General features: G+C 45.5%; 1 protein-coding gene across 4 annotated transcripts; it reads left to right on the top strand.

The window, feature by feature from the left end:
• Positions 1–9,502: 9,502 nt before the first annotated feature.
• Positions 9,503–91,715, top strand: LOC120928856 (FH2 domain-containing protein 1-like). Of its 4 annotated transcripts, none has more exons than XM_040339903.1 (12): positions 9,503–10,403; positions 73,469–74,062; positions 74,792–74,853; positions 74,982–75,084; positions 75,170–75,255; positions 80,159–80,259; positions 80,916–80,986; positions 83,606–83,713; positions 84,000–84,070; positions 85,240–85,357; positions 85,499–85,663; positions 90,387–91,715. In XM_040339903.1, the coding sequence occupies exons 2-12, from the start codon at positions 73,562–73,564 to the stop codon at positions 91,146–91,148; spliced, it is 2,148 nt and encodes a 715-aa protein (XP_040195837.1). In that variant the 5' UTR covers positions 9,503–10,403; positions 73,469–73,561; the 3' UTR covers positions 91,149–91,715. The 4 variants fall into 4 exon arrangements, with proteins under 4 accessions (XP_040195837.1, XP_040195836.1, XP_040195838.1 ...); XM_040339902.1 differs by lacking the exon at positions 9,503–10,403 and adding an exon at positions 63,615–63,990; XM_040339904.1 differs by lacking the exon at positions 9,503–10,403 and adding an exon at positions 64,047–64,148.
• The last annotated feature ends 30,181 nt before the right edge of the window (positions 91,716–121,896 follow it).

Genomic DNA, 121,896 nt, shown 5'->3' with positions numbered 1-121,896 from the left:
CGGCCAGCCTAAATATTGCATCCTAAGATAGGACGGTGCAAGCCGTCGTATCTTAGATAGGTTTAAGTGTATCTCTGTTTGAGAATACACTTAAACTTAGGTCGGCGCAGATTCCGAGTAAGGTCGGCCTAACTCTATGTGAATCTACGGTAGCTATAGGTATCTGAAGTTTAAATAAGACAGCTTCCACCAGTATACTCCCTAAGGAGGTTCTCATCACTGGCACCTAATCTGGAACATTTGATTATACTTTTAGGGGTGTACTTATTTTGGCTATGTGTCAAATCTGCATTTTCATTTTATTTTATTTATGAGAACAAATACACTATGTCAATTGTATGTGTTCTTACTGTACGTGACTGTATGCTATGTGCTGATATTTCGGTATGGTGGGCATATGTTTTTGAAGTGTCCAGCAGTGCACCAACACCTTTGCAGCCACTGTGCTATATGCTGGGTGTTTGGTGTGCTCTTGTACCTTTAAGAAGGGGTGGCTCCCCTTCAGTCCACCTGCCCCTATCTATCCATTAAAATGCATGTGCCTCCACTGCGGGGACACTCATTGTTTAGTGTTAGGACCACAGATATTACAGGGTGCCTTGGCGCGGCTCTGTGGCTCACGCATGCGTTTGCAAATGCGTGCGGACTAGACCCCTGTTTTTAACGCATAGTGTTAGACAGGTTAATTGGTTGTCTGCTAGCTGGTCGGTAAGTAGGCTTGGTTTTTCCCTGGGCATTCCCCAGGTTTTTGTTGTTATCTGTTTTAGCCTTCCAATGCTACTTACTGCGATAGCCAGCTATAGATGGGGGCGGTGGACATGTTTGTGTTTCACCTATGGTGCTTGTAGTGTCCAGCAGTGCACCAACACCTTTGCAGCCACTGTGCTATATGCTGGGTGCTTGGTGTGCTCTTGTACCTTTAAGAAGGGGTGGCTCCCCTTCAGTCCACCTGCCCCTATCTATCCATTAAAATGCATGTGCCTCCACTGCGGGGACACTCATTGTTTAGTGTTAGGACCACAGATATTACAGGGTGCCTTGGCGCGGCTCTGTGGCTCACGCATGCGTTTGCAAATGCGTGCGGACTAGACCCCTGTTTTTAACGCATAGTGTTAGACAGGTTAATTGGTTGTCTGCTAGCTGGTCGGTAAGTAGGCTTGGTTTTTCCCTGGGCATTCCCCAGGTTTTTGTTGTTATATGTTTTTGAATCATTCACACGTCTGGCTCTCCTTTAATTAGAGAATAATATAACCCCCACAAGTTATGGTGAGGTGAGCCAGAAGAAACCTAAAACTCAACTGGACCAGCACCAATCAAGTAGAGCCTCCTTCTATAAAAATACTTTGGCCCAGATTCTCAAAGGCGTTACGACGGCGCAACACCATTTGCGCCGTCGTAAGTCCTAATCTGGCCCCGGGTATCTATGCGACTGATTCTTAGAATCAGTTACGCATAGATACCCATTAGATCTGACAGGCGTAAGGCTCTTACGCTGTCAGATCTTAAATGCAATTTTTTTCCCCGCCGCTAGGTGTCGCCGACGTCGTTTTCCCCGTCGCTTATGTAGATTAGCAAATTACGACTATTCCCGAACTTTAGTAGAAGATGGTTTAAGGTTTATTATGGGAGACCCGGCACTGGTAAGACAATTAAAGTTTATTAACAGAAAATAGAGAAGAGAAAAGTGATGTTTAGTAAGTGTGAGGTCGGGAAATAAAAGTATATTTCCGAGTTGGGAAAGAGGAGTATAGGTAAGAGAGAGTGATGAGAAGATAAAGTAGTCGAAAATAAGAATGTTGAGAAGAAGAGTATAGTTTAGGAATAGAGAGCGGAGGAGAGGGGAGTATAGTTTCGTAATAGAGAAGGGAGGAGTGTTTAGTTATAGAAAGTTTAGAGGAAAGGAGTATCGTTTAGTAATTGTGAGGTCAAGAGAGAAGAGTATAAGTAAGCGAGAGAGATGAAAAGATAGAGTATAGTTTAGAACCAGAAAGTTGAAGAGATAGATATTATAGATTTATAGATTCATATTATAAAAACGCAGGATGAAAGGACATACATTTAAAAAATGCTAATTGTGGTTGGAACTCCGCTTTAAGTCATACATATGTGTGTAGCGCCTGTGTACTTTCAGTCCAGGTGCTATGTTAAATTTAGAAGGGAGATGAGAGAGTTACTTTGCTCTCATCCAGTTAATCTGTGTAAATTGGGTCTCTGCCAAGCTGGGCTGTACTGCCAGTTCATTCTGTGTTCCAGAGATACCTTTCCATCTCTGGGCGACAGGTGGCAGCAGTGGAGTTCAGTCTGAGGCGCCTTTCTGCCAGCAGCCAATGAGAGGGGTTTCTCCCTCGCGGGGCATGCTGGGGGAGGGTACTTCTAGGGCAGACGCCATTTTTTCGGGGGGGGGGTTCTGTTCTGGTTCCGGGTGCGGCACCCACCTTCAGGGGGTGCGCACATCACGGGCCCCGGCGATATGGCCTAACAGGCCGGGGCGCGCGTGCTACGCGGTGTCCTTGGTTCCGGGACCATGATGGCCCGGAGCCACTGAAGCTGTGGCGGGGCCCCAGTCATCTACTGGGTCCCCAAATTTCTGAAGAAGATCCCAAGCGAGTTCTGCTGTTCGGTGGGGAGTCAGTCTGAGGAGAGCCGGAGGCAGGCGATCCAATAGGGCCTGGACAATCCATTGGGGATCGAGGTGACCGGACACTGACAGTTTGTTTGATGGCAACCTGTCAGTCGGTAACCAATTGAGAGACTACCTGAGGGAGATTCGGACACAAATTTATCAAGGAGGATTTACCTCGCTACCTATGTTCTGGAGAAGGGGCCCGTGGCAGAGGTCCCGTTCTGACCCGTCAGTTCTATTAAGTCTGTGGCAGAGACTTATTTTCTCCTCAAGTTCCGAATGATACCCTGGCTGCCAGGTCGGTGTGAGAGGCCTGTCCAGGTACACTATACCCCCTTCGGCTGAGGGGGCGACGAAAGTGAGAGTGTTATTGCTTCTGTTATATCCAAGCCTGAATCTGCCATTTCTCCTCTTCATCCATCTTTCTCTATCTACCTCAAGTTCACTGTTTGCCGTGTTGGGCAAGAATAAAAGCACAGAAAATGACACCTTGCTGTTTGGACATTCGGTCATTGCTCATCATCATCATCATCATACCCCTAGACGCTCACAAAGGTAACACGCCATCCCAAATCTATCCAGCGGCTCCTGCGGGGGTAGCGCTACATGTGATATAGAGATGAGGAGAAAGGAGCACAGTTTAGTATCTGAGAAGTGATGTGAGAAAAGTATAGTTTAGTAATAGAAAGGGGAGGAGAAAGGTGTATAGTTTAGTAATATGGAGGTGAAGAGAAAGGTCTACAGTTTAGTAAAATGGAGAGGAGCTACAATTCCATAAAAGATTAGTGATAAGACAGGAGTATAGTTCAGTAATAGAGAGGTGATAAGAAAGGAGTATAGTTCAGTAATAGAGAGGTGATAAGAAAGGAGTATAGTTCAGTAATAGAGAGGTGATAAGAAAGGAGTATAGTTCAGTAATAGAGAGGTGATAAGAAAGGAGTATAGTTCAGTAATAGAGAGGTGATAAGAAAGGAGTATAGTTCAGTAATAGAGAGGTGATAAGAAAGGAGTATAGTTCAGTAATAGATCAGTGATAAGAGAGGAGTATAGTTCAGTAATAGAGCGGTGATAAGAAAGGAGTATTGTTCAGTAATAGAGAGGTGATAAGAAAGGAGTATTGTTCAGTAATAGAGAGGTGATAAGAAAGGAGTATAGTTCAGTAATAGAGAGGTGATAAGAAAGGAGTATAGTTCAGTAATAGAGAGGTGATAAGAAAGGAGTATAGTTCAGTAATAGAGAGGTGATAAGAAAGGAGTATAGTTCTGTAATAGAGAGGTGATAAGAAAGGAGTATAGTTCAGTAATAGATCAGTGATAAGAAAGGAGTATAGTTCAGTAATAGAGCGGTGATAAGAAAGGAGTATTGTTCAGTAATAGAGAGGTGATAAGAAAGGAGTATTGTTCAGTAATAGAGAGGTGATAAGAAAGGAGTATAGTTCAGTAATAGAGAGGTGATAAGAAAGGAGTATAGTTCAGTAATAGATCAGTGATAAGAAAGGAGTATTGTTCAGTAATAGAGAGGTGATAAGAAAGGAGTATAGTTCTGTAATAGAGAGGTGATGAGAAAGGAGTATAGTTCAGTAATAGAGAGGTGATAAGAAAGGAGTATAGTTCAGTAATAGAGAGGTGATGAGAAAGGAGTATAGTTCAGTAATAGAGAGGTGATAAGAAAGGAGTATAGTTCAGTAATAGAGAGGTGATAAGAAAGGAGTATAGTTGAGTAATAGAGAGGTGATAAGAAAGGAGTATAGTTGAGTAATAGAGAGGTGATAAGAAATGAGTATACTTCAGTAATAGAGAGGTGATAAGAAAGGAGTATAGTTCAGTAATAGAGAGGTGATAAGAAAGGAGTATAGTTCAGTAATAGAGAGGTGATGAGAAAGGAGTATAGTTCAGTAATAGAGAGGTGATGAGAAAGGAGTATAGTTCAGTAATAGAGAGGTGATAAGAAAGGAGTATAGTTCAGTAATAGAGAGGTGATAAGAAAGGAGTATAGTTCAGTAATAGAGAGGTGATGAGAAAGGAGTATAGTTCAGTAATAGAGAGGTGATAAGAAAGGAGTATAGTTCAGTAATAGAGAGGTGATAAGAAAGGAGTATAGTTGAGTAATAGAGAGGTGATAAGAAAGGAGTATAGTTGAGTAATAGAGAGGTGATAAGAAATGAGTATACTTCAGTAATAGAGAGGTGATAAGAAAGGAGTATAGTTGAGTAATAGAGAGGTGATAAGAAAGGAGTATAGGGCCAGATTCTGATACATTTACGTTGCTCCACGGCAGCGTAACGTATCCCATTTACGTTACACCGCCGCAGGTTTACAGCGTAAGTGCCTGATTCTCAAAAATCTTACCTGTAAACTTGCGGCGGTGTAACGTAAATCCGATCGGCGCAAGTCCGCCTAATTCAAATGAGGCGGGCACCATTTAAATTAGGCGCGTTCTCGCGCCGAACGTACTGCGCATGCTCCGTCAGGTAAATTACCCGACGTGCATTGCGCTAAATGACGTCGCAGGGACGTCATTTGTTTAGACGTTACCGTAAATAGCGTCCAGCGCCATTCACGGACGACTTACGCAAACGACGTTGTTTTTTAAATTTCAACGCGGGAACGACGGCCATACTTAACATGGCTTAGAACAACTAGGGCTCAGCCCTAATTTTACACGGCTTAACTCGACGGAAACATAAAGTTAGATCGACGGGCAGCGCGGACGTTCGGGAATCGCCGTAACTAGTCATTAGGTTCTTCGCCACCTAGCGGCCGGCCTAGAATTGCATCCTTAAGATCCGACAGTGTAATTCAATTACACCTGTCGGATCTTATGGCTATCTATGCGTAACTGATTCTATGAATCAGTCGCATAGTTAGGACGGCCGCAACACAGAGATACGCCGTCGTATCTCTTCTGTAAATCTGGCCCATAGTTCAGTAATAGAGAGGTGATAAGAAAGTAGTATAGTTCAGTAATAGATCAGTGATAAGAAAGGAGTATAGTTCAGTAATAGAGAGGTGATAAGAAAGGAGTATAGTTCAGTAATAGATCAGTGATAAGAAATGAGTATAGTTCAGTAATAGATCAGTGATAAGAAAGGAGTATAGTTCAGTAATAGAGAGGTGATAAGAAAGGAGTATAGTTCAGTAATAGAGAGGTGATAAGAAAGGAGTATAGTTCAGTAATAGAGAGGTGATAAGAAAGGAGTATAGTTCAGTAATAGAGAGGTGATAAGAAAGGAGTATAGTTCAGTAATAGAGAGGTGATAAGAAAGGAGTATAGTTCAGTAATAGAGAGGTGATAAGAAAGGAGTATAGTTCAGTAATAGAGAGGTGATAAGAAAGGAGTATAGTTCAGTAATAGAGAGGTGATAAGAAAGGAGTATAGTTCAGTAATAGAGAGGTGATAAAGGAGTATTGTTCTGTAATAGAGAGGTGATAAGAAAGGAGTATAGTTCAGTAATAGAGAGGTGATAAAGGAGTATTGTTCTGTAATAGAGAGGTGATGAGAAAGGAGTATAGTTCAGTAATAGATCAGTGATAAGAAAGGAGTATAGTTCAGTAATAGAGAGGTGATAAGAAAGGAGTATAGTTCAGTAATAGAGAGGTGATAAGAAAGGAGTATTGTTCTGTAATAGATCAGTGATAAGAAAGGAGTATAGTTCAGTAATAGAGAGGTGATAAGAAAGGAGTACAGTTCAGTAATAGAGAGGTGATAAGAAATTAGTATAGTTCAGTAATAGAGAGGTGATAGGAGAGGAGTATAGTTCAGTAATAGATCAGTGATAAGAAAGGAGTATAGTTCAGTAATAGAGAGGTGATAAGAAAGGAGTATAGTTCAGTAATAGATCAGTGATAAGAAAGGAGTATAGTTCAGTAATAGAGAGGCGATAAGAAAGGAGTATAGTTCAGTAATAGAGAGGTGATAAGAAAGGAGTACAGTTCAGTAATAGAGAGGTGATAAGAAATTAGTATAGTTCAGTAATAGAGAGGTGATAGGAGAGGAGTATAGTTCAGTAATAGATCAGTGATAAGAAAGGAGTATAGTTCAGTAATAGAGAGGTGATAAGAAAGGAGTATAGTTCAGTAATAGATCAGTGATAAGAAAGGAGTATAGTTCAGTAATAGAGAGGTGATAAGAAAGGAGTATAGTTCAGTAATAGAGAGGTGATAAGAAAGGAGTATAGTTCAGTAATAGAGAGGTGATAAGAAAGGAGTATTGTTCTGTAATAGAGAGGTGATAAGAAAGGAGTATAGTTCAGTAATAGAGAGGTGATAAGAAAGGAGTATAGTTCAGTAATAGAGAGGTGATAAGAAAGGAGTATAGTTCAGTAATAGAGAGGTGATAAGAAAGGAGTATAGTTCAGTAATAGAGAGGTGATAAGAAAGGAGTATAGTTCAGTAATAGAGAGGTGATAAAGGAGTATTGTTCTGTAATAGAGAGGTGATAAGAAAGGAGTATAGTTCAGTAATAGAGAGGTGATAAAGGAGTATTGTTCTGTAATAGAGAGGTGATGAGAAAGGAGTATAGTTCAGTAATAGATCAGTGATAAGAAAGGAGTATAGTTCAGTAATAGAGAGGTGATAAGAAAGGAGTATAGTTCAGTAATAGAGAGGTGATAAGAAAGGAGTATTGTTCTGTAATAGATCAGTGATAAGAAAGGAGTATAGTTCAGTAATAGAGAGGTGATAAGAAAGGAGTACAGTTCAGTAATAGAGAGGTGATAAGAAATTAGTATAGTTCAGTAATAGAGAGGTGATAGGAGAGGAGTATAGTTCAGTAATAGATCAGTGATAAGAAAGGAGTATAGTTCAGTAATAGAGAGGTGATAAGAAAGGAGTATAGTTCAGTAATAGATCAGTGATAAGAAAGGAGTATAGTTCAGTAATAGAGAGGCGATAAGAAAGGAGTATAGTTCAGTAATAGAGAGGTGATAAGAAAGGAGTACAGTTCAGTAATAGAGAGGTGATAAGAAATTAGTATAGTTCAGTAATAGAGAGGTGATAGGAGAGGAGTATAGTTCAGTAATAGATCAGTGATAAGAAAGGAGTATAGTTCAGTAATAGAGAGGTGATAAGAAAGGAGTATAGTTCAGTAATAGATCAGTGATAAGAAAGGAGTATAGTTCAGTAATAGAGAGGTGATAAGAAAGGAGTATAGTTCAGTAATAGAGAGGTGATGAGAGAGGAGCACAGTTTTGTAATAGAGAGGTGATGAGAAAGGAGTATACTTCAGTAATAGAGAGGTGATATGAGAGGAGTATTGTTCTGTAATAGAGAGGTGATAAGAAAGGAGTATAGTTCAGTAATAGAGAGGTGATAAGAAAGGAGTATAGTTCAGTAATAGATCAGTGATAAGAAAGGAGTATAGTTCAGTAATAGAGAGGTGATAAGAAAGGAGTATAGTTCAGTAATAGAGAGGTGATAAGAAAGGAGTATAGTTCAGTAATAGAGAGGTGATAAGAAAGGAGTATAGTTCAGTAATAGATCAGTGATAAGAAAGGAGTATAGTTCAGTAATAGAGAGGTGATAAGAAAGGAGTATAGTTCAGTAATAGAGAGGTGATGAGAGAGGAGTATAGTTCAGTAATAGAGAGGTGATGAGAAAGGAGTATAGTTCAGTAATAGAGAGGTGATAAAGGAGTATAGTTCAGTAATAGAGAGGTGATAAGAAAGGAGTATAGTTCAGTAATAGAGAGGTGATAAGAAAGGAGTATTGTTCTGTAATAGAGAGGCGATAAGAAAGGAGTATTATAGTTCAGTAATAGAGAGGTGATAAAGGAGTATAGTTCAGTAATAGAGAGGTGATAAAGGAGTATAGTTCAGTAATAGAGAGGTGATAAGAAAGGAGTATAGTTCAGTAATAGAGAGGTGATAAGAAAGGAGTATAGTTCAGTAATAGAGAGGTGATAAGAAAGGAGTATAGTTCAGTAATAGAGAGGTGATAAGAAAGGAGTATAGTTCAGTAATAGAGAGGTGATAAGAAAGGAGTATAGTTCAGTAATAGAGAGGTGATAAGAAAGGAGTATAGTTCAGTAATAGAGAGGTGATGAGAGAGGAGCACAGTTTTGTAATAGAGAGGTGATAAGAAAGGAGTATAGTTCAGTAATAGAGAGGTGATAAGAAAGGAGCATAGTTCAGTAATAGAGAGGTGATAAGAAAGGAGTATAGTTCAGTAATAGAGAGGTGATAAGAAAGGAGTATAGTTCAGTAATAGAGAGGTGATAAGAAAGGAGTATAGTTCAGTAATAGAGAGGTGATAAGAAAGGAGTATAGTTCAGTAATAGAGCGGTGATAAGAAAGGAGTATAGTTCAGTAATAGAGAGGTGATAAGAAAGGAGTATAGTTCAGTAATAGAGAGGTGATAAGAAAGGAGTATACTTCAGTAATAGAGAGGTGATGAGAGAGGAGTATAGTTCAGTAATAGAGAGGTGATAAGAAAGGAGTAGAGTTCAGTAATAGAGAGGTGATAAGAAAGGAGTAGAGTTCAGTAATAGATAAGAAAGGAGTATAGTTCAGTAATAGAGAGGTGATGAGAGAGGAGCACAGTTTTGTAATAGAGAGATTCCATTGTCATAGTTCACTAGTAATGTAGGAATGGAGAGGTTTATAGTTTGGCAATACTTGTAAAACTCGTTATGCAGAGAGATAATTAGTATTAATAAGTTAGCCACCCACAGATATGTATTATGCAGGATAAAAAAGAGTCTTTGGGGGTGGGGAAAAAGATAATGTATGTGAGACAGTTATAAGTGAGGAGACTGCGGTATGACAGGCTTAACAAGCCGTATATAAATATAGATTATTAGTGTAGGAAGAGCCGCCCACTTGTACAGGAGGGACCGGTCTGACTGTGACACATTGCATCCCTCACGCTCTGTACACAGCGACTTCCAGAGAAGGCTTCTTCTGCACCGAGAGAGATCACACCTAGAGACCTAGCATCTATTCATCCCTCCAACTTTACTCTGGAAAGAATTCCTACAAGAAACATTTCCAACTATAGTGACTTCCAGACAGAGCCTCCATGCATCCACATTCTCCAGTGAGTGTTTAAAATACAGAATACATCTCTCCAGCTTCATTCTAGAGAGAGAGAGAGTCTAAGATACATCTGTGCTGTGTTTATTCGATCCATGCTATGGAGCGAGACCTCAAGAAAGAGTCTCCATCCATCAGCTAATGAGAGAGACCCCAGAAGACAATTTCTTTCTGCTTAGCTCAACTTTATAAAGCAGGACTAAAAAAAAGACAACCCCAGTCCATCGGCTTTTTCCTCTAAAGAGATTCCGAGAGACAACCTTCATCCGTCTATCTTCATTCTGTGGAGGGGCTTCCTCCATCCTTCAGCCAAAAGGTCCACCTGTGAGAGAACTTCATGTATGATCTTGGTTGGATGCATAATGGAAATGTGGTACACTTTATAAAAAATACTCTGGTGTTCTAGTTACAGTGGATAGTAGAGCCTCTTGCATGAGACATCACACCCTCTAAGAGTGCTTTCATTGTACAACAACATCCTAGAGACAGACACCAGAAATAAAGCATTAGAGATTAGCCAAGGAGAACACAACTGAATTGGTCACCAAAAAACTTCTTATAAATACATGATGATCTGTTTAGTAAGTCACTCTACTCTATATGCATGGCTTATCTATAGATTTTTGGTGAACACCTTGATCTGCCTATCAGTTTACCATCGATGAAGAATTCAGTCCAGATTAAATTTGTGAAGCACAAAAGGGACGCCCATTCTAAAAGAGAGTTTTCTCAGACAGTCAAGTTTGATGGGTAAGTACATAACATTTTTACATGAAGTTTCAGTGGTAGTTGTGCGGCAATGTTATTAGAGTCAAATCAGAGTTGATAATCGTCGATATATCTGGGGATTTTTGTAGCAGCCTTTGATCTGATTGAATTTTATTTTATTTGTTAAGTGTGTGTGTGTTTTTTTTTTTTGTGAAATCTTATGTCATTTCCAAGTGGTGTATCTCAAGCCACTGAATCTTGACCAATATAGGAGTCGGTGACTTTTGTTCATGCCAAGCGGGTTTTTGCATTGCTGTACACTTGTATAGGAATGCGAAATCCGCTTGACATGAACAAAAGCCGTTGTCGCTGGCTCCTATCTTGGTCAAGATTCAGGTCAAGACCTGCTCTAAGCAGGTCAAGAAGAGATTAGAAGGAGGTCAACTGGAGGTAAAATGCACCTGCCTGTGAATTATGGATGATCTTAGAAACATCACAAACTGATGTCAAACTGATGCCATTGACACATGCCCAAAGCTGTTGACATAGGGCCAGATTCTCGTAGAGCGGCGTATTTTTGCGTGGGCGTAACGTATCCTATTTACGTTACGCCTCCACAACTTAGATGGCAAATGCTGTATTCTCAAAGCACTTGCTCCGTAAGTTGCGGCGGCGTAGCGTAAATAGGCCGGCGTAAGCCCGCCTAATTCAAATTTGGAACAGGGGGCGTGTTTTATGTAAATAACTTGTGACCCGACGTGATTGAAGTTTTTTACGAACGGCGCATGCCAGTGTGCATTGCTCCAAAGTACGCCGCAAGGACGAATTGGTTTCGACGTGAACGTAAAAGACGTCCAGCCCCATTCAGGGACGACTTACGCAAACGACGTAAAATATTCAAAATTCGACGCGGGAACGAGGTCCATACTTAACATTGGTACGCCGCATGTACGCCACCATATAGCAGGGGTAACTTTACGCCGGGAAAAGCCTAACGTAAACGGCGTATCTGTACTGCGTCGGCCGGGCGTACGTTTGTGAATTCGCGTATCTAGCTGATTTACATATTTCTAAATCAGCGTACACGCCCCTAGCGGCCAGCGTGAATATGCAGTTAAGACCTGACGGTGTAACAGACTTACGCCCGTCGGATCTAATAGAAATCTATGCGTAACTGATTCTAAGAATCAGGCGCATAGATACGACGGCTCAGACTCAGAGATACGACGGCGTATCTGGAGATACGCCGTTGTATCTCCTTTGAGAATCTGGGCCATAGGCCCTAACATTGTTGACATATCTCATATATTTGATTTTAAAAGTGCCATTCCCAACCCCAAAAAAAAGTGAATGTTTTGTTAATTTAAAACAAAGATAATTTTATTAATTTACAAAAAATCCTTAGACATATCTATATCCATACAAAAACATTTCAGTGCAGTTTATATATTGCATGTAGGAGGTTCCCTAAGAAAGGCACTCATTCTGCTAAGCCATAGCCCATAGATATACATCTAAAAAATGATGATAAATGTACATATATAGCTGGATTCAGGTAGGGCGGCTCACTTTTGAGGCGGCGTAGCGTATCGCATATACGCTACGCCGCGTATATGTCAGAGAGGCAAGTGCTGTATTCACAAAGCACTTGCCTCCTGAGTTACGGCGGCGTATCGTAAATGGTCCGGCGTAAGCACGCCTAATTTAAATGAGGATGAGGGGGGCGTGTTTTATGTAAATTACTCGTGACCCGACGTGATTGATGTTTTTTACGAACGGCGCATGCGCCGTCCGTGGACACATCCCAGTGTGCATTGCTCCAAATTACGCGGTTCCGACGTGAACGTAAATTACGTCCAGCCCGATTCGCGTACGACTTACGCAAACGACGTAAAAAGATAGGCCTGTTCCGACGTCCATACCTTGCATGGGCTGCGCCACCTAGGGAGCAGCTTTATCTTTACGCCGGCGTATCTCTAACGTAAACGGCGTAACTAATTGCGACGGGCGCACGTACGTTTCTGAATCGGCGTATCTAGCCATTTGCATATTCTACGCCGAACTCAACGGAAGCGCCACCTAGCGGCCAGCGTAAATATGCACCCTAAGATACGACGGCGTAGGAGACTTACGCCGCTCGTATCTTAGCCTAATTTAAGCGTATCTGGTTTCCAGAATACGCTTAAATTTGCGACGGCGTAGATTCCGAGTTACGACGGCGTATCTACTGATACGCCGGCGTAACTGTCTCTGAATCTGGCCAATAGTTTAATAAAACAATTAGGCGCCTGTCTCTGCGTATTTCACCATTAATCGGCTTCCTCAGGAGACCATATAATCAAGATCTGGTCATGCTAATACCACATAAGTAAGATGCACCTAGTAGTCTCAGAGCATGGACTGGGCACGTAGAAAAAACGGCTAGTAGGAACCGCAGAAGGGCAATGCAAAACACTGTTCCAATAGTTAGAGATTGTACAAGGAGTATCTTCATAAGTAAACCATCCTTCTACGAAGGCCAAAAGCCAAGCAGCACAGAGTATGCGTTCAACGTTTCTAAATATCTTAGCTGGTCCAACAGCGTGCCGTCACGATCCCCGCATGCACCTGCTAGCTTTTGCTCTTCACATATGTATATGGATGCGGTGCCACGTCAGTGACTTGTGCTCCATGTTTTTCTATATCTCATATATTTAGTAACATCATCTCATGGTGATGGTAAATGTCTCACCAACATGGAGATGCCCATGGACAACACCAGTGTTGCCAACCTACCAGATTGAAATTTACTGGCACGACACCCGAAATTTACTGGCGCAGCCACGTTTTTACTGGCATTTCACAAAAGTTACTAAATACATTTTTTTGGTGCAAATTTCAGTATTTAGGCTACAAACAAGTACGCTAGGCAAAAAGCAATGTGATTTAAGGTAGATATTAAGGTAAACATTTTTTTTATTATTATTTTCGATATAATAAAGGCAAATTATTTAGTCACATCACCCCCTTCCTTCATCCCCCTCTGCCACCAACACCCCCTGCCTTCACCCCCCTCTGCGGTGCTCCAATCTCCCCCATGCCCCCTGCCTCCAGCCCCCTCTGCGGTGCCACCAACAACCCCTGTCTCCATCCCCCTCTGCGGTGCCACCAACACCCCCTGCCTCCAATCACCCCCTGCCACTAACACCCCCTGCCTCCATCCCCATCTGCGGTGCCACTGCAGCCACCATCACCCCCTGCCTCCAATCTCCATGCACAGTTCCAAGCCGAACCGATCTCGGCTATTTTTACTGGCACATTCCCGCAACTACGGACATTTACGAACGGGGGATAAAAAGTGCCCGTTTTTACGAACTGTCCGTAAAAATACGGACGGTTGGCAACACTGGACAACACACCAGGCAGGATGCCAGCCTTTATCTGCTGTCAGTATTCTGTCATTCTCAGTTCTCTGTCTAGTTTTCTTTTCTATAAAGTGAACACTATGTGCTGACGCACCAGCTATACTGAGTGACTTGTATTAATTCCCTTTGCTAAGGTTCTACTTTGATGTTGTGTTTTATTATTAATCCTCTATATAGCATTATTGTCTTCTGTGGCATTATGTACACATGTAAATCTTAAAGTGATTGTAAAGTCTTGTTTAAAAAAAAAAAAACTTACCTGCTCTATGCAGTTGGTTTTGCACAGAGCAGCCCAGATCCTCCTCTTCTCGGGTCCCTCTTTGCTGCTCCTGGCGCCTCCTTCCTATTGAGTGCCCCCACATTCAGCAGCTTACTATGGGGGCACCCGAGCCGAGTCGCAGCATTTAGACACGAAACCCTGACCCAGCCCCGCCCCGCTCCCTTTCCCCCTGATTGGCTAACTGACTTTGATTGACAGATGTGGAAGCCAATGCCGCTGCTGCTATGTCGCCAATCAGGAGTGTCCTGGACAGCTTAGACATTTGTGGACATGTGGGGCTGCTACACACAGAAAGTTTTTTATCTTAATGCATAGAATGCATTAAAGTAAAAAAAACTTCTGCCTTTACAACTCCTTTAACAATTACTGTATTTATCGTGCTATAACGCGCCCCGGCGTATAGCGGGCACCCCCTAACTTGAAGGAAAATTCCTGGGGAAAAAAAAATACTTACAGTTTGGATGCCCCTCGTTGGTGTCTTGCCCGTCGTCCATCGCGTCCATCGGCGGCCTCGTCCGGTCCGGCGTCCTTCTGCGGCCATCGTCGTGTCCTCCCCGCTCGATCCCCGCTTCCCGCACTGTGTTTGAACCACTGTGCCGACGTATACCGAGCGCAGTACACTCGTGTATAGTCGGGCAGGCTCGGCTCCTCTTGCGTAAAGGACGTACAGGACGCACAGAACGTGACCGCGAGAGGAGCCGAGCCTGCCCGACCATACCCAAGTGTACTGCGCTCGGTATATGTCGGCGCAGTGGTTCAAACACAGCGCGGGAAGCGGGTATCGGCGTATATCGCGCACCCACGATTTTGCCCTGATTTTCAGGGCAAACAAGTGCGCGATATACGCCGATAAATACGGTAACTTTTCTTACTTGATCTCGGTTTGGTTTTAAATATCACATTTTGTTATATCTGTTCTATAAGTGCAAAGAAATAATGCCTATTGCTGCTGCCAGATTTATTGAGAGTTGATAACTTCCTGTGCTCTCTGTTGATTGTTATAAAGGTACTTTGGGCCATATTCTGAGTAAAGTTACGATGGAGTAACTCAGGATACTCCATCGTAACTCCCTTTTTTGACCCGTGTATCTATGCTCCTGATTCTCAGAATCAGTTTTGCATAGATACACTTAAGATCCGCCATCTGTAAGTCACTTACACTGGCGGATCTTAAATGCAATGACGCCGGCCGCCGCTAGATGGCATTTAAGTGAAGGAGTCATTTGCGTATGCAAATGATCCTTCTACGCCGATTCACGTACGAGTTCGCGTCGCGTAACCGTCGCTAACGTCGTTTGCGTAAGCGGAAACTTACCCCTGCTATATGAGGGGTAAGTTTCCGCAAGTCTCGCGTAGGCCATGTTACGGATGGCGTCGGGTCCCCGTCGTGTTTTTTCGTCGGATACGTCGTTTACGTAAGTCGTTCTTGAATACGACTTTACGTCAATGACGCACACGTCGGCGTCATTGACGTTTTCCGCCGAGAACTGGAGCATGCGCACTGGGCTTTTTGCAGCCCGGCGCATGCCCAGTTCTTTTGTATCGGGGGCGCGCTTCATTTGAATAGAAGCCGCCCCCTTGGAGATCCGCCAGGCTACGCCGGGACACTTACACTCCGCTGTCCCAACTTATGGAGCAAGTGGTTGGGGAATACAACACCTGCTCCAGTAAGTTGGGACAGCGGAGTGTAAGTGCCCTAAGCGAAGCTGGCGGAGATTTACTCAGAATATGGCCCTTTGTTCCCAGTTCTCTCTATGGACTACAGAACACCTATGTTATAAAAAGGTGGTGTTCTGTAGTCCTATCCTAGGTTGACGAAGCTCCTCTATAGGGACAGTACAGTGAGAGAGCGTTGTCACCATAGAAAAGGACAATTTTTACTGGCAGGATCACCAGGTGAAAATAGAGGTCCCCCCACTGTAGAGGTTTACTCTCTCTGGGCCATATTCTCGTACTTTCTGCGGCGGCATCACGTAAGCTATTTACACTACGCCGCCGCAACTTACTGGAGCAAGTGCCGTATTCCTCAAGCACTTGCTCCGTAGTTTGCGGAGGCGTAGTGTAAAAGGCCCGGCGTATCCCCGCGTATTTCAAAGGGGGCGGCTTATATTTAAATTAAGCGCGCCCCCGTTCCGATCAAACTGCGCATGCGCCGGGCTAAAAATAGCCCAGTGCGCATGCTCCAGTTCTCGGCGGAAAACGTCAATGACGCCGACGTGTGCGTCATTGGCGTAAAGTCGTATTCAAGAACGACTTAGGAAAACGACATACCCGACGGGAAAAGACGACGCGGACCCGACGCCATACTTAACATGGCATACGTGGGACTGGCGTAAGGTTACCCCTCATATAGCAGGGGTAACCTTACGCTTACGCAAACAACGTAAGCGACGGTTACGCGACGTGATTTCGTTCGTGAATCGGCGTATCAGGCTCATTTGCATAAACAAATGAGACCTGAACGTAAACGCCACCTAGCGGCCGGCGGCGAATTACATTTAAGATCTGACAGTGTAAGTGACTTACACATGTCGGATCTTCAGCGTATCTATGCGAAAATGATTCTAGGAATCACTCGCATAGATACGCGGGCCAAAAAAGAGAGATACGATGGAGTATCCTGAGATACTCCGTCGTAACTCTTCTGAGAATATGGCCCTCTATTTGTACTAGTGACCGTTGTCCCCAAAACAGAGGGAGGTAGGAAATCCCAAAATGTTTGCATTGGCATGACAGCAAAAGGTGAAAAGGAAATCTTTTGATGGGGCGAATGTTCTGCTGTCACCTGCTGAAGAGTGGAATTCCCTTCACTTTGGAGAGATTTTCTCTTATTAACTGCTTGCCGACCATATAACTTACATATACTGCGCAGGATCACGTACCTAGTACATGATCCTGCACTTCCGGGTCTGGGGTACGTGCACGCCCCCAGCGGCTCGCTCCCACGGTGATTATACACAGCAGGAGCCGATCGGTAAATACAGCGGACTTAATGTCCACCGTCACCCGCCATGCTTCGGTACACACAGGCAGAACAGCAGTCTTCCTATGTAAACAAGGCAGATTGCTGCTTTGTCAGAGCAGAAGGCATGGATCCTGTGCTCCTGTAAAGTGGGAACACCGATCCATGCCTTCCACTAGTAAAATAACCTCCCCCACTACACTGAAACATAGGCAAGGCCCACAGTTAACCCTTTGATCACCCCTGCTGTTAACCCCTTCCCAGCCAGTGTCATTAGTACAGTGACTAGGGTTGCCATCTGTCCAGGATTCACCCAGACAGTCCGGGTTTGGAATCTCGTGTCCAGGTTTCAGTCTGCCTGAAACCCGGACACATTATTCAAACAGGAATGTGGCTTGTAACAGGGCTTGACAGGAGGGAGAGGGGGGCCTATGTGTGCTACATTTCTATTCTCTTTGGTGTGCCCAAAGGTGTCCCAAGCCTCTTACAATCCTATAGTGTATACTAAAAAAAAAAAAATTGCAACCCTAACAGTGACATACCTTCCAACGTTCTGAAATGGAAATGAGGGAGACCTTTTAGCAACAATATGTAGGCATATGACACACCCCCTGCCACGCCCCCCTTGAAGGAGAATAAACAAGATTGGTTAAACCCACAAGTGCTTTTTACCACTACTATTCCTTTATATTGGCTTTTGTTTTTATACAAATGCAGCAAGGAAGCTAAAAGAGCAATATGTTTGGCTCTGTTTTGTCCATCCAAATTAGTTTAGATGTGTTAGGCCCCGTACACACGACCAGTTTCCTCGGCAGAATTCAGCTTCCGACCGAGTTTCTGGCTGAATTCTGCCGAGAAACCCGGCCGTGTGTACACTTTTGGCCGAGGAAGCCGACGAGGAGCTCGGCGAGGAAATAGAGAACATGTTCTCTATTTCCTTGTTGCTCTATGGGAGCTCTCGTCCCGCCGAGCTCCTCGGCGGCTTCAGTGCTGAACTGGCCGAGGAACTCGATGTGTTTGGCACGTCGAGTTCCTCGGCCGTGTGTACGAGGCCTTACTGAATGCCCTTTTGCTCCCTATTGGGAGATATTTGTGCTATATTATCATTTTGTTAAAGTGATTGTAAGCCATCCTTTTTTTTTATTTATTTAAAATAACAAACATGTTATACTTACCTCCACTGTGCAGCTCGTTATGCACAGAGTGGTCCGGATCCACGTCTTCTGGGGTCCCTCGGCGGCTGTCTTAGCTCCCCTCTCAAGAACTAACCCCCTTCATCATCAGATGTTTTTTCATCTTAAAGCAGAGTTCCACCATGAAAAAAAAAAAATGTTACTTACCCTAAATAGCTGTTGCTATGCGGAAGTCCCGAATCTGCCTCTTCATCTTCCGCGGTGGATTCTCTTCCTCCTCCTACACTCGGTTTCATCTTGTGAATGGGCCGCACTGCATTCTGGGAACTGTGTGTGTCCCAGAAAGCAGCCGGCCCATTCACAAAGAGCCACGCTGCTCGCACATGCGCAGTAGGAAGCGGGCAGTGAAGCCGCGCGGGTTCGAGGTTACACAGCGCAATTGCTTACTTGCCCCGGCGTAACGAGTGCTCCTGATTCAGGAACCTCGTTACGCCGACTGCAGCCTAAGATCTGCGCGGCATAAGGCTCTTATGCCACGCATATCTTAGGCTGCATTCTTGCGATGGCCGCTAGGTGGCGTTCCCGTTGTGCTCAGCGTATAGTATACAAATTGCATACTAACACCGATTCACAACGTTGCGCGAGCCCAGTGTACGCAATTTACGTAGTTTCCGTACGGCGGTTTTTGAGTAAGGCTGCCCCTGCTATTAGCAGGGGCAGCCAATGTTACGTATACCCCTCGTTCCCACGTCGCGAAATTTGAATTTTACGTACTTTGCGTAAGTGATTCGTGAATGGCGCTGGACGCCATTCACGTTCACTTTGAAGCAAATGACGTCCTTGCGACGTAATTTGCCGCAATGCACGTCGGGAAAGTTTCCCGACGGAGCATGCGCTCTACGATCGGCGCGGGAACGCGCCTAATTTAAATGATTCCCGCCCCCTACGGGATCATTTAAATTGCGCGCACTTGCTTATGCTCCGTGAATCAAGGGCAGCGGAGCAAATTTGCGGGGGCGCAGGGCAAAAACGTTGCCCTGCGCCTCTGTAAATAATGCGCAATTCTACCTGAATCCGGGCCAGTGTCACAGAGGTGCATAAAGCACACTGGGGTCACTAGATGACACCAAATGCAATGGTAGCTTGGGGGTCGCTGGGTAACACAGGATGCTATAGGGTCATTAGGTGTCAGAGAATGCTTGGGGTCACTGGGAACACAGGATGCTGTGAGGTTACAGGGTGACACAGGATGCTCTCTGGGTCACTGTGTACCAAAGGATGCTTAGGGGTCACTAGGATGGCATGAGATACTCTGGGGTCACTGGGAGCACATAAGGCCCTGGAGTGACTAGGAATGAAGGCTGGTGACTGGCATGGAGTATATGAGGAACAAGGAGACATATAAGGATAACACATCAGGAGCCTAACTTAAGAGAAGTGACGCATTGCTGGAACACAAAACTAAGTGCCACTTCTAAATTTGAACTTGCACCAATCAAGAGTGCTGTCTCCTAATTGACAACAGCACTGACGAGGGGTGCTGTCTCCTGATTCACCACAGCACTAACGAGGGGTGCTGCCTCCTGATTCACCACAGCACTGACCAGGAGTGCTGTCTCCTGATTCACCACAGCACTGACGAGGGGTGCTGTCTCCTGATTCACCACAGCACTGACCAGGAGTGCTGTCTCCTGATTGACCACAGCACTGACGAGGGGTGCTGTCTCCTGATTGACCACAGCACTAACGAGGGGTGCTGTCTCCTGATTCACCACAGCACTGACCAGGAGTGCTGTCTCCTGATTCACCACAGCACTGACGAGGGGTGCTGTCTCCTGATTGACCACAGCACTAACGAGGGGTGCTTTCTCCTGATTCACCACAGCACTGACCAGGAGTGCTGTCTCCTGATTCACCACAGCACTGACGAGGGGTGCTGTCTCCTGATTGACCACAGCACTAACGAGGGGTGCTGTCTCCTGATTCACCACAGCACTGACCAGGAGTGCTGTCTCCTGATTCACCACAGCACTGACCAGGAGTGCTGTCTCCTGATTGACCACAGCACTAACGAGGGGTGCTGTCTCCTGATTCACCACAGCACTGACGAGGGGTGCTGTCTCCTGATTCACCACAGCACTGACCAGGAGTGCTGTCTCCTGATTGACCACAGCACTGACGAGGGGTGCTGTCTCCTGATTGACCACAGCACTAACGAGGGGTGCTGTCTCCTGATTCACCACAGCACTGACCAGGAGTGCTGTCTCCTGATTCACCACAGCACTGACCAGGAGTGCTGTCTCCTGATTGACCACAGCACTAACGAGGGGTGCTGTCTCCTGATTCACCACAGCACTGACGAGGGGTGCTGTCTCCTGATTCACCACAGCACTGACCAGGAGTGCTGTCTCCTGATTCACCACAGCACTGACGAGGGGTGCTGTCTCCTGATTGACCACAGCACTAACGAGGGGTGCTTTCTCCTGATTGACCACAGCACTGACGAGGGGTGCTGTCTCCTGAATGACCACAGCACTGACGAGGGGTGCTGTCTCCTGAATGACCACAGCACTGACCAGGAGTGCTGTCTCCAGATTGACCACAGCACTAACGAGGGGTGCTGTCTCCTGATTGACCACAGTGCTCACCGGGAGTGCTGTCTCCTGATTGACCACAGTGCTCACCGGGAGTGCTGTCTCCTGATTGACTACAGTGCTCACCGGGAGTGCTGTCTCCTGATTGACCACAGTGCTCACCGGGAGTGCTGTCTCCTGATTGACTACAGTGCTCACCGGGAGTGCTGTCTCCTGATTGACTACAGTGCTCACCGGGAGTGCTGTCTCCTGATTGACCACAGCACTGACCAGGAGTGCTGTCTCCTCATTGACCACAGCACTGACGAGGAGTGCTGTCTCCTCACTTACCACAGCACGGACGAGGGGTGCTGTCTCCAGATTGACCACAGCACTAACGAGGGGTGCTGTCTCCTGATTGACCACAGCACTGACCAGGAGTGCTGTCTCCTCATTGACCACAGCACTAAGAGGGTTGCTGTCTCCTGACTGACCGCAGTGCTCACCGGGAGTGCTGTCTCCTGATTGACCACAGCACTGACCAGGGGTGCTGTCTCCTGATTGACCACAGCATGGACCAGGAGTGCTGTCTCCTCATTGACCACAGCACTGACGAGGAGTGCTGTCTCCTCACTTACCACAGCACGGACGAGGGGTGCTGTCTCCTGACTGACCGCAGTGCTCACCGGGGGTGCTGTCTCCTGATTGACCACAGCACCGACCAGGGGTGCTGTCTCCTGATTGACCACAGTGCTCACCGGGAGTGCTGTCTCCTGATTGGCCACAGCACCAGTGCTCTGGGTGAACCCCTAATTAGTGCCAATGGCTGCATGTTGAAGTGAGCACAGGGCGCTGAATTGGGGAGGAGTGAGTGTGACACCTAGCAAGACACATACAGCAAAAACTGATCCTATAGGGGTTTAAACCCTTCCATATTCTACACCAACCTTTTTCAATCAGGGTGCCTTCAGGTTTCTTCAGGGATGCCCTGGCAAAAGCCTAAAAATTGCCCCAAAATTGTATGCAAACCAGCGGGTGGACCAAGCATGCCTTTTACTTGCACAAAGCCACAGGTTTTCATTGTCCACCATTACAACCTTCCAGCCACCAGCATCCTAACAACCAATGATGTCATCAGATGATAAGGAGGATGTGCGCAGCATCCTTGTTTTCCCCTCCCTGCCCCTATTTGTCAGAATTGGGGTCACATTATCTGAGAGATGGAGGGAAACTGTGGGAGATGAGAAACATTGGAGTACTAGTCAGTAGCTGTGTGCATAAGTGGATTGGCTTTGGAAGAATACATAACCTGTACTTGGGTCTCCCGTGTGTGGATGTTACTGTGTTAGCCAAAACTGTTGGATTTTTTTTTTTTTACGTTTTAGAATGGGGTGCCACCAGATATTGCACCATAATATTAAAGGGTGCCTTGACCGAAAAAAGGTTGAGAAACACTAGACATGTGCATTCGTTTTAGTCCGAATGCATTTTCGTCCGAATTTCACAAACGATAACGAAAGCACAGAAAATGAAAACCGAAAGATCCGATATAAACAAATGCTTTATTTTCGTTGCGGTCGAATGTGCCTAACCTTAACTCTATTAGTCCAATATTATTCTACATAGAGAGAAAAGATTTGACATAGAGAGAAAAGATTCGACATTATAGAAACATGAAGAAGAGTCGACATAGAGAGAAAAGATTCGACATAGAGAGAAAGGATTTGACAGATAGAAAAGATTTGACAGAGAGAAAAGATTCGACATAGAGAGACATGAAGAGTCAATTATTTTTTTTAAAGATTCTGTTGAATCTTCTTTTTTTTTTTTTCTTCTTCTTCTTCTTCTTCTTCTTCTTCTTCTTAGAACATTCAAGAGACACCATAAGCCTTCAATGACAGATTCAACCTTAATTGTGCCTAACCTTAACTCAGTTGGTCCAATATTATTCTACATAAAGAGAAAAGATTCGACATAGAGAGAAAAGATTCGACATAGAGAGAAAAGATTTGACAGAGAGAAAAGATTCGACATAGAGAGAGACATGAAGAGTCAATTTTTTTTTTTTTAAAGATTCTGTTGAATCTTCTTTTTTTTTTTTTTCTTCTTCTTCTTCTTCTTCTTCTTCTTCGAACATTCGACAGACACCATAAGCCTTCAATGACAGATTCGACCTTAATTGTGCCTAACCTTAACTCAGTTGGTCCAATATTATTCTACATAAAGAGAAAAGATTCGACATAGAGAGAAAAGATTCTACATAAAGAGAAAAGATTCGACATAGAGAGAAAAGATTCGACATAGAGAGACATGAAGATTCGACATAGAGACATAGAGAGACATGAAGAGTTAAATTTTGTATTTATTTTTTAAAGATTCTGTCGAACCTTCTTTTTTTTTCTTCTTCTACTTCTTAGAACATTCGACAGACACCATAAGCCTTCAATGACAGATTCGACCTTAATTTGGATTTTCGGACGAATGCATTTTTTTTTTACGAAAAACGAAAGAAATAAAAACTAATTTCGGGAGTAACTAAATAAATTTATTTTTCGGACGAAAACGAAATATTTCAGTGTGCACATGTCTAAGAAACACTGCTCTATGTCAAAAGAAAAAGAAAAAGGATTTGGCTACACATACACTTCTGGAACTTTCTTGAGTGGTCAAGAAAATGTATGCTTTCAATGCACCATGGTACAATGACCTCTATAACAGATCTAAATATTACATTACAATGAGAATATGATTATAGAAAGATGATCTGGGAATAAAAGGATGAAGGTGGAGTTTCCCTTTAGGTAGCTGGTATATGAGTGACAGCGAGGGGGAGTTGGGTGCAGGTAATCGGGGAACAGCCAGTTGTCATCCACTTATGGGTTTTGTCAGAATAGCGTAGAAAGCACATGAGTCCTTCGTGACACCCATGTTGTCCTGAACTTAGAGTTTACAGCCAAATACATGAATGACAACCAAGCTAAATCACAGCTTCCGGAACGTTCTACAAAGTGCTTATTAAATGTTTCATCAGAAGTTTATTGGTGTTGGTGACTCATTGACATAACTATTCATGAACCGGCAACTGCAGAGGATTACAAGTGTGATAAATATTTCTATTTGTCTTTAGAACTATAAAATATCCTATTTATAAAATTCCTGGGGCAGATCCACGTACATCGGCGCATATTTGCATCGAGCGTAGCGTATCTAAGATACACTACGCCGCCGTAACTTACTTTTTTTTTTTGGAATCCTCAAAGAAAGCGCACTGTATGTTACGGTGGCGTAGTGTATCTTTGGCTGCGTATGGGCGCGCCATTCAAATGGATGTGATGGGGGCGTGTTTTATGTAAATACGTCTTGACCCGACGTAAATGACGTTTTTTTTCAACTGCACATGCGCCGTCCGTGGGGGGTATCCCAGGGCGCATGCTCGAAATTAAACCGGAACAAGCCAATGTTCGCGAACGACTTACGCAAACGACGTAACATTTTTAAAATTCTACGCGGGAACGACGGCCATACTTAACATTGAGTACGCCTCATATAGCAGGGGTAACTATACGCCGGAAAAAGCCGAACGCAAACGACGTAAAAAAATGCGCCGGCCGGACGTACGTTCGTGGATTGCCGCATCTAGCTTATTTGCATACTCGACATGGATTTCTACGGGAACGCCACCTAGCGGCCAGCGGAAAAATGCACCTAAGATCCGACGGCGTACTAAGACGTACGCCTGTCAGATCGAGCCCAGATGCAGTCGTATCTTGTTTTGTGGATACAAAACAAAGATACGATGCGGGAACTTTAAAAATTACGCGGCGTATCAATAGATACGCCGGCGTAATTCGTTTGTGGATCTGGCCCCCTGTATTTAACATCATGTTTATAATATCCTATATACAGTATCATATATATAATATCCTATATACAGTATCATATCCCATATACAGTATCATATATATAATATCCTATATACAGTATCATATCCCATATATAGTATCCTATATACAGTATCATATATATAATATCCTATATACAGTATCATATGCCATATATAATATCCTATATACAGTATCATAGATATAATATCCTATATACAGTATCATATCCCATATATAGTATCCTACTGTATATGAGGTCTGTCCTTGTATATGATATATTATAAAGAATCAGATTTTCCAGATGTGAAAAAAATAAATGAAAGTGTAACTCTACCAAAAACATGTTTCCTCTACATTTGGATATAATATGTAATAGTGGGAGCCCCTATCAGTTTTCTTTTATTTGTTTTTTAGCTCTCTGTGTCCTGATAGGTAGATTTACCCTAACTTCAATGTTGTCACTGTGGAAGGAGGTGAAGAATAATCTCTAATGAGGACAGCAACACAAAAACAAATCTTCCCACCCTCTAACCTGTTTTTAATGCCATTGTGTCCCTGCTCGAGAGATCTCGCCTCACTTCCCACCTTGGTGACATCGAACACTCAGACAACAAGGGATAGCGATGATATAACTGGTGGCCCCAGAGTTCATATACAGCGTATTCTCCGTGTTCAGCATTGTTATAGCTAACAGGGTATGATAGCACTTTTGTCACTGGAGTATAACTGACTGTGTACAATGCTAGTATGGTCAATGGGATATAACTGACTGCGTACGATGGTAGTATTGTCAGTGGGGTATAACTGACTGCGTACGATGGTTGTTTTGTCAGTGGGGTATAACTGACTGAGTATGATGGTAGTATTGTCAGTGGGGTATAACTGACTGTGTACGATGGTAGTATTGTCAGTGGGGTATAACTGACTGCGTACGATGGTAGTATTGTCAGTGGGGTATAACTGACTGCGTACAATGGTAGTATTGTCAGTGGGGTATAACTGACTGCGTACGATGGTAGTATTGTCAGTGGGGTATAACTGACTGTGTACGATGGTTGTTTTGTCAGTGGGGTATAACTGACTGAGTATGATGGTAGTATTGTCAGTGGGGTATAACTGACTGTGTACGATTGTAGTATTGTCAGTGGTGTATAACTGACTGCGTACAATGGTAGTATTGTCAGTGGTGTATAACTGACTGCGTACGATGGTAGTACTGTCAGTGGGGTATAACTGACTGCGTACAATGGTAGTATTGTCAGTGGGGTATAACCGACTGCGTACGATGGTAGTATTGTCAGTGGGGTATAACTGACTGTGTACGATTGTAGTATTGTCAGTGGGGAATAACTGACTGCGTACAATGGTAGTATTGTCAGTGGGGTATAACTGACTGCGTACGATGGTAGTATTGTCAGTGGGGTATAACTGACTGCGTACGATGGTAGTATTGTCAGTGGGGAATAACTGACTGCGTATGATGGTAGTATTGTCAGTGGGGTATAACTGACTGCGTACGATGGTAGTATTGTCAGTGGGGTATAACTGACTGTGTACAATGGTAGTATTGTCAGTGGGGTATAACTGACTGCGTACGATGGAAGTATTGTCAGTGGGGTATAACTGACTGCGTATGATGGTAGTATTGTCAGTGGGGAATAACTGACTGCGTATGATGGTAGTTTTGTCAGTGGGGAATAACTGACTGCGTATGATGGTAGTATTGTCAGTGGTGTATAACTGACTGCGTAAGATTGTAGTATTGTCAGTGGTGTATAACTGACTGCGTACGATGGTAGTATTGTCACTGGGGTATAACTGACTGCGTACGATGGTAGTATTGTCAGTGGGGAATAACTGACTGCGTATGATGGTAGTATTGTCAGTGGTGTATAACTGATTGCGTACAATGGTAATATTATCAGTGGTACAATGGTAGTATTGTCAGTGGGGTATAACTGACAGCGTACGATGGTAGTATTGTCAGTGGGGTATAACTGACTGTGTAAGATGGTAGTATACTCAGTGGTGTATAACTGACTGCGTACGATGGTAGTATTGTCAGTGGTGTATAACTGACTGAGTACGATGGTAGTATTGTCAGTGGGGTATAACTGACTGCGTACGATGGTTGTTTTGTCAGTGGGGTATAACTGACTGCGTACAATGGTAGTATTGTCAGTGGGGTATAACTGACTGCGTACGATGGTAGTACTGTCAGTGGGGTATAACTGACTGTGTAAGATGGTAGTATACTCAGTGGTGTATAACTGACTGCGTACGATGGTAGTATTGTCAGTGGTGTATAACTGACTGAGTACGATGGTAGTATTGTCAGTGGGGTATAACTGACTGCGTACGATGGTAGTATTGTCAGTGGGGTATAACTGACTGCGTACGATGGTAGTATTGTCAGTGGGGTATAACTGACTGTGTACGATTGTAGTATTGTCAGTGGGGTATAACTGACTGCGTACAATGGTAGTATTGTCAGTGGGGTATAACTGACTGTGTACAATGGTAGTATTGTCAGTGGGGTATAACTGACTGTGTACGATGGAAGTATTGTCAGTGGGGTATAACTGACTGCATACGATGGTAGTTTTGTCAGTGGTGTATAACTGACTGCGTAAGATTGTAGTATTGTCAGTGGTGTATAACTGACTGCGTACGATGGTAGTATTGTCACTGGGGTATAACTGACTGCGTACGATGGTAGTATTGTCAGTGGGGAATAACTGACTGCGTATGATGGTAGTATTGTCAGTGGTGTATAACTGATTGCGTACAATGGTAATATTATCAGTGGTACAATGGTAGTATTGTCAGTGGGGTATAACTGACTGCGTATGATGGTAGTATTGTCAGTGGGGTATAACTGACTGTGTACAATGGTAGTATTGTCAGTGGGGTATAACTGACTGTGTAAGATGGTAGTATACTCAGTGGTGTATAACTGACTGCGTACGATGGTAGTATTGTCAGTGGTGTATAACTGACTGAGTACGATGGTAGTATTGTCAGTGGGGTATAACTGACTGCGTACGATGGTTGTTTTGTCAGTGGGGTATAACTGACTGCGTACAATGGTAGTATTGTCAGTGGGGTATAACTGACTGCGTACGATGGTAGTACTGTCAGTGGGGTATAACTGACTGTGTAAGATGGTAGTATACTCAGTGGTGTATAACTGACTGCATACAATGGTAGTATTGTCAGTGGGGTATAACTGACTGAGTACGATGGTAGTATTGTCAGTGGTGTATAACTGACTGCATACGATGGTAGTATTGTCAGTGGGGTATAACTGACTGAGTACGATGGTAGTATTGTCAGTGGGGTATAACTGACTGCGTACAATGGTATTATTGTCAGTGGGGTATAACTGACTGCGTACGATGGAAGTATTGTCAGTGGGGTATAACTGACTGCGTACAATGGTATTATTGTCAGTGGTGTATAACTGACTGAGTACGATGGTAGTATTGTCAGTGGGGTATAACTGACTGCGTACGATGGTTGTATTGTCAGTGGGGTATAACTGACTGCGTACGATGGTAGTATTGTCAGTGGGGTATAACTGACTGCGTACGATGGTTGTATTGTCAGTGGGGTATAACTGACTGCGTACGATGGTAGTATTGTCAGTGGGGTATAACTGACTGTGTAAGATGGTAGTATTGTCAGTGGGGTATAACTGACTGCGTACAATGGTATTATTGTCAGTGGTGTATAACTGACTGAGTACGATGGTAGTATTGTCAGTGGGGTATAACTGACTGCGTACGATGGTAGTATTGTCAGTGGGGTATAACTGACTGAGTACGATGGTAGTATTGTCAGTGGGGTATAACTGACTGCGTACGATGGTAGTATTGTCAGTGGGGTATAACTGACTGTGTAAGATGGTAGTATACTCAGTGGTGTATAACTGACTGCGTACAATGGTAGTATTGTCAGTGGTGTATAACTGACTGCGTACGATGGTAGTAGACATGTGCATTCGTTTTCCTTAGAATGCATTTTCGTCTGAAAATCAAGTTTTTTCGTTATCGTTTTAACAAACGATAACGAAAGTGCAAGAAACGAAAACCGAAAGATCTGACATAAAAATGCTTTATTTTCGTTTTCGTTGCGGTAAAAATTTGATATAGAGAGATTCAACATTATAGGGAAAAGATTCGACATCATAGAGAAAAGATTCGACATTATAGAGAAAAGATTCGACATTATAGAGAAAAGATTCGACATTATAGAGAAAAGATTCGACATTATAGAGAAAAGATTCGACATCAGAGAGAAAAGATTCGACATCATAGAGAAAAGATTCGACATTATAGAGAAAAGATTCGACATTATAGAGAAAAGATTCGACATTATAGAGAAAAGATTCGACATCAGAGAGAAAAGATTCGACATCATAGAGAAAAGATTCGACATCATAGAGAAAAGATTCGACATCATAGAGAAAAGATTCGACATCATAGAGAAAAGATTCGACACTATATTTCTATATTCCTGGTCGTCCTACGGCGGCACACAATGGGTTAAGCTCCCTTCTAACCCCTAAGGAAGAAAGAACTTAAACAAGCAGTGAGACAAGTTAAATTGATTAATTAAGTGCAGTGAATCCACCTGCCTTGAGCCTATAAACCGCCCCCAAGAACACACACAGACGTATTTTTTTCTTTCTTCTTACCTGAAAGTACAGATGAAGAAGGCGTGAGGCAAGTGCTCACACCCGGTGCTTCTGGGTTCCTGAGCTAAGGGGCAGCCGTATACCGGGTGCTATCCTCGGTCCCTCAGCCTGCACCCCAACATCCCCCGGCCCGGCAAGAACGTGATCCGGAAAGGCCGCCATGTAATCCCCCGTCCTACGACGGTTAGATGGATGCCGGGGGTGTTTGCGCTCCATTGGCCGGAAGTCGCCGCAAGGAGCCGCGCAGATGGATGACGCACTTCCGGGACTCCGGAATTCGCATCTACGACCGGAGGGACGGTGAGCGCCGGTAACGGCTCCAATTCATTATGTCTTTACTGCAAAATGTATGATGGGCTGATCGCATTACTTTGCTGTATATACGGCCGGGTCTGAACTCTGGGGGAATCCCAGGGCGGCCGCGTCACTTCCGGTCCAGGGCTACAGGTTATTTCTGACCGGCAGGGGTCTGCTATGGCTGCACTCAGCCTAGGCAGCAGGTCCCTTGGCCGGTCAGAGGTGAGAGCATGTTCCCTATGTTATGTTTATATACATATATTTATAGTGCTGTTACTCAGGTGGGGGTTTTTCTCTTTCTCCCAGATGGCTCCCTCTGGAAAAGCCAGGAGAAAATCCAAGCACAATGTATGCAATAAATGTGAACAGCCCCTACCGGAAACATATTCAAATGACACCTGTGCATCCTGTTTGAATCCACCTGATAATGCCAGTTCATTCCTGTCATGGTTTAAAGGGGAAATGTCTAGCACATTTAAAGAAATTAAAGACTCTCTGGTATCCAAAAAGAGGAAGCGTAGTACCAGAGATATATCCCCAGCCGCATCTAGCTCCTCATCTGGGGAATGTAGTTCCTCATCATCTGAACAGGAAATAGCATTTGAGGACCTGGATGACGACTTATACTTATTGCCTAAGGATAAAATTCCTAAGTTACTGTCTGCAGTAAAGGACACTATAGAATCTTCCAAAGATGTATCCGCCAGACCAAAAAAGGATCAATTGTATTATTTTCCTCAGATCCCAGATATGAGATTTCCTTTCCATCCCATTCTAAGTGACTGGTTTAAAAAGGACTGGACCAACCCTGACAAGAAATCCGATGCGGGGACCCGCTTTAAATCTTCTTATAGGTTGGATTCTAAAGTGTCATCCGAGTGGGAAAATCCACCTAAACTTGATCTGGCGGCTGCTCGGATGGTCAAGAAATCTCTGTTTCCCTCAGACGAATCCTCCAAATTGTCTGACCCCTTGGAACGAAAGGCAGATGGCTTAGCCAAAAAAAGTTATCTAGCTGCAGCCTCCACCGCCAAAATTGCGGCTTCTTCAGTTCCGGTAGCAAGAGCCCTAAGGGTCTGGCTGAGTCAATTGTCTCTGGATATAGAAGACGGGGTCCCTAGGGACTCTTTGTTGAAGGGAGTTGACATGATGAAGTCTGCCGCAGAATTTTTATGTGACGCTCCTGTGGACGTTCTAAAATTTTCGTCCAGATCCCTCGCCTTATCCAATGCGACCAGGAGGGCGCTTTGGATAAAGCAGTGGATGGGTGACTTATCTTCAAAGTTCAGTTTTGTTAACATGCCTTTTCACCCTTCATCCATGTTTGGCCCTCATCTGAAGGATATTCTCAAGTCTTACAATGAAGAAAAAGACGCTACCTTTCCCTTGGAGAAGAAGAGGTCTAGTAAGCCGTTCTATGGAAGATCCAGATACTCCCCAAAAAGGAACTATTCCTTTCGGGGCAGAAGGCCATATTATAGGAAAAGGCAAGATCCAGCGGCAGCCAAGAAGCAGCCCTTCAACAAACCCAAAGAAGCCTGACGCCATCAGCGCCTCTCCTCCAGTGGGAGGCAGGCTGAGGTTTTTTTCTCAGGTCTGGCAAAAGACGTCATCAGACTCCTGGGTGACGGACATCGTCACAAGAGGGTACTCTCTGGAGCTGAATTATTTTCCTCCACAGAAATTCATGCTCAACAAACCCTCCAACCCAGTAGTTCTAGAGTTGGTGGAAGAGTTCATAAAAAAGCACGCTCTAGAAAAAGTTCCAGATCAGGAGAGGTTCCAAGGTCTCTACTCCCCGATATTTCCAGTGCCCAAGACCTCAGGAGGATGGAGGCTAGTAATAGACCTCTCTTACCTAAATCAATTCTTTGCAAAGCGCAAATTCAGAATGGAGTCAATTCGGTCTGCCATTGCAAACATAGAAGAGGGAGACTTCCTGGCGTCAGTCGATCTTCAGGACGCATACTTGCACATCCCTATTCTAAAATCACACAGGAAATATCTACAGATCGCTCTTCTCTTCAATCACCAGATTCTCCATTTTCAATTCACTTGCCTACCATTCGGCATTACCTCGGCACCTCGAGTCTTTACAAAAGTGGTAGTGATCCTGACTGCAGCTCTGCGCCTACAGGGGATATGTGTAACACCCTACCTAGACGACTGGCTAGTCAGAGCCCCCTCAGAAGTTTTGTTAAGGCATCATCTTCACAAAACCCTTCAAATACTGGACTCTCACGGTTTCATTGTGAACGTAAAGAAGTCTTCTTTGATCCCTACTCCAATCATTCCCTACCTTGGGTTCACGATAGACACCCTTCAGATGAAATTGTTCCTTTCTCATCAGAGAGCTTCCAATATTCAACAGGCAGTGCAGGATCTTCTACAAACCAATCACTGCTCAGTAAGGAAGGCGATGAGGGTCCTAGGTATGATGACATCATCCCTGGAAGCCGTTCCATGGGCCGGGGCCCATTTCAGGATACTTCAGGACTGCATTTTGTCCCAGTGGAACAGGAGCCAAGACTCTTTGGAGAAGCCTATCAATATTTCTCCTGTAGTGAAGAAGGATCTCCTTTGGTGGATGCATCCTCAACGCTTCCTGTGGGGCAGATCCCTCAGGACTCCGATTCAGACGGTCCTCACCTCGGATGCCTCAGGCTTAGCCTGGGGTGCTCATGTGGGGGACCTTTGGGTACAAGAAGCCTGGTCTCGGAAGGAGCTTCTAATGTCGTCCAACTTGAAAGAGCTTACGGCAATCAGGAAGGCGCTCATCCATTTCAGGTCCGAAGTTCTCCACAAGGCGGTTCAAGTTCAGTCAGACAACTTAGCCACAGTTTTTTACCTGAACAAACAGGGGGGAACACGAAGCCCCTCAATGCAGAGGGAGTGTGCCCGCATCATGCTCTGGGCAGAGGAGAATCTTTTTTCCCTGACGGCCGTTCACATCAGAGCTGTGGACAATGTGAGAGCGGATTGGCTCAGCAGGAATTCGATCCTGCCGGGAGAGTGGGAACTGAACCCTTTGATCTTCAGGAAGATCACTTCCATGTGGGGGTTGCCCGAATTGGATGCAATGGCGAACTTCCAGAACAAGAAACTTCCACAGTTCTGCTCTCTATCCAGTGTGGGGAACCCACTGGCAATAGACGCCCTGTCGATAAGCTGGAGGAGGCTTTTCATCTATATCTTTCCTCCGATTCCAGTGATCCCGAAAGTACTGCAGAAAATTCGGGACGAGAAGGTGAGAGCAGTAGCAATCCTACCATTTTGGCCCAGGAGGGCATGGTTTCCGCTAGCCTTGAATATGGCAAAGAGTCAGGTCTGGAAACTACCCATCCAGAAAAACCTTCTTCTCCAATCGGGGATGCTCCATCCAAACCTCGAGAAACTCCAGCTTGCGGCATGGAATTTGAACACAGAACCTTGACGGCTCAAGGCCTATCTCAGGAGGTTATAGCTACCCTTTTGGCCTCTAGGAAGCCTGCTACCCTGAAAGTCTACAGTAGAGTGTGGTCCCTATACTCGGCCTGGTGCGCCAGGAATTCATCTTCTCCTGAACAGGTAGCATCTCTGTTGCAATTTTTACAAGAGGGCTTCCAAAAGGGGCTGAAACCGAACACTCTGAGGGTCCAGCTGACCGCCATTAATTCCTACCTAAACGGAACATTTTCGAAAACACCTCTCGTCAGCAGGTTTTTCAGAGCCATTAAGAAGATACGACCATCCTTCCATAAGCCGCTAACCAGCCTGGAGCTTGCCTTTAGTGCTGAAGAGGCTAACGTCGCCTCCCTTCGAGCCTCTGGAGAGTTCATCCTTAAGGTTCCTCACTTTCAAATGTATCTTTCTGGTAGCAATTACATCCGCCAGAAGAATAAGTGAGCTTCAGGCCCTGTCATCCAAAGAACCCTATCTCAGGTTGCTTCCGGATGCGGTTGTCCTAAGAACTATGCCGGGTTTCCTTCCCAAGGTCTCCACCTCCTCGAATATTAATCAAGAAACTGTCTTGCCTGTATTTAAGGATGGTTCTGAAGAGGATCTGCACCTCCTGGATGTAAAAAGAACCATCTCTGCTTACCTACAGAGAACCTCGGAATTCAGACAGTCTGAGGCACTGTTCCTACAGTTCCAAGGGCCAAACAAGGGGAAAAAAGCAAGTAAATCTTCACTGGCAAGATGGATTAGGGACACCATCAAGCACTGTTACCTTTTAGAAGGCAAAGATTCCCCTCTTCTCTTGAGAGCTCACTCCACAAGGTCTACAGCTGCGTCCTGGGCTGAGAAGTATCATGTTCCAATGGACCAAATCTGTAAGGCGGCTACGTGGGCTTCACCCAACACGTTCATAAGACACTACAGAATCGATGTAGTATCGTCCGAGGGATCGGCCTTTGGCTCAAGAGTGCTTCAGGGTGCCTTAAACCATTGATATCCCTCCCTTTCTTTTTGCACTGCTTTGCAAATCCCATTGTGTGCCGCCGTAGGACGACCAGGAATAGGAAAATTTATTCTTACCTGAAATTTTCTTTTCCTGTAGTCCGTAGGCGGCACAGGTTTTCCCTCCCATTAAAATTACTCTATTGCTGCATAAGATACGTCTGTGTGTGTTCTTGGGGGCGGTTTATAGGCTCAAGGCAGGTGGATTCACTGCACTTAATTAATCAATTTAACTTGCCTCACTGCTTGTTTAAGTTCTTTCTTCCTTAGGGGTTAGAAGGGAGCTTAACCCATTGTGTGCCGCCTACGGACTACAGGAAAAGAAAATTTCAGGTAAGAATAAATTTTCCTAGTGTTGAATCTTTTCTCTCTGATGTCGAATCTTTTCTCTATAATAGATTCGACATTACAGAGAATAGATTTCGATTTATGAGAAAATAGATTCGACATTATAGAGAATAGATTCGACATTATTACTAGTCATACAACATTAGAAATTCTTGTAGGCGGAATATTCGAACGGAAATGTACGATTCGACGTAAAGATTCGACGTTCCGTCGAATATTTTTTTGACCATTCGACAGAAACCAAGTATTATTGGATTTTCGGACGAAAGCTATTCCCCAACGAAAAACGAAATAAATCAAAACGATTTTCGGGAGTAACTAAATAGATTTATTTTCCAAACGAAAAAACAAAACGAAATATTCCAGTCTGTACATGTCTAGATGGTAGTATTGTCAGTGGAGTGTAACTGACTGCGTACAATGGTATTATTGTCAGTGGGGTATAACTGACTGCGTACAATGGTATTATTGTCAGTGGGGTATAACTGAATGAATACAATGGCACTGTTGTCAGTGGGGTATAACTGACAGCGTACGATGGTACTATTGTCAGTGGGGTATTACTGACTGAGTACGATGGTAGTATTGTCAGTGGGGTATAACTGACTGAATACAATGGTACTATTGTCAGTGGGGTATAACTGACAGCGTACGATGGTACTATTGTCAGTGGGGTATAACTGACAGCGTACGATGGTACTATTGTCAGTGGGGTATAACTGACTGCGTACGATGGTAGTATTGTCAGTGGGGTATAACTGACTGTGTACGATGGTAGTATTGTCAGTGGGGTATAACTGACTGTGTACGATGGTAGTATTGTCAGTGGGGTATAACTGACAGCGTACGATGGTAGTATTGTCAGTGGGGTATAACTGACTGCGTACGATGGTATTATTGTCAGTGGGGTATTAGTGACTGCGTACGATGGTACTATTGTCAGTGGGGTATAACTGACTGAGTATGATGGTATTATTGTCAGTGGGGGTATAACTGACTGAGTATGATGGTATTATTGTCAGTGGGGTATAACTGACTGCGTACGATGGTAGTATTGTCAGTGGGGTATAACTGACTGAGTATGATGGTATTATTGTCAGTGGGGTATAACTGACTGAGTATGATGGTAGTAGACATGTGCATTCGTTTTCGTTAGAATGCATTTTCGTCCCAAAATCTGTTTTTTTCATTATCGTTTTAACAAACGATAACGAAAGTGCAAGGAACGAAAACCAAAAGATCCGACATAAAAAATGCTTTATTTTCGTTTTCGTTGCGGTAAAAATTCGATATAGAGAGATTCGACATTATAGGGAAAAGATTCGACATTATAGAGAAAAGATTCGACATTATAGAGAAAAGATTCGACACTATAGAAATAACAGATTCGACATTACAGAGAATAGATTTCGATTTATGAGAAAATAGATTCGACATTATAGAGAATAGATTCGACATTATTACTAGTCATACAACATTAGAATTCTTTTAGGCGGAATATTCGAACGGAAATGTACGATTCGACGTAAAGATTCGACGTTCCGTCGAATATTTTTTTGACCATTCGACAGAAACCAAGTATTATTGGATTTTCGGACGAAAGCTATTCCCCAACGAAAAACGAAATAAATCAAAACGATTTTCGGGAGTAACTAAATAGATTTATTTTCCAAACGAAAAAACGAAACGAAATATTCCAGTCTGTACATGTCTAGATGGTAGTATTGTCAGTGGAGTGTAACTGACTGCGTACAATGGTAGTATTGTCAGTGGGGTATAACTGAATGAATACAATGGCACTGTTGTCAGTGGGGTATAACTGACAGCGTAGGATGGTATTATTGTCAGTAGGTATACAACTAATGCGTTACAATGTTTCTGTTGTCATCAGCGGTATAACTGACAGGGTGCCGTGTTACTATTTTAGGAGAGTGTAACTAAAACTGTGTGTCCATATTAGGTCAGTGATGTCATCAGCATCCCTTTGTTATATGCCTGTGGGGCAGGGACTTCCCAGGCCTCAGCCTACTGTCATGTGACAAGTTCCTGCGGCTTTGGGCCAAACCGTAGCTCATTACTACTGAAGACTAGTGTTTTGTCCTCCTTTTATAGGGACTGCTCCCACAGTTTGGGTACTCTCCAAAATCCTTCATATATTTTTGCAACAGGGACAGGGACTTTTCATGTCACCTAAATGGCAACATTGAAAATACACATATCCTTTAACCACTTCAGCCCCGGAAAAATGTACCCCCTTCCTTACCAGAGCACTTTTTGGGATTCGGCACTGCGTCGCTTTAACTGACAATTGCGCGGTCGTGCGACGTGGCTCCCAAACAAAATCAAAGTCCTTTTTTCCCCACAAATAGAGCTTTCTTTTGGTGGTATTTGATCACCTCTGCGATTTTTATTTTTTGCGCTATAAACAAAAATAGAGCGACAATTTTGAAAAAAAAAACAATATTTTTTACATTTTGCTATAATAAATATCCCCACAAAAATCTATAATAAAAAAAAAATTCTCCAGTTTAGGCCGATTCGTATTCTTCTACATGTTTTTGGTAAAAAAATATCACAATAAGCGTATATTGATTGGTTTGCGCAAAAGTTATACCGTGTACAAAATAGGGGATAGTTTTATTGCATTTTTATTTATTCAAATAGGATGGCCATTCTCTATGTGGCATTCATGATATTGTTGCTCTTTATATTTCTTTGTTGATCACATTTTATGCCCCTTGACAAAGCCTCTTGGAGGCGAAATATGTTAGGGTTAGGGTTAGGGTTAGGGTTTTTTTTTCTTCGAATCCTCAAAGAATTCGCGCCGTAAGTTACGGCGGCGTACTGTATCTTTGGTGGCGTAAGGGCGCGGAATTCAAATGGATGTGATGGGGGTTTTATGTAAATACGTCGTGACCCGACGTAAACAACGTTTTTTTTTTAACGGTGCATGTGCCGTCCGTGGGGGTATCCCAGTGCGCATGCTCGAAATTAAATCGGAACAAGCCAATGCTTACGACGCTGACGTCATTCTACGCAAATCCCTATTCGCAAACGACGTAAAAATTTCAAAATTTTACGCGGGAACGACGGCCATACTTAACATTGAGTACACCTCAGAACAGCTGCTTTAACTATACGCCGGAAAAAGCCGAACGAAAACGACATAAAAAAATGCGCCGGACGTACGTTCGTGGATCGCCGTAAATAGCTAATTTGCATACTCGACGCGAAATTCGACGGAAATGCCACCTAGCGGCCGCTGAAAAATTGCATCCAAGATCCGACAGCGTACTAAGACGTACGCCTGTCGGATCGATCCCAGATGCCGTTGTATCTTGTTTTGTGGATACAAAACAAAGATACGACGCGGGAAATTTAAAATTACGCCGGCGTAATCCTTTTGTGGATCTGCCCCATATTCTTTAAATACCATGCTTAGGAGATGGTATTGCAGAATAGCATGATGTAGTCCTTTACATAAATTATATAATGATCACATATGTTATAAATGCCATTTAACAAAAAAAAAGTAAAAAATGGCACGAGGATTCCCTCAATATTCAAACCTGACCCTTATTCAGGCTTGCAACCTGGGTGACCAGAAAATGAAGGGCGATGAGCATGTGTCTTCCTGTGCAAGACCAGGTCCCATGCGTTTAAACATTGTGGGGATATCTTTTCAGAGGGGTCCCAGAGCCAAATCCTCCTTGCAAGCTGCCTTGTCCCAATTTTGAGGGACTCTTTCTCATATATGGTCTCTCAAATGTAGGGGTTTGTAGGGAGGACTTATAGTGGTATCTGAAAGCCTTCTTTAAAATAAAGGGGCTCCAGATATCTGCCTCCTCCCAGGGTAATGAACACAAGGGTTCATTAGTGCACCCTATTGTTCATTCTCAGAAAGAGTAAGATGTAAATGAACACACCCTCGCCATGAAAAAACTATTTTATTTACTTTGGACAGCAGACTGGCTTAGAGGTCAGCACTTTTAGCTTGTGGCTGTGGGGTCCTTAGTTTAAGGTGACCAGATTTTTAAAATGAAATCCGGGGACATATTTTTTTTTTTACCAGTAATGGTGGCAATCAGCGACTCTGGCCGTCGCCGCCTCACAGCCTGCCAAGTCTTACTCTCCGGGCTCCGGCTACTTATCGGTGGGGTGCAGAGGAAGATCACTCCACCAGGGAAGGCAAGGAGATAAGCAGGAAGGCGGTTGGCTGGGGCTTGAGCCAAGGCAGAAGAACAAATGCGAGCGGAGCTGAATGGGCATGCACCCGAAACTGAAAAAATATTCCTTCCGCTCCGACCAGCACATGATCATCAGAAAGGGGCACAGATAAGGGGAAAAAATACACCCCTAAGCTAGTAAGAGCAGCGGAGCGGGGGTGTGTAATTCAGATTTTTTTATTTTTATTCTGCACTGACTTTGAAATTGCCCCAGCCCCTGTTCAAATCCAATCTGAGGACAAAACCGGGGACAGACTTGGTCTGGGGACACTGTCCTCAATCCGGGGACTGTCCCCTGAAACTGGGGATGTCTGGTCACCCTACCTTAGTTTTAATCCCAGCCAAGACACTACCTGTATGGAGTTTGTATGTTGTCCCTTGTTTATATTTCAGCAGACAGGGAATCAGGCGGGCAAACTGAACCAGCTTGTTCAGTGGTTCATTGAACTACGAACAGCATGGGTTCACCTTGACCTCAGGTTGATTTTAAACCTGAATCTAATTTCTACTGTAGACCACAGTGAATTTACATGCAATAAACCAATTCTTTGTTGACTGGTGGTGGTCCATGGTTGCAAATGAACACTTCATGGACTAGTGGTTTTGTGTGGCTGGTTAGCACTCTTTTAAATGGTAGTCCATGGTTGCATGTAAGCACTTAATTGACTGGTAGTGCCGGTTCACACAGGGGCAACCTGACTTACAGCACGACTTTGCAAGGCGACTTCAGCACGACTTGGAGCAATTTACAACGCAACTTAAAGTTGCCTCACAGAATAATCAGCTCTGTGGGAGGGAGGGGTTTGCCTGAGTAAACCATTTTCTTTTCCTGTAAAGTTGTTTCTTTTCCTGTAAAGTTGTTTCAGTTAAGGCACGATCCGACTTTGGAGGCAACTTCCATTGAAATCAATGGATTAAAGTTGCCTCGAAGTCGCCTTGAAGTAGTATAGGAACCTTTTCTGAAGTCGGAGCAAGTTCAGTAGTGTACATTAAAGGGGTGGTTCACCCTAAAAACTACTTTTTTTTATTACACTGGCCCCCCACATTACAATACGATTAAGGCTATTATTTTTTTTTTGATGCTGTACATACCTTAGTACAGCATATTCACCCGTGGCTTCCGGCTTGCGAGTCCCGCGGGAGTGGGCGTTCCTAACATGTCTGTGATTGACGTTTTGACCAAAAACGAGCTCCCCCCCGTCGCGTAAGCCGCGTCACGATTGGCGAAAGGAGCCGAACGGCGATGCGCATGCGCAGTATAGCGCCGACTCACCGTTCGGCTCCTTTCGCCAACCGTGACGCGGCTTACGCGACGGGGGGAGCTCGTTTTTGGTCAAAACGTCAATCACAGACATGTTAGGAATGCCCACTCCCGCGGGACTCGCAAGCCGGAAGCCACGGGTGAATATGCTGTACAAAGGTATGTACAGCATCAAAAAAAAAATAATAGCCTTAATTGTATTGTAATGTGGGGGGCCAGTGTAATAAAAAAAGTAGTTTTTAGGGTGAACCACCCCTTTAAGACGGCTCTTATTCACTTCAATGGAATTTCTCATGTCGCTCGACTTGGGGTGACTTGGGGCTGTAGTGTGAACCGGTATGTTGTCAGGTGAGCACTTCTTTGACTGGTGGCAGTTTATGGTTGCATGTAAACAATGTATGTCTCAATGGTCTGACTTTCTCTGTCAATTTATTTAATTTCCACTATGCACCCTGATGATGCTATAATGAAGAATACAGGTTAAACTAAAAAAATGTGAATATCGTGCAAAAGTTCATTTATTTCACTAATGCAACTTAAAAGGTGAAACTAATATATGAGAGAGACTCATTACATGCAAAGCAAGATAGACCAAGCCGTGATTTGTCATCATTGTGATGATTATGGCTTCCAGCTCATGAAAACCCCAAATCCACAATCTCAGAAAATTAGAATATTACATGCAATCAATAAAACAAGGATTGTACATAGAACAATATCGGACCTCTGAAAAGTAGAAGCATGCATACGTACTCAGTACTTGGTTTGGGCCCCTCAATGCGGCGTGGCATGGAAGCGATCAGCCTGTGGCACTGCTTAGGAGTTATGGAAGACCAGGATGTTTCAATAGCGCCCTTCAGCTGTTCTGCATTGTTGGGTCTCATGTCTCTCATCTTTCTCTTAGGCCCCGTACACACGTCCGAGGAACTCGACGTGCCAAACACATCGAGTTCCTCGTCGAGTTCAGTGTTGAAGCCGCCGAGGATCTCGGCGGGCCGACTTTCCTCATTGAACAACGAGGAAATAGAGAACATGTTCTCTATTTGGCCCGACGATTTCCTCGTCGGCTTCCTCGCTGAAAAGTGTACACACGACCGAGTTTCTCGGCAGAATCCAGCTCCGATCGAGTTTCTGGCTGAATTCTGCCGAGAAACTCGGTCGTGTGTACAGGGCCTTAACAATGCCCCATAGAGATTCTCTTTGGGGTTCAGGTCAGGCGAGTTTGCTGGCCAATCAAGCACAGTAATCCCACGGTCATTGAACCAGGTTTTGGTGCTTTTGGCAGTGCGGGGGAGGTGCCAAGTCCTGCTGGAAAAGTCAGCATCCCCATAGAGCTCGTCTGCGGAAGGAAGCATGAAGTGCTCCAAAATCTCCTGGTAGACGGCTGTGGTGACCCCGGACTTAATGAAGCTCAGTGGACCAACACCAGCAGGTGACACGGCTCCCCAAATCATCACAGACTGTGGAAACTTCACACTGGACTTCCAGCATCTTGCAGTGTGTGCCTCTCCATTCTTCCTCCATACTCCGGCTCCTTGGTTTCCTCCATTCTTCCTCCATACTCCAGCTCCTTGGTTTCCAAACGAGATGCAAAATTTGCTCTCATCAGAAAAGAGGACCTTGGACCCCTGAGAACAGACCAGGTGTGTTTTTCTTTAGCACAGGTAAGACGCTTCTGACGTTGTTTGTTGCTCAGGAGGCTTGACAAGAGGAATACGACATTTAAAGTCCATGTCCAGGATCCGTCTGTGTGTGGTGCTCTTGATGCCCTGACTCCAGCCTCAGTCCACTACTTGTGAAAGTCCCCAACACTTTTGAATGGCCTTTTCCTGACAATCCTCTCCAGGCTGCGGTCATCCCTGCTGCTTGTGCACCTTTTTCTTCCACATAACTTTCTATTAATGTGCTTTGATACAGCACTTTGGGAACATCCAACTTCTTCTGCAATTACCTTTTGAAGCTTTCCCTGTCAATGATGGTTTTCTGCACAACTGTCAGGTCAGCAGTATTTCCCATGATTGTGATTCCTACTGAACCAGACTGAGAGACCATTTAAAGGCATACAGCGCGTCACGAGTTACCAAAAGTAGCCGAACGTCGGTGCGCAGGCGCCGCATAGAGCCGTGCCGACGTTCGGCAACTCGTGACGCACTGTATGCGACCGTCGGAAGGCTGTCAATCAAATAGGAACGCCTAGTCCCGAAGACCATACCTGGAAGCGGCGGAGAACATCTATCTCGAAAACGGTAAGTACTGCATTGATTTAAAAAAAAAAACACCCGATTGTGCTTCCCGTAATTAGCCTCAATCTAATGTTAACATTTTTTTTTCGGCTGAACTCCCGCTTTAATGCCTTTTAATTCAAGTAAAGGAAGTTCTGATTTAGCAACAACGTCTGGTCTGATTTATTTCTGAAGAGAGTAAGAGCATGCTGATACCGGGAATGGGAACTGGGCAAGAAGTGTAACCTTTCATGTTAACCTTCTGGGCAATGGAGAGTGAGAAATAAAGAGGAGGAGCACCCTGCACTCACCTACAGAGAGCAGACCTGAGGTCATAGTCATCCATCAGTTTGCAGCAATGATAGTTCACGCCGACAGATCGAGGAGGCCAAAATGAAGGGGAATGTCTGGACAGCCGCATTACAAAAAATATATTGCTTTATTGTAAAAATAAAATCACAGGATACATGCCACAGCAAACAGGATACAAGCTGACGCGTTTCACACTAGAACTTAGTGCTTAATCATAGCCTGGATCCAGGGCTGGACTGGGACAAGAATTTGACCCTGGACTTCATCCAGACTGGCCCACTTTGACAGGTCTCTCCCACAGCGGCCGGACAACTCCCGCACCCCCCCCCCCCCCCCGGCCACCCAAGCCACCTCTCCCCCTTCACTAGCCACTAGCCGTTTTACTTTATTAGAGTAGAATGGCTGGTACTGGTACTCTTATATTCAGTACCAGTGGGGAAGCTAGACATTATGGCCCAGATTCTCAAAGGGCTTACGACGGCGCAGCGCCATGTACGCCGTCGTAAGTCCTAATCTGGGACGTCGTATCTATGCGACTGATTCTTAGAATCAGTAACGCATTGATATCCATTAGATCTGACAGGCGTAAGTCTCTTACGCCGTCAGATCTTAAATGCAATTTTTTTTTTGCCCGCTAGGTGGCGCTTCCGTCGATTTCCCTGTCGAGTATGCAAATTAGCTAGATACGCGAATTCACGAACGTATGCGTGGCCGACGCAGTAAAGTTACGACGTTTATGTTAGGCTTTTGCTGGCGTAAAGTTGCCCCATGGTCTATGAGGCGCAGTCAATGTTAAGTATGGCCGTCGTTCTCGCGTCGAAAATTATGAATTACGTTGTTTGCGTAAGTGGTCCGTGAATGGTGCTGGACGTAATTTACGTCCACGTCAAAACCAATGACGTCCTTGCGACGTCATTTAGAGCAATGCACGCCGGGAAATTTTAGGGACGGCGCATTCGCAGTTCGTTCGGCGCGGGGACACGCTTCATTTAAATGAAACACGCCCCCTACCCGCCGAATTTGAATTCCGCCGGGTGATATACGCTACGCCGCCGCAACTTTACAGGCAAGTGCTTTGTGAATAAAGCACTTGCCTGAAAAACTTGCGGTGGCGTAACGTAAATGAGATACGTTACGCCCGCACAGAGATATGCCGATCTCTGTGAATCTGCCCCTATTTCTCCCAGGGCAAAGAATCAGTTTGGTGCCCCCCCCTCATGGGACAAGATTAGGCAGAAGTGAGAAACTCCCAGGCCGCTGTCACTGAAGCCGGCCCACTGAGCCATCAGCCCACCGGGAAACTCCCTGTAGTCCCAATGGCCAGTCCATCCCTGCCTGGATCGAGGAGGCCCTTTAATAAAAAAAAGACACTCCACTGTATTATAATGATAAATTACTATATAAAGGGATATATTCTCTTCCCCTGTACAGCCCTTGGGTATTATATTATAATATACAGTGTGGTATACCCAGAGCTGACTATATAAAGGGATATATACTCTTCCCCTGTACAGTCGTTGGGTATTACCGTATTTATCGCGGTAAAACGCGCTCCCGCGTATACCGCGCACCCCTAAAGTTTCCCCCGAAATTCCTGTAAAAAAAATGTTATAAGATTTTATTACTTACAGTTTTGGTGTCTTCCCAGCGTCCATCGTCCGGTCCGGCGTCCGTCTGCGGCCTCGATGGTGTCCTCCCGGCTTCTCCAGCGCGCGCTTCAAGTCGAGTCCCCGCTTCCCACGCTCAGTTCGAACGCCTCCGCCGACATATACCGAGTGCAGTACACTCGGGTACATTCGGCAAGGCTCGCGCTCACGCTCTGTGACGTTTATGCGTGAGCACGAGCGAAGCCGAGCCTAGCCGAATGTACCCGAGTGTACTGCACGCGGTATATGTCGGCGCATGATTTCAAACTGAGCGCGGGAAGCGGCTATCGGCGTATATCGCGCACCCACGATTTTCCCCTTATTTTAAGGGGAAAATAGTGCGCGATATACGCCGATAAATACGGTATATTATACTATACAGTGTGGTATACCCAGAGCTGACTATATAAAGGGATATATACTCCTCCCCTGTACAGTCCTTGGGTATTATATTATACAATGTGATATACCCAGAGCTGACTATACAAAGGGACAGGTACTCTTCCCCTGTACAGTCAATGGCCTCGAGAGTGTGTATACTTACCTGCCGCTGTGGAAACCCGCGCATGCTCGAAATGACTTTGAAGCATGCGCGGTAGCTTCCACGGCATAGATAGGGTGAAGCAAGATGGCGGCATCGAATGTGACGAGCGCATGCTCGTCGTACGCGATGACGTCACCGCGTTCTTGCCTTTCAAGAGAACCGCGGTTCTTTTGAAAAGGTCAGTGTGTGCACTCGGGCGGCAAGAGACTCTTGCCAAGAATCTCGTCAGGGAAAACAACGTTTTTTCCTGACGAGATTCTTGCCCGTGTGTACAGGGCCAATGGCTAGTAAATGATATTATATTATATTACGCTATGGGGGTTATTTACAAAAGACAAATCCACTTTGCGCTACAAGTGCAAACTACAAGTGCAAAGTGCACATGAAATTGCACTGAAAGTGCAGTCGCTGTAGATCCGAGGGGGACATGCAAGGAAAATAAAAAACAGCATTTTAGCTTGGACATGATTGGATGATAAAATCAGCAGAGCTTCCCCTCATTTCAGATCTTCCCCTAAGATGTAAAGCGACTGCACTTCCAAGTGCACTTTCAGTGCAATTTCAAGAGCACTTTGCACTTGCAGGGCCGGATTCAGAAACATCTGCCTATCTTTAGGCGGGCGTAGCGTATCTCATATATGCTACGCCGCCGTAACTTTGAGAGGCAAGTCCTGTATTCAGAAAGAACTTGCACCTAAAGTTACGGCGGCGTAGCGTATATTGGCCAGCGTAATTCAAAATAGGCTGGTAGGGGGCGTGTTGTATGCTAATTAGCCGTGACCCCACGTAATTGACGTTTTTATTGAATGCGCCATTCAATAAAAACGTCAATTACGCCGTCCGTGAAAATATCCCAGTGCGCATGCTCCAAATTACGCCGCAAATAGTCAATGCTTTAGACGTGAAAGTAACTTACGCACAGCCCTATTCACGTACGACTTACGCAAACGACGCAAAATTCGACGCTGGCCCGACGTCCATACTTAACATTGGCTACGCCTCATAGAGCAGGGGTAACTTTACGCCGGAAAAAGCCTTACGGAAACGACGTAAAAAAATGCGCCCCGGGCGGACATACGTTTCTGAATCGGCGTATCTCTCTAATTTGCATATTCGAGGCAGAAATCAACGGAAGTGCCACCGAGCGGCCAGCGTTAAATTGCACACAATTATACGCCGGCGTATGCTAGTTACGTCGGTGGAGGAAGCCTATTTTTTCAACGTATCTGCCTTTGAGAATCTCCGTGAATCGGGATGGATGTAAATCACGTCTAAGTTAAAAAAAATGACGTTGTTGCGACGTCATTTAGCGCAATGCACGGTGGGAAATTTAGAAACGGAGCACGCGCAGTTCATTCGGCGCGGGGACGCGCTTCATTTAAATGAATCACGCCCCCTAATCGCCGATTTGAATTCCGCCGCCAGAGATACACTACGCCGCAACTTACGGCGCAAATTCTTCCAGGATTCGATTTAAAGCCAGGTAAGATACGTCGGCGTAGCGTATCTCTGATACGCTGCGCGGGTGAAGATCTCTGTGGATCTGCCCCAGCATTTTTGCTTGTACATGATTGGATGATAAAATCAGCAGAGCTTACCCACATTTCAGATCTTCCCCTAAGATCTAAAGCGACTGCACTTCCAAGCGCACTTGCAGTGCAACGTGGATTTGCCTTTAGTAACCCCTGTGTGTTATATGTGTTATACATGCTCTATAAAGGGACAGGTACTCTTCCCCCATACAGTCCATGGTATGTACTGTACTGTAAGTCATACCCAGAAGTACTCTTCCCCCATACAGTCCATGGTATGTACTGTACTGTAAGTCATACCCAGAAGTACTCTTCCCCCATACAGTCCATGGTATGTACTGTACTGTAAGTCATACCCAGAAGTACTCTTCCCCCATACAGTCCATGGTATGTACTGTACTGTAAGTCATACCCAGAAGTACTCTTCCCCTGTACAGTCCATGGTTATTATATTATAGGTTATACCCAAAGCTGACTATTTACAGGAACAGGTACTCTCCCCCTGTACCATTCATGGCGTGACAGCATAAAAACGTTCCTAAATATCTTCTTATAATGAGAAATGTTTTTGCACAATGGCACCCCAGGAATAGAATGGCGCAGGCGACCCCGTCTTGGGTGACTGCCCCTGACATGTAGGGCGGTGTCCTGCAGGTGGGGGGGGGGGCACCTTCGAGTGTTATTGTCTCAGTGTCGGCAGACACCTGTTGCAGCACGTGGCTTCCATTGATGGGATAAGTGCGTCCCACGCCCAGAGCTTGTACAAACGGCGGTGAAATAGCTCACGGGTCCCTGCTGCTGAGAGCGCAGCATACAATGGGCTGTTATTACAGGAGGAGGGCGGCTCTGTGTATTCCCAGCAAGAACAACACACTGCAGATCTCTCCTCCCAAAACACAATCCACTACTCATCTACAGAGCGCAAACCCACAAAACTGACACACCAACGTAAAACAAACCTGCAAACTGACACTGCACACTGACACAGAGCAAACCTGCAAACTGACACACCGACGTAAAACAAACCTGCAAACTTTGCAACAAAGAGAAAAAGCAGCAGATATGAAGAACATTTTTTGCAGAGCTGGGGAAATTAAAGATTAAGGGCTGGATTCACAAAGAGTTACGCCGGCGTATCAGTAGATACGCCGACGTAACTCGGAATCTAAGCCCGTCGTAAGTTTAAGTGTCTTCTCAAACTGAGATACACTTAAACCTAGCTAAGATACGACGGCCTGCACCGTAGCAGAGTAAGGAAGCAATGTTTTAGTCTTGTCTGTTCCTTCTGCTTAGGGCCGATCCGCCCTATAGGCTCACTATGCAAGCTGCTTAGGGCCCCACAAAGCTGCGAAGGGCCCCACAAATTACTAGAGGCCCTGCCTGGTGAGAAGTAATTTTCGCCCCCTCACCCCGCTTCTCAACTCGCTGGCTGCATGGGAGAAGAGGTAAGAAGTCAGCATGTAAGCGGGGTGAGGGGTGCGGCAATTCACTGAGGGAGACACATGTAAAGTTCTTTGAACAAGGCAACGTTTATTACCGAGAGGCGGTAGTAGTAACAGTCTTTACAATCAAACGGCAAATGATTCCTCTCCAGGCATGGAGGCACATATATGCAGTACAGATACTGTAGTTCTAAGCGATGTGGCTTTCTGAGTATACAGGCACTTCCCACTTAATGGTACATTATATACCCCAGCACACCATGCTTATTGGAAGAGGCTGGAAACACATTACCCGTAGCAGCTGGGAGTCTTTCATCCGACCAAGGTTACCACTGCAGGACTCCGTAGGACCCCTAAACTATCCCTCACAGGCCGGAACACTCTCCCTGGCTTCTCCTCTCTCTCCCTCACAAGCAGGGTCTCTGTCCCTATCTACATCCACACGTGTTCTGCCTAAAAACAAGCCTGAGCTTTACTATAAAAAGAAACCACACAAAGATGGTCGCCCAAATCTCTTGAGATCTCGTGCGGCCTATCAGAACACAGGGCTCCTCCAAAATGGTGGAGACACTCTAGAGGCAGAAGTGTTAAACATAAATACATACAAAAACATAAACAATTTGACTGCAGTATGAACACATATGATTACTTTACCACTTGCTCTTGCAGCACTAGACTGCCCTATCACTGACAGCTGCTTACAAGCACCCCCCGCTTCTCAATTTAATGTAAGATGTCATTTCCGACAGCAGAACACCCCCTCCCCCCGCTTCTCAACTTTCTTTAATGTGACATGTCACTGTCTTTAGCGCCCCCCGCTTCTCATTTTTAATGTGCCATGTCATTTTGCTTCGGGCCCCAGGGAGGTCAGGATCGGCACTGCTTCTGCTCCATGTGACAGCCACTCCCTCTATTCCTTATACAGGTTATAAGGGACAGGAAGTAAGGGGAAATCTACACAATGGGGGGTCACCCACAGATATAAAAGCCGCAGGGAAAATTATGGTCTCTCTATCCAAAAAAAAAAAATTAGAACCTAGATTAGAAGTGTCATTTGTTGCTGTGTTTCCCCCGAAAGTAAGGCCTACCCCGAAAACAAGACCAATCGTTATTTTGCAGGAGGGCTGCAATATAAGCCCTACCCCGAAAATAAGCTCTAGTTTAAAATATTTGCAAAATTCTATAATTCACTCTATTACAGTAGTATATATAATGTACAATGTGTTTGTTTCTGTAATATAATTGCGGGGGAAGAGAGCTCCGGCGGGACACAGAAGCGCAGAGTGGCGCTATAAGGCCCCTTTCACACCTGCCCACCGTATGTCCGCTTTTTCATCCATCCGTTTGCGGATGAAAAAGGGACATACATTGATCCCTATAAGATCGCCGATGTCAGCGGATGAATATGCGCTGACACCCGATCTCACCCGCCACCGCAATGATCCGATTCTGCAGACGGAAGAAAACCCTATTTTTCCTTCCGTCTGCGGATCGGATGAACACAGACAGACGGTCCGTGTTCATCCGATCCCCCCATAGGGGAAAGCGGAGAAAATACAGGGCGGTCCCTGCACAGTGTGCGAGGACCGCCCTGTCATCCGCCGGCTCAGCGGGGATCAACAGAGCGATCCCAGCTGAGCAAGCAGAGGTCATTACTGATCCGCCCCGTGTGAAAGGGGCCTAACGAAGGTATTTGGCACAATTATATTATAGAAAAACACACATTGTACATTATATAATACTGTAATAGAGAGGATTATAGGATTTTACAAGCATTTTATCTCAGTTCACATTGGCGATTCCTGTCAGGCAGGAAGAGAGAGGGGGAGAGAAGACAGCACATTACATGATAAGACCTACCCTGAAAATAAGCCCTACTGTGTCTTGCCACAATTAATATGAGACCCAGGCTTATTTTCGGGGAAACACGGTAGCTATAGTACGATAGCTGCTGTAATCTCAAAAACAGATACCCCCCTATGTATCACAAAGAAAATAGACCAAAACAGGGGAAGCTGGCCATATACTAGAAGGATTTTGTTTGAAAATATTTGTTTCAGGACTGTTTGTGCAATCTTCCAATCTTTAGTGGGCTCGAATTAATGTTCGTTTTTGACGGGGATGGCAAAACTCAAAGGAGCCGGATGGAAATTTTGATAATTTGTTCAAAAATCTACCAGTGTGTTCAGTTTATAAGGCTCCTGCACTCACCAAAAGATGAACAATATTTCCACAATGATTACTTAAAAATTAGCCCCCCTTCCGGCTTCAGCATTTAGGTGCCTTTTAGGCTTTTTTTTATTGTTGTTTGTGCCTTTTTTACGTGTAAAGTGGCCAAATGTTGGAAATCCAATGGAAGGTATGCATGCCAGGGTGGACACACAATGCCATTTTTAGTGACACCCAGTAGATTGTCACATGGCATGTGCACAGGTTTGGACTGACCCGTGGTGCGCTGATATAGGCTTTAACTGATAGATCGCTAGACTGCCAATCAAGCCTGGCCTGCCCCTCTGCATCCCACCCACCTCCATGAGGTTTTGTAAAGGCTCGTCTGACATTATGGACATTCAAATGCTGACCCTGCTCTAAGAACCAGCATTGGTCCTGTGGCTGCAGATGTTTTTATGTAAAGAAGCCCACCCGCCTCATCTCTTCCTCCTCCTAGAACAGGGGTGGGCAAACTTTTTGACTCGAGGGCCGCAATGGGTTCATATATTGGACCCGGGGGCCGGACCAAGAGTAGATGAACGGTGTGTATGTGTGAATTAATATAAATTAAATCAAACGCAGCCACTGTGCCATGCCATCAAATGCAGCCACTGTGCCATGCCATCAAATGCAGCCACTGTGCCATGCCATCAAACGCAGCCACTGTGCCATCAATTGTCACCACTGTGCCATGCCATCAAACGCAGTCACTTTGCCATCAATTGTCACCACTGTGCCATGCCATCAATTGTCACCACTTTGCCATCAATTGCCACCACTGTGCCATTCCATCAATTGTCACCACGTTGCCATCAATTGCCACCACTATGCCATGCCATCAATTGTCACCACTGGGCCCCTCAATTGTAGCCAGTGTGCCCCGCAATTGTAGCCACTGTGCCCCGCAATTGTAGCCACTGTGCCCCGCAATTATAGCCACTGTGCCCCGCAATTGTCTCCACTGTGCCCAGTAAAATTCCCCCCCTGGCACTTACCTTTCTAGGGTCAGCCGTGCTTCTACCGTCCATGTCCCTCATCCCACCCTCGATGACGCTTCAGCCAATCAGCCGCTGGCTCTGATAGGCACTTCCACACAGCCAACCAGCTGCCGTTATTCAGCTGGCTGGCGCTCAACATCCGGCCAGCTGAATAGTGGGCGGCAGCGGCGAAAATATATAGATTCATACAATGCATGAATCAATATATTTTAGTGGCTGTGCGAGAGCCAGAGGAGGCGGGGGTCCGGCGCCCTCTATGTACGAACCAATCCACACACGGCGGCGGCGGTGAAAATAAAAAAAAACTTGGTCAGTTTTCCGCCCTGCTCCGAGGGTCGGTTTAAAAGGTCCGCCGGGCCAGATACGGCCCTCGGGCCGTAGTTTGCCCATTCCTGTCCTAGAACCATGAATTGCCAAATACAGCAAGTCTAAGGCTGGGTTCAGACCATCCCCGCATGCGGCTCCCAGCAGGGGGTCCGGTGCATTCTGGTTCACCGTTTCAGGTCCGATTTCAGCCCGAATTTTGGGCTGAATTCAGGCCTAAAATGGACCAAAAGATGCACAGGGCTCCTGTGCAAATTTGCACTGGAGCCACAGCAGAGATATGTGAACCGGCTTCATAGAGAGCTGGTCAAAATTGCTATTGCAAATTGGATGCGGGTATTCACAATGGTGTGAACCCAGCCTAAAACCTCTGTGTTTCTGAAGGTGCAGTAATTGGGGTGAATTGAGATATGATGGTGTAGGGATTGGGGTGATCTGAGGTGTGAATGTTCAGGAATTGGGGTGATTTGAGGGATAAGGGCGCAGGAATTGGGGTGATCTGAGGGGTGAAGATGCAGGAATTGGGGTGATCTGAGGGGTGAAGGTACAGGAATTGGGGTGATCTGAGGTGTGAATGTTCAGGAATTGGGGTGATCTGAGGGGTGAAAGTGCAGGAATTGGGGTGATCTGAGGTGTAAATGTTCAGGAATTGGGGTGATCTGAGGTGTGAAGGTTCAGGAATTGGGGTGATCTGAGGTGTGAAGGTGCAGGAATTGGGGTGATCAGAGGGGTGAAGGTGCAGGAATTGGGGTGATCTGAGGTGTGAATGTTCAGGAATTGGGGTGATCAGAGGGGTGAAGGTGCAGAAATTGGGGGGATCTGAGGGGTGAATGTTCAGGAATTGGGGTGATCAGAGGGGTGAAGGTGCAGAAATTGGGGTGATCTGAGGTGTGAATGTTCAGGAATTGGGGTGATCTGAGGTGTGAATGTTCAGGAATTGGGGTGATCTGAGGTGTGAAGGTGCAGAAATTGGGGTGATCTGAGGTGTGAAGGTGCAGGAAGTGGGGTGATCAGAGAGGTGAAGGTTCAGGAATTGGGGTGATCTGAGGGGTGAAGATGCAGGAATTGGGGTGATCTGAGGGGTGAAGGTTCAGGAATTGGGGTGATCTGAGGGGTGAAGGTTCAGGAATTGAGTTGATCAGAGGGGTGAAGGTGCAGGAATTGGGGTGATCAGAGGGGAAAAATTTTCAGGAATTGGGGTGATCTCAGGGGTGAAGGTGCAGGAATTGGGGTGATCAGAGGGGTGAAGGTTCTGGAATTGGGGTGAGTTGAGGGGTGAAGGTGCAGGAATTGGGGTGATCGGAGGTGTGAATGTTCAGGAATTGGGGTGATCTGAGGGGTGAAGGTGCAGGAATTGGGGTGATCAGAGGTGTGAATGTTCATGAATTGGGGTGATCTGAGGGGTGAAGGTTCAGGAATTGGGGTGATCTGAGGGGTGAAGGTTCAGGAATTGGGGTGATCTGAGGTGTGAATGTTCAGGAATTGGGGTGATCTGAGGTGTGAATGTTCAGGAATTGGGGTGATCTGAGGTTTGAATGTTCAGGAATTGGGGTGATCTGAGGGGTGAAGGTGCAGGAATTGGGGTGATCTGAGGGGTGAAGGTTCAGGAATTGGGGTGATCTGAGGGGTGAAGTTGCAGGAATTGGGGTGATTGATCTGAGGGGTAAAGGTGCAGGAATTGGGGTGATTGATCTGAGGGGTAAAGGTGCAGGAATTGGGGTGATCTGATGGGTGAAGGTGCAGTAATTGGGGTGATCTGAGGTGTGAATGTTCAGGAATTGGGGTGATCTGAGGGGTGAAGGTTCAGGAATTGGGGTGATCTGAGGGGTGAAGGTATAGGAATTGGGGTGATCAGAAGGGTGAAGGTTCAGGAATTGGGGTGATCTGAGGGGTGAAGGTTCAGGAATTGGGGTGATCAGAAGGGTGAAGGTTCAGGAATTGGGGTGATCAGAGGGGTGAAGGTTCAGGAATTGGGGTGATCAGATGGGTGAAGGTGCAGGAATTTGGTTGATCAGAGGGGAGAAGGTTCAGGAATTGGGGTGATCTGAGGGGTGAAGGTGCAGGAATCGGGGTGATCAGAGGGGAGAAGGTTCATGAATTGGGGTGATCTGAGGGGTGAAGGTTCAGGAATTGGGGTGATCTGAGGGGTGAAGGTGCAGGAATTGGGGTGATCTGAGGGGTGAAGGTTCAGGAATTGGGGTGATCTGAGGGGTGAAGTTGCAGGAATTGGGGTGATCTGAGGGGTAAAGGTGCAGGAATTGGGGTGATCTGAGGGGTGAAGGTGCAGTAATTGGGGTGATCAGAAGGGTGAAGGTTCAGGAATTGGGGTGATCAGAGGGGTGAAGGTTCAGGAATTGGGGTGATCAGATGGGTGAAGGTGCAGGAATTGGGGTGATCTGAGGGGTGAATGTTCAGGAATTGGGGTGATCTGAGGGGTGAAGGTGCAGGAATTGGGGTGATCAGAGGGGTGAAGGTGCAGGAATTTGGTTGATCAGAGGGGATAAGGTTCAGGAATTGGGGTGATCTGAGGGGTGAATGTTCAGGAATTGGGGTGATCTGAGGGGTGAAGGTGCAGGAATCGGGGTGATCAGAGGGTAGAAGGTTCATGAATTGGGGTGATCTGAGGGGTGAAGATGCAGGAATTGGGGTGATCAGAGGGGAGAAGGTTCAGGAATTGGGGTGATCTGAGGGTTGAAGGTGCAGGAATCAGGGTGATCAGAGGGGTGAAGGTTCAGGAATTGGGGTGATCTGAGGGGTGAAGGTTCAGGAATTGGGGTGATCTGAGGTGTGAATGTTCAGGAATTGGGGTGATCTGAGGGGTGAAGGTTCAGGAGATGGGGTGATCTGAGGGGTGAAGGTTCAGGAATTGGGGTGATCTGAGGGGTGAATGTTCAGGAATTGGGGTGATCTGAGGTGTGAAGGTTCAGGAATTGGGGTGATCTGAGGGGTGAAGGTACAGGAATTGGGGTGATCTGAGGGGTGAAGGTACAGGAATTGGGGTGATCTGAGGTGTGAATGTTCAGGAATTGGGGTGATCTGAGGGGTGAAAGTGCAGGAATTGGGGAGATCTGAGGTGTGAAGGTGCAGGAATTGGGGAGATCTGAGGGGTGAAGGTGCAGGAATTGGGGAGATCTGAGGGGTGAAGGTGCAGGTATTGGGGTGATCTGAGGTGTGAAGGTGCATGAATTGGGGAGATCTGAGGGGTGAAGGTGAAGGAATTGGGGTGATCTGAGGTGTAAATGTTCAGGAATTGGGGTGATCTGAGGTGTGAAGGTTCAGGAATTGGGGTGATCTGAGGTGTGAAGGTGCAGGAATTGGGGTGATCAGAGGGGTGAAGGTGCAGGAATTGGGGTGATCTGAGGTGTGAATGTTCAGGAATTGGGGTGATCAGAGGGGTGAAGGTGCAGAAATTGGGGGGATCTGAGGGGTGAATGTTCAGGAATTGGGGTGATCAGAGGGGTGAAGGTGCAGAAATTGGGGTGATCTGAGGTGTGAATGTTCAGGAATTGGGGTGATCTGAGGTGTGAATGTTCAGGAATTGGAGTGATCTGAGGTGTGAAGGTGCAGAAATTGGGGTGATCTGAGGTGTGAAGGTGCAGGAAGTGGGGTGATCAGAGAGGTGAAGGTTCAGGAATTGGGGTGATCTGAGGGGTGAAGATGCAGGAATTGGGGTGATCTGAGGGGTGAAAGTTCAGGAATTGAGGTGGTCTGAGGGGTGAAGGTTCAGGAATTGGGGTAATCTGAGGGGTGAAGGTTCAGGAATTGAGTTGATCAGAGGGGTGAAGGTGCAGGAATTGGGGTGATCAGAGGGGAAAAATTTTCAGGAATTGGGGTGATCTGAGGGGTGAAGGTGCAGGAATTGGGGTGATCAGAGGGGTGAAGGTTCTGGAATTGGGGTGAGTTGAGGGGTGAAGGTGCAGGAATTGGGGTGATCGGAGGTGTGAATGTTCAGGAATTGGGGTGATCTGAGGGGTGAAGGTGCAGGAATTGGGGTGATCAGAGGTGTGAATGTTCATGAATTGGGGTGATCTGAGGGGTGAAGGTTTAGGAATTGGGGTGATCTGAGGGGTGAAGGTTCAGGAATTGGGGTGATCAGAGGTGTGAATGTTCAGGAATTGGGGTGATCTGAGGTGTGAATGTTCAGGAATTGGGGTGATCTGAGGTTTGAATGTTCAGGAATTGGGGTGATCTGAGGGGTGAAGGTGCAGGAATTGGGGTGATCTGAGGGGTGAAGGTTCAGGAATTGGGGTGATCTGAGGGGTGAAGTTGCAGGAATTGGGGTGATCTGAGGGGTAAAGGTGCAGGAATTGGGGTGATCTGAGGGGTGAAGGTTCAGGAATTGGGGTGATCTGAGGGGTGAAGGTATAGGAATTGGGGTGATCAGAAGGGTGAAGGTTCAGGAATTGGGGTGATCTGAGGGGTGAAGGTTCAGGAATTGGGGTGATCAGAAGGGTGAAGGTTCAGGAATTGGGGTGATCAGAGGGGTGAAGGTTCAGGAATTGGGGTGATCAGAGGGGTGAAGGTTCAGGAATTGGGGTGATCAGATGGGTGAAGGTGCAGGAATTGGGGTGATCTGAGGGGTGAATGTTCAGGAATTGGGGTGATCTGAGGGGTGAAGGTGCAGGAATTGGGGTGATCAGAGGGGTGAAGGTGCAGGAATTTGGTTGATCAGAGGGGATAAGGTTCAGGAATTGGGGTGATCTGAGGGGTGGAGGTGCAGGAATTGGGGTGATCTGAGGGGTGAAGATGCAGGAATTGGGGTGATCAGAGGGGAGAAGGTTCAGGAATTGGGGTGATCTGAGGGTTGAAGGTGCAGGAATCAGGGTGATCAGAGGGGTGAAGGTTCAGGAATTGGGGTGATCTGAGGGGTGAAGGTTCAGGAATTGGGGTGATCTGAGGTGTGAATGTTCAGGAATTGGGGTGATCTGAGGGGTGAAGGTTCAGGAGATGGGGTGATCTGAGGGGTGAAGGTTCAGGAATTGGGGTGATCTGAGGGGTGAATGTTCAGGAATTGGGGTGATCTGAGATGTGAAGGTTCAGGAATTGGGGTGATCTGAGCTGTGAATGTTTAGGAATTGGGGTGATCTGAGGTGTGAATGTTCAGGAATTGGGGTGATCTGAGGGGTGAAGGTACAGGAATTGGGGTGATCTGAGGGGTAAAGGTGCAGGAATTGGGGTGATCTGAGGGGTGAAGGTGCAGTAATTGGGGTGATCTGAGGTGTGAATGTTCAGGAATTGGGGTGATCTGAGGGGTGAAGGTTCAGGAATTGGGGTGATCTGAGGGGTGAAGGTTCAGGAATTGGGGTGATCAGAAGGGTGAAGGTTCAGGAATTGGGGTGATCTGAGGGGTGAAGGTTCAGGAATTGGGGTGATCAGAAGGGTGAAGGTTCAGGAATTGGGGTGATCAGAGGGGTGAAGGTTCAGGAATTGGGGTGATCAGATGGGTGAAGGTGCAGGAATTGGGGTGATCTGAGGGGTGAAGGTGCAGTAATTGGGGTGATCTGAGGTGTGAATGTTCAGGAATTGGGGTGATCTGAGGGGTGAAGGTTCAGGAATTGGGGTGATCTGAGGGGTGAAGGTTCAGGAATTGGGGTGATCAGAAGGGTGAAGGTTCAGGAATTGGGGTGATCTGAGGGGTGAAGGTTCAGGAATTGGGGTGATCAGATGGGTGAATGTTCAGGAATTGGGGTGATCTGAGGGGTGAAGGTGCAGGAATTGGGGTGATCAGAGGGGTGAAGGTGCAGGAATTTGGTTGATCAGAGGGGATAAGGTTCAGGAATTGGGGTGATCTGAGGGGTGGAGGTGCAGGAATTGGGGTGATCTGAGGGGTGAAGGTTCAGGAATTGGGGTGATCTGAGGGGTGAAGGTTCAGGAATTGGGGTGATCTGAGGTGTGAATGTTCAGGAATTGGGGTGATCTGAGGGGTGAAGGTTCAGGAGATGGGGTGATCTGAGGGGTGAAGGTTCAGGAATTGGGGTGATCTGAGGGGTGAATGTTCAGGAATTGGGGTGATCTGAGATGTGAAGGTTCAGGAATTGGGGTGATCTGAGGTGTGAAGGTTCAGGAATTGGGGTGATCTGAGCTGTGAATGTTTAGGAATTGGGGTGATCTGAGGTGTGAATGTTCAGGAATTGGGGTGATCTGAGGGGTGAAGGTGCAGGAATTGGGGTGATCAGAGGGGTGAAGGTGCAGGAATTGGGGTGATCTGAGGGGTAAAGGTGCAGGAATTGGGGTGATCTGAGGGGTGAAGGTTCAGGAATTGGGGTGATCAGAGGGGTGAAGGTGCAGGAATTGGGGTGATCAGAGGGGTGAAGGTGCAGGAATTGGGGTGATCGGAGGTGTGAAGGTGCAGGAATTGGGGTGATCTGAGGGGTGAAGGTTCAGGAATTGGGGTGATCAGAGGGGTGAAGGTGCAGGAATTGGGGTGATCTGAGGGGTGAAGGTTCGGGAATTGGGGGGATCTGAGGGGTGAAGGTTCAGGAATTGGGGTGATCTGAGGGGTGAAGGTTCAGGAATTGGGGTGATCTGAGGGGTGAAGGTTCAGGAATTGGGGTGATCAGAGGGGTGAAGGTGCAGGAATTGGGGTGATCTGAGGTCTATGGTCCTCTAATGGCTGTGACGAGTTTGACATTCGATGTGGGAATGTTTGCTGAGCCGACAATCTTCCGATTAGCGGAGTCGGTGGAAATATCACACTGACTTGTGAAGGAATGTAACAATCTATTTTACAAGATCTCTTCTCATTCCTGCACTACAATGCGGCATTAATCACCTGACCTGATTCCCTAATGAAGCGGCCGGGAACAATGAGTCAGCCGGTATCTCTGGAAATATTTGATGGTGATGTCACTCTGTCGGGTCACACAAAATTTCCCATGAGCTCAACCTGTGGCCCTCCAGCTGCTGCAGAACTACAAGTCCCATGTGGTAAGGCTGACAGGTAGAAGCATGACTCCCAAAGACAGGGGCATGATGGGACTTGTAGTTTCACAACAGCTGGAGGGCCGCAGGTTGAGCACTGATGTCCTAAAGCATTCTTCCAATCAAAACATTAATTTCTATGGATCAAGGAACGGCTGTAACCCCTGGAATGTTCCTGTCCCTGTTCCCCGGCGGTGGTGCAGCGGTGGGTCTGCGGATCTTCCACGGCGGTGGTGCAGCGGAGGGTCTGCGGATCTTCCCTGGTGGTGGTACAGCGGAGGGTCTGCGGATCTTCCCTGGTGGTGCAGCGGAGGGTCTGCAGATCTTCCCTGGTGGTACAGCGGAGGGTCTGCGGATCTTCCCTGGTGGTGCAGCGGAGGGTCTGCAGATCTTCCCTGGTGGTACAGCGGAGGGTCTGCGGATCTTCCCTGGTGGTGCAGCGGAGGGTCTGCGGATCTTCCCCGGTGGTGCAGCGGAGGGTCTGCAGATCTTCCCTGGTGGTGCAGCGGAGGGTCTGCGGATCTTCCCTGGTGGTGGTGCAGCGGAGGGTCTGCGGATCTTCCCTGGTGGTGCAGCGGAGGGTCTGCAGATCTTCCCTGGTGGTACAGCGGAGGGTCTGCGGATCTTCCCTGGTGGTGCAGCGGAGGGTCTGCAGATCTTCCCTGGTGGTACAGCGGAGGGTCTGCGGATCTTCCCCGGTGGTGCAGCGGAGGGTCTGCAGATCTTCCCTGGTGGTGCAGCGGAGGGTCTGCGGATCTTCCCTGGCGGTGGTGCAGCGGAGGGTCTGCGGATCTTCCCTGGTGGTACAGCGGAGGGTCTGCAGATCTTCCCTGGTGGTGCAGCGCAGGGTCTGCAGATCTTCCCCGGCGGTGCAGCGGAGGGTCTGCGGATCTTCCCTGGTGGTGGTACAGTGGAGGGTCTGCGGATCTTCCCTGGTGGTGCAGCGGAGGGTCTGCAGATCTTCCCCGGTGGTACAGTGGAGGGTCTGCGGATCTTCCCCGGTGGTACAGCGGAGGGTCTGCGGATCTTCCCCGGCGGTGCAGCGGAGGGTCTGCGGATCTTCCCTGGTGGTGCAGCGGAGGGTCTGCGGATCTTCCCCGGCGGTGGTACAGCGGAGGGTCTGCGGATCTTCAGTCTGGGTGGTTCCTGACGCCATGGTGTCTTTTAGATCCTCTATAAATGTTGGATTAGAGGATTGCACTGTAGTCACCTGTAAAGACATTGTAATGATAATCCGGTGACACCGAAGACTGAGCCGTCCTTTGATGATTAGTCAGGGAAGCACGGCTTGTAAAGCCGACAATAACACTTTTATAAGAAGAGGGAGAGCCGTAAACCAGCCCCGGGAAACAAACAAGACTTCAAGGTACAAATGATGTCATCAGATGTAGGATTGGCGTCACGCAAACCCAGAACCGCTACTGACGCGGCAATACTACTGTACAATACAGATGAGGTGCCATGCTGGAGTGCCACGCTGGGGAGCCACGCTGGGAAGCCATGCTGGGGACTCGGAGCCATGTTGGGGTGCCACGCTGGGGAGACACGCTGGGGAGCCATACTGGGGAGCCATGCTGGGGAGCCATGTTGGGGTGCCACGCTGGGGAGCCATACTGGGGAGCCATGCTGGGGAGCCATGCTGGGGTGCCACGCTGGGAAGCCATGTTGGTGTGCCACGCTGGGGAGACACGCTGGGGAGCCATGCTGGGGAGCCATGCTGGGGTGCCACGCTGGGAAGCCATACTGGGGAGCCATGCTGGGGAGCCATGCTGGGGTGCCACGCTGGGGAGACATGCTAGGGAGACACGCTGGGGAGCCATGCTGGGAAGCCACGCTGGGAAGCCACGCTGGGGAGCCATGCTGAGAAGCCATGCTGGGAAGCCATACTGGGGAGCCATGCTGAGGAGCCATGTTGGGGAGACACGCTGGGGAGACACGCTGGGGAGCCATGCTGGGAAGCCACGCTGGGGAGCCATGCTGAGAAGCCATGCTGGGAAGCAATGCTGGGGTGCCATGCTGGGGAGCCATGCTGAGAAGCCATGCTGGGAAGCCATGCTGGGGTGCCATGCTGGGGAGCCATGCTGGGGTGCCATTCTGGGGTGCCATGTTGGGGAGCCATGCTGGGGTGCCATGTTGGGGAGCCATGCTGGGGTGCCATGCTGGGGAGCCATGCTGGGGAGCCATGTTGGGGTGCCATGCTAGGGTGCCATGCTGGGGTGCCATGCTAGGGTGCCATGTTGGGGTGCCATGCTAGGGTGCCATGCTGGGGTGCCATGGTAGGGAGCCATGCTGATGTGTCATGCTGGGGAGCCATGTTGGGGTGCCATGCTGGGGAGCTATGTTGGGGTGCCATGTTGGGGTTCCATGCTGTGGAGCCATGTTGGGGTGCCATGCTGGGGAGCCATGCTGGGGTGTCATGCCGGGGAGCCATGCTGGGGAGCCATGTTGGGGTGCCATGCTAGGGTGCCATGCTGGGGTGCCATGCTAGGGTGCCATGTTGGGGTGCCATGCTAGGGTGCCATGCTGGGGTGCCATGGTAGGGAGCCATGCTGATGTGTCATGCTGGGGAGCCATGTTGGGGTGCCATGCTGGGGAGCCATGCTGGGGTGCCATGCTAGGGAGCACTATTTTAAAAACTAAAATAAAAACCGCAGAGGTGATCAAATACCACCAAAAGAAATCTCTATTTGTGGGGGAAAAAGGACATACATTTTATTTGGGTACAGGGTCACACAACAATGCAATTGTCAGTTAAAGCGATGCAGTGCTGTATCGCAAAAAAATGGCCTGGTCATTAAGGGGGCAAGTTCTTCCGGCGCTGAAGTGGTTAAATGGCGCTTTTGATTTGTGGCGCTCAGATGTAGTGTACCGTAGTCCTGCTTTAATCAGCTCTGCATTGCTCTGCAGTGCCACACTGTGGCCATCAGCAGTACTGCTCTGTCTAGAATTGAATAGTTTATATGCAGTGCTGCTGCCACCCTATGGTCATTAACGGTACCGCTCTGTCTAGAATTGAATAGTTACTTTATGCAGTGTTGCTGCCACCCTATGGTCATTAACGGTACTGCTCTGTCTAGAATTGAATAGTTACTTTATGCAGTGTTGCTGCCACCCTATGGTCATTAACGGTACTGCTCTGTCTAGAATTGAATAGTTACTTTATGCAGTGCTGCTGCCACCCTATGGTCATTAATGGTACTGCTCTGTCTAGAATTGAATAGTTTATGCAGTGCTGCTTCCACCCTATGGTCATTAATGGTACTGCTCTGTCTAGAATTGAATCGTTTATGCAGTGCTGCTGACACCCTATGGTCATTAACGGTACTGCTCTGTCTAGAATTGAATAGTTACTTTATGCAGTGTTGCTGCCACCCTATGGTCATTAACGGTACCGCTCTGTCTAAAACTGAACAAGTTCTGCAGTACCATCCTGTGGACATTACCAGTTCTTCTCTGACTGTAACTGCTTTGCAGTGCCACACTATGGTCATCAGTGGTATTGCTTGGCCTAAAAGAATATATACACAGTGGAACCTTGGTTTATGAGTAACACGGTTTACAAGCGTTTTGAAAGGCAAGCAACTTTTTTTTTTAAATCTTGACTCCGTTTCTTGACTCGGTTTACAAGTGTTGTCTTGCAACACAAGCAGGATTCAAGCCTCTGCGGTGTGCAGTACCGATTTTGGCCAGAGGTGCGGGTGACGCTCGGAAGTCGGAACGGTTTAGAGCCGTTCGGAGCCGTTTGAAAATACTCGAAAACCCTCGGAAATACTCTGTTTTACGAATGTTTCCGAGCCTTTCCGAGAGTTTACAAGTTCAGCCGAGCTGTCTGCGATTATTTCTGGGTCTCTCCGGCGCCCCCACCCCTGGCCACATACGGTATTGCATGCAATAGAAGTCAATGCGGAACAAATTAACTTTATTTCCATTGACTTCTATGGGGAAACTCACTTTGATTTGCGAGTGTTTTGGATTACAAGCATTTTTTTTGTGCTATAAACCAAAATAGAGCGACAATTTTGAAAAAAAAAACACAATATTTTGTACTTTTTGCTATAATAAATATCCCCATTTAAAAATATATATATACCGTATTTATCGGCGTATACCGCGCACTTTTTTGCCCTGAAAATCAGGGCAAAATCGTGGGTGCGCGGTATACGCCGATACCCGCTTTCCCTCGCCGAGTTTTGAATACTGCGCCGACATATACCGAGCGCAGTACACTCGGGTATAGTCGGGCAGTCTCGGCTCCTTCCGCGCTCACGTCCTGGACATACAGGACGTCAGCGTGGGTAGCCGAGCATTGCCGACAATACCCGAGTGTACTGCGCTCTGTATATGTCGGCGCAGTATTCAAACTCGGCGCGGGAAAGGACGCGAGGACGCCGCAGAAGGACGCCGGACCCGACGAAGAGGACACCCGAAGCCGCAGAAGGACGCCGGACCCGACGAAGAGGACACCCGAAGCCGCAGATGGACGCCGGACCCGACGAAGAGGACACCCGAAGCCGCAGACGAACGCCGGACCCGACGAGGCCGCCGATGGACGCCGCGCAAGACAACTTTTTTTCCACAGGATTGGGGGCAACTTTAGGGGTGCGCGGTATACGCGGGAGCGCGTTATACCGCGATAAATACGGTATATATTTTTGGTAATAAATTTAGCAATAAGTGTATATTGATTGGTTTGCGCAAAAGTTATAGCGTCTACAAAATAGGGGATAGATTTATGGCCTTCAGTTATGAATCAATCACTCACTGTGCTCATTCAGAAAAGGAAGCAGCCGGTAAAAACGCTAGGGTTGCCACCTCATCCCTTTAAAACCGAACATATATGAATTACACAGGTTCTGTGGCTGATTAAGGGGGTAATTAAACTCACTTGGTGCCTTACCTGCATTAAATTGGCATCAGAACCTGTGTAATTCATATGTGTTTGGGTTTAAAGGGATGAGGTGGCAACCCTAGTTAACGCCCTGCCCCCACTGCAGCAGGAGTCATCTATGACTGGCACACCCTTTGCACATGCCTATGATCTGGAGCAGTGTTTCTCAACTCCAGTCCTCGGGGCGCACCAACAGGTCATGTTTTCAGGATTTCCCTCAGATCAAACTGCTGTGGTAATTACTAAGGCAGTGAAACTGATAAAATCACCTGTGCACAATAATGGAAAGCCTGAAAACAAGACCTGTTGGTGCGCCCCGAGGACCGGAGTTGAGAAACACTGATCTGGAGTGACACTAGATTGGGGGTGAAGATCAGGGAATGTAGGGACTTGTATCCTGGATCTGGAGTGACACTGGATTAGGACTATGGAACAGGACAAGTGTGAACCAGTCTCCTGGATCTGGCGTAATACTGGACTACAATTGTGGATTAAGAGGTGTATGTATGGACCAGTCTCCTGGATCTGGAGTAATACTGGACTACAATTGTGGATTAAGAGGTGTATGGACCAGCCAGTCTCCTGGATCTGGAGTAATACTGGACTACAATTGTGGATTAAGAGGTGTATGTATGGACCAGCCAGTCTCCTGTATCTGGAGTAATACTGGACTACAATTGTGGATTAAGAGGTGTATGGATCTGGCATGACACTGGATTAGGGCTGTAGATCAGGATAAGTATGGACTGGTCACCTGGATCTGGAGTGATACCATTAAGACTGTGGATCAGGAGGTGTGTGAATCGGTTTCCTGGATCTGGAGTGACACTGGATTAGGGCTGTAGATCAGGATAAGTATGGACTGGTCACCTGGATCTGGAGTGGTACCATTAAGACTGTGGATCAGGAGGTGTGTGAATCGGTGTCCTGGATCTGGAGTGACACTGGATTAGGACTGTGGAACAGGACTAGTGTGGATCCTGGATCTGGGTTTCCTGCTATTTAAAGTTGAGGTTTGGGCCCGGCCAGATCTAGAAGTCTTAGCAGGTTTACCTGGGCGATGAGGAGTACTTGTGATGAAGGTAAGTACTGATTATATTCAGGAGGGGTGAACCTCTCTGGCATTAAGGAAACTGCAAACACCTGAGGTCTGTGTGAGGCTCCTGTGTGCCTCATGCTTCTCTAAACTAGACGGGGTGTTTCTGTCCAGGATTAGCCATTGGATCACATCTTCCTACAGGTGCTCGGATTTCTGTTGGAGTTGCAGGAGGTCTTGGTGCAAGTTTTATGTGCCCTTGTTTTATTTATTTATTTTATATAACCTCAGGACATATTTCATTTTGGGTTTTCTTCTTAGTTTGCATGACCTAGATGTGTATTGCTGTGTTTTGTCTACTGCTGATCACTATGGTCACCTGATATGGAGAAATTTGTAGCAGCAGCTACTTGATGGGGGTAATTTTTTATTTTTTTAATTTTTTATTGGAGTGTTTTTATTGTTTCAGCTGTTTGTTATAATACCATCCGCATGCCTGGGACTCAGGAAATAATCAGCTGTTTGAATCTGAGGCTCAGGTTTGGCCACCTGGGTGAATCTGGGGAAACCCAGGGTGGGCCACATTGGATGCGATTAATGCATGTGAATTTGTTGTAGCGTTAGGTGGGTGCATTGTCAATGTGTGTTTTCGAGTTTAGGCAGGGCCGCCATCAGGGGGGTACAGGCGTTGCACCTGTAAGGGGCCAGCTGACCCCCTTTCTGTGGTGTGTGTTTTTTGTGTGTGTTTTTTTTTTTGCATCACACCTGTAAGGGCGATGGGCCCCTTACAGGCCCGGCTATATATATATATATATATATAATATAATATAAAAATTTGTATTTATTTTTTACACCTGTAATGCCCGATTATCTTGCGTCAGGAGAAGAGATTGCACTTTGCTCCAGGGGGGGCCCTGCTAAAGCTGTGTAAGGGGCCCCCAAAATTTGTGATGGCTGCCCTGAGTTTAGGATTTGGGTTGCATAGAGTTGACCTCCATTGACTAAGACTTGTTACTACCCATTGGCAACATATTTAAACTGCAACTTTTTAGATGCGTTTTTCAAAGTCTAAAAGCAAAACTTTTTTTTTATTTTTAGACAGAGTGGAGAGGGATTAAAACCCCTGCCAGTTTTTATCCCTGCCTTGTCCCCCCCCCCCCCCCCATTAGGGAAATTCATGCTCTTTTTGTCCTGTTTACGTTTATCATTGAATAGGAAAGAAAATGCCAAATTTTGGGTTGCCCCCAGAAGCAGGGCCGGCCCTACAATGGGACCGGTTGGTACCATGGGTACCAGGCGGCACTTTTAGGGGGGCAGCATACTAAAGCCCGCCAGCCAGCCCGCTCCGCTGCATGTGAGGAGCATGGTGCCGGGCTGCCTGTGAGGACACTCGCAGAGGGGGGGAGCAGTCAGCAAGTGAGCGGGCAGGCGCCACTGCCTGTGAGGAGCCCAGCGCCGCTGCTGTTAGTGGCGACAGGAGCTGGTGGGCAGAACATTTTATATATACATGTATAGAGCCATGACACGTCCTTTTACACTCCTTTATACATGTATAGAGCCATGACACGTCCTTTTACACTCCTTTATACATGTATAGAGCCATGACAGGTCCTCTTTATACTCCTATATACATTTATAGAGCCATGGCAGGTCCTCTTTATATTCCTTTACATGTAAAGAGTCTCGACAGGTCCTCTATATACATGTATAGAGCCATGACAGGTCCTCGTTATACTCCTTTATACATGTATAGAGCCATGACGGGTCCCCTTTAGTTATCATGATATAAAATAATGAATGTGGGGGCCTTTTGGTGGGCGTGATTTTTTTTTTGGGGGGGGGGGGGGCAGCATTTCATGCTTGGTCCCAGGCAGCACAATGTCTTGGGCCGGCACTGCCCAGAAGAGTAGCAGAGGGGGAAGCCTCCAATAGGGACACTAGTTTTGGTCACCTGGGGGGGGTCCCTGAGAAATTTTGCAGGAGTTTCCTCTCAATTCCTGATTCGCTCTGGGACAGGAAGTGCAGGGATATCTGCAAAATGGGGCACAGGTGGCGGAACAAAATCTTGACAGGGGGTATAACCCTCCCTTACTCCAAACGGCGGGGGGGGGGGGGGTTTGCCGGGTGTTTGCCTGTAGTTCTACATTAGGCTCTGTTTCCACTACTGCGAGTTGTGTGACTTGACACATGTGAAGTTGCATAACAAGTCAACATCCATGAATTTCAGTGGTCCCTGTTCGAATTGGTGCGACTCGTGTCGCAGCGACTCCAAATTTTTTTTTTGCAGTACTTTGTTATAACTTTGGTGCGACTTGTTCTTGCATGGTTCTCACAGATTGCATGACTTTGCATAAAAAACGTTGCACTGTAAATTTACAGTGCGCTGGGGGTCACAATAGTGGAAATCTAGCATTAATGCCCTGCCATTGACATCACCATACAGTAAAATTATGGGTACAGGCCATAGGCGTGTGCCTGGGCACACCCTAATCACCCTGTGTGGTGCACATTGTACCGAAAAATACTACATTAAACTGGCACTAACGCACAGAAAAATACAGCATTAAACGGCACATAACACACCAAAATATACTACTTTAAACGTTCACTAATGCACAGAAATATGCTGCATTAAACGTGCAGTAACACACTGGAATATACCCCCAATATTTCACCAAAGCTCCCTAATGGGGCTCCTAAAAAAAAAAAAAAAAATACTGACATTGTCCTTTGCCCTACTGACACCGTCCACCATCAGTATACTGTATATACACATGAAAGTATGTTTGAGCTTTGGGGTGCACACCCTAATGCAACAGGCTGCGCACACCTATGGTACAGGCATTATTATTATAAGAAACCCGGACGCATGTGTTTTGATTTGTAACGCAAGCATTAAAGTGGGTGTACACCCAAACACCTGCAAGACTAAGGCATAATGAGCTAGTATGCAAAGCCGTGTAGGTTTAGGAGAGATTCCTAGCACTTACAGGTAAGCCTTAATCTAGGCTTACCTGTAGGTAAAAGTGGTCTGTTAGGGTTTACAACCACTTTATGTAGCGAAATTTGAAACCTTTTTTTTTTTTTTTTATAATTTTTTTTTATTATTTATTTATTTTGGAATAGGACATGCACTGTTTTTGGCACCACAACATGTTTGCCTTAGTGTGTCATTCAATAACGTATGGGACGTGTATTATGGCAGTGCATCATGGAGGAAAAGTGTGTTTTGGTCCTTAAAGTGGAGTTCCACCCATAAATATAACATTACATCAGTAGTTTTAAAAAAAAAATGTCATTAGTCCTTTACGAAAACCTTTTTTTTTTTAGATGCCTTCAAAGTGTTGTTGCTAGGCAGAATAGTTAATCTTCCCACTTCCTGCACCTAAGTGCTTAATGCTTCCTAACCTACACCGCACAGACTCCTGGGAATGTAGTGGGTGTAACTTTCCAGGAGTCTGTGCATTCCCCAGTCTCAAAGAATCATGTGACTTGGACAGCACAGGTGCTGAAACCTGATCTGACACTGCTTGTGCAGCACTGAGCATGTGCGAGATTTGCAAGGCTGAAATCCAGGAAGTCATACAGTCTGGCTTCATGATGCCCACACTTAAGATGGCCCCAGTCAATTTCTATTTTATAAAGTGTCTAAATGCTGTAACAACCTAACAAAACGGACCTTAGTTTACAGACTAACTTTACTAGAATACATTAAGCTTGTGTATTACAGGGGTATTTATATTTAAAAAATGAAATTGTGGCCGGAACTCCGCTTTAAGGAACACTTGCCGCCTGCTATTTTTCTGCAAGCCCATACAGTGTTGTAGCATGAATGGGGCACATAGGAAACATTTGTTCTCTTATGTAATCTGCGTTCTGTGCATAAAATCGCCTATGGTGTGAATGAGCCCCTTTTGTAAGCCCTCACCATGAACCTCTCATTTTTCTTTCTTTTGGTCTGCTATACAAACCATTGAAAATGCTTTTTATATTTGATTAATTAGTACAGAAAATATATGTTGATCCTGCCAGAAAGCCAACAAGCTCTCTGGTAAACATAATCGAGTACATTGTCCTACGGTGACAACCCTGCTCCTCATAGGTGCAGTCCAGCCAGGGCCGATCCTAGGCAGGGTGCACATGGTGCTTTGCACCCAGGTGCCTGCAGAGGAGGAGGTGCCGAAGTGGCAGAGTTCTCCCCTCCCTCCTTCTCTCCTTGTTTGTGTCCATCCAGAACTACTATTCTGAGCATAGGTGTGAGTCCGTCCAGAACTGATGTGTCTCTGACCATCTCCTGTACTATGTCTGCAGTCTCTGACCATCTCCTGTATCGTGTCTGCAGTCTCTGACCATCTCCTGTACTATGTCTGCAGTCTCTGACCATCTCCTGTATCGTGTCTGCAGTCTCTGACCATCTCCTGTATCGTGTCTGCAGTCTCTGACCATCTCCTGTATCGTGTCTGCAGTCTCTGACCATCTCCTGTATCGTGTCTGCAGTCTCTGACCATCTCCTGTACTATGTCTGCAGTCTCTGACCATCTCCTGTACTATGTCTGCAGTCTCTGACCATCTCCTGTATCGTGTCTGCAGTATATATAGGGGAGTTGTAACTTATCACATAAGTATATGTTAATGATAAATGCCTGTGCAGAAGGTGGCAGGGAGGGTCAGATTGACCACTGTGATTGGCTGTCACAGTGATCATCTGATTAAGAGCCGGTCCTGCCAGCCAACGACCTTTGTCTCTGACAGCTTGGCCTCTGTGCTGGGAGCGTGCAGTGATCGCGCTCTCTGCACATAAACATTGGCTTCCCATTGAGGCCTGTGTGTGGGCATTAAATGCCATCCTTTTGCTCCTACACGTATGTAGTAACCACTTGACCTCTGAAAGATTTACACACTCCCCCCCCCCCCCCCCCAATTTAAGATAAGATCAGGTCATGTTTTGCTACACCGCACTGCGTTAACTGACAATTGTGCGGTCGTGCGACGCTGTACCCAAATGAAACTTATTTCCTTTTTCCCCCACAAATGGCTTTCTTTTTGTGGTATTTGATCACCTCCTGTGGTTTTAAATGTTTGCGCAACCATTTTGGGGGGAACAATTTATTTTTTATTTTTTTTACGTTCTGCTATAAAACAAATCCACTAAAAAAATATGTAAGCGATCAAATTGTGTCATTAGATTTAGTCCAATATGTATTTTGCTCCATATTTTTGGTTAAAAAACAACAAAAAAAATGTATATATTGATTTGGTTTTACGCAAAAGCTATAGCGACTACATACTATGGGATGTTTTTATTTGTTATTTGTACTAGCAATGGTGGCGATCAGTGACTTATAGCGGGACTGCAATATTGCAGCAGAAATCTGACACTAAATTGCACTTTTTTTGGGAACCAGTGGCACTAAGACAGTGATCAGAGCTAAAAAAAATATGCACAGTCACTGTACTAATGACACTGGCTGGGAAGGGGTTAAACATTAGGGGTGATCAAAGGGGTTAACTGTGCCAGTGTTTTTGTTTTACTAAATTGTGTGGGGGAGGTGCTTTTACTAGAAGTAGGTTTGGATTCATCTTCCTGCATTGCAGGAACACACGATCCCTGCCTTCCCTACTGATGGAACATCGATCTGCCTTGTGTCTGTAGCATCCTGGTGTTTAAGGCAGGGTTGCTCCAAAATTTTCCTGCCAGGTATAGCTACCTTGGCCCATTGTTGGGGATCAATTGATTTCACTCTGTAATTGGTGCACTTCTCTCTTTTGCCGCTAGGTGGCCGAGTACCTGGTGGCAAGGCCATCTACCAGTGCCCATCGCTGCCGGCTATTAGTGCCCATCGTCGGTGCCACCTCATTGGTGTCTTATCAGTGAAGAAGAAAATGTACTTGTTTACAAAATGTTATAACCGAAACAAAACGTTTTAATATTATTTTTTTTTTTTTTGAATTTTCGGTCTCTTTTGCTAAATAAAAAAAAAAAAAAAACAGAGGTGATCAAATACCACACAAAAAAAAATTGTGGGAACAACATGATAAAAATTCTGTTTGGGAACAGTGTAGCACGACCACACAATTGACATTTAAACATTGCTGAAGGCTGAAAATTGGCTTGGGCAGGAAGGGGGTGTAAGTGCCTGGTAACCTGGTGTTGAAGTAGGTAAGACACAGGGGTCAAGTCCTGGGGAAAAAGTGTGGGAACCCACCCAAGATCCACTCCCCCACCAAAAAAAAAAATGAGCCGCATGTTTTTTTTTTTTTTTTAAATAAGCAAGTTTTCTAAATCCCGAGAACTCGCGGCAGACCTCCGGAATGTCTCCTGGGAACAATGACAAAAGCTCCCAGGAGACATTGCGTTATCGAGGAAGTGACGGAATACCCGCACACTACCCGATGAATCCATATACAGGAAGCGGGCAGTAACATAAAGGATTACTAAGGTTCGCCTGCCCCTGACAGTGACTCGATCTGGGCATACCCGCTTAGTGAAGGATTGGCTCGGCTGCTCTAGTCCTGCAAAGGGAACTGAGTTCCTGCTGTGAAAAAAGTGCAGGAACTCCGTTCCCACGCGTTCCCGCAGGACGTGAGCCCTGGGTTAAGAGCACAAAGTGTCCCTTTAATTCGCTGCTTCTGTCCTCTATCAGCATGAATCATTTCTGACAAGCCTTACTGACACCAAAAGAAAGATGGTGAAATCAAGGCTCCCAACTGTCCGTGATTTTGAGGGACTGTCCCTCTTCCCCCTCATTTGTCCCTCATTTTGGTCTGAACTATATAGTTGTATATAAAATGCACTTTTTATCTTTCAAAAAGTTTCCCAGTGCTGAACTTTTCACCCAATTTTCTAAATTGCTGAATTTGTAAATTTTAAAAGCCAATCGTAGTGGTAAAAAAAAGCACTTTAATAAACTTTTGTTTTTTTGGTCAATTCTCCTTTTAAGAGGGTGTGGCAGGAGGCGTGTCCTATGCCTACATACGTTTGCTAGCAGGTGTCCCTCATTCACATCTCAAAATGTTGGGAGGTATGCAAAATTGCCTTGCTGCACTGAAAAATTCTGGGCTTGTTCTTCTAACAACAAAAACTGTCTTATCTGTATATAGCTGTTAAAGTGGAGTTCCACCCATAAATATAACATTACATCAGTAGTTTTAAAAAAAATGTCATTAGTCCTTTAAGAATTTTTTTTTTTTTTTAGATGCCTTCAAAGTGTTGTTGCTAGGCAGAATAGTTAATCTTCCCACTTCCTGCACCTAGGTGCTTAATGCTTCCTAACCTACACCGCACAGACTCCTGGGAATGCAGTGGGTGTAACTTTCCAGGAGTCTGTGCACTCCCCATACTCGGAGAATAATGTGACTTGGACAGTACAGGTGCTGAATCCTGATCTGAAACCTATTACACTGCTTGTGCAGCACTGAGCATGTGCGAGATCTGCAAGGCTGAAATCCAGGAAGTCATACAGTCTGGCTTCATGATGCCCACACTTAAGATGGCCCCAGTCAATTTCTATTTTATAAAGTGTCTAAATGCTGTAACAACCTAACAAAACGGACCTTAGTTTACAGACTAACTTTACTAGAATACATTAAGCTTGTGTATTACAGGGGTATTTATATTTAAAAAGTGAAATTGTGGCCGGAACTCCGCTTTAAGTGGGTAATAGCTGGAGCTTGGAGGAGACCCTCTGTTCTGTTTGCTATGGTGAAGAACACATTAACTGACCTCTTTAATAATGAGAAAATGTCAAGTATTCTTAATGATTCCCACTCCTAATGTCTCCAAGTATGGTCACCTTGGTGGTCCTATGCTCTATATTATATAATATAATATAATAATTTTTTTTTTTTTTCCTCTGAGATTGTGCTCTAGGGTGACCCTAAAGCCTCATACACACGACCAGTTTTCCCGGCAGAAAAACTGCCAGGAGAGCATTTGGCTGGGAATCCCGGCTGTGTGTATGCTGCCTAGCAATTTTCCCGACAGGAAAACTGCCCGGGGAAAAATGGAGAACCTGCTCTCTATTTTCCTGTCGGGATTCCAAGCAGAGTGTTTCCTGCCGAGAAAACCAGTCGTCTGTATGCTTACCTGTCCGAGGTAAACCCGCGCATGCTCGATAAGACTTTGACGCATGCGCGGTAGCATACAAGGTTAGTGTGGGGTGTAGCAAGATGTGACGAGCGCCGGCTCGTCGTAGTCGATGACGTCGCCGCATTCATGCCATTCAAAGGAACGGCGGTTCTTTTGAGTGGCCGTCTGTATGCACGGCTTCGCAAGGCAAGCTTTCCAGGGATCCCATCAGGAAAACCAACGTTTTTTTTCCCTGACGGGATTCCCGGCCGTGTGTACAGGGCATAAGTCTTTAATTTTGGAGCCTCTTTCTTTTTTTATATATATTTTTTTTATTTTTATTCTTTTTGTACCTCTCTACAGATGGCTCACCCCAGTGGTGTCCAATAGACCAGTACATGCGTTACCCTCTGCTGTAAAGCAGCAAATCTGCAACCTGGGCCCCTGTTCGCAGGGCCGCCATCAGAGGGGGTACAGGCAGTACACCTGTAAGGGGTCCGGAGGCCCACAGGGCCCCAGATGGCAACTCCCCTTTTTTTATTTATTTTTTATAAAAAAAATTATATATATATATTTTATTTTTTATTAAAGGGACAATTTTTTTTTTTTTTTAGAGGTGCGGAGGTCCCCAGGGCCCCGGATGACAACCCCCCTTTTTTTTTTTTATATAGGGGTATGGGGGCCCGGAGATCCCCAGGGCCCCGGATGGCAACCCATAAAATGTTTTTTTTTTTTTTTTTTTATATATATGTTTTTTTTTCATGTATGTATGTATGTATGTATGTATGTATGTATGTATGTATGTATGTATGTATGTATGTATGTATGTATGTATGTATGTATGTATGTATGTATGTATGTATGTATGTATGTATGTATGTATGTATTATATATATACACACATATATATATATAGCCCAGAGGTTTATTTTTTTGTATTATTAAAGGGCCCAGAGGTCCCGGATGGCAACCCCCCTTTTTTGTAATTTCTTTTTATAATAAAATAATTTGTATGTGTGTATGTATATGTATATATATATATATATATATATATATATATATATATATATATATATATATATATATATATATATATATATAATTTTTTTTTTTTTTCTTTATTTCTTCTTTTTTTTGTAAAGGGGGCCCCCCTTCTCAATTTCAGACACCCCCCCCCTTCTCTGCTCCAGGGGGCCCATGCCTGAAGCTGTGTAAGGGGCCCCATAATTCCTGATGGCTGCCCTGCCTGTTCGATGGCCCTTAATGACCTTTATGGACCTTTGGTGTGAATGGAGCCTAAATTATGAACTGATGCTGATGCTGGGTTGAGATGTCCTGTGACCTTCACTAAATCCACATGTATCAGGGGTGATCATGAGTTCAGGGTACATTCTTTCCTACAGGGACATACAATTGGTTTGTTTTCTGACTTGTAATTCCTCTTCTTCCTCCTCAGGTTGATCTTTGGTTACCATGAAAATGCCCTGATTGACCCTGTTTTTATAGAAATTGCCTCCAAGTTACCCTTCTCTTGTTTGCCCTGGGGCAGATGGATGAGACGGCTCCTGTAAACATGGTGACCTCCAGGAATGCTCCTTCCCCTCCAATACCTCCATGCCCACCTCCACTTCCACCTGTTGGACTTCCCACACAGCCACCGCCTCCTACGTCATCCGCCGAAGATTCCAATCCCCCTCCACCACCACCTCCGGTAAGATTTATGTTACCCCCACCTCCCCCTCCGCCCGTGCGAGGCTCCTTAATTCCTGTGTCCATCAACAATACGTCGGTTTCCTCCAATACCCCTTCTGCCCCACTACGTTTTGGAGACCAACGCAGACCCAAACTGCGCAACTTCAACTGGGACGCTCTGCCTGTGGAGCGAGTGATGGGAGGGCGCAACCTCTGGACCTGTGGCCCTCAGGGGACAAGCCTACAGATAGATGTCACACACATGGAGGAGTTGTTCGGGCAGAAGGAGGAGCCGCACAAACTGAGGGGGCAACGAAGCTTCAAAGCACGACCGGTCCAAGGGGAAACCGAACCAGAGGTGAGATGTGGTGAAATGTTAAAAGTTCATAATTGTAGAATTATTTGCTGATCAAAATTCTTAAATTTCTTTTGATTTGAAGTTGACCGTACCTCTTTGAAATCCCATGTGAGATTTAGAGGGTGACTCCAGTGGCAACCTATGAAGCTCTGAACTCCATGCCCAAGAGGGTTAAGGCAGTGCAGGAAAATAATGGTAGCCACACAAAATATTGTCACCTTGGGCCCAATTTGGAAATTTTCACTTGGGGTTGTACTCACTTGGGTTGCCACCGGTTTAGACCTTAATAATGGCTGTGTGTTGAATTGTTTTGAGGGGACAGCAAATTTACACTGTTATGCAAGCTGTACACTCACTACTTGGAGCGGTGAGAGGAGCGGCATGTATACCGCTCCTTCTCATTTAAAACAATGGGAAACCGCGGCAATACCGCTCGCAATGCGCCTCTGCAGAGGCGCATTGCGGGCGGTATTAACCCTTTATCGGCCGCTAGCGGGGGTTATTACCGCACCGCTAGCGGCCGAATTCCGCGGCAAATCCGACGGTATAGCGCCGCTATTTTTAGCAGCTCTCGCCCCAGTGTAAAAAGGGGCCTAAGGGTGAATGAGAACTGTGTGCCTGGTTGGGCAGGGTGACGGACTACAATACTTTCTTGCAAAGATCAACTTATGATCAAATATGACCAATATTGATGGTGGCTTTGTCCATTCTAATTGGTTTCTTTTGCAGATGACATTACTGGATTCCAAGAGAAATATGAACCTGGGGATTTTCTTGAAACAGTTCAAGAGGTGAGTTTTGCCTTTTTTACAGCTTGTGTTAAGCCTTTTGGGCCTTTGATTTACCTTTTTTTTTTTTTTTTTTTTTTTTTTTTTTTTTTTTCGAAGCATTTTAACTTTTTTTTTTTTCTCTATTGTAGGCCAATACATGTGATGGTAGAAGATATTAGGCGAGGAGTAGGATCAAACTTTGGAGCTGAGAAACTGGGGGAGCTGCAGAGACTTCTTCCAGAGAAAGATGAGGTAATCCTTTTGCCTGTTCTATGTGTAGAGGGTGGCTGGGCTATCTGTATATAAGGCTATAAGCCATTTCCTTTATCCCACTTAGATGAAGAGGCTGCGGGCCTTTAAAGGAGACCGAAGTCGCTTGTCTGATCCTGAACTGTTCATGGTGATGCTGGTAGAGATTCCCAGGTGAGACATTTATTAACTTCAACTGCAGCAGCTTGTCAACCCCCTTCAAATCTAATAAGGAAAAGGATCGGGGATCACCAAAAGACATTTTAAGTGGAATCTCCAATTTTAATGCCACTGACTTGGGTGGAAGATGGTGCAACCATAAAATATCCAATCTAGGTTGACCACATTTCCAAACTACCATTCAGGGACACCCTCCCTTCCCAAAAATCAGCTTGTGCTGTAACGAATCACAGCACAGTGATTGGACACAAGAGGCGGGATTTATGATTTCTCCAATAACAAGCAGGGGGCGGGGATTGTGCTCCTCCAGGCGTTCCCGGCCAGGACAAGTACTGTCGGTGAGTAAAGTAGTGGTGTGGTGGCCTTTTTTGGGGCCATTAGTGTCGGCTGTTTCATTCCGGGACACTGTATTGTCCTGGAATGAAGGTGCCCGGGACAGCCCTGCAAAATGCGGGGCAATCCGGGACACGTGGTCACCCTAATCCAATCTACTAAAACAAAACGTACTTTGTGTTTCAGACAGGATGAATACTTTCCCTGTATTGCTTCGGCTGCTTGATCCTAGCATCGGGGCAGGATTGTATCTTGGGAACTAGGGGACACTCCTAGCTATCTGTAAGACTTCGTCTCAAGGGGGAGCTTAATTAGCAAGGACTCATAATGCTTATTGGGTAGTCATAAGGAACCAGACTGAAAACGACATTTTAGTCAGATGGCTCGATGCACCAAGGCACTTGGTTAAGGGCTTGCTTCGGTTTGAAAAACCACAAGTCACAGCGTGGCCTACGAACTTCAGGCCATGCCTGAGGCTACTACCCCAGTAAATGACCTACTGTATATCATTCCAATCGACTCCTCTCTGGGGTAATGTTGGAGATGAGGCTCCAACTAGGGTGACCACGTGTCCAGATTGCCCGGGACAGTCTCGCATTTTGCAGGTTTGTCCTGGGTACCTTCATTCCAGGACAATACAGTTTTCCCCGGAATGAAAATGACACAGCTACCCCCTTGGGCCAATCTGATGCCCCCAAAAAAGGCCGCCACATAACTGCTTTACTCACTGACAGTACTTGCCCTTGCCGGGAATGCCTGGAGGAGCACAATTCCCGCCCCCCCCTGCTTGTGATTGGAGAAATCATAAATCCCGTCACTTGTGTCCAATCACTGTGCTGTGATTCATTACAGCACAAGCTGATTTTTAGGAAGGGGGGGGGGGTGTCCCTGAATGGTAGTTTGGAAATGTGGTCACCCTAGCTCCAACGTTTCTTGGGCACTGGATGGTATTCCATATCAAAACCAGTGTTGACAACCTACCAGATTGAAATTTACTGGCGCAGCAAAGTTTTTACTGGCATTTCACAAAAGTTACTAAATTACAGGTTTACAGTTGTATTCAAAATTATTCAACCCCCACTGAAATTGATTGTTTTGGCCAGTTTGACATTGATTTTGATCATCCTGTCATCCTGCTTACAATTAAATCAAAGAGGCACGTGTAGGTCAGACAAATATAACATAACATTTATAATGAAATAACCACAAATGTCTTTCCTGTGCTCACATCATTATCAGTTTTATTCAACCCCCAATTAACATTTAATCTTAGTACTTAGTACAACATCCTTTTACAGTTAGAACAGCTTTTAAACTTGAAGCATAGCTTGACACAAGTGTCTTGCAGCGATCTACGGGTATCTTCGCCCATTCGTTATGGGCAAAAGCCTCCAGTTCAGTCACATTCTTAGGCTTGCGCACTGCAACTGCTTTCTTTAATTCCCACCAGAGGTTGTCAATCGGATTTAAGTCTGGTGACTGCGATGGCCACTCCAAAATGTTCCAGCCTTTAATCTGCAACCTTGCTCTAGTGGACTTGGAGGTATGCTTGGGATCATTGTCCTGTTGAAAGGTCCAACGTCTCCCAAGCCTCGGACTTCATCACATTGTTATCCACTATCTCCTGGTACTGAAGAGAATTCATGGTACCTTGCACACGCTGAAGCTTCCCTGTACCTGCAGAAGCAAAACAGCCCCAAAGCGTGATTGACCCCCCGCCATGCTTCACAGTAGGCAAGGTGTTCTTTTCATCATAGGCCTTGTTCTTCCTCCTCCAAACATAGCGTTGATCCATGGGCCCAAACACTTCTAATTTTGTTTCATCAGTCCACAGAACACAATCCCAAAACTTCTGTGGTTTGTCCACATGATTTTTGCATACTGCAGTCGACTTCTTATTCTTTGGAGACAGCAAGGGGGTGCGCCTGGGAGTTCTGGCATGGAGGCCTTCATTACGCAGTGTGCGCCGTATTGTCTGAGCAGAAACTTCAGTTGACACATCTGACAAATCTTTTGTCAGTTCCTCAGCAGTCACAAGGGGACTTTTCTCCACTCTACGCTTCAGGTATCGGTCGAAGTCAGCATCTTCTTTCTGCCATGACCAGGTAGCGTTTCAACAGTGCCCTTTGGCTTGAATTTGCGAGTGATGCTTCCTATGGTGTCTTCTTATAGCCATTGCCCTTCCTGTGAAGAGTAATCACCTCTTCTCTTGTCTTCCCGGACCATTCTCTTGACTTCACCATGTTTGTAACCACACCAGTAAATGTCTAGAAGGAGCTGAGTATCACAGTCATTTTAAAGATGCCTGATTGGTGCTTAATAGGCTTTATTGCTGCTCCCTGACATCCACAGGTGTTTTCAATACCTGATTGAAAACACTTCAATGAACCTCTGTTCTTCAGAGTGGTAGTCTTTAAGGGGTTGAATAATTGTGTAAATGAAGAATTCACAAAATAAACATTTACTACTGTATTACAAAACCAATTGATGTCATTTTAGTTGCATATGGTTCTTTAAGAAGTCCTTGTAGGATTTCATTCTGAATACAATTACAAATGTACACTAAATTCCCTAAAACCCTTTACAGCATTGGGGGGTTGAATCATTTTGAACACAACTGTAGGTGCAAATTTCAGTATTTAGGATACAAACAAGTACGCTAGGCAAATAGCAATGTGATTTAAGGTAGATATTAAGGTAAAAAAAAAATCATTTTTGTGTTTGATTATAATAAGGGCAAATTATTTGGTCACATCACCCCCTGCCTCCATCCCCCTCTGCCACCAACACCCCCTGCCTTCACCCCCCTCTGTGGTGCCACAATCTCCCCCAGGCCCCCTGCCTCCATCCCCCTCTGCGGTGCCACCAACAACCCCTGTCTCCACCCCACACACTCTGCGGTGCCTCCAATCTCCCCCTGCCTCCAGTGCCACTTCAGCCACTATCACCCCCTGCCTCCAATCTCCATGCACAGTTCCAACCCGAACCGATCTCGGCTATTTTTACTGGCACATTCCTGCAACCACGGACATTTACGAATGGGGGGGGGGGGGGGGGGAAAGTGCCCGTTTTTACGAAACTGTCCGTAAAAATACAGACGTTGGCAACACTGATCAAAACCCCCACGTGCCTTAAACTGTGACCAGTTCATGTTGTCATTTTATTTATTTTTGCTTCTTTTACAATCTTTATTGGCTTTCCTAACTCACCTATCACTCTGCTATATTGGTGTAGGCCACACTACAGATTGCCTCTTTTTTGAAAAGTTCAGCTGGCACACCCAAGACAGGATTATTCTCTTTCCTTGACACCTTTTCCTAGATTTTGTAGGCCTATCCTCTCGCATTGAGAGACTACTCTTTCAAACACATTTTGGTGTGTGCCTATAATCCTATTGGTTCCTGTCTTGGAATGGATGGCACATGAGACCTTCAGATATAAATTGCATGGCCAAATGCTTGTGGACATCTGACCATCTCGCCTACATGAGCTTGTTGAACTTCCCGTTGTGAAACTATGGACATTCATTTTTAAAGTCAATTGTGGAAAATTGTTGCCACGAGGTTACAAGTGCACAACTGTCTAAAATGTCTGTGTTTAGGATTAATGGTACCCTCCTGTGGAAATGCCTGAATGCAAGCCATTGCATATACTGTATGGTCCCAACCCCAATGTTCACATTTTTTGGTTTAGCTTTATTATTCAAGCCTTAAGCTGGATAAATGTAACAAGACCCTTGCTCGCTCGGTTACGCTTCCCCAACACTCCTCTGCTATTATTGGATCAGATTTCAGATTGCAACGTCTGATGGTTCGGTCATCCAAGGCTCCGGGATCCGAACTACAGCTATGTGCCGTTCGGAATCCATTAGAACAAACTCCAGGCAGGCTGTATGCAAGTTCAAACAGGAAGACCTTTTATTGGAAGCCACACAACACACTTTTATACAGAATTTGGAACATCCCGCCCCCAACAACCGCTTTCCTATTGGTCATTTGTAAAGTACATGTAGTTCTCCTTCAGGTCCTCTTAGCCATGCAAATGAGGACTTGAAAATGAGTCAGCAGGGATTGGTCCGATAGCTTGAATAGAAGGACTGCTATGTGTAATGAGACGGAAGCCCCAGGGGGGAAATCAATGTACACAATAGCCAGACACAGAACAATGGAGCCGTCTGGAGCCTTAAGACAGAGCAGAAGACCCCCCCCCCCCCACTGTGTAACAGATTTCAAGGAGGAACACTTCCGCATTCCAAGGTCCATGACACCCACTATACAATATTTCGTAATTTTTTTTTATTTTTTTTCCTTCAGATTTACCAAAACCAGATAATATGATATAATAATTTTTAAGAGTTTCAATTTGTATGCAACCACAACAGTTGTATTTGTGTGTGTGTGTGTGTGTGTGTGTGTGTGTATAGGGTCTTGGTCTGTTCAATTTTAAACCTATTATCAACTTCAGCGCTGATCTCCTCTAAATTCAATGCATGTGACCCGTTATAAAATTGAGGACAGAAGTGATGGCAACTCTATCGTCATGCTTTGTGTTCCTTCTATTGCAGCTATTTACAGCGGCTGCAGGTCATGATACTGAAGGAGGAATATTTCCCACAGCTCAACTCGTTGAAACATTCAGTAGAAATTCAGACTGTAGCAGCGACAGGTGAGTGTATGGTGTTCCTGATCTTTAGTAAAAGAGGTGACCTTTTTTAGTATGGAGTAAAAAAAACTCCAGCCTCAACATTGCAGTCCCTCCTACACACATTCCAGTGGGCTCATGTCATTTCAATGACTAATACGGCGTACACGCGACCGTTTTTTTTTTTTTTTTTTTCTTTCATGTCATGGGGGGGAAAAAAACGAAGTTTTTCTCGACGTGATTCCTCTCAAGCCTGCCTTGCATACACACGATCGTAATAAAAAATGCTCGAGCAATATAAAGGGGAAGTTCCATTCGAATGGCGCCACCCGTTGGGCTGATTATGCAAATTTCCCTTCTCATAACTTCTGAGCATGTGTGTTTTTTTTTTTTTTTTTTTTTTTTTTTTTTTTTCCCCGTTGTTCAAGCCTACACACACGACCATTTTTCACGACAAGAAAAAATAGAGCAGTTTCTAAATTTTTAATGCCCATTTTTATCGTCGAGGAAAAATGGTCTGGAGCCTACACACAACCGTTTTTTAATGACCAATTTAAAAAATGAAATTTTTCTCGTCGTCAAAGATGGTCGTGTGTACGCGGCATTAGTTGTCATATCGCATTTATCTTTACCCTATTCCCAGCTTCATCTAATTGTCTTGTGTTTTTTTTTTTTTTTAGAGCTTCTGAAGTGTGAGGAGCTTCACACCATCATCCACTTGGTGCTGAAAGCCGGGAACTACATGAACGCTGTGAGTTGTTAAAGCGGAACTTCATTCTCTCAATAGTGACTATTTTTTTTTTAAATCCTTCTGCTGCTAGCATTAGTGAATGGATAGAAAAGTATATAGTATTTGCTTTTACGTTTTTACATTCCTTCAGTTACTTTCTGGTTTCCATGCCTGGGCAAATTGTCATACATCCCAGGAGTCTTCAGTAAGGGAGGTGGGGCTTTCAGCTAAGCATGTCCCTCTACTTCAATACCTGAGCTAAGGGCAACTGGATTCCATGAAGTAAATGTTACATGAATCATGTGCCCTCACTCAAGATGAGATGAATGTGATGAGAAAAGCTAGGGGGTGTTTTTCAAAGTGATTTCCCAGCAAAATAAAGCATTGAGACATAGATGGATATGGGGGGGGGGTTGCTTTGAATAATAAAAATTAATTCGCATTTTGAGTTTGTGGTGCTCCAGATGAAGACTAGCCCCACTTTAACCCCCCTGGCGGTATTCCCGAGTCTGACTCAGGGTTACATTTTCGTGCTGTGATCGGTAACCCCAAGTCAGACTCGGGCTCGCCTCGCTGAATCCACAGGCATGGTTTACTTACCTTGTTCCTGGATCCAGCAATGCCACCGTGCTGTGTGAGCGAGTGGGTGCTCGCTCGACTCGCACAGTGCCTCTGTGCCGCCGATCTCCGTTCCCTGCGACGTTACGACGCACGGGAGCAGAGAACGGCGCCAAACTCAAAAAGGTAAACAAACACATTACATACAGTATACTGTAGTCTTATAGATTACAGTACTGTATGTAAAAAATACACACCCCCCTTGTCCCTAGTGGTCTGCCCAGTGCCCTACATGTTCTTTTATATAATAAAAACGGTTCTTTCTGCCTGCAAACTGTAGATTGTGCATAGCAATCCAAAATGTCCCTTTATGTCAAAAATGGTTTTAGAGCAGCTAGAAAACGGCGATAATAAATTATAATCACTTGCAGAATTGTGCGATAGCGATTTGTGGGGAAATTCGTCATAAAAAAATAAAAGTAATTGCAGCGACAATTCTGCAACTGAGCAAATTTCAGTGCTTTTGCATTATTGAATACTTTTTATTAGAATTATATTGTTATTTATAATTATTTATTATATTATAATTTTGTTTTTAAAAATTCATACCGGGATGCCTACTAGACTCTTGTTTGGTCAGATTTAAGTGAGTTATTCCTAAAAATTATAGCCCTACAGTATAAAACACCAAATTTCCTTGCAAATAATGGTACCGCTCTCAGCACCTAAAATCTGAAATAATCCTACCGCTAGGGAGGTTAATATCTACTTGTCTCCGACACTGGAAGGCAAATGCTTGGGGGGGGGGGGGTGAGGAGCATAGACACTGGCCAGGTTACTGATGAGAAGAGCAGCCACCAGGCAGGGTCAGGGGAGGAAAGAAGCAGTTCCTTAGGGAGGTTTGGGTGGGGAGCCAAGGATGGAATTTACTGGGGATGGAGAAGCGGTGGGGTGGGGGGCAGCCACTGGGTTGGTAGGAAAGCAGATGCAAACAAAGGATCAATGAAGGGATGAGAATTAGTCGCTGAGATTCACTGGAGTAGAAAGCACTGGTGTGAGGAAGGCAACCATCAGGGAGGGCCAATAGAGGGAGGTGAGCAGTCACTGGCTGGCGAACAATTACTAGAGAGAGGAGTGATGGTTACGAGGGGCAGCTTCTGGGTGGGGCGGGTCAAGGGCATTTTAACAGAACAGTTAATGGAGGAAAGAGGGCAGTCAATGGTGGGGGGGTTGAGGTCGTATAGAGGGAAGTCGCTGAGGGAGGGGATGGTGAAAGGGCTACCTCTGGGGGGGGGGGGTTTGTGGGTTTGTTTACTTTAAAGCGGAGTTCCAACCACAATTAGCAAATGTATGTCCTTTCATCCTGCGATTTAGAATAGATAGAGATTTAGAATAGATAGATAGAGATTTAGAATAGATAGATAGAGATTTAGAATAGATAGAGATTTAGAATAGATAGAGATTTAGAATAGATAGAGATTTAGAATAGATAGAGATTTAGAATAGATAGAGATTTAGAATAGATAGATAGAGATTTAGAATAGATAGATAGAGATTTAGAATAGATAGATAGAGATTTAGAATAGATAGATAGAGATTTAGAATAGATAGATAGAGATTTAGAATAGATAGATAGAGATTTAGAATAGATAGATAGAGATTTAGAATAGATAGATAGAGATTTAGAATAGATAGATAGAGATTTAGAATAGATAGAGATCTATCTATATCTATATCTAAATCTAAATCTCTATCTTTGACAGGCAGCAGACCTGTGAAGGTGGCACAATGTTCTCTTTGAGTTGAAGAATAGAGGTGTCATCTCCTTGTCTGCTAATGGACAATAAAGGAGGAGCAGGTCACTCATGAGACTCCACTCTGCTCTCTCCTCTAGTCAGTAAATTTTCTAAGTACCGTATACAGTAGGTGGGTCTGCAGGATGCTGTTAAGTGCCCAACGCACTAATTCCTTCAGTATGGCTTCATGATTTCTTTTGCCCCCTTCAGTGACGTTGCCTGGTTCTTCTGCACCCTTCTCTATTTCTTCCACCCTGCCTTATTGATAATGTTGGTTTGTCTACAGGGTGGTTACGCTGGGAGTGCCATGGGTTTTCGGATGGGATCTCTTCTGAAACTGGCGGACACTAAAGCAAATAAACCTGGAATGAACCTTATGCACTTTGTAGTCCAGGTAAGAAGAGAGACTTTGCTGCCCAATCTACAGGATGGCAAGCAAGAAGTGGCTAGTAGTCCCACTGACAGAAAATTACTGGGTGGCGCCATGATATACGTCTACTCTAGCAGATTGCTCAGCGGAGTCCTGCTTGGACCCTCAGAAAAGGGTGGCAGAATGGTGGGGGAGGCTATTAGTGGTGCCTGCTTTGGCAATGAAATGGGGGGAGTGTGGGAGAGGCCACCTCTGCCAGTAGACTGGCTGGAAAAGCTTTGATTTTTTTACTTATTTTTGTTCCCCTCAGGAAGCTGAGAAGAATAATCGGGCACTTATGAGTTTTCCGGAGAAACTGACTCACATAAGCCAGGCATCTCGGTAAGTAGCTCCATAACCAATTTTATCTAATATATTCCTTTTCTTGACTGTGCAGATGGCCACATTCACCGCCATCAGATTTTAGGTTTAATTCTTCTTCATAGGCCGAACTTTAATAATAAAAAAAAAGTTGTGTATTTTCTAAACCCCAAATTAAATTTTTTATGAATTCTAAGGACCAAAAGTTTGAAACTCTAATGCCGCGTACACACGATAATTTTTCGGCATGAATTAAAACAACATTTTTAAAAACGTCATTTAAAATGACCGTGTGTGGGCTACTCATCATTTTTCGGCTTCTGAAAAACCACAAAAAAAAATTCGAACATTTTTAACGTCGTTTTAAAAAAAATGATCTTTTTCGGGTTGTAAAAAAAATGATCGTGTGTGGGCTAAAACAACGTTTTAAACCCGCACATGCTCAGAAGCAAGTTATGAGACGGGAGCGCTCGTTCTGGTAAAACTAGCATTTGTAATGGAGTAAGCACATTCATCACGATGTAACAGACAGAAAAGCGCGAATCGTCTTTTACTAACACGGAATCGGCTAAAAGCAGCCCAAAGGCGAATAGAACTTCCCCTTTAGAGTGCCGTCGTACGTCACCGCGCTTTGTTCATCATTTTTGAAAAACGATGGTGTGGGCAACGTCGTTTAATGATTAAGTTGGAAAAACTTAGTTTTTTTGGACATGCTGAAAAATTTAATTTTTTTTTTAATTTTCATGCCGAAAAACGACCGTCCTTTGAACAGCTTGGCTGTAATGTTTTTGCCATTGTACTGTCCATAAAAGTAGGGTGAGGTACATTACAATTTCTACCTTTTTTTGGATACAAGAGGACCTGGCCAAGAATATTCTTTACTTTTTATCTCCAGGCTGTCCTGTGTGTTTTTTTTTTTTTTTTTTTTATTGCCATTTTAATTTTATGTTTTTTTTTTTTTTTTTTTGTGTCTGACTTGGTAATGCTCAGCCATTCCGTCTGGGAAGGTTCTCATTTGTCCAAGTCTTGGTATAACTAGCAGTAGATGGTCACATTCAACTGGACTTGTTCTTTTGTAGCTTTTGTCTTTTTTTTAGTTCTCAGCCTCTAACTGTCCCCCCCCCCTTTTTTTTTTTATTATAAAAAATTATATATAAATATTGAATATAATTTTTTTTTTTTTCTTCTAGCATTACATCCCTGGAAGTGGAGAGTGACCTGGAGACTCTCACTCAGCGGCTTCAAAGTACTAGGGACGCCCTCCGGGACCAGCCAGATCTGAAGCATGAGATGGCTCCCTTCTTGCAGGTGAGCAGCGACCCAGCGTAGCGCACTAAAATAGGCTTGTAAATACAGATTTCTATATGGACTCATGTTCTTTACACCAATATGAGGTGATGCTCATAGATGGATATTTCTATCTGACAATAACTCTGTTCCCTCTGGCAGGTAGCAGAGGTGGAGCTGTGCGAGGTTCTGTGCTCTCTAGAGAGCCTGCGGGACACCAGGTGCGCTGTGATGGATTACTTCTGTGAAGATGAATCTACGTGCCGACTGGAAGACCTCTGCCTCATCTTCACTACTTTCTGTGCCAAGTTCTTGGCTGCTGCTCACGTAAGTGAAGCTTTTGTTAATAATCTATAGCTATATGTATTCTGTCTGGATATAAAGAAAATATTTTCTTTTTCTTTCTCTTTTTCTCCTTTCTTTTTCTTTCTTTCTTTCTTTTTCTTTCTTTTTCTTTCTTTCTTTCTTTCTTTCTTTCTTTCTCTTTCATTTTTTTTTCTTTTTCTTTCTTTTTTTTCTTTTTTTTCTTTTTTTTTTTTTTCTCTTTCTTTTTTTTTTTTCTTTTTCTTTCTTTTTTCTTTTTTTCCTTTTTGACTAGCTATACATAAAACAATTTCTCTAAATATGGAGGGGATCAGTGATTACTTCATATAGAAAAAAAATAGTCCTAAACTAGAAAAAACAAATTCCCCTTGGAATTGGATTGTATTAAAGGCACTTAAACTCGTATAACAATCGTAGAAAAATAATTTATAACACCTGATTAAAAATGGTAACGTGGAATGTACTCAGCAATAAGCAACCTGAGAATGCATCAACTGTAACATGACTGACAATACAGAAGAGATATCCTTCACCCGACGTGTTTCAGAGTCTTCTCTCCTTCCTCAGGGGTAGAAAAGATATTGATTCGCGTCACTTCAGTCGTGTATGAACACACATTCCATGACGAATACAACCAAAAAACACTGCCCCAAAGAATGCCCCTTCATCTCCACCAAGTGTCAGGCAGGTTATAGTGTAGATTTTGAGTAACATCAAAAATGTTTTACAAGTATGTAGCGCCAGGTTACTTCCTAGTACCGGTGCTTGTCAAAATTTAAGGGATAATCAGAGTGTAAGTGACTTTGATTTCAATTCTAGAAAGGGTCTCTGTTTCAGCTTGGCTGTACTGTGGGCTCATTCTGTTGTTGCTGGGGTGTTATCCCACCCCGGGGCGACAGGTGGCACCAGTGGAGTCGAGGCTTGGGTCCCTCTTACCAGCAGCCAATCAGGAGGGAGTGTTCTCTCGCGGGGCATGCTGGGAGATGGTACTTCTGGAACAGACGCCATTGAGGCGGGGGTCTTCTTCCGGTGTGGCACCCACCTTCAGGGTGACCACATCACGGCCCCCAGCGAAATGGCCTACCAGGCTGGGGTGCGCGTGCCACGCGGTGCTCCTGGTTCCGGGACCATGTTGGTTCGGAACGTTTAGGCTGTGGCAGGGCCCCAGTGATCGACTGGGTCCACAATCCTGAGAAGATCCCAAGCGTTGTTCCTTTGAGAGGAAGCTGTTCGGTGGGGAATCCGCCTGAGGAGAGCCAAGAGAGGCTGGCAATCCATCGGGGATCAAGGTAACCGGACACTGAAAGGCTGGACGTTCGTCACCTGTCAGTCGGTACCTAACTGCAAACTACCTGAAGGAGATCCAGGCACAAAGTCTATTGAGAAGAATTGTCTCTGTGATCTAAATTCTAGGGAGGGTCTGTGGCAGAGACTTCCTTTCCTTAATGTTCCGAGTGATACTCTGGCTGCCAGGTCAGTGAGAGGCCTGTCCGGGTACACTAAACCCACTCTGGCGAGAGTGGCGACGAAAACAAAGTTGTTGGAAGCAGGACTGTTTCCGTATCGTTATGCCTGAATCTGCTGTTTCCTCTCCTACTGCATCTTTACTCTTCACCAAAAGTTTTACTGTTTTTACCGTGTTGGGTAAATAAAAGCACAAGAAAGACACCTGCTGTGTGGACATTCCATTACTACGGCTCTCATCAGCTACGCTAGACGGCGGAGCCACAGAGGTAACATGCCACTCAAAATTAATCAGCAGCTCTTTCGGGGGTCAGTGCTACAAGTATATCAAGGGAGCATCAAAGAGGCTCCCCTAAAGATGGGGAAATCCAGACCCACTGAGGCCTGTAGATAGGATCCGTAGTGAAGCCTGGTGGAAAATGGACCTGTGCTTGAAGGATGGTAATAACAGGGGTACACCATATCAAAAATATCTCTAGGAACGCAGCATACCTACATGAGACCAGGACCTAATGAAGACCCTATTTTTGATCTGGTGTACCCCTGTAATACCATCTATCTGATCAAAAATAGTGTCCTCATTTGGTCCTGGTATGGTTCAGGAGAGGGGACGGGGTGGCGCTCGCCCGTCCATCCCCCTCCCTTTCCTGACTTGCCGGGCTGCATGCTCAGATAAGGGTCTGGTATGGAATTTGGGGGGGACCCCATGCCCAAACCTCATCCCATTGGCTGGTGTTTGATACCTGCTCAGTCCTGCCCACCCCGACATCACCACTGAATTTTGACAGCTCTTCCCTCTCTGTGCATGCAGTTGCATTACATGATGATGTCATCAGAGTTGATCTTACAAGCAGCAGGATCTGCTCAGTGTGAAACGGTCTCACAGATAGGCAGTTGCTTGGAAGCAACATTTCACATTAACCCATCGGGCAGATCTCAGGAGACAGCCGTCACAAATGCTACACAAACACTGCATGGGTGATTGGGGTGTGCCCAGACACACTCAGCGGTTAGGGACGTGCATGTATGTGCCTGCTGCTAACCCACTGTCACTGGCTACAGCGGGATTTTGTCAGCAGGTCCTGGCCAATGATTTATGGCCGAGACCTACTGATCAGCTGTAGCCAATCGCAGCATAAAGTCCCCTTTGTTAACAAACACAGGGCTTATACACAGATCAGCAATCTGGCCATTTCCGCTCCCTGCAAAGCAGGGGGAAAAAATGCCAGATCTATTCGTAAAAGCGGCACGCAGTTGACTCCTTCGTTGCCCATTTTAACCCAGCCAGTGCCATTAATATTTTGTACACTGTACATTATTTTAGCTGATTACTGTGTTAATGTCACTATGCAAGCCGCTTAGGGCCCCGCATAGCTGTGGAGGGCCCCACCTGGTGAGAAGTCATTTTCGGGCCCCTCACCCAGCTTCTCAACTTGCTGGCTGCATGGGAGAAGAGGTAAGAAGTCGCCCCCCCCCCTCCTGCTTCCTCACTCTCACTTTAATGTAAGATGTAATTTTCGACAGCAGAACGTCACATGTCACTGTCGGCAGCGCCCCCCGCTTTTCAACTTTAATGTGACATGTCATTTTGCTTAGGGCCCCAAGGAGGTCAGGATCGGCACTGGTCACTATTGATGTCGGTGTCAGTTAAGCCAGCCATAGATGGTTAGAATCTTCTCCCGGTTTAGCAGAGACTGGCTAAGATTCAACCCATCTATGGGGAGGGTGATTGTACCCAAGTGATTGACCTGGGTACAACCAGCCTGACCGTGGGGTGTGTTTTTTTTTTTTTTTTTCGATTTATTGTTTCAGGGCGGGGTCTGGGGAGGAGCCAGAGGTGGAGTTGAGGGTTGGGCTGAAGGGGAGGGGGCCCCATCAGAGGCTGTGGGGGGCCATGATTTCTATCAGCGGCCCTTTGTGTGTGTGTATGTAAAAGTCATTTAGTGAGCTACAGTTTCTTCTCATTCTCACAAACTGGATTGTGGCAGATAGTCGGAGGCATAACTGTCAAGATCAGTATTTACCACAAAAACTTTTTTTTTTTTTTTATTATCTCTTGCCATAAGGGTCAAATCCAGAAAATTGATCTCATGTTGACTAAAAGTGTGGGTCAGCTTAATAATTGGATGATTATTATAAAAAATTCCATAAAATGATGGAGAGAGGTAAGATCCCCACTCCAAATGGTACATCATCAATATACCTTTTGTAAAAGGATAGAGCAGGCCACGGTTTACTATAAATCGTATCATGTTCCCACCTCGCCGTTTGGGCTTTCTTTTCTTTTCTTTTCTTTTCTTTTCTTTCTTTCTTTCATGCTTGGATACAACCATAGGTGTGCACAGCCTATTGCATTAGGGTGTGCACCCCAAAGCTCCAACACATATGCATTTGACATATTTACCGGCCTCTTCCCCACTCTCCATCCTGAAACAATAGGAGAAAGGGGGAGTAAGGGAGCACATAGGGGACCCGGGCAACAGAAGGAAGAGGAACAGGTAAAGGAGGGGTGGCATATATTAGTACAGGTCCCCTATATTTTCCTCCTGTGTCAGCTGAATGTTGACAAAAGGGAGGAGAAGGATACTTTCAGCTGCTGCAGGAGGAAAATACAGATATGGTTCCACTAAATTCCACCCCCCGCCGCCTCTCCTGTCCAGGTTCTGAGGACCGGCAAGGAAGGATTGCGGTTTACCATTGACAGGTTGCCAACCCCAGAATTAGGGTGTGCCCAGGCACACCTGACGCACGCCTATGGATACAACACTCTGTGAACAGCCAGCTTCTTTAGCAATGACCTTTTGTGACGTACCCTCCATGTGGAGGGTGTCAATGGCTGTCTTCTGGACAAGTGTCAAGTCCAGTCTTCCCCCATGATTATGTAACCCACTGAACCAGACAGACCATTTTAAGGGTTCAGGAAACCTTTTTACAGGTGTTTTGAGTCAACTAGCTGATTAAAGTGTGACACCATGAGTTTACAATATTCAACTTTTTTACAATATTTAAGTTTTCTGAGATATTGAATTTTAGGTTCTCATTGGCTGTAAGCCATAATTGTCAAAATTAAAAGTGTGTGTGTGTTGAATCTATATGAGTTTCACTTTTTTGAATTGGTGAAATTAACTTTTTGATAATTGTTTAATATCTTTAGAGATGCACCTGTATTTCCCCCCCCCCCCCCCTTTTTTTTTGGTTTTCCCTTCGATTTGGAGAAAAGATATTTACTAAAATGATCCCGTATATCTTCTGTTTTGTGCAGGACAACAAGGAAAGGGAGAAGGCAGAACACCGCAAGGAACGCCTGGAGAAACGACGTTCTATTGCCAGCTGTTCATTACAAGACAAAGACCTTCAGGATGTAGAGTTGGAGTTTTTACTTCTTCGACTTCCCCGCAGAAGACGTCCTAGTAGAGGTCCACGCCCTCTCCCTCGTAGCCAATCCACTGAGGTTCTTAATTCCTCCCCAATCAAATCTCCAGCTTCCACCGCAGCCAAAGTTTCAGAGCCAATCGGAGAAGAGGATTCTCCTGTGCCTGAGAAGCCACAACAAGGGCTAAGGAGGCCACGGGAGGACAGCACAGGGAGTGATGGACAACAGGATACTCCTGGGAAAATGAACAGGAGGCACACGTTGGCATGCCTTCCATACAGGGGTGAATTGGATATACATTCTGTGTTTGTTACCTCTCCCAGTGGACGTTCCCAGGAGTTCTCGCGCCACGATGCAGAGTCGGACAACCTTTCTGTTTCTACTCCAAGTACCCCAACCACCAGCACTTCCTTCAGCCAAATCCTAAAGTCTTCAAATACTGACACTCCTGTGCGGAAGGACTTTTCTCCTACATCAGGCTCCCCAAATTCATTGCGCTTGGGAGGACTATTTCAAAGAAGAGGAAGTTTGAAAAATTCAGAATCTCTAATATTGCAAGGAGTGGACCTCTCCCCGCGAGGGGGCAGTGAAGCCTCTGCCCTCGCCACCTTTTTTAGACGGGTTGACAGTGCTCTGCGCTCCCCTAAATGAAGACAAACTCTATTCAGAAGGTTTTAAAGTTTAGCTGGAAATGTGTGCATCTGGGTTGATGATTTCTGATAGTCTTTCCAGAGGTTATCTCCTGGATTGTAAACCCTCCAAATGTTGGATGTGGCAGTCGTACTGGCCCTCAGCAGAGAAGGCTGGTGGAGATGGTCTCCACAGAGGGAGGGGCACACAATGTAGTTGGGTTTTTTTTTTTTTTCTTTTTTTAATCTTGTAAATTTCATAATGGTGCATATCTAATATACAAGGAGCTAGGCATTTGACACTTGCCAGTAGAGAAGACCTGGACCCAGATAGTGTCAGAGTGGGGTTGTAAGGAAGGGTGGGTTAGAGGACTGATAGCACTTTGTATGGAGTCTGGGATGTGACTGGAAAAGATATGCACAAGCAGCATTTTATCTATTGTGATAGAAATTCTTTAATGGGCCAAGCCAGATTGTTCTGCTTTAATCTTACTGTTCCCATCATGCACTTAACTAACGTCAAAATGTTTTTTTAATGTGCAGACAGGATGGCTTGTTAATGGATTTAATAAAGGGGATTTACACTGGAGTGATCGTGCAATTACTGTATACTGCAGATAATGGTAGAACCTCATGACCTTTGCCTTCTGGTGCATTAAAGAAGAGCTCCAGTGCGCTGGCAGGACGGGAAAAAAAGTCCTGTTAGCTGCATATTTTGGAGCGGTGTGTGCAGGGCTGGTGCAAGGATTTTTGACACCCTAGACCAGTGGTTCTCAACCTTCTAGTGCCGTGACCCCTTGATAAAATTTCCCAAGTTGTGGGGACCCCTAGCAGTAAAATTATTTTTGTAGCATGGGTTGTCGGGCACCCAAGGCAAGACCAGTAATTTGCACCCCTAACCCACAGATACTTAGCGCTCCGAGTCCCTTCCACTCGTACGGTATTAAAACCCCTTATGGTACTTACTGTGTCTGGAGCAGTGACACCTATGCCAAAATCAGGAGATGGGGTCTCCTACAGCCCCTCCCACTTCACATTCCTCACCAGCCATCTGACATCTAGTCTCTGCCCCCCAGTCACGCCGTGAACTGAATGGGTGGCTACGTAGAGGCCGAGTGGCCCACCGCAACTTCAGGGACAGCCCTGTTGGGTAGCCATGAAAAGGCTGGGAGAGCGGTGTGGGATTCAGGAACAGCCCAGGATTCCGTGACCCCTGGCAAATTATCATTTGACCCCAGAGGGGGTCCCGACCACCAGGTTGAGAACCACTGCCCTAGACGAAACCTAATTTTGCCGCTCCCCCTTGGATCCACCCCTTTTGCCCTGCCCATATATACCCCACCTTTTTAATGAAGCGCCCATCAAATGCAGCCTACCAGCGCCCATCAATGAATGTCTGCTTGCTTTCTTTCATTCATTCGGGAGTTGGGACACAGCGCCTCTGACACAATGTGCGAACAGAGCGGTGGCTGCCTGCTGATGCTGAGACTTAGTTGCTTGTTGCAGAGAGAAGAGAGTAGGAACACCAGTGTCTGGGCACCCCTAGGCAGCAGTGCGCCCTAGGCGACTGCCTAGTGGTAGCACCGGCCCTGGGTGTGTGTATACCTCTCCTGCCCATTAAAAGCAATGGGACACCTCAGCTATACGGCTGGCAAAGCGCCACTGCAGAGGTGTTATTGTGCTGGTTTTTAACCCTTTTTCGACCGCTAGCAGGGGGTAAAACCCCTTTTTTGACCGCTAGCAGGGGGTAAACCCCCCCCCCCCTGTTAGCGGGTGAATATCGCTGCAAAATTAGCAGTAAAGCGCCGCCAAAAATAGCGGCGCTTTACCGCCACCACACCTCCCGCCCCAGTGTGAATGGGGTCTTGCTGTAGCTGCTGACTTTTAAGGGAAACAGGAAGTGAAGCCTTGGGGCCTCAGTCTGTTTCCTACTGTACGAGTCGCGCTATGCCTTGTGAATGGTCCTGTAATCTTCTGTCTGAATTTTTGGCCGAATTCAAACCTGAAACTGACCAGAAGATGCACAGGACTCCTGTGCAATTCGCTTTGCAGCCGTCCCGGAGCAGTGAAGGGGGAATACGAGTGGAGCATTCCCTTTTTGGTGGAGCTCCACTTTAAGTATTTTCAGTCTTGCAGCCAAGAGGGGGAAAAATGTGTATCGAGGCCAAAAAGCTCCTACATGGAGCTATAGTCTGTATGGATCTTGAAGACGTTTTACTGACATACGAACAAGAGGTATTTCATATTAAAATGGAGCTCCACTCAAGAGGGGAAGCTCTGCTTGTTTACTTCCTCCACCCTGGTGCCATATTTGGCACCTCTCAGAGGGGAACGGGTAACTGTGTAGTGTGTGTGTGTGTGACTGTGTAGTGTGTGTGTGTGTGTGTGTGTGTGTGTGTGTGTGTGTTTTTTTTTTTTCTGCGGCGAGGTCCCCTTGAAGTTTGGGCCCATTCCTCCTTCCACGGCCATTCATAAAGAGCCGCGCAATTCGCATAAATGCGCAGCAGGGAACCAGCTGTGAAGCTCCAAGGCTTCACTGCTGATTTGCCTTACAAGGAATGGTGACGGCAGCACCCGAGAGCCGATTGAAAAATTGGCTGTTGTGCCAACCTCACAGGATCCTTGGACAAGGAAGTGTCTATATATTAAAGCGGAGTTCCACCCAAAAGTGGAACTTCCGCTTAATCCACTCCTCGCCCCCTTACATGCCACATTTGGCATGTAATTCTTTTGGGGGGGGGGGGAGTGGTGGCTTCAGGAGGGGTGGGACTTCCTGTCCCACTTCCTCCTTCCGCCGAGGGGCTGCAAAGGCGAATAGTCTAATCGCCTTTTGGCAGCCCCTCCCTGTAGGCGATCGCCTGGGACATGTGACAGGTCCCAGGCGATCGCCTGTCCAATCGGATGGCGCCGCTCGCGCATGCGCAGTGGGTGCCCGTCTGTAAAGCTGAAAGCTGCCACGGCCGGGTACCCACACTTACAATGAAGACGCCAGCCGGAGAGGGGGGGAGAGGAGAGGAGCGGAACGTGGAGCAGGTGAGATGTATGCATGTTAAAAGTCAGCAGCTACACTTTTTGTAGCTGCTGACTTTTAATAAACATTAAAAAATGAGTGGAACACCCCTTTAAGTCAGCAGCTACAGTATTTGGAGTCGCGCTGACTGTGAAAGTTGCTCCTGCACTACTTTTTTCAAGTTCAGGTGCCACTTGCATTCAGACGTGACCTGTGCATGAAGTCACAGGTGTCTTCCAAGTAGCGCTACTTTAAAATCATGCTACTTTAGGTGAAGAAGCATGATTTCAATGTCGCTACTGGTGTGATTGGGGGCTTATTGTTTTGTACATTTCTAACATGCCGCCAGCAAACAGCTGATAAATGACGTGTGTGTGTGTGTGTTTTTTTTTTCTCGCTGTATTTAACCTCCCATTCGATATTCTACTTTGATGAACTGACTTTTTTTTATTATTATCTTGTGCGACATTTCCGAAAAATGCTGTAACTTTTATGAAATGACACCATTGGGTCTATAAAGTTGTAGGTGGCTGGATCTGAAGCTTGGTGGTGAACATGCATGGCCATCATTTTAAACCTGAACTACAGGCACCCCCCCCCCCCCTTGCCCTGTGTGTGTGTGTGTGTGTGTGTGTGGGTTGTTTTTTTTTTTTTTTTACACTAATCCTAAAGTGTAACTACACCCACAACAGTAAAATCAGTCTGTATATGCAGTAAAGCGTACTTGTTATATTCACTGTGGAACCTAAGGGGTTAATATTGGCATTGCGTAAAAAGGCTGATCCTGTAGGCACAGATCCTCTCCTCCCTGCACAAGTCCAGATAGGACAGCCTTTGTAGTCAGGCTGCACATGCTCAGTTTGGGGTGTGTGTGTTTTGTTTTTTGGCGAGTGCACATGATCAGAACAGGGCCAATCAGCACTGTCCAGACAGTGGGTCAGGAGCACTGCAGCCTCATAGGACAGCTCGGTGCAATATGAAAACTCCTCCTACAAGCTTCACCAGGAACTGATAGAAATTACAAGACTGCTATACAGTATATTGCTGATGAGAAAAGGTATTTATCAGTTTGTATTTTTTTTCAGGGGGAACTCAGTTCCACCACCTCTGGCTTATACCCTTTGGTGCCTGCTCACCACAATCACTTGTAAACACACAAGTCTGGTTTCTGTGTTTACAAGTAACAGTTCTGCATTCCATGTGTAACCCCCTGAACTCTGCACTCTGTATGTAATGCAATCCTGGTATTTAATGCCCCTTTAAAGCGGTTCTCCCACGCAAAAATTTTTTTTTTTTTTAAAGGGCTATTTAAATTGCTAATGCCAGTTATTCTTTAAACTCACGTTTTTTTTTTTCCCGCTGCCACTCCGCTGCCATTCAGTGCGAAATATGTAGTTGTATTCCCCGTTTTTATTATTTGCCATCTTAACTGGGCATAAGCCCACAAGCAGGCACTTCCTGGTTCGGGTGGATGCTGATGTCCCAGCATCCACCGCTCGATCTCGCGCATGCGCACGAGCAACGGGGAGGAGAGGTGGGAGCGTCTGTGTTGCTAGGACAACTTCCTGCATAAGAAATCCCGCGATATTTGATATCACGGCTGCGCAGTGAAGACAGGGAGCTATGCAGAGAAGCTCCCAGAGTACACTGCTTCAAACGGGAAGTGACGGAATGCCCGTATTATTCCCGCAACGTTAGACCGGAAGCCTCATCAATTATACAGGTACTGTACAGATTTAGAAAATGAAAACATCGGTTTTTAGTGTTTTGATCGCGCAAATGTAATAGAGGCAATGTTGTAATTAGGGTGGAGCTCCGCTTTAAGACCCTTCTACTGTTTTTGAAATCTAAACGGGGTCGTGGTTGAGTTCCTGCACCTATTTTCTGAGAAAAAAAGCTCTGACTAAAAATTGCATTTCTGTGTACTGTGGGGGACTGGATATTGTGACTGCAGGGTCCTGGGTTCATTAACACTTTAATGTCTGAAATACTTGCCTAAACCTGTCATCACTTGACACGCCGGGTTCCCGTCTTCTCCTTGCAGTGAAGTCGTATCCTCCTTTTGGGTGTCCGCATTATTGCATGGGTAACGTGGACGCTTCCTATGGTCTATTGATGTTGTAGTCTTTTGAAGACTGCAGTGGCTGATGACCTCAGTAGGAGGTAGCCAGTCTACTGCAGTGCTGAATCGGCTGGTCGCCACTTGCTTTTATAAGTGGGTATAGGCATTGCCCAGAGAAGGCTGGAGAGGTGCGATAGGTTTTGCAGGTTCTTGCATACATCTGTTGTGTAGATGGAGGCTAATCAATAATCTATCTTTTGGGAAGTAGGTAGGTCTTGCAGTAGCAGCAGGATATGGAACAAGCTGCCTCCCACGAGTGTATTTGTAATGATGGCATGGGATTTTATTTACAGTAGTACTTTTTTTTTTTTTTTTTTTTTTAGGCTATTCCACCTCTTCACACAGCGAATATCATCTTGTTCAGCTAAAAAAAAAAGTACTAAATCATGTTTGCCCACCTTACATCATGTGCACCAATCACTGTGAGCACTTTTCATGGTGTAACGGCTTAACGAGAAAATGTCCAGACCATGAAAGTACCAGTTGGTTGCGTTTTGCTTCCCAGGATTTGCTTCCCAGGAAGGTACAAAAGCAACCAGGACCCATTGATCAAAGGTAAGTGAGCAATAAGGATTTTCACTATTAACCACTTCATTACTGGGCACTTTCAAACCCCCTTCCTGCCCAGACCAATTTTCAGCGCTGACGCATTTTGAATGACAATTGCGCGGTCATACAACACTGTACCCAAATTATATTTTTATCATTTTTTTCCCCACAAATGGAGCTTTCTTTTGGTGGTATTTGATCATCTCTGTGATTTTTTGTTTATAGCGCAAAAAAACAAAACAAAGACAATTTTGAAAAAAAACACAATTTTTTACTTTTTGTTATAATATCCCAATTTTATATATATATATATATATATATATATATATATATATATATATATATATATATATATATATATATATATATATATATATATATTCCTCGGTTTAGGCCAATACGTATTCTTCTACAATAGGTGTATATTGATTGGTTTGCGCAAAAGTTATAGCGCCTACAAAATAGGGGATAGATTTATGATTTATTTTTTACTAGTAATCGCGGCGATCTGCAATTTTTGTTTGTCAGGCCTGCGATATTGCGGCGGACGTATCGGACACTTTTGAGACCATTCACATTTATACAGCGATCAGCGCTATAAAAATGCACTAATTACTGTATAAATGTGACTGGCAGTAAAGGGGTTAACACTAGGGGGTGAGGAAGGGGTTAAATGTATTCCCTGGGTGTGTTCTTACTGTGTGGGGGAAGGGGGGTGACTGGGGGAGGTGACCGATGCTGTGTCCCTATGTAAAGGGACACAGATCGGTCTCCTCTCTCCCTGACAGCACATGGATCTCTGTGTTTACACACAGAGATCCAAGTCCCTGCTGTCACCGCCGATCGCGGGTATCTGGCGGACATCGCGGCTGCCAGGCACGCGCATCGGCTTCTCGGCGATGCGCCGGGCACAGTGTTTACCCGCCCCCAGCGGGGCGTGCGGGTAATGCACATAAAAGGACGTCCAGGGATGTCCACCCGGCACTTGAGAGCCGCGCTGTGGACATCTTTCGTCTATAGTGCGGCTCTCAAGTGGTTAAAGGAACCCATTTAGAAAATAAAAAACAAACCTTTACAACCCCTTTAAACCGAATTTTGCTATATGATCACTTGGTGTCTTGGAATATTCATTTTATTTTGGTGTACATGCTGGTTATTTAGGAGAATTGGCAAACCATCCGGTGTGAGGCCTAGATTCCCTTCCTCTTGGCAAGAGTTTAGGCCTGTCAATTTATTTAATTGGCCATTAATAATAATAATTTATTCTGGCCATTGAAATTGATTAACGCTCAAACGTCCAGTGTGCTTGAGGCCTAAGCCTTGTTGACAGAATTATGACTGTTATAGGGTGTTCAGTACATTTGTAGGCAATTTGAAATGACTTTGGTAATTTAGTGAAAAAATGGATATTACCGCGCTTATCAAAGGAGGGGAAACAGAGAGGGGAAGAAAGGGGGAGGGGAAATGAAAGTGATGAGAAGTGGAGGTACAGCTGCGGCACTGGAAGGTGTATCAAACCATAAGCAATTGAAAATGGGGAGGGTAGTGCTGCGCTAATCAGTGGTGAATGTATAAGTGAATAAACAGGTGGGGGAGGGGAATGAAAGTAGGTGTAATTGAAATGAGGAGCAATATAGCCCAAATGGCATCAGCATAAAAATAAATATAAATGATCAGTGAACAATAACAGTAATGGTGCAAATCATATAACTACACAGGTTCCTCTTAATGTGATGAAATACACTATAAGTAATGGTGCAAAGAAATTCCAGGTAACTGTGCTAAGTGACACTCCTATACTGGTGATAAACAGTCCATCAACAGTATAGGAGTGTCACTTAGCACAGTTACCTGGAATTTCTTTGCACCATTACTTATAGTGTATTTCATCACATTAAGAGGAACCTGTGTAGTTATATGATTTGCACCATTACTGTTATTGTTCACTGATCATTTATATTTATTTTTATGCTGATGCCATTTGGGCTATATTGCTCCTCATTTCAATTACACCTACTTTCATTCCCCTCCCCCACCTGTTTATTCACTTATCCATTCACCACTGATTAGCGCAGCACTACCCTCCCCATTTTCAATGACTTTGGTAATTTGTTTTTCTGTGCTCCGGATAGTAGAAGGGGCACTTTTTTTTTTTTTGGGGGGGGGGGTCTGAAATTGTAAGCCTTTTTGTATAGTCCTAGGTGGCTATTCTCAGCTCTTAAAGCGGGAGTTCACCCATGTATTAAATTATTTTTTTTCTCCCCTTAGATTCCTGCTCGTTCGGTCTAGGGGAATCGGCTATTTGTATTAAAATATGAGCAGTACTTACCCGTTTTCGAGCTGCATCTTCTTCCGTCGCTTCCGGGTATGGGTCTTCGGGAGCGGGCGTTCCTTCTTCATTGACAGTCTTCCGAGAGGCTTCCGACGGTCGCATCCATCGCGTCACTCGTAGCCGAAAGAAGCCGAACGTCGGTGCGGCTCTATACTGCGCCTGTGCACCGACGTTCGGCTTCTTTCGGAAAATCGTGACGCGATGGATGCGACCGTCGGAAGCCTCTCAGAAGACTGTCAATCAAAATAGGAACGCCCAGTCCCGCAGCCCATACCCAGAAGCGACGGAGAAGATGCATCTCGTAAACGGGCAAGTACTGCACATATTTTAAAACAAATAGCCGATTCCCCTAGACAAAACGAGCATGAAGCTAAGGGGAAAAAGTGCCCTCTAAGGGTGAACCCCCGCTTTAAGGACCAGAAGTGATGAGTAAAACCTGAAATTTTTTTTTATTTTCAAAATTTTATGCAACAGCTAAGATTTTGGTTAAATGCACATTGTGGCCCGGATTCAGAAAGGAGATACGACGGCGTATCTGAGTGTGTGGGGTCGTAACTATGCGACTGATTCAGAGAATCGGTTACGCATAGATTTCCCTAAGATCCGACCGGCGTAAGTACACCGTCGTATCGTAGGCTGCATATTTACGCTGGCCGCTAGGTGGTGCTTCTGTATATTTACGCAATGAATATGCTAATTAAGTAGATACGCCGATTCAGAAACACACGTCCGACTGGCGAATTTTTTTACGTCGTTTACGTTAGGCTTTTTTCGGCCTAAAGTTACCCCTGCTATGAGGCGTAGCCAATGTTAAGTATGGACGTAGTTCCCGCGTCAAGTTTTGAAAATTTTACGTCGTTTGCGTAAGTCGTTCGCGAATAGGGCTGTACGTAAGTTCCGTTCACGTCTAAAGCAATGACGACTTGTGGCGTAATTTCGAGCATGCGCACTGGGATTTTTTCACGAAAAATACGTCAAATACGCGGGGTCAGTGAATTTAAATAAAACACGCCCACATCATCCACATTTGAATTATGCGGGCTTACGCCGACACACGTACGTTACGCCACTGTAACTAAGGGCGCAAGTTCTTTCTGAATACGGACTTGCCCCCTAATTTATGGCGGCGTACCGTATCTGAGATACGTTGCGCCACCCGGAAAGATACACCAATGTATCTGAATCCGGCCCTGTATTTTTAAGGCTGGGTTTACATTATTGCGAATTGGATGTGGCTTTCCCAACATTCCAATTTGCATGTCAGGAGCCTGTGACCGGCTCTCAATGAAGCCAATTTGCACAGCTCCAGGACGGCTGCGGAACGAATTGCACAGGAGTAGACGTGTGCAATTCGTTTAGTTCCGAATTTAGTTTTTAAACACATTTTTGACAAATTCGTTCCGAATTTTTGGCAATTCTAATTTTGGAATATCGATTATTACGGGAATTCAAATGTCCGTAAGTTTGAAAACTCTAAAGAATGAAAATCTGACATTAGTAATAGTTAAGTTATTGACTATTAAATTATAGGTATTGGATTTTCCTTTTTAAGTTTGGCTGTTGGTGAAAGTAAAAAAAACAAAATAACGAATGCTGCATCAAAACGAATGGAAGGTAACTATATAATGTTTTTTATTAATTTGTTTCATTTCATTTTAGATACGGCATTCATTATTTGGGATAATTTGTGACTTTAGATAAATTTGTATTCGTTGCATTCACCAACAGCCAAACTTTAAAAAAATTCAATATCTATAATTTAATAGTTTTTAGTCATTTCGAATTTTACTGATATTTTCTTTTCAAAAAAATTCAGCCGTGCATCTTCTGGTCACTTTCAGGTCTGAATTCAGTCTGAAATGGCGAACAGGGATGCATCGGACCCCTGCTGTGAGGCGCTTTGCACAGAGATGTGAACCCAGCCTAAAGGAAAGGGCTTTGAGGGCCCATCTCTACACGTGCATTGGGCAGATGTATATGTCAATGGGCGTTTCCTCTTGTGTGTTGACTTTTGATGTGCTTTTTCAATGTGCTTTGAATTTGACATGAATAGCCATTCACTAAGGTTTGTTAATACAGGTTGTCCAGGCATCCAAGCACTGTGGGCCAGATTCACGTAGGGAGCGCGTATTTGTGAGCGGGCGTAACGTATCCTATTTACGCTACGCCTCCGCAACTTTGACAGGCAAGTGCAGTATTCACAAAGCAAAGTTGCGGCGGCGTAGCGTAAATAGGCCGGCGTAAGCCCGCCTAATTCAAATATGGAACATGTGGGCCTGTTTTATGTTAATTTCTTATGACCCCACGTAAATGACGCTTTTTACGAACGGCGCATGCGCCGTCCGTGAAGGTATCCCAGTGCGCATGCTCCAAATTAACCCGCAAAAAGCCAATGCTTTCGACGTGAACGTAAATGACGCACAGCCCTATTCGCAAACAACGTAATCGACGGAAAATTTGACGCTGGCCCGACGTCCATACTTAACATTGGCTGCGCCTCATATAGCAGGGGTAACTTTACGCTGGAAAAAGCCTAACGTAAACGGCGTATCTGTACTGCGACGGCTGGGTGTACGTTCGTGAACTGGCGTATCTAGCTGATTTACATATTCTAGGAGTAAATCAGCGTACACGCCCCTAGCGGCCAGCGTAAATATGCAGTTAAGATACGACGGCGTAGGAGACTTACGCTGGTCGTATCTTAGCAAAATTCTGGCGTATCTGATTCTTTGAATCAGGCGCCAAGATACGCCGTCGTATCTGAGTCTGAGGCGTTGTATCTGGAGATACGCCGTCGTATCTCCTATGTGAATCTGGGCCTGTATGTTTTGATGCATTGGCACTGACTTCTATGGGCCTCCCAAAAGCACTGCAGAGATGGGAAAACCGCTATCTTTAGGGAAGTTGGACGCGCATGTTTTAGCACATTAAAATGCGACAGTGTACCATAAATGGGCTCAGAATGACTGTGGTTAGAGGCCCCTTCCATATATCCTGGACCTAGTCTCTAAACCCGAGAACAAACATGCAAGAAATGCTGTGGACTGTGCTGGATGACTGCTACAGTGCCCGGTTCTAGAAGGGGCCCCCATTAGGTGGCTATTGAGATATTTTAAACATCTTTTTAAAGGGGTTGTAAAGGTTGTGGTGTGTGTGTGTGTGTGTTTTTATTTTTTTATTTTTTATAAATCACAAACATGTCATACTTCCCTCCCCCTGTGCAGTTCGTTTTGCAGAGTGGCCCTGATCCTCATCTTTTGGGGTCCCTCAGCAGCTGTCTCGGTTCCTCCCCGCAAGAGCTAGCCCCCCCCGGGAAGCGCTCTCCCAAGGGTGTTGGCTTGCGGGCGCACTCCTGTGATGCAGTCGGCGGCCATAGCTGCACTGTGTCATTGATTTGATAGCAGCACAGCCATTGGCTTCCGCTGCTGTCAATCATCCAATGAAGAGCTGAGAGGCCAGCGCAATTCACGACGTGGGACTTTCTAAGGGCTCAGGTAAGTAAACCGGGAGCCTGTAAGCATCGGATGTTTTTTCTCCTTAATGCGTAGGATGCATTAAGGTGAAAAAAAAATTGAAGCTTTACAAGCCCTTTTTAAAGCAGGGGTTCACCCAAAAAACTTTTTTTTAACATTACATTCAGGCGAGTGTTTAGAATGACAATCGGGTGTGTTTTTTTTTTTTTTTTAAATCGTTGCCGTACATACCGTTTTATAGATATATGTTCACCGCGGCTTCCGGGTATAATCTGCGGGACTGGGCGTTCCTAATTGATTGACATGCTTCCGACCGTCGCATACAGCGCGTCACGAGTTGCCGAAAGAAGCCGGACTGCGAGTCGGCTCTATAAGGCGCCTGCGCACCGACGTTCGGCTTCTTTCGGCAACTCGTGACGCGCTGTATGCGACGGTCGGAAGCCTGTCAATCAATTAGGAACGCCCAGTCCCGCAGATTATACCCGGAAGCCGCGGTGAACATATATCTATAAAACGGTATGGACAGCAACGATTAAAAAAAAAAAAAACACCCAATTATTTAATGTGGAAGGAAATCTCTGTGCGAGTTAAAGCGGGGGTTCACCCAAAAATTTTTGCACATCGTCATTCTAAAAACTCCCTGAGCGTTCAGGGAGTTTTTAGAATGACGATGTTAAAAAAAATGTTTTTGGGTGAACCCCCGCTTTAACTCGCACAGAGATTTCCTTCCACATTTAGTACTTGTGATGCAATTGCCTATATGTCTCAGTTTAATTCTCTCTGCTAATTTAATGCTGGGGGTTAGAGGTAACAGGTGTTTCATCTCTCTCTGTGAAGACTGTTCATATGTTAAATAAGGCTAGCTTTTGAAAGGCCTTTAATTGTGTGATAACGCTGTCTAAAAACCTTTTGATACTCAGAGGTGTTAATAGGTGTCAAGCTGCATGCAGGGACATAATGTCTGCCTAGGAAACTCAGTGTGTGAAGGTGGTTTGTTGTTATGCTGTTTAAGGAATGTGCAGTGATTAGACATGATAATTGTCGGTCGGTGCCGACCTGTCTGGAATGTTTTAGTAATTAGCCTTAGTGTGTGATTAGGGGGGGGGGGGGGGGGGGGATTTCATTGTTGCTTGAATGTCTTGGACTGTATAAAAAGCTGAGAAGAAAACCATTAAAGTCTGTGTTGGTAAGCTGGTAAGCTTGTGTGCTGCCCCAATAGGGGCATAGGCTATGAGATGCATAGCCTCAGTTAATACTAGCATTGTTATATAGATTAGAGTTTATATAGTGTGGTTTGCCTACTATTTTCTCATAGCTAAATCTATGTGTTATCCTATGCTGCCATCTAGTGGCCTTTGTTGCAATGCACATGTTTTATGTGATTCTTTGAGTTACCACATATTTTCAATGTATGAATGCCCCTCCCTGCTTCCTGTGTGGAGTACTTCCTGTGTCATCTCTTCAGCCAGCAAGCCACATGTAGAAGGACACTCATGTACTCTGCTCAGTAGGTAGGAAAGGCATCATCTTTTGACCGCACAATACTATCACCATTCATCTGCTGTTCCTGTTATCTGCTGTAACCCCTGAAGTTTAAAGAATAAACACCTCTTTTGAATGAATCGGTATTGACGAGTTCAGCTGTCTGACAAGGATTGTCCGCAGTGAGTATATCTGCTTATACAGGCCTGGCATTAGTGGTCTCAGCAAGGGATATATCGCTATCACAACAATCGGAGTCAGAATAGCTTGTCTCATGTGTGGCTTTTTGTGGCGACTCCAGGAATATCCCTCCTCGTGGAATATTGGGGTGATTTTCGTTATGGGAAGAAGGGAGCGTTGACGGGGATATCATTGTAATACCGTCACAGTACTGTATTAAGGAATGCAGAAGTTGCTGGACATGTACCCCGTACTTCCTGATACATTTCAAAGCAAGAGGAGCCAACCTCAAACATAAAGGAGGAGACTTCAGAATGGTTGTCACTAGTCACAGATTCCCCTTTTGAGGCTGTGTAGTAGTTCAAATACTGTAATATTGTTTTGTGGTCTTCCAGGGTTCATTTCAGTGCTGCCTAACGGTCTTCTATAAATTGTAAAAATCCCAGTGTCTTCTCCAGACCCTCTGGGCCAATTTACTCAAACTGGAGAGTGCAAGATCTGGTGCAGCTGTGCATGGTAGCCAATCGGCTTCTAACTTGTTCAGTTAACCGGCGGCGGCACAATGTCTCTCCTGCGCGAATGGGCGTAGCTCTACGGCGGATCGTGCAGGCTCAGTTGCGGGCTCGCGCTGCGGAAAGGACTGTATGTCCTCCTTAAAGCCCACAATTGCCTTGTACACAGGCAGAATGGGGGAAATGCCTGACGGCTAACATGACAGGGATCTACTGTTCCCAGTGTTCGGGAACAGTGATCTGTCATGTCCCAATAAGCCCCCCCCAGTTAGAAACAGTCATAGGGAACACAGTTAACCCCCTTCCTTGCCAGTGGCATTTACACAGTAATTGGTGGCTATTTTTAGCTCTGTTCGCTGTATAAATGTCACTGGTCAGAAAAATGTGTTAAGTGCCCGATCTGTCTGCTGCAATCCCGATCAATGCCATTACTAGTAAAATAAAAATGCCATAAATGTATTCTCTATTTTGTAGACGCTATGGGCCAGATTCACAAATGAGATACGACGGCGTTTCTCCTCATATGCCGTCGTATCTCTGTTTCTATCTATGCGACTGATTCATAGAATCAGTTACGCATAGATATCCCTAAGATCTGACAGGTGTAATTGTTTTACACTGTCGGATCTTAGGATGCAGTACCGCGGCCGCCACTGGGGGGAGTTTGCGTCGTAAACCAGCGTCGGGTATGCAAATTGGGAGTTACGGCGGATCCACGACTGATTTTCACGTTCGCTACGTCGCCGCTAGTCTAGTTTCCCGTCGCAAAGTTAGTCATTTTTTTTTGGTGCCCTAAGTTTTTAGTCAGCAAGTGTATTGCTGTCTAAAGTATGGCCGTCGTTCCCGCGTCGAAATTCAAAATTTAACGTAGTTTGCGTAAGCCGTCCGGGAATACGGAAGTACGCTACACGCGTCGCCGTTCAGAAAAATGACGTCACGGCGCACAAAGCACGGCGGGAGTTAAGAAACGGAGCATGCGCAGTAGGTCCGGCGCGGGAGCGCGCCTAATTTAAATGGCACACGCCGGCGTAGTTTTCATCGCAAGTGCTTGGTGAATCGGGCACTTGCGATGAAAAATTGCAGCGGTGTAAAGTATCTAGGATACGTTACGCGGCCGCGATTCTACGTGAATCTGGTCCTATATTTTTAGCGCAAACCAGTATCGCTTCTTGCGATATTTTTGGTAAAAAAAAAAGAGAAGAATACATATCGGCTTAAACTGATGAAGAATTATATAAATATCCCACATTTTATTTATTTTTTTAAGTCAAAAATATATATATATATATATATATATATATATATATATATATATATATATATATATATTTTTTAATTGCCGTCCTTTCTTTTGTTTAGCGCAAAAAATAAGAACCGCGGAGGTGATCAAATGCCACCAAAAGAACGCTCTATTTGTGAGGGGGGGGGGGGGATAAAAGTACATCAATTTTGTTTGGGTACAAAGTCGTATGACCGCAATTGTCGGTTAAAGCAACGTAGTACCGAATCACAAAAAATCCTCTGGTCATTAAGTGGTTGTACCACTTTTACCTAGAGGTAAGACTATAACGAGGCTTACCTGTAGGTGCCGTGAATAACTCCTAAACTGGCACAGTTTAGCAGATATATTCACTGTATCCGCATGTGCCGGCGTCATCGGCACATGCGCACTAAAGAAGCGGCCCGCTTGAGCCGTTTCTTCAGGAGCTGTGTCGTGACCAGCGGCTCTCATGCGTGACGTCTTTGCAGCTCCTACCAATCACAGCGTTGGAGCCCACAAACCCATAAATATCTCCAGGAGACGCGTCCAGCGGTGTGCCGGGACTGCTGCAACAGCTAATATCTAGGCTAAGTATTTCATAATGGGCTAGTATGCGATGCAAACTAGCTCCTCATGCCTCTATCTTGCAGGTTTTTTTGGGGCGATTACAACCACTTTGATAAAAGAAAAAAAGGGAACCCACTTTAGTTTTATGCACAGCTGCACCGGATTTTGCACTCTCCAGTTTTTGTAAATCAACCCCTATATGTCTAATGTGATCTTCGTTGTTGGATCAGAGGATTGTCTTCTCAAAATAAAAACTGTTTGTAGTTCTTCAAAAAATCTGCAGTTTCACCACTTGAAGACCAATCTTTTTCTGATACTTTTTGTTCACAAGTTTTTGTTTTTTTTCCCCCCCAAAAGTTGGAACCCCCCAAATAAATTTATTTAATATATTTTTTTTATTTTATATTTTTAAAGTAGAAGCCCTAGAGAACATTGGTAGGTTGTACAATTTTATTTTTTTAAATCGCATGGTATTTGCGCAGAGGTTTTTCAAATGTAATTCTTTAGGGGGGGGAAAAAAAAAATACACTTCAAAATTTTATTGCAAAAAAACACAATACATAATCCAATTTTTTGTAAAATATAAATGTCACGTCGAGCAAATGGATAACAACCATGTCATGCTTTAAAATTGCGCACGTCCGCGCAGTGGCAAAAAATGATGTAAATATTACTGTCCATGGGTGAAGCTTTTAAAGCCTTTGGTTACCACTTAATGCCTACAGATGAGGTCTAGCACTACTGCCAATGATCTGATGCGGCGATACCGCACATGTGTGGGGTGATTGTTTAGCTGCAGGCATCATTCTGGTACAACCACTTGAAGTCAAATGATGTACCAGGTATGTGATTTGGTAGCAAGTGGTTAAAGAGGTGGTGCTCAGTTTGAGAGTGTCTGCAACCATTCTCACCCCACATACAATCCTGATCAAAAATTTAAGACCCCTTGAAAAATGGCCAAAAATCATGTTTTACATTGATGGATCTTAACAAGGTTCCAAGTAGAGCTTCAACATGCAACAAGAAGAAATGAGAGTGACACAAAACATTTTTTGCGCATTTAATTAATTGAAAATAACGATTAAACTGAAACGGGCTGTTTTTCAGCTCATCAAAAGTTTAGGACCACATGCCTTTTAACCACTTAACGCCCGCCGCACGACTATTTACGTCCACAAAATGGCACGGACAGGCAGAAGGGCGTATATATACGTCCTTGCCTTCTAGCGGGTGGGGGGTCCGATCGGTACCCCCCGATGCGTGCGGATTCCCTCGGGGAGCGATCCGGGACGACGGCGCGGCTATTTGTTTATAGCCGCTCCATCACGATCGCTCCCCGGAGCTGAAGAACGGGGAGAGCCGTATGTAAACACGGCTTCCCCGAGCTTCACTGTGGCGGCGCATCGATCGTGTCATCCCCTTTATTGGGCAGACACAATCGATGCCACACCCCCCTACTGTTGTAAACACACACTAGGTGAAGCCTAAAACGTTCAGTGCGCCCCTGTGGTTAACTCCCAAACTGCAACTGTCATTTTCACAATAAACAATGCAATTTAAATGCAGTTTTTGCTGTGAAAATGACAATGGTCCCAAAAATGTGTCAAAATTGTCCGAAGTGTCCGCCATAATGTCGCAGTCACGAAAAAAATCGCTGATCGCCGCCATTAGTAGTAAAAAAAAAAATTATAAAAATGCAATAAAAATATCCCTTGTTTTGTAAACGCTATAAATTTTGCGCAAACCAATCGATAAACGCTTATTGCGATTTATTTTTTTTTTTTTTTTACCAAAAATAGGTAGAAGAATACGTATCGGCCTAAACTGAGGAAAAAAAACATTTAGATATGTTTTTGGGGGATATTTATTACAGCAAAAAGTAAAAAATATTGCTTTATTTCAAAATTGTCGCTCTATTTTTGTTTATAGCGCAAAAAATAAAAACCGCAGAGGTGATCAAATACCACCAAAAGAAAGCTCTATTTGTGGGGAAAAAAGGACGCCAATTTTGTTTGGGAGCCACGTCGCACTAGCGCGCAATTGTCTGTTAAAGCGACGCAGTGCCGAATTGTAAAAACGCCTTTGGGCATTTAGCAGCATATTGGTCCGGGGTTTAAGTGGTTAAAAGGCCAAATCTGTGCAAAGATGTGGATTCATTGTCATTCTCTGTCAGGTAGTCACACGTTGTGATGGCAAAGGCAACAAAAACTCTCCCTTTTTGAACGTGGTCGGGTTGCTGAACTGCATAAGCAGGGTCTCTCATCAAGACACTGGACGATCCTCGACCCAAATTAAGGCCTTTACTGTTGCTGACTGCAGCCCCATAACCATCAGACAGCATCTGAGACTGAAGGGCTTCAGAAACAAAAAACGTCTTCAAAAACCTTGTCTCCTTGAACTGCTCGTTTTGGACTTTGCAAGAGAGCACCAAACATGGGACATTCAAAGGTGGAAGAAAGTTTTATTCTCTGATGAGAATTTTTTTTTACCTTGGTGGTCCTGATGGTTACTGGCATGACAAGCAGATCCCACCTGAGATGTTTTCTACGTACCACAGTGGACCATAATGGTCTGGGGTGCTTTTTCCTTCAGTGGAACAATGGCGCTTCAGGAAGGGGCGTCAAACGGCCGCTGGCTATGTCCAGATGTTGCAGAGAGCATTCCTCATGACTGAGGGCCCTCGTCTGTGTGGTAACGACACAGGACAACGCTACAGTACACAATGCCCGCAGGACAAGGGACTTCTTACAGGAGAAGAACATCACTCTTTTGGCCCATCCTGCATTTTCCCCTGATCTAAATCCAATTGAGAACCTTTGGGGATGGATTGCAAGGGAAGTTTACAAAAATGGACAACAGTTCCAGCCAGTAGATGGCCTTCATGTGGCTGTCTTCACCACTTGGAGAAATGTTCCCACTCACCTCATGGAAACGCGAGGCATCAAGCATGCCGAAACAAATTTTTGAAGTGATCAACAATATCGACGGAGCTACTCATTTCTGAGTTCATGGTTGGAAGTTGGATTTCTGTTTTGGGGGGTTTCGTTTTTTTTTTTTGGAGGTGTGGTCTTAAACTTTTGATCAGCTGAAAAACGGCCTGTTTCAGTTTATTCGTTATTTTCAATTAAAAACACTCCATCTGGCAGTGACTGAATAGAGTCAAAGCTGAGTAGTGGAGAGAGCTTTCAACACCTACCCTGGATAGATAGGTGGTAGTCTAATGCTCAATAGCAGCTTTTATTAGTTGCACAAAGTAGGGATGGTGACATCTGCCTATTGTTTAAACAAGCCTTTCTCAACCTATTGACCAGAGAAGAAACCTTTAAAATATTGTTTACTGTTACACTGGTGGTTGTTGGGAAGAATGCCCATAACACTGGTGATCAGTGCATTGCAGCCATATGTTGGGGGGCCAGTGGGAAGAAGGTGCCCTACATTGGTGGTCAGGTGTAAATAAAAAAAAAATCCACCCCCATGATCTTTGGTGGCAGTGGTTACATCTCCAAGAGGAAGAAGAAGCTCCACTGGCGTTGCAGAGTGGCAATGGTGCCAGAACTATGCAAGTGCCACCAGGAGGGAGTTTTATCCACCACGGCTCAATAAATCACTGGCAGCCCAAGTTGAGAGAGACTGGTTTTAAATTGAACAGTGCCATTCGGCTATGTGACCACTTAAGAACCCATCATTTTTAAAGACCTGTGCCCGATCTAGGGTGTGCCAAGTTTGTTTTATAAATCCATAATTTTTTATACTTCCCAATAGGGATGCAGATGACCGTAAACATACTAGATTAAAACATGTGTCTGTTGCTAGTCTTTTAAATGACTACTGAATCCAGCTGGATCTAGTGATGAAGCCTGAATCCAGCTGGATCTAGTGATGAAGCCTGAATCCAGCTGGATCTAGTGATGAAGCCTGAATCCAGCTGGATCTAGTGATGAAGCCTGGATCTAGTGATGAAGCCTGAACCCAGCTGGATCTAGTGATGAAGCCTGAACCCAGCTGGATCTAGTGATGAAGCCTGAATCCAGCTGGATCTAGTGATGAAGCCTGAATCCAGCTGGATCTAGTGATGAAGCCTGAATCCAGCTGGATCTAGTGATGAAGCCTGAATCCAGCTGGATCTAGTGATGAAGCCTGAATCCAGCTGGATCTAGTGATGAAGCCAAGAGTTTCCTACACAGGAGCTCAATTTTGTGATGTCTTTCTTGGGCCTGCTGGCTTGTTATATACGAGTATTGATGTTTGTAGTGTGCAATAAAGATGGTTAGCAGTAAAGAGACACTTTGTGGTGTGATATGGGTTTTATTTGCAGTGAGCTGTTCAGTCGTGTCTTTCCATATAACATTTATAATACAGTGGTGCAATAATCAGCTGCCTAAGTTTATCATCTCCCTGAATCTTACCTACCATCTGCCATTCATTCCATGACACCTCCACACACACCCATCAAATCATACTACCTTTTAGAATGGTCTAGCAAGTCTGTTGTGCTGGGCTGTCCTGAGTCATCAAAGACCCCCATGTGAGACCAGTTTTTGAGCCTCAAAGTCAACTATCGGCCAAGAAAAAAAAAACATGTATTCATTGTGTATCAACTGCTAGACAGATGTGAGCTGTGTCCAGGTCTTCATGGCCATGAGAGCAGTCCCAGCACCCGTTTGACCCATATCTAGTATAAACGGGCCCCTGTGCAGTGGCCTAAGAATGAGCAGCTTGTATATAAATCTCACAGAGGGACTCTCTGATGATTGGAGAAGAGGGAGCAGGCAGAACCTGTGGAAAGCCTATATATTATAAGCTACGTATCATTTGTACTTATACCCAGTGCCGTCCTAATAGCATCATGGGCCCCTGCTCAAAGTAATGCTCTGGGGCCCCTACAATGATGAAAGTGCAGGTAAACAGACATCAAGTAGGTAGGAGGCAGACTGCCTCCCCTGTGTAACTATCATTCTCAGTGCCATCATGGGGCCCCCAATTTTGGGGCAGGGTGGGCTCAAGGACCAGCTGCTTTGGGGAAAGTGCAGGGGCTCCCAATGCAGCTGGGGCCCCTGGGCAGTGCCCTCTCATTAAGACAGCCCTGCTTATACCCATGAGGCTGCTGTTATGGCTGTGTGCCAGGCATCTAGTGGCACCATGACTTGATTTTTGAGGTTCTTTATGGCAGTCATATGTATGGCATTGTTCATCATTTGACAAGTTGGTGATCTGTCAATCAGATTCATGCTGGATGTGATGTGCCACTGTTTTATCAGCTTGTCCAGGTCAGAGAAGCAAAGGATAAAGAAGACAGCGCTTGAACATTCAAAAGCAAAGTCGTGCCCCTGATTACTTCTCTTTTTCCCTCCTGACAGGTTTCCTTTTTTAGGCCTAATGCCCATGGAGGCCTAAAAAATGCTGTATTTTTTTATTTTTTGTTTTGTTTTAACTGATCTAAATGTAGCTTCTTGGTTTTTAATGGGCCTGCACACACAGACGGGTAAATTTGTGCTAGTATAGATAAATTGCTGGACAGTATTTTATGTACATTTCAACTTTTTATTTATTTTTATCCCCATTAGCCAGAAATGTCTCTTCTGTGTCCCCTTTTTGATTTGATTAGTTTGTCACTTGGTTGTCTCTGACTTCATGGCTAAGCAGTGGCCAATAAGGGTGCAGTGTTTGGCACGTCACCATCAAGTCAAGAGATGGTCTGCTACCCAGTAACACAATTAAACTAAAATCCATAAGGGGGCACTAAATATATTTTGTTCAGCCTATGTAAAGAAAACCTGTCAGTAGAGAAATACAAGATGTTCTAGTGCTGAGCCCCCTTAGAAAATGCTAGTCCCTTGCTTGTCTATGGTACCAAGACCTCCCAACGGACCTGGAAGTAACACGCAGATCTGAATAGTCACATCTCCAAACCTACACTTCTAGAAGAGGGCAGCAATACAAGCGTTCCTGATAGCAGGTTCTCTTTAATGCAACCCGCTAGATCAATATGTCCCAGCAAAGGCATACCTATCCAAGACAAATGCAAATACAGTGAAATCTCGGATTGTGAGTAACGCGGTTAACGAGCGTTTCACAATACAAGCATTTTTTTTTTTTTTTTAAGCCGGACTCTGTTTCCAAGTGTTTTCTTGCAAAACGAGCAGGATTCAAGCCACAGCGGTGTGCAGTACTGCATTTGGCCAGAGGTGGGGGGGGGCACCGGAGTCACTCGGAAATATTCCGTTCCTGAACCTTTCCAAGTTCAGCAGAGCTGAACCCGAGCCTTTGCGGTGCCCCCCACCTCTGGCCACATGCGGTATTGCATGCCATAGAAGTCAATGCAGAACAAATTATTTTAATTTCCATTGACTTCTATGGGGAAACTCGCTTTGATATGCGAGTGCTTTGGATTATCTCCTGGAATGGATTATGCTGGTAATCCAAGGTTCTACTGTACTCAACTTTTCTGCAGCACTGACTGTCATCCTGATCGGGAGAAGTGATCCCCAGAAGTCTTCTGGGAAACGGACACTTGCTGGACTAAAGATCTCCTGAGTCTCGCAGTGGACCTCCACATCACTTCTGTATCATGTAATAGTTGGTAGGCAGAGGGAGCAAGACTACCAACTACTATAATGCAGCAAGAGCTGCGGGGAACTTGTGAGAGTGGCAATTTTGCAAGAGTCGCTCTCCAATCTTCAGGGTTGCTTCCTCCCTCTGTCACTGCTGTAACCGTGTAGCAGTTGGTAGTCGGAGTTTAATGGGAAGAACCCAGAAGACAGGAAAACCTGCAAGCATTGCTTTCCCATTTAGTGGGTCCATAGGTCCCTTTTTTTTTTTCCTCCTCCCAACCTCCATGTCGCTGCTATAGCCAAAGGTGGATGCAAGTCCGAGAGAAACCAGTGACATACCTTTCCAGTCTCAAAGGTCCGTTCTCGTAGGTGCAGTCCAAAGGGAGAAACCAGTGAGTAACCTTTCTAGTCTGAAAGGTCAGTTCTCAATGGTTTCTCCTTTTGGACTGCGCCTACTACAGAATATAGCAGTGATGTGGAGGTCAACAAATAAGGCAGACCTTGTCGGTGTCTCTCTCCAACTTTCATCTGCTACAGAATACAGTAGTGACGTGACGATCAGCACAAGAAAAAGTGAGAGCTGTGGGGGACCAGGAGATAGGCAACCCTGCAAGTGTCATTTTGCCAACCCTGCAAGTGTCATCTCCTGGTCCCCCACAGCTCTCGTTTGTAATTCTTACTGACCTCCAACGTCACTGCTGTATCTTTATGGTAGATGAAAGTCGAAGGGGGAAGCCACAGAGAATTGCGGGGGACCTCGAAGATTGGAAAAAAAAAAGGATTTTTGTACTCACCGTAAAATCCATTTCTCTTTCGTTCATAGACGGACACAGCCTTCATTGACCTTAGGGTTATGCTTCTTCCTACCAGGAGATTTAATCTCCTGGTAGGAAGAAGCATAACCCTAAGGTCAATGAAGGCTGTGTCCGTCTATGAACGAAAGAGAAATAACACTTGCAGGGTTCCCCATCTCCTGGGTTTCCCCACAGCGCTCTGTGCTTTCTCACTCCAACGTCCACCTACTACAGCAGTGACATGGGAGGTTTAGTGGGAAGAACCAGTGAAAGCTATGGGGGACGCAAGAAATAATCAGTCCTGCAAGTGTCTGTTTATAAACTTCAGGGGATCCCTACTCAGGATCAGAACCGCATTTGTCAGCAGGTAAGGCAAGTATATATGTACCCTTTTAACCCTAGGTTCACACCTTTTGCGTTTTTTAGTGGGTTTTGCAGTAACTCATTACGTCCATTTAACATCTATGTGTTTTGCAGCCGATGCGTGTTTTTTTCCCACGTTTTGCGTGAAATAAACTTCAATGACTCGCACCAGAAATGCGTGTTGTGTCTGTGATTTTTATTTAAAATGCTGTATCTAGCTGGTTGCTAAGGAGGGGGCCGGGAAGCCGGCTGCTGCTTCCTTCTTGACAACCGATGAGTCATCAGCTGTCAGCGGGGTTCATAAGATGTCAAGGGGTGGGCTCTCTGGGTGAAGTCCTCAGGTGGCCACACCCCATGGCTATAGAAAAGATGGCGGGCAGGCGACAACACAGCGGAGGAAGACAGCCCTAGAAGAAGAGGCTTTTGTTTTTTGCGGGTAACCGGTGGTGAGGAAGAAGACAGAGGTGGGGCTTCTTTCTTAATAAAGAACTTCTCAAAAAGTGAATGGGTTTGATATACCCATTCACATGGGGAGGCCAGGATCTGGGGGTCCTCAGATTCTGGCACTTGTCAACATGGGTGCATGGTGCTTTTGGGAGGGGCAGAGAACATCCCATGTTGAGGGCAGAGGGAACAGGGGCGGTGCTCGCTCGTTCGTCCCCCTCCCTTTCCTGACTGCATGCTTGGATAGGGGCATGGTATGAAATTTGGGGGGGACTCTATGCCATTTTTCATTCAACGTCTCGCTCTGAAGGGCAAAGCCTGATGTGGGGTATAAAATATGGACCAGGAAATTACAGAGCCTCTGCTCCGACATACGTTTCGTCCTGATTGGCTCTTCATGAAGTCAGTGTTTTTCTTTACATGAACAGCGCCTTATTCTTTACTTTATAATTCTACACAGTTTAGTGGTTTGTTCACTTTAAAGGGGGGCAGATGTCGGTCTATATTTTCTTATCCCCAAAAGGGGCAATTTTTTCCGTATACATTTTCGCATGCTGGTTTATTTGCTGGCAATTTTTTTTTTTAACGTTCAGCTGTCGGCAGCGAACCCCGCTGACAGCTGATGACTCATCAGTTGTTAAGGATGTGGTGGTCGGCTTCCTGGCCCCCTCTTTAGCAACCATCTATATACAGTGGGCTAGATTCAGGTAGGGCGACGTAACTTTGTGCGGGCGTAGCGTATGTTATGCCGCAATTTAGAGAGGCAAGTGCAGTATTCACAAAGCACTTGCTCCGTAAGTTGCGGTGGCGTAGCGTAAATCTGCCGGTGTAAGCGCGCCAAATTCAAATTGTCAAGAGGTGGGCGTGTTTTATGTAAATAAAACATGACCCGCGCGTAAATTACGTTTCTAACGAATGGCGCATGAATGAATGACTTGTATAGTGCTGCACATGCAAACTGAATCGCCTCTGGGCGGCCGTGAACGTATCCCAGTGCGCATGCTCCTAATCAAGTCGCAAATAGTCAATGCTTTCGACGTGAATGTAATTTACGCAAAGCCCTATTCGCGAACGACTGACGTAAACTATGCAAAATTCTACGCTGTCCCGACATCCATACTTAACATTGGCTATGCCTCATATAGCAGGAGTAACGTTACGCCGGGAAAAGCCTTACGCAAACGACGTAAAAAAAAATCTGCCGGGCGCACGTACGTTTCTGAATCGGCGTATCCAGCTCATTTGCATATTCTACGCTGATATCGACGGAAGCGCCACCGTAAATATGCACCCCAAGATACGACGGCGTAGGAGACTTATGCCGCTTGTATCTTAGCCTAATTTAAGCGTATCTGGTTTCCAGAATACGCTTACATTTACGACGGCGTAAATTCAGAGTTATGACGGCGTATCGACTGATACGCCGGAGTAACTCTTACTGAATCTAGCCCAAAATGTAAATTCAAAATGCATGAAGGCCAAGGGTTTAAAAACACAAAACGTGCCTGAATCGCCACATAGATGTGAACCTAGACTAAAAGGTATGCCTTTGTTGGAAGGTTTGGATACTGTTATAGGGTTACGTTCAAAGATAGCCCTTCAAGAGAGACATATAGGAGCTGCTGTTGCTGACTTGGGCTGTCTGTCTGATCTTGGCTTTGCTGAATATGAGCATGTATGCAGGATGGGAGTTTACTAGCTGCATGCTGGCTCCAGGTCAATAACTTTTCAGCTAGAGAAGTCGGGCCAGCTCTGGAACTTGCACGTTTAAAAAAAAGTCAGAACAATGGGAACTGCCATTGTTGTCATTCTAAGGTTACTTTATGTAAGAACCTCCACCCTAAAAGGCACACAAACCCCCTTCTTAAAAAAAACAACTCTGTTGTGCTTAATCATATGTAATAAGTAATATTGGTTTAAACAGAACTTTTGTACAGAATATGAACAGAAAACTATGTTGGGGCGCGGGGTGATTTTCTGGGGAAGCAAACTGTGCAAGTTCTGCCCTAGTCTGATAAATGCAGCTTTCGGGGAGAGCGCCCTACCACCCTCAAAGGTGGCTAAACGCACATTGTTTCAGTTGGCTGATGATTTACATTTGAGTTGAGCCAGTCTTGTGACCTAGTTTTTTCACTACTAAAGTTATTGAGCACTCCTCAGTCACCAGCCTGTGATTAGATGATCAAGGAGAGGAAGCACACAGGTGCCCACTATAAAGTATGATCATCTTCGTTCTTCTCAAGACCTCCTACTCTCTAGCTCTCTCATCACCTGCTCCCATGCTAGTCTCCAGGACTTTTCCAGAGCCTCTCCAAGCCTATGGAACTCCTTACCCCAATCTATCCGCCTATCTTCTTCTCTATTAGCTTTTAGAGGATCCCTGAAAACCCTCCTCTTTAGAGAAGCCTAGCCTTCCCACACCCAACAACTGTATTTTCATTTGCGTCCATCTGATCATCTCCCACAGCTACTACCCTTTGTTCCACTTGACCCTCCCTTCTAGATTGTAAGCTCTAATGAGCAGGGCCCTCGGATCCCTCCTGTGTTGATTTGTATTGTGACTGTACTGTCTTCCCTGATGTAAAAGCACTGCGCAAACTGTTGGCTCTATATAAATCCTGTATAATAATGCGTTTGGCTGACAGTGCCACGCCGGCCCCTTATAAAAGAGAACCTGTCACCTGCACTATGCTATCACCTAATGTGCACCCTTTTTGAAACTAAACAAGTCCAGATTATTTTTTAATTAACCTCTTCCCTTGCCCCAGATCCCAGGGGCTGAAGGCTGTGAACCCAGAAGTGATCAGAGCTTCATTATTCTAGGTATGGGGGGGATCATCGAGCACGTAGGTTCTGCCAGCTAGAATACACAAGCCTAGGATACATGGGGGCACCCAATTATTGCACATGCAGAAATTATCAAGTGGCTGTAAGGCTCCATTCACACTTGGTGACTTTGGAATGCAACTTTGGATGTGTGCGACTTGGATAGTGCTTGTTCTCCATCTGCAAAAGTCGACTTTCATACAACTTGAGGGCCACCGACTTCAATGTTAATACTGAAAAGTTGCATGAAAGTAGTACATGAACTGCTTTGAAGTTTCTGTGACTTTAAGGCCTCGTACACACGGACGGACTGTCCGATGAAAACAGTCCGCCGGACCGTTTTCATCGGACATGTCCGCTGCCGGATTTCTGTCTGATGGTTGTACACACCATCAAACGATTTGTGCGCGGCCCTGGAAGGTCAATGCTTCCACGCATGCGTCGAATCACTTCGACGCATGCGAGGGCTTTCGGCCGAGCAGACATGTCCGGTGAGTCTGTACAGACGACCAAACATGTCCGACGGACAGGCTTCCAGCGGACATGTTTCTTAGCATGCTAAGAAACATGTCCGCTGGAAACCTGTCCGATACGCCGGAAAATTGTCCGGTCGGCCATACACACGACCGAACATGTCCGCTGAAACTGGTCCGCGGACCAGTTTCAGCGGACATGTTCGGTCGTGTGTACGGGGCCTAAGGGGTTGTAAAGTCTCAAGGTTTTTCACCTTAAAGTGTAAGTAACAGCCCCCCCCCCCCTATAGTTTTCAGCCAAGGAAGCTGCCATTTTTGCCTCCTTAAAATGTACAACTGCCATTATGCTGCACATGCTGTCAGTTATGACACCAGCCATTGGATGGTTTGACAGTTTGGATGAGAGCACAACCGATGGGAGTGTTACATTTCTGCAAATAACAGAAATTTAAACTGTTTATGGACGGGTTTACTTCTGCTTTAATGCATTCTGTGACATGGGGGATGGGCATGAATCCTGCTGTCTGTGTCAATGGATGCAGCAGCAGGACTCTGGAGGGTGCCCCCATAAAATACGGCTCTCCGTGGGGGCATTTGATGAGGAGGAGCCAGGAGTGCTGCCGGGGGACCCCAGAAAAGGAGGATCGGGGCCACTCTGTGCAAAACGCTTGCACAGAGCAACAAGTATAAAAAAAACGTAATGATCTTACCCCCTCCAGATTAGCCTCCATGTTCCCTTCTGCGGATCCCCTCTGTTTTCGGGGGTGTCTGCTGAGGGGCACCATGGCCCACATATGGTGGGAATGTCCTAGAATCCGCTCCTTTTGGAGAATTATCTTCAAAATGATCTCCAAAGTCACTGGGCACCGGATCACTGGGGCTCCCAATACGGCCCTCCTGAAAGCCCAAATACCACGCCTTGACAGACCCACACAAAAGTTGGTGCACTTCATTTTACTGAGTGCGAAGATAGCCATTGCTAAATCTTGGAAACAACCCAGGCCACTCATATCGGTGGTTACACAAAAAGTTTCATGGATCATGATTCAGGAGAAGTTATCCAGCATACTGAATGATTCCTCCGAGGCATTCCGTGAGACTTGGACCCCTTGGGCTAACTATGTTGGCATTCCTCTTACCCCTGTACCTGTATAGGACTGATTGTGCTCTTAATTGGTATTAGGCATTGAACTACCCACTTCCCCTTGACCCCCTTTCCTCTGATTCCTTTTCCTCTGTTCTTTCTCCTTTACCTCTTATGCTTTCCCTGTTAGATTTAGTATTATTTACAATTTATTTAAAAAAAAAATTGGGGTTTATAGCCCTAGAGTTTTATTGCTCTTTGTCTTTGTTCTCTTCTGGGGGATTTTTTTTATGTTATTACCCCTAGAGGGCTGTTTATTCCTTCCCCCACATTAGTGAGAGAGGTGTGGGTTGGGGATGAAGGTCTGGGGCCTTTCACTTGACACAGTTGGTTCTCAATTGGGGTGTCGAGGGTTGGGTCCCGGATCTTTCTTAGGTCCGGCCCCTTGGGTGTCAAGTACTAAATATAGAGGCACTTTAATTCTCTTCGATGCCCTAGCTGGACGGTTGAGTAGTTTTCCCCATTTTCTGCCTACTCCCCCCGGAGGAGATTGTTATTGTCCTTGCTTTACTGTAACCTCACAATGGTATCATCTGCCTCCTGGGGCTTATGTTATGTTTATTGATATGTCATGACTGTAACCCTTTTGATAAATCTCAATAAAAATTTATTGAAATTAAAAAAAACGTAATGAACCTTTAGAATCACTTTAAGTCACACATATATGACTGGATATCATTGGAAAACATGGGGTATAACTAGTCATGCAACATTGATGTCCAAAGTCACATAACAAGTCGCAAGTGTGAATGGGGTGTAAAGCTGAATCACTTCTGGAAGAAAGCAGTTGGCGGTGAAAATGAAAACCAACTCCTGCCCGCTTTAGCTGCCAGGAGTTTGCTTGCAGCAGGGGTGCCCAACCTTTTGAAGAGCAAGGGCCACTTAAGCGACTTGGTAACCGGTCACGGGCCACAATAAGCGGAGCGGGTGGATGGTAGCCCACACTACTCTCAGCACACCAAACTCACAGGTAATAGTACTCTATGGCTCAGTGCAGGTAACCCGCATGTGCACTTCTCTGCACCTGCGGATCAGTTTGAAAGCAGCCCAGTAACCACTGCAGAATAGATATGCTCATGTATACACTGTGATTTTAGTAATAAACTTTCCTTTAATAACAGCATTCTATTTCATTCCAGAGCAGGAGGTCACGGGCCCCATCAGAGTGCTCCGCGGGACACTGCTGCCGACTTATGATATCCTCATGGAAATTTACCTGAAAGCGTTCACATTTTTGATGATCTGCTGCATTCATTTGTATTTTCTTATCAGCCTAGGGCAGAGATTGCATTTTGCAGTCCTAAATCACCCCCCCCCCCCCCCCCCAGTAACCAGATTTCATTGCTTGGCTGATAACTCGCACAATTGGCCAAGTTGTGGGTTGGCACATAACTTGCAAACAGCCATTAAGAAATTCCAAATAAAATTTTAAAAAAATCGTAATAAAAAAAGTGGCATGCAAAATTCTCCTCCGACTCCTCCGCTGCAAAAGGAGGAAGGGGCGGAGAGGAAGAGGAGGAGCTGCCCCCTAGAAAAGGTGACCTCCTCCCATTTGTAAACCGTCTCCAAACAGAAACGCCATTATAAATATTAACATATAAAACAGGACAATAAATTACATGACTACACACGGCACAAACACAGACCTGTGAGTTTAGTGTCCCTTGAACTGTTCCTGTGCCCCATTCTTCTGCTCCAGCTGATCCCCCTCTCTTCCCATTGTGCCTGTCCCCTTTCATCACCTGCTTCATCCACCCTCTCCTATACACGGAGTGTCCCGCGAGCAGGAGAATCAAACCGCGGCCCATGGCTGAAGGCGCGAGTGTCGCTACGGGGCTTAGGAAGCCAAATATTCAGTCTAAAAATATAATTGTACAGGCTTTCTCAAGAACAACTCATGTTTGCCTCCTTATTTAACATTTTCCTATTAATGCACATGTGTTGGGGTGCATTTTGTAGTGCACCTTACTGTAATGTACAGATGTCACAGGGACCTCATTTTTCCGCTTTAAAGTCAGGGGTGAAAGGGCAGCTAAAGCTGCCTTCCAGGTTTAAGGCAGCATCCAATAATGCACCCTTCATTAAAGCGGAGGTTCACCCTAAAAACAAGTATATACCATTCAATCCAGCATACTGTCGACATGTACAGTATGCTGTTTTTTTTTTTTTCCGGTTTACATACCGTAGTATAGGTATTTCCCCCTCCGGCTTCCGGGTAGTGAATCCCGCGGGAGTGGGCGTTCCTATTTAGAGACTAAGTGGTTGACGTGATGACAAAAGCTTCCCTCCGGCGCATAATGCGCGTCACCAGTTTCCGAAAGAAGCCAAACTACGAGTCGGCTCTATACGGCTCCAGCGCACAGACGTTCGGCTTTTTTCGGAAACTGGTGACGCGCCTTTTGCGCCGGGGGGGAAGATTTTGTCATACGTCAATCACTTAGTCTCTGAATAGGAACGCCCACTCCCGCAGGATTCACTACCCGGAAGCCGGGGGGGAAAATACCTATACTACGGTATGTAAACCGAAAAAAAAAAAAAAAAATAGCATACTGTACGTGTCGGCAGTATGCTGGATTGAATGGTATATACTTTTTTTTAAGGGTGAACCTCCGCTTTACGGCTGCATTCACACCTGAACGCGGTGTATTGTACCGCGATTTGCTGCGACAAATTGCGGCGTTTTGTCC

Source organism: Rana temporaria, chromosome 2 (genome assembly GCF_905171775.1).
Source record: "Rana temporaria chromosome 2, aRanTem1.1, whole genome shotgun sequence".
NCBI classification, from domain to species: domain Eukaryota; kingdom Metazoa; phylum Chordata; class Amphibia; order Anura; family Ranidae; genus Rana; species Rana temporaria.
Note: the sequence above shows the minus strand (reverse complement) of the source record. Positions and strands in the feature narration are given on the sequence as shown.

Coding starts and splice junctions, on each gene's coding strand:
- LOC120928856 (XM_040339903.1), top strand. CDS start 73,562: ATGGATGAGACGGCTCCTGTAAACATGGTGACCTCCAGGAATGCTCCT. Junction 74,854..74,981: donor TTCTTGAAACAGTTCAAGAG/GTGAGTTTTGCC, acceptor TCTCTATTGTAG/GCCAATACATGTGATGGTAG. Junction 83,714..83,999: donor TTATGCACTTTGTAGTCCAG/GTAAGAAGAGAG, acceptor TGTTCCCCTCAG/GAAGCTGAGAAGAATAATCG.